Source organism: Lytechinus variegatus, chromosome 3 (genome assembly GCF_018143015.1).
Source record: "Lytechinus variegatus isolate NC3 chromosome 3, Lvar_3.0, whole genome shotgun sequence".
Lineage (NCBI taxonomy): Eukaryota > Metazoa > Echinodermata > Echinoidea > Temnopleuroida > Toxopneustidae > Lytechinus > Lytechinus variegatus.
In genome coordinates, this window is record NC_054742.1 from 16,974,004 (window position 1) to 17,092,942 (window position 118,939).

Here is a 118,939-nt window from a genome sequence, read left to right on the forward strand (position 1 = left end):
TGCATGCCCCTTATTGTAAATACAGCAAAAGGTATTTGGGAATTCGGTTGCAATGAAATGCCCTTGGAAGTGGAGCAGATCTCTCTATCACTTTGAGAAATAATTTTATTGATTAAATACTACTTTCCCTGCTTGGGTTACAGCTTTTTCCTCCTGCACTTTCATTCATCTTACTACCTGTACGCTTCCATTCACCTTTATCTTCAAGCTCACCTTCCAAGTATTCACTCAAAATTCCTTCTACTGCAGGTCAAAGGTTAATCTGATGTTCCTTTAATACTATGAGAAGTAACAATGCCTGAGGTGTTGAAAACACTGCAATTTTTACATTTATGGTTTTTTTTTCGATGCTCACTGATCAATCAATCATTAAATTTCAATTATTCAGTCCAATGAAAAATATCAAAGGATATATGTCATATAATTTGACTCAAACAATACACGGCAGTAAACAAAATGAAACACAGACGACATCACATTATAAAGCATGATTGCATCCTAAAATTGATTGAAAAGTTATATTCTCTCTCAGAGAATTCAATAACCAATATTGGTGATCGTAATGAATGAATAAGACTATCTGCAGCTAATAGCCATCCACATGCATCACTGTAACATACGGCTAGCTGAATGATCATTTATTATCTATATCTCCCATTTATCCCATCTAATTACATTTAATACTATATTTCTGATCATAAACCCCATTATCTCTCTCCTTCCTTATGGTATCTCCTGTGTTCATATCCCTCCAAAACCTACACTACTCTCTCATTCCTTCCCCTTGCTTTTCTTTTGATCATTCTTATTCCTCATTTTCCTCCATCATCACTCCTTTTACCATCACTCACTCTCTGTCCATCACTATATTGTCATATTCTTGCAAATATAAATAAACATTCGTATCCTTCCTTATGAAGCCCCCCTCCTTCAGTCACTACTAAACTTTTTTCTTATTCTTCATCGAATCCAATCAAAACCTTTTCTACCCCTCGAATCCCTCCCTTCTCCTCCCTCTGCCCACCTCTAAAACACATGCTACATACAGGGTTTGCCTGCATAGCGGCCACTACTGAGCAGTGATCAATTTGGACGTGATTGGAAACCTAATACATGGCGCCAGCGATACTGTTTCCTTGGTATTCCCCTGAAAACATCTTCAGGAAAAAATGCATCCAGATGCTGACATCCTTACAACATCAGGTGGACTATGTGACTACACGGAGGGGCGGGATGGGGGGCGGGAGGGAATCATTAGATTTCATAGAGGGTTTTGATCTAATTTTTGCCTCTTAATAATACCTTCTTAGATCCTATTTTCTGCTACTATTGAATTCCTTACCTCTTACCAATCATTTTAGTGGGATGAGATTAATTTGACACATTTCTAAGCACACCTGTATTTATTGTACCCCTTCCATTCTTACTCATGTCTTTATTAATCCTTTCTGTCTCCAGTTCTTCCAATTCCTGACTCTGTCCTTTTTCTTATTTTTTCTGCCTCTCTCCATCCCATTCTCTCTTTCTCCTAATTTCTTTAACGTTTAAGTAACTTGGTATTTGATTTGATTTCTTATGCATTCCACTATGTTTTTTTCTGTCAATGGTTCAGTAAAACCTTTCCTGTTTTGCTTTTGTATAATGCAATGCATGCATACAAACATGTTTGTAAGGCAATTTTCCTATTGAAATTATCATTCCGATCTTGATATCAAAGTAATAGCATTTAAATTTTTAAAATAAATTTAGAAAAGAATTAAGTGATTTCAATCTAGAGGCTGTTATTTAACCTGAACTTAATTGTCATATACATCAATTGAGGCAGTCAGAACTAAGAGGAGTAAGTCTTCCTAAAGCCCCATCACACTTATTCCGAATCAAGCAGAATTGGCCGAAATGAAAAGACTATTGTTCAACCACCAGTTGGTCATTTAAATCTCCTTTGTACACCATTCGAAAATACCCCTCGAATGTTTCGAACATGACCAAAACCTTCAGGACAGCCAAAGGAAATGACAAAAATATTTCAAATGCACTCAGAACGCAGTCAGAATATTTAGAAAGTTCCTAGAATGTCCAAGAATATAGCACGAATTATCAATCTGACTCCATTGCAGTTCATTTTGACTACTGTATGATGATTCACCTGGTCAATTTACTGAATTTTAAACTCCAGTTTGGTGAATTCATAAGTTCCTCCAAAAAAAAATCTAGATTTTAAAAATATTTTTTTGTTCCAGCTTCTGCTTGATTCCTTCTGATTCCGAATAAGTGTGATAGGGGCTTAACATTAAATATGAAATCTCACAATATAGTTTTATTCTAAAATGTATTCCCCATTGACCTAAAAATTACAATGGACAAACAGAATGTATACTAAATAGACATATGAATCAGACGTATGATTTCAAATTCTTTCATACTGTTACTGAGCTTTGGATGGTATGCACTCTTTGTATATTTATACCATTGTTATCATTATTTTGCAGCATATATTCAAGGAAGGTGATGTCTACATGACAATATCCCAAAGAAGCTCATCTTGCATACTGCCTAAACTATCACAATTAAATTATCTCACATCAGAATTTCATTTTGAAATCTACACTTCTATCAAGTACCATAATAAGCCTACCATAAAGATGTGGTGCAAATAAATTGAAGTATGTATTATACAACTCAAGGCAGGTCCAAGTTTCTAAATACAGGTGTGGGTAATGTACAAAAAATGTTTAAAGAGGAGTTGTTGAAAAGGGATAGAAGTTAATATCCATAGACATTGATGATAAGGCAGAATTAAATTTTGGTTGTATACTTAAATAAGGATACCTTTAGATGGAAGAGTCCTGACCAAAGTGTTAACTATAATCCAGAAATGTTTACAATATAAATTTCCAAATGTAAATGTTCATATCAAGGGTTATAAAGATATTTTAAAAGCTTGATGAAAGGTTGGTTGATTAGTATGCCATTGACATTAGCTGCAAATTCTATTTGCCAAATCTGACTTTATTGAAGGTATACAGAGATAAGATTTTATCAGATCTTTAGGAACAAAACTAGGAAAGCACAATATTGTATAGCATAATATAAATCCAGATTGTCTTGTTTTTATTTCTCTCTATTTCATGAGTTGAATTTACCTAACTACAATCTAATATAGTTATTTTTGAAAAAATAAAATTTTCTCTTGTCATACCCCCTCACTTCAACATCTACCATCACATTCTAAGACTGCTTGAAACAAACACTTATCAAGAGAGGTGTATCAATTTGAAAGTCAGCATCCGATACCGCTAGCATTCCCTATTCAGCAACCTACCACCCACCATCAAACTGGCTGAGTGGGCAATGAACTCTCATGTTTAGGGAGGTGAACATAATGAATACAGACAACCCTGAATATTTGCTCCCTTTTCACTGTCTCTCTCAATCTCTATCCCCTCTCTCTCTTTCATACACCGCTATTGGATTCTCTGTTTGCTAATTACATCAAATGTGCTCCAATATCATCCCATATTCCAGTCAATACCTGCATCGGAAATCTCATTACTGACACAATTAAGCTGATCTCTATGCCTACCATTTCACATTCATTTCCTCTTATGTAATATTTTTGGTCTCTCTCATCTCTTAATATTTGATCTATCAAATCAGGTGCAGATAACAAAATAATTGTGAAAGTGAATAGCAATATTCCTCAAGTTATGACAATCACACTGAAAGATTTAGCAATAAGTGAAGAAAGTTCATAACATGAATAGGGTGCTCTTTGAGTTGACATATAGTGAATACCAGATAAATTTAAAAACATATACTGAATATAGTACATTATTTTACAAATACCATTGTTATTTTATCTCACCAATTATTTTCAAGAAACAATTTTTTTATTAATCTCTCTCCCCAATTTTGTTTAAAAACCCTTGCTACTGATAGTGAGTCTTCATAGCTTCTATTTCAATTATTTTTAAAAGGTTGATATGATTTGAATTATACCTTCTTTTAGCCCCTCTTCTTCTAAACCAATTTTCTTGCTCCTGCAAAACAACTTTGTTCTCTATGGGGATTGGGATCCAATACAAATATGCATTCACTCTCTCTAATAAATATTGATGGTTGGATAATTACTCTCCTAGCACCTCTAATCCATTTTGAACACAGTGGAAGATGGGATGGAAATTGGATGGAGGTATTTGATTTATCATTTGGCATTGCTATAGCCTTAGGTTTGCTTGTATTATAGTTTGTGACATCATCTTCAAGAGAGAACAACATACACTACATTTCTAGTTGAATGACCAGTCACAATCTATATCATTTTAGCTCTAATAATCATTTTATCATTAAAAGCCAAAATGATTTTTGAATATGATTTATCTAATTTATCCCTTAAAAAATAAATTCCTTTGTTTATCATTATCTCAAACTCAAAAGCTTCCCAAAATCTCTAATATATGCAGATATCTAATTTTGGTGCATTGTCAAAGAAACTCTCATCCTAGAATCACTGACTGATAGTTATGCGCTCACAATGTTTTTTTTAATTTAGGGGAAAATTTAGGGTTCAAGCAGCACTTAAAAATAGTTTGCACACTGTCGTGGCATTCAATTCATCATTATAAGAGTATAAATCAAACTCCATGAATTGCTGTTTAATATAGCAAAATTGCGCAACTGAGCTTGAACTAGTCACAAACTAGTCGCGAACTAGTCATGAAATGCATGCCACTTGTGCCATGGCACGACTTGGCCTGACGAGGTTACTTACAGTTTACAAATAATTCCCAAACTTTGTCGCACCAGGATTTCAGAAATTTTAAAATTTTGGCAGGACACTTCATGCATTATTCCGCACTGGCCTCACTCTTCAAGAAATGGAACAACATGGCAGGATTCAATGCATGAACTAATCATAAACTATTCGGGCCCCCAAATTGCGCAATTGTAATAGCAGCATTATGCATCTGTTGTGTACCCATTGCATACATGTTTCATATGCTCTATCCATTGAGCATCCACCCACTGTGATTTCATCAATTGATGCAAACAATTTCAGAAGGGATGAACTTTCTATCGTATACCAATGTTAATCCACATCATATAAGAGCAACGAATGTTCTATGTCCGTTATCATCCGTTAAGTATCCTCGTTGCTTCCTCTGGGCATTACATCCTTGCAACTCACATTATTATTTCAGCAGCTGAAAACAAAAAAAGGAAAGGAAAGGTACATGGAACGTTTATACATCATTGATAGCAAGAAGATAGAAAGGATGTAAGTGTATACATCTTGTGTATAAAGTATTAAAACCCCCTGTAACTCCACTTTCCAGATTTCATTATCTATGCTCCTGATGAACATCTATTTCACATCCCTGCTATACACTTCCCACATCTGATTTTTTTCTGTTCTGTTTTCACAAATTTTTGAAAATTTTGCCAATTTCTGGAGCGGATAAAAATGAATGGAGCCACCCCCTAACTTTTGCATGCATACATTTTGTGTCCATCAGCCAGTGGGACCAGGCCTTAAGCCCCTGTGAAAGATCCAGAAGGGGCGGAGGGGAGCACCCCCTATCTTTATTTTGAGAATCACTCATTAAATATATTGTCATCTGTGCCCCTTTCCATATTCTATATTTTTTTACTTGATCTTTTCATCTTTTTTAATAGTTTATTCCAAAACTAGCAGTTTATATCTTCCTAAGATGTGAACTTGTTTTAAAGTGGTCAGTCTTTGTGTTTTTATTCATTTTTTATCAGTTACTCACTTATTACTGAGCAGTGTCATTAGCATAGTGCATACTCAATGAGCTGCAAAAAGATTGTTTATCTTACTTTTGAGTAATACACATCATGTTGCTTTAATAAGTTTCAATATGACATATGATGAAGAGCTACAGGATTTACAGGATCCACTTTAGCAGTTATTTAATATGATTAGTTTATTTCTATTCTGTGCAAATTTTGTTTGAGAACTTTTGAATTTGTAATAATAGAGAAAAAAAAAATCACATATTTCTACATCAGCAGTGCATGTCACTAACACTCATTTGTCATATTCTTTTTCTTCCAAAGATATTGTGGGACTATTAACTTGTTAAATATATATTATGTCAAGAAAATATGTTTATTATGGAAAACATGATATTTAGGTTTTGCAATATACAATGTCATAGTCCCTACAGAAGTATTATGTGCCCAAATCATAGGCAAGTATTTTTAATGGTGTAGCCTGTCCAAAATTGTTTGATTTGCCAATGCATTTGCGTCATATGACACTGTAGTCATATCTGCCATAGAGGGGGTACTGAATCATTCATCATCAGCCCATGTGTAGACTTCATCATACCTATGGAGAAAGGTATTATTCTTCCATCACCATGTATTTAAATTTTCACAGCACTTCAAAATAAAAAAAATTATGGTGACCAAATTAGGCAACAGCTAAAAATAACAAATATCATAGTGGTACCATGACAGATACCATATCAGTTGACTATTATCCCCTCAATCTATTAGTAAGTCAATGAACTACAATCTAGCATCAAACCAATTTTCAGATTTTCTTTAAGAAACAAAATATAACACAAAGCAATCAAATTTGCTTCATACTTAATTTTTCTTGCAAACATTTATGTTTTCCATTACTTACAATACCCCATCATTTTTTTATAAACATAAATATTAAGTTTCATATATGTATCTATTAGTTCCATGCCTTTATTATCCTACTATCATGTTTTGCTTTTATCCATATTATTCTCATTTCCATTAACCTCACTGAATATGAAAACAAATCTATTTCTTTTAATGCATTTATTTTCTGTATAATTTACTTTTGCGTAGAATAACTTTATAAAACATGAACTTCATATCAAAAGAAGAGGATTTTTTCTTCACTATTTTCTCTTACCCTTAAAAGGATATGTCTCCAAAGAAATGGAAATGCCACATCTTCTGTTCAAAGAAGAAAACAAACCTACGGTATTTCATATACTTGGTAATCTATAAAGCACGTCAAATGTGACATATTCTGTTCACATGAATGATACACTGCATCAGTCCTTAATGTTTACTATGGATGATGACCTTTTTGACAGGAAATCCTATACTTTACATCTCTTTAGAGAACAGTTGGGTCAGACCATCATCACTTTGGTTTAGGTAAAAGCATCATCTGTCAAAAATATGACAGAATTAGTTTGACAGATGATCTACTCTCACAATCAACATATTAAGACTCTGTGTTAGAAGGGTTACTTGCAATTAGTGAAATTTGCATTTGTCTTATTCCGTTTGTTGCTATGGTAGTTTACCATCTTTTTCCCTCAAGTTTAAAGTCAACATGGATAATGGATGAAAAAATTAAGAAGTATTCTGTGAGATTTTCTATTTTTCTAGTTTCTTATTCCTAAGAGTAATAAGGCATATAGCGATGATGACCCTGGTTTTTTCTATTTCTTTTTAGATTATTTTCAAAGATAATAAAGTGGTAGCAAAATCCACATATAACACTGATAGATTGTGAAATCTAATATATTAGAATTATTGTAGTTATTCATTGGTTCACCGGGAGTGTAAAATATAAGTTAAGTTTAAGTGCCAACATGCACCATTTTTTTTAAGTATAATGTTACTGACAAATACAGTGTACTGTTTTAGGCAGTGATGTCTTAATGGGATTTGAATGCAAGTGAAGTCATACTTGGCTTTTTGTGAAACATACCCCTGATCCTTTTGGATATTATGGCTATATACAAAAACATGTCACTTCGTATACTTTTTAACTGCACATACTGAGAACAATTTGAGTTTAATACAACCAAAATGAAAAGGTTGCATCAGAAATTTATTCACCATCTAGGAAATTCACTTTGTAAAAACTTCACGAGGTTAATGTTCTTAATGTTAATGATTTTGAAAATTTTCTTGGACTACACTGAACAAAAAAATCCACAAGTGGTAATGAAACACCAGAAATTGACTTTAGGAGAGAGCTTACTGAACTTGAAATAGTACACCCTGATAGAACCTAAAGGCAAGATTTAAGAGTTTTGCAAGAGAGATAAAAGCATGCAAGTTTTAATTATCTGAAGCACGATGAGGGAATGTTTTCCAACATTTTGATGAGTGATATACACAGCTGCGATACCTTTTGGCGTAAACGAGTATTGGGTAACATCAGACAGTATGTAAACACATCGGAACATTTTCTTGAAAGAAGAGATGTCTTGGAGCAGAGGAGAACACCATTGCTATGCCGTAATTGGGGTTCAAATTCCATCACAGCAATTTGTAGAGAAGCCACGTGTGATTTCAGGGCAAATTTGCACATTTCTACCCTTGAATCTGATTATGTGAATGATGGGATGAAATATTAAAAGTTGTCTCCGTATTTATTGATTGGAGATAATTCGAGAGCACTTGAGAATGCATGTGAGATAGGCATGAAAAAAGGGTATTGCTAGAGGCATGAATAGTACTCTAATTGTTGCTTCATCATCAATCCTCGATCCATCACTGCACACGTGTCAGTCTCTCATCTTGTGGACTCTATCTCTAACATACAAGGAGACATTGACTCAAACTCTAAAGAACAAACTAGAAGACGTGCCTTGATCAAGAAGTACAATTCTCACCCCTGTGTTACTCTTCAGTTATTGATTCAATTATCCTCTTACAATTTGTTACATGTCTCCATATCTTCATTCAAAGGCATGTTCAATGAACAATATAACACATTAGTGTTTATTTCAGTGGTGATTTTAGGGAGGATGATGATTACTAAGATAAAATTAACTACATGTTTGTGTTTCGCATCACGTTTATGCTTTGCAGTTAAAGTTAATAACTTAAATAACTTATTTTGCCCTATAATGCTATTAGCTTTTAAAAGGTATATTTTTGGGGCAATCAACAGCTTCATAGCTATTAAAAAAATTCGCCTTCCATCAATAAAACATAAAGGAAAATTTAGTCATAAATGAATTGATATAAGTTAATACTTCAAATATCAATGGTATCACATTCATATTCTTAAATGAAAATAAGCAAGGTACATGTACATTACTATAGATGCTATAATACAGTCCTCAGACAAAACCCATGTCATCTTTGAAAACCTAATAGCATACAATCTATCAAATCCAAATGAGAGAATAATGCTGTTTTCTATTGTTTTTTTTCACTTCAGAGCTGTTTGAAAATGAAATGCCATATGTAATTTTACTTACATAAATGTCAATGGAATATAAAATTTTTTATCACTTATTCATTGAAGTTTTAAGACTCATATGAACTTTGAAGACAAAGTTTTGAAATACTGACAAGGATAATCTTTGAAAAATGGGAACCAAGCCCAATTTCATTAAATGCACAAAGATATAAGAACAATTAGTGAAACCATCAGGAAAATTGTCCGGAAAGGTGCCAGTGGCTGGTATGATCAAGGGGTAGTACAGTACCCCTAAGGGACCATTCCTATTCAGAGAGAACTAATATCAAGAATACTGAAAATGCCTGGAAAGCATCAGAGCTCTATTTCATTTGCTAACAGCATTTCGCTTTTGCCCCTAAGCTGGAGTCTGTATTTATGCTCACTCATTCCTAACTCTCTCTTCATCGCTTTTTCTTCTCTCTCTCTCCCTCTCTAAATAAATAAATCTAATCAGGGTTTCATTTTTAAGCATCTCTTTAATCCACTCAAAATTATTGAAAGAAAACTTCATGACACATTACAGAATTTGAGGGGCTTCCACTGACCTTGAATCAGGTATGAATGCTGTTGTTCAAAGCAAGTAGACTTGTTTCATACAATAATCTCCCTTCTAGTGATGAAATATACCAATAGTTATCTTTGATCTTATTTCCCTTCTTAGTTTTACTTATTTGTTATCTTGTTTTATTAAATTATTATTATTATCAATATCTTATTACTACTTCTATGACAAAATTCCATTCTTCTTACTTCTTAACTGAAGTTCTTGTTGTTACTTCCATCCTTTATTCTTTGAGTACACCTCTCTTTCTCTCTTCCTGTACATGAATCATCACCCCACCCACACCCTCTCTCTCTCTCTCTCTTCTATACAATAATGTATACCATGATGATGATGCTTGGGTGAATCACATTTATGCCTCAAGCAAGCTGTTCATATCTGGTGTGTTTTGAAGCCTTCATGCATGCACAGCTATTTCAAGGAACGGAAATTGATTTCATGCATACTCTGTCTCTCTACCCTATCCCTTTTTAAAGCATTATATGCATTCTAGAAAAAAACATATATATGCTTTCAATCAAGAGATATATTTCAGAGATTCAGTGGAAGTATGGTGAAGTGGTTCTGACTCTCACACTTTGTGGATCATGGGTAAGTTTCCTGGTACCTAAGACAATGTTCATTCTCCAGCAAGAAATTCATTTGAATTATTCTGCTCTCTACCCAGGTGAGATGATTCGGTACCAGTTAGTATTTATTCCTTGAATGCTATAACTTCAATATGGTGGCTCAGCTACAGCCAGGACAGATGCCCTTCAAAATCAGAGATTTTTATTTCTTATTAACAGAGAATATCTGCAATAGATAAATTTAAGAAATTGTATTCACTAAAACAAAATATTTTCAATCTTACTTCAAGTGTCTTTAATAAAAATTGGCAACCATTGGCAATGAAATGAACTCATACCCTTTTTACACAGGATTTTCTTAGCCCCGGACTATCGCTAACCCCGTACTATCCTTAACCCCGTACTATTTTTTTTTTTCACACATGCCAAATTGTTATTGCTAACCCGGATAAGGAATGCTTGCTTTTCACACACGAAACTCGCTAACCCCGGACCAGTGGTAGCTCATGAATATTCAGGAGCATCGATGAGGAAAGTATTAAAACACGAATTCCAACTTGCTGACTTATGGCGCGCGTTTTTCTCATCTCTGTGTTCGCTGTTCATGAATATTTATTATGCTTACCTCTGATTGGACAACAAAGCCGGCTCTGTTGCGGGGCATGAATGGGAGGGCTTAGCCTACTTTCGTTTTACACTTGCGATCTTAACCCCATACTATCGCTCTTAGCACCACAATTGCTGGGATAACCCTGTTTTTTTGCAGGGCCAAATAATCCCGTACTAAAGGTGGGGTCAGCCCACTTTGAAAATATGCCGTGTAAAAGAAAGTGGGCTAAGCTTAACCCCGTACAATAGGTGGGGCTAAATGGCAATTTAGCCCCACCTATAGTACAGGGTTAAGGAAATTTTAGCGTGTGTAAAAAGGGTATCAGATTATCAATATCAAATCAATAACTTGTGCTAAACATAAACACAAAATATGAGACCATAACCTACCCCTTACATAAAAAATTAACTTAGGAACACCTTTATCCCCCCCCCCCCCTTCTCTCCCTCTCTTCTTTCCTAGAACCTTTTCTTTCATTTAATCTATGAAACATAATGCGATAAAAAAATCTGGCAATATCTAATTTTATCTATTATATCTATTTTTATCATTTCCTTTTTATTTATGCATTCAATTCTATTTCTTTATTTCCTATTTTATTTCTCTCATTTCTTTATTTTTCATTCATTAATATATCTACTTTTTTATTCGGGGGGGAGGTCTATGACTTCCTAAGAATGCATATTCCACTTCATCACTAGATTTTAACTTCCTCTGCTGGACTATACATTTTGGCACTTGTAATATCAGTTAGATTCCTAAAAAATCCACTCCACTATCATGATCTGAAACCCTGATCCAACACATTAATTACATCAACGGAGGGCAGGATAGGATCTTGGTTGAATTCGGGAGCAGCGTAATAGCAATTGTGAGGAAGCGGGGTAATATCAGGCATTTATTCAGATCAGTTTGATCACAAAAAATTATGAACATGTTCAAAAATTCATGCCCATCTTACCGATCAGAAAACAACCATTTTAATCGTAGAGGAAGCGGGAAAGCGTAAGCAACAGGGCGCGCAATCAGGTCTTTCCTGGCATAATAACAGCGGCATGTAGACATTATTAATCCCTGTAAAAGGGTTCATTTTTTCCCCGATCAGGTTTGCCAAATCGTAGCAACATGGGCATAGTGGAACAGGGGATTAAACAATAGAGTGAAAAATAAATAAACAAACAAATCAACAAACAAACCAAAATAGATAAGTAAATAAACTATAAATAAGAAAATCAATACATAATATGATATTGTTTATATACTTATAATATAACAAAGTAATTAAAAAAATGCTCACTTTGTAACTACACATTTACCTTGATTTACTTCAATGTTGGGAATATAATATTCAAGACTTATTGCCCCTCTACATCCTCTTTGAAATCAGCTATTGTCAACAATTTATACTATCACTATTATTTCTTTGGCCATAAAAAACATACAGAAATTGTACAATGTAAATACAGAAATACAATTTGAAATTGAATAATTAAATATGGAAAGTAGAAATGGAAAGCAAAGAAGAAAAGAGTAAGAAGATGTTTTTTCCATGGGCCAGGGCTTGCAAAAGTAAAATTCAATACTACACACAATAGAATTCAAATAATTATTTAATGAGTAGGCCCAATATTATTCAACCATATGGGTCATAATCTATAACTGAATACACTAGGTAAATGAAAAAAAAGGCTAACATTAGAATAAATTTGCCCATTGCAGTGAGGAAGCATAATGAGGTCTGACAGTGACATGTTGATAATATTTATGACATATTCAAATAGCTCTCTCCTTCTCACATTAATTAGAACTAGAATAGGCCGAATACAATTAGATCTAGGTTTATTAGAGAGACCAAAAGCTACAGTCTCTGTATTTTGGTTGTTCCACTGAACTACGTTGGCCTCTCTCACCAATACATAGTAAAATGTCATAAATTGTTAAATAAATCCCCAGAAATGATGGTTATTCCTGTCTACTTAGTTAGAGAGTTACAATCAAATGAAGGCTTTTAAAGTTTCAATGTTAGGCTAAATATTGTTAGAAGAACTTAGATATCTACTGGTTAGCCATTTCATATGTTGCAAGACTGATTTGGTGAGAAAACTTGGGAGTCAGGTTAGGATGAAGGACAAAGAAGACAAAGGCAAGACTTCCATATGTCCCCTCCACTAAAATTGAAAAAAAAAATATGGAGGTTTATCAAGAATTATCTAACATATATCTAAGAGATTTAAGAAGGAAAAGTTGGATAGGGGAGACCGGGGTTAGTTGGAACATAGGGTAAGTTGAAACATTGTAATTTTCTTTAATGCCTGTAAAATAAATTTATGCAATACTGCCCTCAATTTATTGCTATTAATGATACAACACTGTTGAATTATTATTGCAATAAATTGAGGGCAGTATTGCATACATTTATTTTACAGGCATTAAAGAAAATTACAATGTTTCAACTTACCCCATGTTCCAACTAACCCCGGTCTCCCCTACATACCGAAATATGGCTTTACTTCGTCAAAAATTTGAATGTGTGTAATTCCCAATGGCATCGGTTTATTTAATCAGAAAATAAATGCCCAATACTCTTGGAGAGTAGACTAGTTGTAATATCGGTTGATAAACCCTTATGAAACCTTTGCCTTTCAACAATTCCTGCTACATACATACATAAGGTTACATAAGGTTCAGTTCTGGACGCAGGATCTTCTGTTCCTCTATGTTCCTCATATATCTAAGAGATTTAAGAAGGAAAAGTTGGATACATACCAAAATATGGCTTTATTTCGTCAAAAATTTGAGTGTGTGTAATTCCCAATGGCATCGGTTTTATTCAATCAGAAAATAAATGCCCAATACTCTTGGGGAGTAGACTAGTCGCAATATCGGTTGGGCAATATCGACTGGGCGTTGTGGTGTGCGCCTGTAATCAAAGCTGTGGGGAAGTTACAAATTGATGCAGAGGTTCGAGCCCTGGTCACGTCTTTCGGATGGTGACGTTTAAGGTCGGTCCCAGACGTAAATAATCATATCTGATTGATACACGTCTGACAAAACTCAAATACACACACACACGATAAACCGTTATGAAACCTTTGCCTTTCAACAATTCCTGCTACATGTACATACATGCATACATAAGGTTACATAACTCACAAGGTTCAGTTCTGGACGCAGGATCTTCTGTTCTTCTATGTCCAGCTCCTGGTGATAAACAGTGACGTCTGAAGAATTAGTGCGGTCTGGCCCTGGGGCTTATAGCCTAATCAAATTCTGGTTTCCGCATTACGCCACCAAAAATCAATCCTTTTTTTCAAATTGTAATACATCCTTATACCGTACTCTACTACAAGCTCAGGAAGCCCACTTGTTCACTGCTACCACCCTGCCTGTGGGGAATCTACAGGTAGGACTATGGTATGCCAATGTTGACAACAGTTGTACAGAGCACACACTTTAAAAAATCATTAAAATATCACTTTTGTGACCAAAATTACTAATTTCCATACAGTTGCAATTTATTTTTCATTAGTAACTTGGGAATAATTTTTGTATTCACCAGAGCGCTCAAAAACTTGAATTTTGGGCATATTTTTGTGTACGCCCTCTATTGGTGGAAAGTAATATGGCAAGAAAACTTTCATTTTTTGATCTCTGTTTTTAATTAGGAGAAAATGATCTAAAGAATCAAATTTAAATATGAGTCGAGTTGTACGAAAAATAGGTGTATTGGAAACTGTCGGTGTAAAAAAATCAGGCATTTGCCCAAAAGAAAAAGAGAAAATAAGCCAAACATTGCCACCCTGATTTTGCCACACATGGAGATATAAATGAGAACAAGGTTATATCATAACCTTGTTCATTGAATGAGGAAGACCATATTCCATAGGTTGCAGATTCTCAATGTAAAAAAGTTCTCTCGGCCTCGCTAGCTCAGTAAGGCAAGAGACTGGAGACTCATCGTTCTGCAATGAGACTGAGAGCTTCGAATCCAAGTTCCAACCGGAAGAAGAAAAAAACGAAAAAGAGAAGGAAAGAAGAGGGTTTTGGAGAAGTATTTTTTTTTTTATTAGTGGAGGAGACATACGGTAAGGAAGTCTTTCCAAGACAAAAAAAAGTTTTGCTTTTATTGCAAGCAAAAACAAAATGTGACTGTGAGCCATGGCAATGGCAGTCGGGACCGAGACTAACCCAGGGAGCTCCCTGTGTTAGACAGAGACACCATCGGGACCACACCCCGAGCGAAGCACGGAATATCTCGTCGACTAATTACCGGTACCGTACCGGTAATTAAACGCCCGGTAATTATTCACTTAACTAAGTTAAAGTTATTGAAAAGCATTTCAATAAATTCTGTCTTAATGTCAGATTACCTTTACATCAAAGGGTCACTGGAACAACAATGTAGTTACAAAGCCATCTTACAAGGAGAATATAACAGGCCAATTCTACATACAATTGTCATAAGAATATGTCAAGACAAGATTTAACTTCAGTTTGGAAAACTTTTGTGCCACCATGCTCGACCACCATAGCATAGCAGACAAACTACAATTTGTACGCCACATGATGGCGTACTTTCAGAATAAGCAGAGTTATCAATATTGATAACTCTGAGAATAAGAAAGATTACTTTACGAATAGAGCATGAGGCCAGTGATGTAATGACTGGCGACATTATTAGTTGGTGTCCGTGACAGAAACTGTGTGTCACACACAGCTGTCACAAATTTCCTTGGTAAATAGCCCTTAACTTGGCAAGGAATCGTAATATAACCCTAAATATCTCACCAGTCCTTAAGTACAATAACATCTTAATTATTGTTGGTGAAATATGAAAAGGAAATATCAAGACCATACTTCATGATTCTGAATATAGGAAATGACAGCCAACTATAAATATTTTGAAAATATCAAGGTCAGATAAAGTTTTTGAAATTAAAAAACATGTAATGTTTTGTCATGTTAACCAAATTTTCACACAATACTTTCTAAAGTTTTTCATTTTTGAAAGAACATGCAAATGAGTGACAAACTTAAATTTATAGGGTTGCTATTGTTATAATTGACATGAATACGAATATACTAGATATATATAGAGAAAATCTACCTCCTAATGCTAATAAACATGCATTAAATGATTCGACTCTCCATATTTGTCCATAGGTGTCATGACAATCTTGTGACAGCATTGTAATATTCATAATGGTTTTGTATGACAAGTTATTTTGAAAGATGTCATGAGTTTTTCTGTGCAATTTTGGACACTTTTTATAGTGTTTTGTAAAGAAATTTGATTGGGAAGCAAAATTAACCTCTGCACATTTTTTGTTCTCTAATAAAAAAAAACCCTTTTAGATTGGAGCTTTAATGCGTCGGAGTTACCCTTCATCCTCTCTTATATACCCCCCCTCCCTCTCTTTCCCCAATCATCCCATCTACCACACTCTCTTCATTTCTCTCTTTCTCTCTCTCCTTTCCCATTTATCTCATCTATCAACAGATCTGAGCAATGGATTCATATTGTTATTATGAAAGTATCATTTTATTTCTTTTAGAAAGAAATTGCAATACTCTAAAAAAAGTCATCTAATTAAATTAACCTTGTAAAATCTGTATTCAGTGTAAAACAAAGGCCCCCCCCATTTTTTTAACATAGTCCCCATATGTAATATGGCAGATAATCTGTTCTTGCATATTGTCTTTCCTTCACAAACTCTTACCTCATACACAGAAAAAATGAACACAAGTCTCAATCTAACTTGGATATTATTTATTCTGGTATTTAGACATCACAACTCTTGCATTATAGCTCATAAATACAGATAAAAACCTTTGTAGAATTTATTCACACAAGAATAAATATACAAGATTCTCCTACATTTGTCAGAGTTAAATTATTCATACAGTATATAACACAATGTCTGAGAAAAGCAATGTTTTCATTTCCTTACAAACTTGCATACTCATCAAGGCTGGAGAAATTTAACATGTTCAACTGAAATGGTATGAAAATAATAAAAGTTTGCATTGAAGCTCACCAGAATATGCTCCTCATGAAACCTTTTAAGATAGACTAGTGTATAAAAAATCAAATATATTTCATCATTGGACAATGTTACCAATTATTATAAAGACATTTAAAATTGCTTACAATTTCAGACTAAATATCTTAAAGGTTTAACGTACCTTTTTTTCAAATTTCTCTCATTAATAGGTTGAGCTAACTCTTTTTTAAAGCCAGACAAATCCTTGTCATCACCATGGAAGAATTCAGAAATCATATCTTTCTTTAATTTCAGCTACTCCTTCAATTACATTTGACTTTGTTTTAAAAATGTAAAATTAACATGCTACTGATTTTTCAGGAAATTATGAACATGAGACAAGCGAAGCATAAAATAATTGATTAGATTTGAAATTCTAAATATATCCATTTGGCACATAAAACAAACCTGAAAAAGAGTGATGATGTACAGCGATGACTTAATCTTCTCTCACAGCAAATGCTCCAAAATGCACATTAATGATGATCAGAAAAAAAAATATTGTAAAAGGGGAAAAATATAAAAAGCTTATAATGTTGTTTTTATAAGAAAATTATTGCAAACCTAACAAACCAAATAAAAATCACCTGAATACTCTTATATTGATATGACAATGACCAGGGTAGGTGATCAGAATAGGAAGGTGGGGTAGGTATCCATTATTTCCTTGAGACCCGAAAAAAGAAGTTCATTAACAAAATGATGAGGGAAATGTATATTATTCAGTTTGGGGGCTATGAAATCTACTCTCATTATAAACACTTGTTTATTTTCTCCTTGTTTTTATTCTTTGATATATGCCCTTTGCTCTCAACTCTAAAACATGGGTACTAGGAATGCAAAAACTTTTTATGCATTCTATTGGACAATGTAGAGTCGTGATAGTATATCAGAAGATGAACTGAAAATCAAGTTGTGCCCTACGCCCTTCTCCACAGACCAATGTACATGATAAAAATAATAATAACAGTAAGTTTTTGTATTGCGCATAACACATTATGAATACCATCTCTATGCGCTTCCAAAGGACTTGGATATTATTACCCCGGCTGTAGCTCAAGCAGTCTTTCCAGAGCTCGGCATTTCAAGGAATAAATTCCTGCCAGGTACCCATTTACCTCACCTGGGTTGAGTGCAGCACTTCTTGCTGAAGGAAACTACACCATGGCTGAGATTTGAACCCACGACCCTCTGTTTCAAAGTCTGGAGACTAATCCACTGGGCCACAACGCTCCACATATGCCTAGGTAAACTTGGAATTTGCCTGTTGTCTAGGAAAATGCTGAAAGTCTTTGTTCATGATATGGTTATATCACAATTTCTATACAACTGTAACTAAACTAGTAAAATACAACTAGATTTAATTAAAAAAAAATACTAGTGTAGGCCTTCCACTTTCAATATCAATTTGACATCGGGCAAAGTTTCACTTACAATAAAATAAACAAAGCAAGTTCATTTTCGAAGAGTTTTGTCACAAGTTCCAACCACTGCAGAGCCATCTTGTACACCATGTTTTTTAGGTTTGAAATACTAAACCCCTTTCCCTTTTATACATGTTGAAAAATAGTACATATCAAACACAGCTCAATCTTTTAAGATGTTCTTTTACTAAACTTGTTTTTCAGGTGTCATTACAAACCCCACACCTATCTCCCCCCCCCCTTCCCTGGTCATGAAAAGAATTCAACATCCCTGCTAAAGACAAAACTATATTTCATGTAACAACAAATTAAAATAGATGAATCACAAGATATTTCTCTGGTGCATTTCATATATTTTCATGCATCTTTACATTTGTATCATTTATATTATAAACCATGATTTTTCTTTTCATAATGATCATAGCATACTGCTTTCTTTGCTGAACAGGTAGCAAAGATCTACTATCGGCATTGTAACACTTATCCATTTGTTCTTAAAGCAAATAATAGAATATTGGTGTTCTGAAATTCCAACAACTATCACTTTGATGCTTTGAAAAAAAGGTGTGTATGTGCAAAGGTTTTAGGTGAAAAACTACATCAGTGACAGTAATTATGGCTGATTTTCTGAGTGAGCATGTGACAACCAGAACTCTTCAAATTTATTTCCCCACAGATTCACAATGCTGGGTGTATTGCATGAAAGTCTAGAAACATAAATTCATGACTCTAACTTGTAAAATTTGTTGAATGCTTGTGTTTGTTTATATTTCCCATTTTTTAACTTAACAAATCTCATTTCAATATATCATGCAAAATGCCAAATTCGAACTGATGGAATGATCTATATAAACGGACATGGAATTGGTCAATTCAAATATAACAGGTAAAACACATAATAATTCAATTCTAGTATTCATCAATTTACACTTCAATGCAGGACAGTCAGTAATACAGTTTCCAGTTTAATAGAGCAACAAATCCTTTGGAGTATTTTCTTTCTTTTTGTAAAAACCAATATCAGGTTCAGCTGCCTTTAATTTGGTATTCACCATCAAAAGGCCAAAAATTGCAAAATATATATGCAACAAATGCAATGGTTTTGTTGTTCATAATGATGAATAGATATACATCATAATAGCATTTAGAAATATCTCATTGTTTGTTAAATACATTCAAATGTTGAGCCATCTTACATGTATATCACGTACACATTTCAAGTATCAGTATTTGAATGAATATGGGATCCCCTTTATTTATAAATAGGAAATGATTAGAATATTCAAAGTAATAAAGAGTATCCTTTCTTGGTTTCTCTGGAAACAAATGTGAAATCCATGGGTATGCCTACATGTTGCTTTTCATAATGCAAAGAAATAAATAATTACTACACATATTTATATTTTCTCTTTCTGGGAGAAAAAAAAATTGTATGAATAAGGAGACCTTTCTACGTACATTTTGATAGACATTTCACGAAACAATCATAATTGCACAAATACTTCCAAGATCATTTGAATCAAACATTGAAGCTACCTTAATGTACGTGAGAATTAAGTTTTACCTGCTTTATGCTATCTCATGCAGCAAGTATCTTGCATATATGTTTCCTTCTCATTACTCACTCATGTTATCTCCTGTACATATCACATTGAAACTTATGTACACCATATCATTCAATAATAAAAAAAATCATAATGGTGAATTTTGATATGCACATATTCTACAAATGACCATTACAAAAAGAAAAAAGGTAATAACTTTTGACTGCCTCCTCTAAATACTATAAATTTATAGCTTATATCTTTATCATGCCACTCCCAGAAAGCATATATCACTAATAGCAGCATTTACCTCAAGCAACTGCAGTGATTTGTGTATTCCACAAATAAATACTACAGGTCACTCATTCACTTTAGCTGACTCAATATCAACACAATCGGCATGTTTCTATAGACAATTGTTAAAAACTGTGAATTTTTCCAGGAATCGAAATACTGTATCGCCCTTAAACCTAAATAGACTGGGCTATTTCGACGCCTAAAAAGACTGGGGGGGGGCTGATTCAGCCCCCCCTTATGATCTCGGCCGTTGATCGCGCGATCGCGACGAAAATTGGCACACGCATTACCCATGGCATTATCTACAAAACTATAACATCAAATTCGGCAAAAAATCTCATGTCTCATTAATTATGCTAATTTATGCGTAAAATCATAAGTTTGCTCTAATTAATAAAATAATGCCCCTGAAATGCTAGATTTTTTTCACATACTCTAGATAGGCATCTGATCAAATTGATTTTGAAAAAATTTCAAAATCAAATTTATTTTCTTATGTATTCTATTGTTTTCTAAATTTCTTATGTATTTCTTTGTTTTTCGACTTTTTGTTTTTTATTATTTTTTCAATGGAAATTGTCGGGGACTTTATTTTGACCATAAACAAGATAAAATTAATTGATTTTAAGCAGTAAAAGGAAAAATAATGAAACATTTATGAATTTTGGCTAAGAACACTATTTGCATTGGATTTGTACACAAATTCACGTTTTTGAGTAATTTTGGGTCTGCATGCACTTACGAAATGTTGCGTAATTTTGGAACCGTGTACCCGGGGGTCACAATTTTGGTCTCAAAAGTTGCGCGAGACTTGAAAGTAAAAAGTCAGTGAGCGACGCGGTCAAAAAATTTTGCACAGCGGATTTATCACGAAAAATGTCGAGGGGGGGCTGAATCAGCCCCCCCCCAGTCTTTTTAGGGTTAAACCAACCTGTGTCTACAGAGCAGATAATCCGATTAACTCACATTGCGCGTCGCAGAACACGGCAATAACAACCTCTCAGAGGTGGTTATGAGAGACCGTGTTTTGTGCGATGCGGTTCATCAATAAAACGCATCGCATCTGTTTCAACAGGAAAGTTTTCCGGAATTCTGGATACTTATTCGGGTAATACCTTTTAACAAGTCTCTGTAGAAACACGCCGAATAGGTCTAAAGTATATCAACTACACAGTGTGTTAAATTAGAACCCACAACCCAGTAATTGACAGGGTGTGAACCACTGCACCATGATCCTTCCACACATTCATTTAATAGGAATATTAGCTATAAAATACATACTCGTTGTATTTAAAGATCATGAACACATATATACAAATATGCAGAGATCAAAATGTCATAGAATTTTGATTCAATAATAATACTGTATTAATAACAATCACCTTTATTTCCAAATCAAAACACTATATTGAATTTAAATGAATAAATAAATTGAGAGAAAAAAAGTAGGTTCTTATACCTCTGATAACTGCTAGAATATAACAGTGACACTCTTGGTGTCTTAGGAGTGCTAGGGTAATAATTATTACCCTAGCTTTAGCATAGATATATATATATTGCTCTTATGCAATCCAAAGCATGAATTCCTTTCAGGTATCCCTTGACATCACCTGGGTTGACTGCAGCAAAAAAAGAGATCAATGTCTTACCAAAGTGTTGTGGTAGCATTTGGGCCCTTAACTCTGTGCTTTACAGTATGATATGTCTGTAACATATTTTGAACAATACTGTATGTCAGAATAGACATCAGATTAAGCCAAAATAATTCGAAGAGTCAAGTTAACAGTCTTATCTCACCAAATATTTGCATAAAATGAAAATATAATTACATACAAAATATCTGCAAGACGAATGCCATCTTTTTTACAATTGAAAATGAGGTAAAATAATAACATTGTCATATAGGGAGCCAGCATCGAATACCAATGCAAAAGAAAGTACCTAATAATATTGCATTTGGGATTCATTGTTTACTCAAGTCAGCTATTATGCTCTTATCTGGGAGGCACTGTAATTACATCTCCACTTAGTCGTCTAGCCTCCTGTTAGCTGTATTTGTGCATAACAATCTTATGGGTGCAAAACCAAGAGATTTACTACAAGGAATGATAACCAAAAGATTGACAGTATTCAGAGGGATGAAAATAAGTATTTTGGGTGGAAAACAATAGTTTCAACTTTTCTGCAATATTCCTAAAACAATATGAGTGTGGAGAACTAATAATTTTGTAATGAAGGTGGCATCATTTTTTCAAAGGTATGGAATACTGCATAAAGGAACAGTTGACATCTCTGTACACATGTACCTGTTAAATTAAAATTGTGTACCTGAACTTAAGCTCTCAGGTGCATACATGTATATGAAGACATAACAGTTATAATGCTTCTCGTAATTCTCATACTGCATTTCCTGTTTTCTATAAAGAAATCATCATTCTAACAGGGGGGGGAGGAGAAATTGCTAAGGAAAAAAGGGAGAGAAAAACAAAATTATGAAAAGCACCATTCTTTTAAGCTATGCCCAATATTTGACAAAGTAGAAAGTATATTGGGTACAATAAGCATATAATTTCACATTGGCAGGTAGAAGGAATTTAATTGTGTTGAATACTAATTGGAAAATACAGATGACAGAATTTAGTTTAGGTACTGCATTTATTTGCAACAAAGTTAATGTTTTAATATCAATGGAGGATAAAAATACTTGTCCTGTGTTTGTTTTATGCCAAATTTTGAGGGGACAATACATCATAGCACTGGAAATTTTATTTAGGCTCTTGCATCAAAAACCGGGAACATAGTTTAAAAAGAAGATTTTCTTTAAATATTTTCAGGTGGTTGTATACGTTCACACATCTGGTAGATGACTTACAAATGTATTCAGCTTTATGGAACATTAGACGTGTATTAATGTGATTGACATTGCATGCCACGTGGCATGTGACCCTCATCGTCTTCCTCATATGCATGCCCACTTCCACGGTGACGTTGTGAATCATGTTCTAAAGTGTATTCTGTAAGGTTGACCATCTCCATGTCATCTGTAACAATACACTCCTCACGGGGAGGCAAGATGGTTTCTAGTTTACGAAGGTTACTCTCCTGGATAACATTGTTCTCTGGAAAGTTAATTTGGAATTGAATTATGAGGCGCCCCTTCTCAAAGGGATTCTTATAGAGCGGCATTCCTTCACCCACAACCATCTTGATGTCACCTGGTTTGATGATTTCACCTGTAAGGAGAATAAAAGTAATCTCATTTAGTTGACAAACATGACAGGGTATTTTCTTTTGGGTAAATAGATTTCATTCAATAAAATACAAAGTACACTAAAAAAAGCCCAATAAAAATAGCACTGCAACAAATCAATTTGATAGTCTTAGAACACTGAGATACAAGAGTATTCACACAAAAAATTAAAATCAAAGATCTTTAACTTTCACAAATATTTCATTTTTTTCATTTAACATCATTATTCAGATCTTGTAAGGATCTAGTAACAGGGAGTATAATTCAATGTCAACAAGAATAAGAAATTTGAAATGATCATTCACTAAATTGGACTGATCAATCTATTTTTCAGTCTGCCTGAATACTAAATGTGTTTGTAAATCATTCTGAAAAATAATTTCCTTTCCATAAATCTGTCACATACAAAGGAACCGCAATACCAGATGCAAGAATGTATATGTTCAAACTTGCAATTGTCCTTTGTGCTATCACAGAATGGCAACCTTCTACCAAAATATGCAATATATGTAAAACTGGAAAGAATTTTCAAAGACACAACTTCATCTAATGTCCTCATTCTATGAAAGAATCTTTAGTCTTCCTCAGCTTAGAGTCTTGAATTCATCTTTATTTTAGGCAATACAATACTTGGATGATAACCAGAAGTAGATATCTCACCTGGATGCGCCATGACAACAATCTCTCTCTTATCTAGTGTATTGATGACCTTCTGGAATCCACAGAGTGCTTCTACCAAGTCAATCTTAAAGGACATGATGAGGAGGTCGTTACCTCGCCGCCTGAAGGTTTCATGTTGTTTCTCATCAAGGATAATAATAATGTCTCCAGGCTCCAGTCCAGGTTCCTGATCTCCTTCTCCACGGAATGTGATCTTCTGACCATCTTTCATACCTGATTGTTCAAATTAAAAGAAAAGTTTAAATATATGTTAATAGGGAGACTTAGTATGAAAACATATTTTATCATGCAAATAGAGCAGCAAATAATCAGGTATCCAGGAAATGAAGAATTCAAATTGTGATGTCATGTCTCTGAATCCTTTAATAGCTGATATCCAATTACCACATTAGTGAAATTACATTGACACTGAATAATACATTTCTTTAAAATACAGCTTTAAAACCATGTTACCCAACTTTTAAACTACTTCACAAAAGAAAATGTCAAATTGATTTCTACTATGTATACATCACTAAAATTTTAGTTCAAAGTTATAGATAATGTCCTAGTGCTGTGACTTTTGGTCCCATGATATATGTCGGTAATGATCCCATGTCATCTGAATAACAAACCTTGCTACAAGTTTCATCAACAACAGTCCATCATTATTTGCTCAAGGTTAATTAAGCATCATTTCCATTTAGATTTACATGTGACCTTGAGATACATCCCAGTTGTTGAACCCCTATATGGCAAAAAAATCAGATTCAGACAATCTTTCCTTTTGTTCTTTAAAATATCATGATCACAAAATTGTATAGCTGGACAATCCACTGATACCATCCTGGGAGAAAGTTCTTTAAACACAATAACCCCACCAGCAAGAATCAATAACCTTTACCATTTGCTTTATGGCAAAATTATTGTCATATTAAAGTTAAACATACTATACCTTTATCTATATGTACTTCTAGGATCTTGCGTTCCCGAATGACCTTTTGACCATGACAAGATTTACACCTATCCTTAGCACTAATGCGCTCTCCCTGTCCTTCACATGCTGAGCACATAGACTGAATCTGTTGAACCATTCCTGGATGTAGTTGTCGCACATGAACCTGCATACCCGTACCATGACATGTTCCACACTTTTCTACTGCTCCCTTCTTTCCTCCCCTTCCTGCAATTTAATGCAATTCAAAGAACAAGGTATCATTTACAGATGCACTTATCACATGTAAGTAATTTCAAAAATTTGAAATGAAAGTACCAGTCTTCTATGAATGCGTTTACACCAAAGCAGGCACAAGCAATCTTTATGTAAATGTATTATGTATACATGTACATGAAGGCCTACAGTCAATCGTGATCGACTTCCACATTGAAATTGCAATTTGTTCTCTGCAGCAACAAATAGTGCATGATATGGCAGCCTCTTTTGTGTGAGACATTGAAGATATCAATGATTTGAGACGGCTTTCAATTTATAGATTAAGGTTTGAAAATCAATTTAGTTCAATATCTACAAGAAAAATGAAAATCAATTATTTCTTATGGTCATGAGTTATAGCGTTCAAATTTCCAAAATCCATGTATTGAAATTATCATGAAACATTCTCAAATTTATTAATTTGTTTCACAACTATTTTTTAATGTCATGAGTATGTTCTTTGAAAACACAAAGTGAAAACCTTTCTTCACCTTATCAGTAAATAATTACATGTATATCTAAAATTTGATTTTTAAAAGAAAAGCTTTTTATCATTCTTGTTCAATTCATAATGCATTCTAATCATTAAAATCCAAGTAAAAATCATTGAAGTAAACTAGTGCCTACCTTCACACTTGTCACACACAACCTGTTTTTGAAGAGCCAGTTTTCTAACGGATCCATTATACAGTTCTTCCAGAGTAACTCCTAGCTGATGAATCACATCTTTGCCTCTCCTATCCCGACCTCTTGACCCACCCCCAAACTTAAAGAACATATCAAACAAGTCCATGGGGTCATGCATGCCCCCTCCTGAACCTCCTTCTTTGACAGCTTGTTCCCCTCCTTCATCATATATTTTCCGCTTCTTTTGATCCGACAAAGTTTCATATGCGAGGGAGATTTCCTTGAACTAGATTGAAACAGGGCAAAAATAACACAAGAAAGCAAAAAAATTACTTGAATTGCAAGTTTGGATCATTGTTAATGAAGAAAAAAAAATTAAAATCTGACATTAATCTATATTATACATGTATAATAATAAATTGCACAAACACTAATGCCTTAAATCTCTCATTGCAGAAACACACCTTTTCCTGTTTTTTTTAAATCACATACCTGTACATTGCAAAGATTTAATTTCCTTTCACACTCGTAAAGAGTCGTAATACAACTTATTTTACACTGATATAAAAAAAAATGAAAGAGCAATAATTGAAGGAAAAAAATCTTGATACCTTTTCTGGTTCATCAGGGTTCTTGTCTGGATGATACTTGAGTGCAAGTTTTCTGTATGCTTTCTTTAATTCTGCCTCAGTAGCATTAGGCCTTACACCAAGAACATCATAGTATTTAGTTTCTTTCACCATCTTGCTTAAATTCTGTTTTTTAATGACAACTGGGAACTAAACACCTCAGGTGTAGAAGTCTGTAAGAGAAAATAAAATCATAGTACATGTAAAAAAACACAATGAAAGAATAAATGGATTACGTACTTGTCCGTTAACATTTTTTTTAAATTAAATTTTACACTTGTATGTCTATGCTTTAACTTCCTATCCACTTGAATGTAACCTGAATTAATCATTCAAACCAATTTACAATGTGTACATTTCAGCATTATCACAACCGTCAATTTAGTTGTTGGTGATAAACAAGCCTGTTACTGGCTTACTGTCGACAAAACATTCCTCAATATCATTTTGTAAATCTATTTTCTTTCATGAGTTATACATGTAGCTTGTTCAATCAATTGACTGGTGTGGATAAGAAATTGAATTCACTGCATTATGGTAGAATAGATTATTTGTTAATACTGTCGACCCCTATTAAAGTTATAATAGTTTAGGCTATATGATTCCATTCCTCTATAGAAAAGAGATGTCACACTACCAATGTTCTGAACCTCAGAGGCATAGACAGAGAGAGCCAATGATGCATTTTGAGGAGGCACAGTTTAGAATCAAGGTTACATCAATTACTTGTAACATGGCAGGCCATTGATGCTCTAAGCTACATGTAGCTCTGTATCTTGCACATGCATGTATGGTTGGTTAGTGCTTATTTTAATGGCGTTTGCATTCTAAAATATCTATGCCTAACATAGAGGATAGTCTTCAACTATCCATTGTTGATGCAAAAACAGAAAAGGGAAATCAGTAGAGGCATTCAATTATATCAGGTTTTTTTGTTCAACGAAAAAAAAAGTGTTGCCATGAAAATCTACATATGGGACTACATGGGACTGCAATATTTACCGAGATTGAATTAAAATCAGAGTCGGGAAAGAGATGAATATTCTTCATTTTTCTGATAGATTTCAACTAAATCAAAGTAATTTCAAGTAGTGCTGCAGCCGAACCGCCGAACCGAACGGAAGTTCACTGAACTTGGCACTTCCGAACCGGACCGAACGCCAAGGCCTGGTTCGGAAGTTCGGTAAAAAAAAAAAAATTTAATATGCAATGCGTAAGTGCGATGACTACATAGATTTAAGTATAAAATTAAACAAAAAAATATTGGTTAGTGATTGTGCACAAAAAGAATTCCACTCAATATATTTTTAAAATCCACTTTGACAGCTCCCATCACGTCTTTGATTGAACTGTTATCAACTTAAGAATATTTTATTAACATTTTATATATTTTTTCTTGATAAAATGAGGGGACATTTGAAGCTAAACTTGGTATAAAAGTGTGGTGTAATTACGTATTGCCATAATCGATCGTGATCGTACCTAATCATTTTGTATTTAATAAAGAAAAAGAACCAGACATAAATTCATTCCTCGTAAATGACAAAGTATGACAGTTTCGGTCTCGTGTTTGATTAAATTTTTATCATTTTCAATTTTTTTATAAACATGAATATATTTTTTTTCCTTATAAAATGTGGGGACATTTTAAGCTTAGCTCAGTTAAAAAGTGTAGTTGAATTACATATTGCTGTAATCGGACGTACATTTAATTGTTTTGTATTTAAAAAAAGAAAGACAAGACAAATTAATTCCTTGTGACTGACAAAGTAATGGTAAAGTATATATATTCCATCTTCTGAAATTTCCATATTAATATAAAAGATAAATAAGAGATGAAGGAATGAGGGTGAAAAAACAGAAAATATAAAAATTCAAACTAAATCAACGCATGTTCCCTGATCGATGTTCCGGAAATGGTTGGTAAGGAAAGTTGAAACAGGAAGTCCAAACAACCTGCTCTCGGTTGCTATTATACAGGTAAAATTCGTATTCCGAACTTGAAACGTTTTTCCATTGTCAATATTTTCTTAAAAGTGGTTTAATCTGGTCAATTACTGAAAATGAAATGATAAATTATCAGTTCCGTCTTAGTTCTGACGATCAACGCCGGGTGATTTCACAACACTAAAATACAGTGTACAGTCCCATGTACTCATTTTCGTGTTGGAATTATGTTTGAAGTCACGTAGCGTCGATCTTTCTGGACCAAGAATGGACTGATGTTTTATCTTTTTAAAGTAATTCATTGACCAGATTTCACCACTTTTCAGAAAATAGGGACTTTCTAAAACACTCATATTCTTTGGAATGTGAATTTTACCGGTATAATAACAGTTGAGTGGAGGTTGTTTGTCTACTGTTTCGACATTCCCGATCAACACTTTCCAATTTGAGAAGCTGCGTTGGCAATGACATCGTTATTAGGCCTGGGACGATTGTCATTTTCACCATTCGATTATTTCCTGAAAAAATAATCGAATGATTCGATTGTTCGTTGGGGAATCACGTCTTTTAAGTCACAATAGGTGACCTAATTTATGGTGACCCCCCCCCATGAAGAAATCTCCATCAAAGTCACATGTTTAGCATAAATGAAAGTAGGCCCTTTTCCCCCTTTTCCATGATTTTTATATCAAAAGAAACTACATGAAATGAGATTAAATCTTTCAGTATATTGTTCCAATGAAAATCTTTCCTAAATCAATGCTGTTACTCTGGCATCATGCATGCATCCCTCCAAGTGCCACACCCCTGCATATGAATGAATCAGCCCAGGGGCCCGTTGCAGAAAGAGTTGCAATCAATCGCAACTCTACAAATCATGCGCAACTCTACAAATCATGCGCAACTTGATTTTCAACCAATCAGCAGCGCGCATTTGAGACTTGCGATTGATTTTCAGAATTGCGATTGATTGCAAATCTTTCTGCAACGGGCCCCAGATCAGCAAAGCCCAAAGACGTAAACAACTCATTCATGAAGTATTCTTTGAGATTGACCCCAAGTGGAGCATTTCACTTGAAAAATTTCATCCCTTGCCCACACCATGTCTCCGCCCCAACTTGTGGCACTGCCCACGATGCTACACATGTATTTCAAAAAAAATATTTTGCAAAATATTTAATTTGAAATACCTTCAAAATTACGATTTTTTTATCATTTGAACCTACATGTATAACTGGGTCTATTTTTGGAGACTAGTCGAGAAAGTACTGGTGAAGACGGGCGCATGTTGGAATGTCGTTTTCATTGTGTGAGGGGGATATAAAAAAAGGTTGCATTGTTTTGAAACATGAAAGGAATTGTCCGGCTCCCACCCTATCTTTCTCTCTCCCTCTCTCTCCCACACACACACACACACAGATGGGGGAGGTGTCAATTCATTTCTGAAGTCATGACCTTTCCTGATAAGGGAACCACTGCCTTCTTCTTTGTTTCCCAAAGTTTCATTGGCTATCCGAAGGTCCAATCAGCTCAAGTGAGCTGGTTGTGTGTTTACTTATTGTTTTGTGCACGCAGACAATGACTCATTTTGTGTATCGACGGCAAGGTCGGGTGGGATTAAAATTTTCGGAGCGCTTTCATGTTGGTGTGTAACTGTGAATGTGACACAATCATTGATAAGTTTTGAAAAATTACCTCGGTAACATAATTTTTAAACCTGTATGAAGTATTCAAAAACCGTTGTCATCGTTTTCTTGTTTTTGTAATTATTACTTGGGTATTCGAGTTATCCCAATGTCATCATCAGGATCTACCGAACATTTGATTAGTGTAAATTTTTTCTAATCGATTGGCGGCATGCCAATCGAACCATTCGATCAATCGATGTTTACTACCAGGCCTAATCGTAATCGATCATGATCATAGCTACATGAAATAATCATGAAAAAAATATTCTGATCTTTGTAATTCTGTTTCTGTCCTGATTCTCTCATTATCAATATTTTTTCTTTTTTTTTAAATTTTCATTTAAAAAAGGAAAGTAGAAAGGACTGTTATTTTTTGTTTAAAGATTAAAACAAAAGAAAGTTCAACACTTTTCATAACTATTCTTTTTAGAAACAAAATTTATTATAAATATATGACAGACCATCCTGGAGATCACTTGTTTGTGGGTCGGCGATCTTTAATTTTTATATGTTAAATTTAATTTGGCATTTATTGCCGAACCCCGAACCGAACCAAAGTTCGGAAAAGAATTGCCGAACCCTGCCGAACCGAACCCGAACATGCCGCCTGACTTGCAGCACTAATTTCAAGAAATTATGGATAAAAGAAGGCTATTTCATGGATTTAAAGATGTGAAATGTGAAATTTTAGCAATTTTTTTTTTTTGAGAAGCGCGATTTTTTGCTCTCATTTTTTTTAAGGAGCACGGTAGGAGCGCCGGCGCGATCGCGCTCCTCAAAAATGAAGGTCTGCAATTGCATTGTTAACCCCCTAATGGCGGCCGCCTGATCGCAAGCCGTCTGTGAAGGTACAATGTGGAGAAATATAAAAACTCCTCGAAACAGATGGCTGCCATATCTGTCTATAGAACCTCCACCATTTAAGCCCTATGGCCGACATCAGTCTGTACGGTGTAAGACTAGAGGACCACCCAAAAAATCAGAAAATGTAAAATAGAGATCTGAGCCAAAATGACACTGAGCAGACACCACACCAATCATTGAGATGGATGAAAATGGCACAGAACTGGAAGCCTGACTGCTGGGATCCACAGCACTCTTCCAGAATCTCGGGTAAAGGTAAAGCCAAAGGTAAAAAAAAAAATCTGCACGCGTCTGTATCGTTGGCGAAGAACGATAGGAAACAAGATGGCGGCGCAAAAATCGGGCAAGTCTCTTCCGTCTTTTCACAATATATTTCTCATTTTTTAAAATGAATTCTTGTTAAAAAAAAACGAGATCGTAGAAATGTCGGAAATGAAGTTTTATCTCATGTATGATGGTGGGCCCCAAGTCTGCGCACCTAACAATTTGAGTTAAGATTTAACATGAATTTCTTCTTATTTCACAAATATTTTTGGTTAATACTATACAGCGCGTCCCAAAAAAAACTATACACTTTTGAAATGGCCGCCAAATAAAAAATCTAGCACTTTGGGGAAAAAGACTCTCATATATGGAAAGCCAATGAAGTCAACTTTCAAATGACACCAAAAAGTTGGAAAAATATTAATGCTTGAGCGAGCACTGCCCACTGAAACAAAGGGTATGAAAATTAGGGTGGGCTGGAATTAGCCTTCCAATTTATTTCAGTTGTTGAGAGGCAAATCATTTCGAACTTGCAAAGTTAAGGGCGTTGTGATAAATTAATGATCAACCTTGATCAATTTTGATAGCTTAAGCAAATTTTTTAAGCTATTAAATTGAACTTTTATGCATGAGTGAACACAAATTACACTTTTGGAGCAGCATTTCAGCTTTATCATTTGGATCTCTTTTGGGGCAGCATTTCAACTTTATCATGGCGATCTCAGCAATGTGTTCATGGGAGTCGGCCAGTCGGGAGAATAGGGGGTGAGATAGGGCTTAAGTGGGAGAAGTAGGTTGATGGAATAAGGGTCAACAGAACATTCAGCCCCGCCCCCTCCCTCTTTCCCACCCTCCTCCTGTTGAGAGACTGATGGCTATTTTTATGTACGCGTGAAGTCACAGAGCAGAATGTTGGTTTAATGATTAATTCTGAATTAGGGCATCAACTTTTTCCTCTCAATCATTCAATCAACAATTTATCAGTAAATTAACTCATTCAATGTGCATTGTGATCAATAAAACATTCATTTTTTTCCCAATCATCATAATCATTAAATTTTTTTGGTAATCATTCAAACTGACCATCAGCCACCGGTCACTTGGCAGTTAAGTTTTGAAAAGGCTACAATCCAGGAGATGAGAGAGAGAGAGGGGGGGGGGGGGGCTGGAAAATGGAGGTGAAGAGGGGAGGGTACCTATGACTTTTAATTTGTAAAAGGACAAAAAGAAGAGGAATGCCCTTTTAATCAAGTCTTAGCATACCTCGCCCTCTTGCTTGTAACAGGTACATGTACCATCACATTACTCTGACTCTCATGAACACACTTCTGATGTCCACAAGATGAATATGCTACACTAAAATTGCAATTCCTGTTCACTCATGCAGTACATTTCAATTGAGTAATTAATGAAATTTGCCTATTAAAACCAAAACTTATCTCACTCATGAATAGCAGAACACCCTTAGCTTTGTAAGTTCCAAAGGACTAACCTCTCAAAAAACTGTATGGCTAATTCCTGCCCAGCCTAGCCAAGCTTAGTCTCCCAGGAGGAGAGAAGTGGGGGGAGGGGGTAGAGATGGAGGGAGGGGTTGCTAAATGTTCTGTTGACCTTGAGCCCATCAACTTACCTCACCTACCTAAGTCATATTACCCCCTCTTCTCCTGACTGTCATGAACACATTGTTAAGATCCACATGATCCACATGATAAAGCTGCACTAAAAATTGCAATTCATGATCACTCATGCATTAAATTCAATTTAATAACGTATGAAATTTTCACAAACAACAAACTGATAACATCTGATCTTTGACTCACCAAATAACCTTCAACTTTGCAAGTACCAAACAAAAAATCTGAAAGAAATTGGAAGGCTAATTCCAGCCCACCCTAATTTGCATACCCTCTGTTTCAGTGGGCAGTGCTCGCTCAAGCATGAATAATTTTCCAACTTTTTGGTGTCATTTGAAAGTTGACTTTATTGGCTTTCCATATCTATAAGTCTTTTCCCCCAAAGTGCTACATTTTTTATTTGGCAGCCATTTCAAAAGTGTATAGTTTTTTTTGGGACGCACTGTAGTGTTCCTTATATTATTAAGTGTAAGTGTACCAAATTTTTCATTAAAAAATGAAAGAAAATATAAGATTTTCTTGAAAAAACCTTCGGGCTGTCATATTCAGACTGAAAAAAAAATGGTTCCCCATGTCTGCGCACTCATTCACTTTGCACACGATTCGGGGATTTCATGACAAAGGCTGCATTTTGAGGCCGTCACATGAAATGCCCTGAATTCATTATTTTTCCACCATTTTGAGTCGGATTTTTTTATGAATACCTGTTTATGTATTGCATGAGTAAAGTTCGTGCTCGTTGCGTATCTTCTTTTACTAGAATCGCGCAGATACGCGGGTGCGCAGACTTGGGAGACCGCGCAGACATGGGGGAACTGACCATACATGAAAAGTAGAAATCTCGGGGGTGAGAGTTTCAGGTTTTGGCTTCCGTCGTGTGGGTCAATGAGAAAGAAGACCTGGCCTCATTGAGAGTAAGCATACGTTAGTAAATAATTTTTACTCACATCAAGAAGCTGCCTGGCTACTCAGGAATTAGACCAAAAGCTTCAGTCTCTGTATTTTGGTTGTTCCGCTGAACTACGTTGGCTCCACTCACCATACATAGACTGAAGATTTAGGGGCCAGTGGGCTACAGACAACGTATAGTGAACTAGCGTTTTATAGATCGTGATTTAAAACTGTTTTTTTGAGCGAAATTTCTAGTTTCATGGTTTTCGTTATCAGGGAAATATAAATAACTTAAGTAATTGCATACCTTGGACCGGAGTTATTGAAAAAAAATCCACTGGATGATTGAGAAATCTGTCATCTAAGACATTTTCTCATGACCTGACGGTTTTTCTTGCAAGTTGCCATCTTGAATGACGTCATTATCAATAATGTCTTGATATATCGCGATTATAATAACTAGTATCGTTTGTTTTCGTGTAGTGTATCGTATCCTATTATTGTATTCGTATATTGCCTTGTAGGTGTGCTGGTGGAATGCAATATCGATATCACATTCGTAAATTGTTGATGCCCTCTCTGTTCGTTTGTAAATATTTCATAGTTTGGCTGCCATTTTGGTCGATTTCACTGTGCTTTTCCCAACTAAACATCGGTAAAGTATAATTTTCATGCATTTTCATCTATATCGTTTAAAGTATTTTTATCTTTAATAGTTCTATATTTTTAATTTGTAGTTTATATATCCTTAGAGTGTAACTTAGATGTGTAATATAGTCCCAAAGTTTGGACTCTGGATTGACAAAAGTGCTGGTGTTAACTGTACTAACAAACAGGACAGGTGCACGGCCAATATTGGAGACTGTCTCCAATGTGGGAAATTATCTCCAATATCAGAGACTTTTGTAAAGAATTTGGGTATCCAATTTCAGAGACAGTCTCCAGTTTTGGAGACTAATTTCCTTTGTTTACATTTGCGGCAAAAGGATTACCTTGGCGGCAAATAAAAATGTGATAAGCAGATTCCTCATGACAAATTACCCCTTTTCACCGTCTACTTTAAAAATTCACCATCTACTTTTGTTTTGATAAGGATTTTTGTTATCACACACAAAACAAATGGGCTTCTGACCTCAGTGAGACAAAATTTTGGGTGGAAAAAATCATGCTTTTGTTGGTGTTGTTTCTTTTGTCCTTTTGCAAAGCAAGTCTCCAATGTGGGAGATTGTCTCCCCTATTGGAGAGTCTCCCATATTGGCCGTGCGCCTCTACTGATAACAAACATGACAAATGCGAGCCCACACAGACACTTTACCGTTGGTGAATGGGGATTACAGTAAAATGTCAGAAATTGTTGAATAAATCCCCAGAAACGATGGTTATTCCTGTGAATGGGGATTACAGTAAAAGGTCAGAAATTGTTGAATAAAATCCCCAGAAACGACGGTTATTCCTGTCTACTCTGATATTGATCAATTCTGTCTGAGTCGACTGAATCACTGATTAATAAATATCTCAAAGTTCTGATTTTTCTCTGCATGAGTTTTATTTACAACCACATTTGAACAAAAGATGACTTAAGTAACAGCTGCTTTTGAGTCTCTTCTTGCACAGCCACTGACACCGTGCACAGCTCACTCACTCACGCTTTAGCGGTGAGCCGGCATGGCCATGGCCGGTGGTGGCTGCCAATGCAAATCACGCAGCCAGTTCCGTACAAACGCCGGTTAATCATTCGTTCAATTCATTCACTCGTCAACAGCATGACACGCAAGAAATAAAATCGGGAAATTCTCTCCATTGAATAGAATTTTGGTGATACTTACCACTTTTCTAACTGTTTTTAGTATTGAATTGATGTCAGTATTTCAACTTATTGTTCAATTGGAAGTTACAATCTGTCGAAAATCAAAATTTCCTCTCAGTATTTCTTCCCTCAGCCCGTATTTCCAGAAATCGCTAAGCAATATCCGGCTAATAAGTGCGCAGGCGCAGTAGTCGGATTTATTTCGTTCTCGAACGATCGTGAATTCGATCGACTTATGCACGAAAGGGACTGTCCCAAATCGCCTTTTGGGTTTTTGTCAGAAGAGGGTAATCCGGTGGGGTAATACACTAAGGAGGGAGGGAGGGAGGGAGGGGGGGGGGGAGGTTATATGAACAATTGAAATCCCGGGCGGAAAGGAAAGTTGGAATATGATGGAAAATAAATCCAGTTGCAACAACGCATTGCCAGTGAGTCAATCTTTGCCTTCTGTAGGGCGTTTGGGTCTCCATGTTATTCATATTTCAGTATAACTCGGCCTAAAAACATAAGGGTCCATAGCATGGCCACGCGCAATCAGATGGGGGGGGGGGGGAGTCTTGAGGGCCATTTACCCCCCACAAAAAAGAAGAATTTCCATGTCAAAGAAAATAAATAAAAAGACAAAAAGGAAGGGGAAAATGCTGATATATTATTTCTTGATATTATTTTAACTGAGTTTGAAATTTTCACTCATCAGTTTGCTTGCTGGAAGGTTTAATAAATTTGGCCTCACCTATCATATTGCACCCCATTAAACCACTTGCCTAAAGAGATAAAGTACAATATATAAACAGACTGCCATGTTCTTTCAATGGAGATATAGAACTGTATTCTCATGCCTCTTTTCATTTCGGCAATCTATATAGCATTTAGACGACTCTTTACTTTCCCAGAAATAGAAAACTCACCAACATTATTTTCTAATTATAGGCTTATAGGGCCGACACACTTCCGACCTTTATTGGTAGAGTGTGAATTTCAAATTCAAAGGTTATAACTCGATTCGGAAATGTTTTTTTCTAAGGTCTAAATTTCTTATTTCTAATGCAGTTTCCAATGAAATTTATTTTTAGGATCGTGAAAAGTTTTGATCTTTTATAATATGAAGGTCTGTTTTGTTTTATAATTTCTCATGCAGTTTTTCATGTTTATTTATTCAAAATGAAGAAAAGTTAGTGGTTTTGATGAAAAGTCCATGGTAGTCGTAATTGGTCATGGATGGATGTCATTGACTCAAATGACTATGGAACTCATACTGTCAATCCAAAAATCTACTTTTTACTGTTAATGGGTACAAAAGACAAATTAAAGAACATTGTCATCATTTTTTTTCTAATAGAGCACTATTAAAAGTAGAGCTCGAACCAAATACTTGACATTTTTGGCTTTTTGCTGTCTTTTTTTGTGCTCCTGTGAATCTGAATAGTGTCTGGGAAAGTACCTGTTGAACCCAGCCCCCACCTCACACCAAAGAGTCAATAAACAGTCTAACTCATGCTATACTTCTGTGCCATTGGAGACGAGATGCTATGTTCAAGCTTGTCTAAAGGTTTGGTAATAGCGCAGAAATGTGACCTTAACTCGAGTATCTTCAAACATTACAACATTTGAAAAGTGTAGTAGTCAATGTATTTTTACCCAATAGAATTTAAGTACATTTTTTTTTTGGGGGGGTAGGTACTTTTTATGACTAGCCTGCTTATAATATTTGTCACCTCAGCTGTATATACTACTTTCTAATAAACTCTATTATAGTGGACCCCACCTGAGTGAATGTTTGATTAATAGAATTTTGATCCCCTTTGCATAGAACATACACCTTTTCAACTAAAATGAATGAAGTGTGAGGGCATATGGTCCACCTTAGGTAATGGTGCCCTCATCCATGAAGAATACAACACATTATTTGTGTTTCATTGTAATCACTGTAAAGTAAAGTGGTAAAAATATGAGTTCTAAAAATTTTTTTTTCTCTTTCCTCCATTATGCATAATTTTTGCAATGTGTTTGAAATCAAGTTCCTTTCTCTGACCTTGTTCCCTTCCCATGCATCAGGAATTTGAAACAAACAGTTGGATAGAGTTAAGTGTTTGAGTTCTGATGTATTTTTATGCAGCATACACAGGTTAGGTTTACAACTTTTAAAAGCAAACAAAAATACAGACGTTGTATTCTATTTCAGTCAACTATTACATTTATTCAACAGTCCGAATCAAAATATAAATACCAATACCAAGTACATCAGAGTTTTACTTAAGAGTATAATGAAGATTTTGTGAATCATTCTGAGTTTCATACACTGTCTTCAATACCTTTCTGTAATGTAGATCCATTTCTTGGGGAGTTTTTTTTATATATTATATGGAACATGTTAACCTACCAGTAACACTGGGATAAAATGTTTGCTTGAATTATTTCAGAACTATGATGAACTGTTTTCCAAAGGATGAAAAGTAAATACCATAATCATATAGATGTCATTAAATTTGAATATTTATAAAATGCACCACATCCATTACAATCAAAATTCATTCAAATACATTGAAGCAGTTATATTTCGATGGTCATAGATAATACAAAAGTATAAGAATATATTCTTTATCCATTTCAACTTTTACCAAATCATTTATATCTTTCATGTACACGATCAGTCCCTTCCCCCAGGAAATAAAGCAAATAGAAAAGAATGCCTATGAAGAGCTATGGAACTACATACTGCTAAAACATAGAATCAATAAAGAAGATGTTATCCTAACAAATTAATTCTATAAATAGAAATGAATATATTTCTATGAAAGTCCAAAATAGAGGAGTTCACACTGTAGGAAGATTGTCAAGGAGAAAAGGTTTGAGCACCAATACATTTAGAAGAATGCAAAATGCAACAATACAATCAAAATTAGATTTTCCAATTTACAGCAGAAAACCCCCAAAATGTACTAAACCATTCAATACTGAAAAAGTAAAGACAAAAAGAGAGTAATTTCATAAATTAACAATCCTTTTGACTATAATCATAACTTCAATATTCATGCCAACACTCAAGCATTTGCTATGGATTTATACATTTTTACATATTTTTTTCCATTTTGGGTAACTGAAAAACAGTGAATGTAGAAAAGTAAACGTTTAATTGCATGTAACAAAAACAAACCACATACAATTTTATATTTTGTTTTCTATGCTACACTATTGTCCCTAAAATATTACTTCAGAAACCTCTCATGGACTGAATTTCTGTTTTTGGTTTGATGTTTCCTCTACTTGGACACATTTTCTTCTTTAATAGTTCTCACGAAATTCAGGACTTCAGAAAACATTAAACACATATTTTCTGATTATTATTGGTAAAAAAAAAATCCGCCTGTAACTACAACAAATGAAGATCTGAGGTAATCACCATTGCCCTTACATGTTTGGTGAATTCAATACTATCGAATTATCCTGATTCATCTAATTATTTTACCAATGGACTAGTAATCAGTTCATGATTTCAGTGTATAATTATGAAATGCATACAAATGTTACATATGTACAACAATACTTGCTCACACTTTTCAGAGTTTCAAAATTATATTTCTGAGCTGTTCAGATCACATTGATAAATTTATCTCATATATCTTTTATTAAACAAGCGGTGAAAATTTTAATATAATTCTTCAGTACCTTAAACTGTTGCAACTTGGAAGCAAGAATGAGTTTTGTACCGTATTTCCATGACCAAGAAACTGTCAGACATATACAAACATCAATTCCTACAAATAAATAAATATAACATTCCTAGGAAGGGGAAGTTATGAATTGTACACATTAAAATGACTTAAAAGCATTGCACATTCTTAATAATTCATATCAAAATTTGATTTATAACTTCATTTTCTCAGAAACCATTTTCTGTTACGTGTTTGTTATCCCCAAAACAAGTGAGTTGTTTAAAAAAAAAATTAGAAATATAGACACTTGCAGATTCTGGTTTAATCTTAAATCATGAAGCTTAGCCTTGGTCCTGGGACTTACTCTAATGATTGATCATACACAATAATCAATGCAATTTATCATAGAAATCACATGGCTTAATTTATGGGCCCAGGCAAAACAAAAAAGAATGAAAAAAATCAGCACAATGTGTGATTTTTAGTTGGAGGGCATCAGGAGTGGTTTCTGGTCAGAATGGTCACATTTCAGATTTTGCTATCTTAATACAGTGAAATGTTTCTCATGTATTATGAAATTGATGTACCAATCAATCCCTAAGTGACATTTATTTTGTCCTTCATGGATTCTGAAAGAAAAATCAATTTCTTTAATTTCCTTTAACTTAATAAGTGGGTAAGCTTTTGCAGTCTTACCTTTTATAATGATTAACACGATGTGTCTTATTTGTGCCAATTTGGGAGCAATATGACGACTCTCCTTTGAAAACTCTATTGTGTTCTAATCCTCTTTTTGTCACCTTGCACGATGACCAGTGTAGGTTAACCCTTAAAGGCCCAGAAAAATTAGTCTTACAGCCTTGTAGATTTTATCGCACACTACCACTGTGCAAATTTTTGCGGCACTCGTGTGATCGAGATCTCAGGGGGGGGGGGATTCTGCCCACCCCCCCTAAACTGTGAGTTGGGTCCAAATAACCCGGCTCTTTTAGGGTTAATTGTCCCCTAAAAAGTGACATTCTATGGTAAATTTACAGATGATGCAGCAAGGAAATTGAATAAACTACCCATTATTCTCAGACTTGATGTAAGAAAAAGTGTAAAGTTCCCATGTATCCAGTATAGATGTAGTCTTTTAGAATTGTTAAATTGAAGGTATCTATAGTTCTACTGCATAAATGCTATGATATAGTTTTCTATGTAGAAGATCTCTATTCTTAATGCACTGTATTATCATGGTTGTGAACGTTCTCTTTGTAAAGACGAGAGCTACGAACATTTAATGGTTGTTAGTATATATCATTTCAAAGCTCAGTCTCCTCTGAGAAGAGATCTTTAACTACACACTAATTTCTGCAGACTTCTATGGATTTATTGGTGCCTGGTTCCATATTATCTGCTTCCTCTTTTATTGCAAATTATTGTATAAATATACATGTATGCAGATATTTGTTTTTAATAAGGATTAATGTCAAACAGTATACAACAAGTTGCCAACAAGTCAAGGTATATTACATGAACATCTAATTTGATTAGAATCTCCACATATACCCTGTAAAATATAGTTATAGTACCTTAAAAAATCTAAACACAAGTATACATTAAATAGCACAATGAACATGGCAGTACTTTTATTACTTTACAATAAAAAATGAATCCCAAACTTTTGACAGCATCAAAGTGATATTTCACACATATTCTATAAATATTATATGTATGAATCCTTTATCACAAGATTGCTCCATATGTTTTAACTTATTTATCTAAAAAAATGTGTCAGAGTTAAACAGATCATTATTCAAAATTCCATCATATTCCAACATACCAGTATGTTTAATTTCTGAATTCTTATTCTATGAATAAGTTGTCAGTTTGAAATTAATAATATTTAAAAAAGGAAACCTGGCAAGATATATATTATATACACATGCTTATTAGAATCTAGCATGCAATGAACAGCAACCAATCTATGAAAAAATACAATTAAAAAGAACAAGAAAAACTAAGAAACTTGTTTCACATCATAAAACAACTAAACTCTATGTTTAAGAAAGTAAAAGACGTTTAACCCTTATCCCCTCAACAAATTTTGTCACTATGCGGTCATGCGAAATTTGTTTGACTGTACTGCTCGCCGACTTTTTACTTTCAAGTCTTGCGCTTCTTTTTAGACCAAATTTAACCAAAAATCATACGTATATGATTTTTACTTTCATTTGTTTGAAAGGATTTATTTTATGCTATTTATGATCGCAAAAGGTTCCCTGACAAAGTTCATCAAAGAAAAAAAGGTTTTAGAAAATAAAGAAATAACATGAGAATTCAAAAAAACAATAAAAACATAAGAAATTATATTTTTTGCATTTTTTTTGTAGAATATTGGTTAGAAATGTAAAAATTGATACTCTCACCAAAAATTAGCAATCTACCAGCTATATAAATTGAGTTCAAGGCAAAAAACATACACAAAAAAATAAATTTAGGGCAAATTTCATACTTTTATTTGCACGATTAATTAACAAATAATATAAACAATAAATTTGTCGAAAATTTTACAATAGCTTTGTAGTTTACATTAGGCCAAGTTTACATCCGGCTCTACCCGAGTCTAAATTTTTGCAGCGATCGCGCAATCAAGCCATGGCGTAATTTCCTTCAGCAAGAAATTTATCCACATTGTGCTGCACACAACCCAGGTGAGGTGAATGGGTACCCGGCAGGATTAATTCCTTGAATGCATGAGCGCTGAGAGGCAGCTCGAGCTAAAGCCGGGGTAATAATAATAACAACGCGCCTCGGAATAGAATATTTCTAAATAGATGGCGCTATATAAATGCCTATTATTATTATTATTATTAACAGCCGAGATCTGAGGGGGGGGGGGTGGTCAAATTGACCCCCCAATATATCCTGGTCTGAAATAGCCCACTTGAAATAGGGTTAAGATGTTTACATGTATGTTTTTTCCAATTTCAGTTCCACTATCCTGAGTCAGATCTGTGAAAAAAATGAGAGATAAAAAAAAATTGAGATTAAATCAAGTAATAACCATAAGAAGGCATTTTTTTATCACAAAATAATCAAGAACCATATAAGTCCATAAAACAAAAGACAGACAAATATGTATAGAAAAATATTTTCATAAGAAAAAGTAGATGCTGATAACCTAAAATGGTTGAAAATATAGAAAAAAATGAAAATAGGTGTTTATGTCTTTTTCTTGCTATAAAAGTTTGGCATATAATAACAATTTTACTACAAAAATATTTGTAGTTATTCAATATTTTTACACATCCTTTGCATAAAAAGTATGTTATAAAAGATCTACAATTTGCAAAGAAAATTTCACCTTAACTAGTTTCGATATATTTTGCCAAAAGAATAAACAAGTGGAACGTCTCTGGCAGTCTCGCCTGCATTACGCCATTCAATATAGCAGCAATGCTGACCTTGAAAATATTGAATAATAAAATATTCATAGCATAAAATAATATGTCCATTGACCCAAGATGACCTTTGACCATGATAATGTGACCTAAGATGCGTGCAAAACAATCATTCAGACTTGATTACCCTTATGTCTATGTTTCATGAACTAGATCCATAATCCATGTGTGAGCAAAATATTAGAAATGGTTAAAAACTGATCAAGTACGGTAGTTTGAACTACAAGATATTTGCCTAATTTTTTACATATATTGTTAGTTTTGTTACCATGGAAACATGATCTCTGAGACATGCAGAAATATGCTCTGAACATCTTTACCTCAAGACCAATGTGTGAGCCAAAGTTCATGAGAATTGGTTGAAAATTGATCAAGTAGTTTGAACCAAAATATTTTTACCCAATTTGTGGCATATATTATGTTGTTACCATGGCAAAACAATTTCTGACACACACAAAATATGTGTCTTGCACATCTTCACCTCAAAACCAATGTGTGGTCCAAATTTCAAGAGAATTGGTTATAACTGAGAAAGTAGTTCGATGCGCAAGATTTGCAACGGACCGATCGCCCGACCGTACACTTATTCCTACAGTATATACCCCCTTCAAAATTTGTTTGGCAAGGGTAAAAAATACCCCCAACACGGCCAGAGTTCATTGATCTTCAATGACCTTTGATCTTGATCATGTTCCTGAAACGTGCACAGGATATTCAGGGATACATGGCTGCTCTTAATGCCAAGTTTCGATATTACAAAGAAAATTCCAAAATTACCCCAACATTACCCTTGTTCGTTCACACCAAATGACCTTTGTCATGTGACCTGAAACTTGCATAGGATGCTCAGGGATACTTGATTGCTCTTATGTCCAACTTTCATGAACTAGATCCGTAAAATTTCATAGTTATGTAATTTCACAAATACCCCCAACATGGCCAAAGTTTGTTGACCCCAAGTGATCTGAAACTTGGGCAGGATACTCAGTGATATACCATTACCCTTATGTCTAAGTTTCATGTTGTAGGTCCATATACTTTATAAGTTATGACAACATTTCCAAAATTTAACCTTGGTTAAGATTTTGATATTGATTCCCCAACATGGTCTAAATTCATTGACCCTAAATTAATTTTTACCTTGGTCATGTGACCTGAAAATCAAGCAGGATGTTTAGAAATACTTGATTTCCCTTAAGTCTAAGTTTCATGAACTTGGTCCATATATTTCTAAGTTATGATGACACTTCAAAAATTTAAACTTGGTAAAGATTTCACTATTGACAACGCCACCGTCGGATAAGCGGTGCCTATAGTCTCGCTCTGCTATGCAGGCGAGACAATAAGAACTAGTTAAAAGTGAAATTTTAGATTTTGAATTTACTTCAATTATTTTGTTCATTATTTCCTTTCCTTTATGAAGAACATTCAAATGATTTTAAGTTTTTACACTCTGTATTATCAATGACAAAACAGAGTTTAAAACTTTAATGTTTTGAGCAGTTCAGGAAGGGAAGTAAGAGTACGAACAAGATATTAATAAAGAATGATTATTTTATGAAATTATGCATATATATTCACATCAATCACAGCAGAATCAGAGTCATTAATACAACAACTCATACATGTATTTGGAAGGGATGATCATGAAAAAATCTGTGTGAAAATATTCTAATTTAAATCTCATTATTTTTTTAAATTGGAAAGATTTGTATGTGCAGACAGTCAAAAAATGTTTAGCTAATATTTCAAAAAATAATTTATCATACTCTAAGTGCATATATATATATATATATGTTCACTCATCTTTTAAACAGGGATTTTTTAAAATGTATTGAAACCAATATTTATAACGTACCGGTAACAACTAAGCTCCATTTCAATTAGAGAAGCCAAATTGAATCCTTTGTATCAATCAGAGAGCAAATGTGTTTTGATGATAAGTAGATTAATAAATTCACATTACTTTTCTAAAAGACTGGACATCAATAGCAAAATCCACTCAAAGATGTTAGTGTGATTAAATGTGCTTTAGAGAAAATTTGTCAGCTCCAAATACAATTAAATATTTCTAGTTAATGTAAATTATGAAAATACTTACCTGATTTTCTTATTTACGAGATAACTCATACATCTACTTGATTTGCTAGTTCAGCCCTCTGGACTGCCATACCCGAATAGAACTCCCAAGGATTTAAAAAGCGCGAGCGCGCCCTCTCCCGTTCAGGCTTACTACCCATGATCACCGCGCAATTAGCGTCCATCTTCCTCACCTTTCGCAAGCCCATACGTTGAAACATGTTGCTACGCAAGGCGGAGGGTCGGTGGGAGGGTATCAAGTAGATGTATGAGTTATCTCGTAAATAAGAAAATCAGGTAAGTATTTTCATAATTTACTTCAATAACTCCATACATCTACTTGATTTGCTAGACCAGCACGGACTCAAACCGTAGGGAGGCATGTTTTCAATTGTAAGCCTAAGAAAATTTAAAAGAAAAAAACAAAAACAACGAAATTTAGGGAGAGGGGGAAAAAACCGCAGCTGCTTTAAGCGCCGAAGCAGCGAATCTCGCCTCGCTGGACGGAATGTCCTTCAAGTAGAAAGAAGTGAAGGAGTTAGTTGAGCGCCAAAAGGCGGCCCTCAAAAATGTCCTCGAGAGGAATGCCCTGTATACTCAGGAATACTAAGTATCATGGGCCCTCGGCCTAGTGTCAGGAGAACAACATCACCTGCTGACTAGAGCGTAAGAATCGAAATTTGTTGAAAATTTCAACAAGAATCGTGATCGGAAAACTGAAGCTTTTAAGGCTCAGTAAGTGATCAATCGACCAATCTGAGAAGGCGAGATATCTCAGAATAAGCCTCCGCGTGGGAGAAAGCGCCCAGAATTCGATATCTGTCTCAAATGCGTGAGGGCAGAAATCTGCAGAATTCTGATAGAGAGCTGTGGTAAAAAGTTACTAGTGGTCCGAAGGGGACCAGGAACGACGGAGAGTAGGGATTTAGGAAGAAAACCACTCGTAAGGCAGACAAGGGTCGAGAAAGCGACTGAGTGCCATCCTGTTAATAAGGAATGCCGCGGACATGTTGCCTATGTAGAATAGAGCAGTCTGGTCAAAACAGCTCAACCGGGCGTGTCAGGGATACAGCGCGGTACACATCACGACAAAAGTGTGTTAGACCGAGTGATCGAGAGAGAACTCAGGATCCCCTTTCTCCCATACTGATTGAAGCACCCATCTGAGGGTGCAGTGCCCGCGGTGGAAGAGGTGGCTTGGCTCAAGCCACCATCGCCGAGAGAGCCCGTGAGGCTAGGCTGCGATGGCTGTCCGCTGGGCGGGGGAATCCCTAGCAGCAGCAAGTGTACGCCAGAGGGAGCTGGCGAAAAAAAATCTGTCACGATATTACGTGTAAACGACCATCAAGAGATGCTCTAAACGAACAGACATCGCCAGACATGATACCTCAACCGTTACATTCGCAACGGAATCGAATGAGGTAGCAACGGCCCTGTCCTATCAAGTTAGGGACGGAAACTGGCTAAGAGTGTCGAAATCCTCGCTTGAAGAAACAAGCGAAGGAGACTTGAGGAAGTAATCACAAAATTTCCATCAGTCTGCGGTGAGAACCAGTTGTTTATGAAAACAGTCACAAGGCCTGTTTCTCAAGTGATCGTAAGAGCAAGCACCGCCGGCGCCGGTTGCGGCAGCGTGGAACAGTCCGATATCGGTAAGATAAGGAGCTCCAAAAAGCTGCGGGGGGCGGCAAAAATGACGCCCTAAGCAGCGGGGGATGAGAATCTAAATTTCTAAAAGAAGAACTCCAGTGAAGTAAATCACTTACATGGAGAGACTCATCCACAGTCGGCCCGAGAGAAGGCGGGTCGTAGTGATCGTGGTTAGGAAGGCATAAGCATACATCCATCCACGGTTACATCATCCTCGGTCGTGCGGTGACCCTGGCCACATGCATTGCATGGAAGGAGGATGAAAGCAGCATGCGGGGCGACTCGAGTGTGCCGTGAAAAAATTTCTAAGAAAGAGGCCGATTCGACAAACGGGCACGGTAAAGACATCCACCGTAGACCACTCCGCACAAGGAGGGAACGGCGGAGACGCCCGCAAGATTGACCCACATAGAGGGCAGTCTATATGATAGACAGTTAGAGCTCGACCGATGGTCTGGCGGTGTACAGTTTGGTGTGAACTCGCCGACCCGGTACGGTGGGTGTGCCCAGAAAGTAGGCATAGAATGCCGACAGAGAATCCTGGGGCTTTAAACAAGTTTGAACGCACGTACATAGCCAACAATCTCATGAGATGTACGGCGGTTACTTTCCTCCGAGATGATGTTTACCCAACCGGGAAAGACTCGGGGAACAGCTGTGAATGTCAACAGGAGGGATATCTAGCATATGAAAAGCTGATACCTTCCACGTATTCGGTGCGGGTGCTGCCGGCGGTGTCCGGGGGGACGACCGGTGATGGCAGCTCGGGCAGGGTTCGTACGAGCCGCCCGAATACGAGACAAATAGGTTAACATAACCATAATGCACCGGGTGGTGAAGGCATAGCGATTATTAAGCACAGGAGAACTTTTAATCGCCGTGACATTCAGATCCGATATACATACTCATAAGCTCGGAGAGCTATGAGATAGTGAGACATACCGCTGGGCGGTGATGGTGCTCATATCAGAGTCGCCCTCTCTTCAGCGGCGATCGCTGGAGAACGGGTATCTGTACTAGCCCTGACTCTGGCGTTGCAAGGGTAGGAGCTAAGTAAGACAGGGCACCCTTACTTTCGAATAGAAAGTGAGGTTCAGGCCAGAAAAGCGACGGTCTCGTCGCCTGGGCGGACGGTCCGCGGACGTGATAGGTTGCCCTCTCAAAGCAGTCAAACATTCTCACGAGAGAAGTGCGGCATGCGGTATGTAAGAGATTCATACCTCCAATCTACGGGCCCGCTTAGGGGAAAGAATGGAGAGAGTTACCACTGAAGGAGTCGTCGCCGCATGTGAGCTTGACGTAGAGGGCGAATTCGGGAGTACCTGCATAATAATCGCCCCCCCCCCTCTGCCTTCTCGCTAGCCTCGAGAGGCTTGAAAATTTCGAGACGGCGGCGCCGGAGCCTGGCGCTTCCGGGCAGCAGCAGAGCGGGGGTGGATTTACACCCTCGGAGCTGGCGGCTTCCTCGTCGTAGGAGCCGCCTCGTCTAGAGCGACCCCGTCACTCTCCGAGACCCCCAATTCGGCCGATTGAGCTCGGGGCGCCTGAAGAGGCGGGGCGAGAAAATATGGACTCCCTTGCTTCATCAATACCCCCGCTCAGAGGGTAGATGTGAGGTAGATACTTGTCAAGCAGCGCCTGAGAGCTTACTGAAAAGTCGACCGCGGGATAGGGGTTGTCCTCGTAAAGGGAGTCTCGCTCTATGGACTGAACCGGGGGTTGTCCAGTAAGCGCCAGGGTGGCCCCGCGTGTCGGCTGGGACACGTGCTCTGAGATCGACGAAAATGCTGGAAAGCACACGCGATCTTGGGGCACCCGGTTAGTCGGTGCACTGGCTGGCGATTTAACAGAATCGCTCGAGGATTTCCCGGGTGTCTGGTGGTTATTGCCCACTTGTCTCGCTTGATGCTCAGGGGCATCAGCGGGGTGAGTAGACGTCGAGGGTTGGGTGAACCCGCACTACTCGAAAGCAGAATGTAGCAGCATGAATAGCTGTGACATCTGACCACCGACACAAGGGTCTGAAGGAGGGACGCCCATGGCAACAGGGCTGGCCGACCTCACCTTCGACCTCTTCTTCTTCGCGGCCTCCGCCGGTGTGGCCGGGGCAGAAGAAGGCACAAGAGGCACGGGTGATTTCTTACGATTTGCCGCCCCTGGCAGGGCGGCCGTCAACAACGAAACTTCACCCGAATCTGACGGGGTCAGATTGTGGTCACAGTCTGATGTGTGACGCCTCTCGCGGTAGCAGAATGTAGCAGCATGAATAGCTGTAACATCTGACCACCGACACAAGGGTCTGAAGGAGGAACGCCCATGGCAGCAGGGCTGGCCAACCTCTCCTTCGACCTCTTCTTCTTCTTCTCTTTCTGCGGGCTCCGCCGGCGTGGCCGGGGCAGAAGAAGGCATGAGAGGCACGGGTGATTTCTTACGATTTGCCGCCCCTGGCAGGGCGGCCGCCGACAATGAAACTTCACCCGAATCTGACGGGGTCAGATTGTGGTCACAGCCCGATGTGTGACGCCTCTCGCGGTAGCAGAATATAGCAGCATAACATGTATGACTGTAACATCTGGCCACCGATAAGAGGGTCTGAAGGAGGAATGCCCATGGCAACAGGGCTGGCCGACCTCTCCTTCGACCTCTTCTTCTTCTTCTTCTTATTTTGCGGGCTCCGCCGGCGTGGCCGGAGCAGAAGAAGGCACAAGAGGCACGGGTGATCTCTTACGATTTGCCGCCCCTGGCAGGGCGGCCGCCAACAACGAAACTTCACCCGAATCTGACGGGGTCAGATTGTGGTCACGATCAGATTGTGGTTACAGACTGTGTGACGCCTCTCGCGGTCAGGGGCTGGGCGATCTCTCCCGATGCTGTCAACGGAGGATGACTTATACGGCAGAGATCCTGACCTGTGCCGGGGGGAGAGAACCGCACTCTCCCTCCGGACTTCTGGTGACCCGGTAGCCGGTGGGTCGCATAGCCCTATGGGTGCTGCGGCGGCAGGACCTAGTTTAGGCTTGGAAGCCTTGGCTACCACTTTTTCCTTTGTCCGAGACCGTGGCACCACAGTCTCGGCCTTCCTTCTCTTAGCATCCGACCGCAAATTCGGAATGCTGATCGACGCACCCTCATACTCACCGCCGCTGGGCGCTCACCGCGGCGTCCCTCCTGCTCGCCTGGAGGCGGCCGACTTCTGTAACTTGCAATCGGGACGGTCCCCGTGGAGGGCACCAGGTCCTCTGGGGCTGTGTTAGTCCCATTCAAAGATACCTCTCTCTACCCTGAAAAAGGAAAAACAAGAATTTTTCTTTTTCTTTTTTTTTTTTTTTACAAAGATCTCGCTTAGATTAAAAGTGGAGACCGGAGTGGTCTTTCCCTCCTCCTAAAAGAAGTTTGTTTGAGCAAACAGAACAAAACAAGAGGGGAGGGGTAGGGAGGAAGAAGAACCTAAGAATAGTTTAGGTATCTGCCTGTAAGAAAATAAAAAGGAGGTCGGAGACTTTGAAAAAAGAAACTCCTACAAGGTTCCCCTACTATATTCTCTTTTTTGTGCCCGAAGGAAAAATTCGAAACAAAAATTCAAAAATGAATGCAAGTTCAGAAGAGAACGAAGTTTCCACCTGCGAAGAAACACAAAAACAAGCATTTCAGAGCAGGAAGAAAAGGGATTGAGAGACAAATAATTCCAGATAAGAGAAATTTTACGATAATTTCCAAGAGGAAAAAAAAAGTAACCTCCTGTGGAAAGGTAAAGAAATTCAGAACAGGAGGAAGGAGGAACGTCTCTAGTAACGATTCCAAGAGGAAGAACGACACAGTAAATCCTCAAAGGGAATCGTAGAGCCCGCCTGTCGAAATAAAAAAATATATAAGACTAGGAGGGAAGAGGGAATTGAACGAAGAAAACAATTCCGGGACAGGTCAAAAAAATTTCTAACAGGAAGGAGACCCCACCTGTAAAGAACAAAAAATTTTTTTTTTTTTTTTTTTTTTTTTAGGGGGGATTGAATAACCAAACAATCATCAGGTATAATTGCGTAAGCCGAATTAAACAATCCCCGAAGCGTCTGTGAATAAAATATTAATCAAGAATTTTATTCAGAACAGAAAGGATAAGGAATTGAGCTTTAGGATCCGCCTGTGAATAAAATATCAATCAAGAAATTTATTCAGAACAGAAGGAAAAGGAATTGAGCTTTAAGATCCGCCTGTGAATAAAATATCAATCAAGAAATTTATTCAGAACAGAAGGAAAAAGGAATTGAGCTTTAAGATCCGCCTGTGAATAAAATATCAATTAAGAAATTTATTCAGAACAGAAAGGAAAGAGAATTGAAGAATTAATCAATCAATAATCAAACGAAAATCTTAATAAATCAATTCCAGAAAGCAAGGAAGGAACAGAGTTGAAGATCCCAACCTGCAAAAAGAAATAACAATAACACCCTCGACAACAAAGTGTAGAGGCTGTCTAGAAATTTAATTCAAAAACGGCACCAAAAGCCACCACGCTTTGAACGTAAAGAACAATAACCATGACAGGTGGTGAAGGCTTGCTGCCACGTAGGCAGGCCAAGCCCGGTGCCTCGCGAACGCGCTAGCGATGCGGCGCGACGAGAACTCAAACGTTAGAAAAACAATTTAAGTGTCACCAAAAACACGTCTAAAAAGTCACGCCAAGTGTAAATTCTGAACACAATCTTACACACAAATGGAAAGATTGAAATTAAAAGGGAGAATGCACCACAGATAAGCGAAAATAATATACCAAAGCTCAAAAAGATTTGAGCTCTTAGGAGACTTATCTGAGCACGTCTTGACAGGTGGCTTGCCGAAAGCAAAAGAGGAAGATGGACGCTAATTGCGCGGTGATCATGGGTAGTAAGCCTGAACGGGAGAGGGCGCGCTCGCGCTTTTTAAATCCTTGGGAGTTCTATTCGGGTATGGCAGTCCAGAGGGCTGAACTAGCAAATCAAGTAGATGTATGGAGTTATTGAAGTAAATATACTAACTCATTTAATCTCCCTCCTCAATATGGGCTGAATAATTAAATGAAAGGCAAATGACATAACACTTAATAACATGAGCAGCAAAATGTTACACCATACATAGCATGCCAGGGTAAACTGAGCTCTATGAACATAATGTGATGTCAAACAGCAACTTAGACAGTCTAAGGGATGCTTGAGATGTTTTATGTGCCGTTTTCATAGGGCTCACAAATATTTCGCAATGGAAATAATGTAACAAATGGCAAAGTCTAACATACATTTTATTTTTTGCCAATCACTCGCAGGAGTTTCTTAAAAACTATTTGAAACTTCTTGCGAACGTTTCCACATCCCATGCGCAAAAACATTGCAAAATGTGTGCTCGCTAATTCTTTGTTAATGCCTGATCAGATCACATAAATTTTGCAAGGTTTACGTTATTGTTTGTGTGTTCATATTCACATTTTTGTGTCTTTCGTGCATGTTGACTAGCTGTAGTTTATCAGCAAAACATTGCGAGAACTTTACAAAAACTATGCAAAAATTGTTTCAAGACTTAAATGTCACAAGACTGGTGTATTTGGTGTATCAATGGTGTTTCTGTTGCTATTTGGTACACAAATGCCAGCTTTCAACACTTTACTAATGCTATCAAATGACATAATATGCAATATTAAGAAATTACTAGTTCTTGGTTCAATTTACCTTTCAAACCTGAGTCTCCTTTCTCTTGGCTGTGATCTTAACCCAAGAGGTGAGGCAGGGGTAGCTGGAAGAGCTCTGGTACCTTGTATCATAGTACTAAAGATATTGACTGCTACCAAGAGAACACATAGTAAGATGGGTCCAATTATAGCACCCTCTAATCCATAGCAGTAGATCCCTCCAGCAACAGCTAAGCCAGTCAAGTAGGGGTGACCACCTCTGCACAATAACAAATAATGACATTTTCAACACAATCTCTCAATGAAAAAACAACATGCCATAAATATACAAAGGAGCCTATGTAATGTATGCATGTAGAACAAAAGCATAAATGCAGATGTCATAATTGAGATTATAATGGAGTATTATCAAAGGACAAACGTATTGTGTTTGGTGTCCATGACCTTGTTGAACACATAAAATCATTGAAAATTACAGCAAACTCAAGTTTTTTAAACAGGAAAATCAAGTTATTACTTTTTACATTTTCCACTGATACTTGCATGTAAGTAATCATGGTATCACAACTGTATTATATATCTGCTATAGGAATACAGATTATTCACAATCAAAGAAGTAAAACACATAACTGACCCTTTGATATCACTGTAGATAGCAGTATCCACAACATACATTGGAAGCATCTGAACAACAAACAGCATAACAGCTAACACCTTTTCACCATGGACTAATAGTTCAATGACCCCTGGTACAGCTGCCCAGTAAGTTCCAACAAATGGGATAGCACCAAAGAGAGCAGCCAAGGCTGAAAATAATAAAGGTTAAATACTAGCCATAAATATTCTTTAACATCAAAATATCACTTTAAATGTGAAATTGTTTCTCAAAAAGAAAAAAAAATCAATAATAAACATGTTAATATTACCAGATGCAAACATAGCATCAGTTCAATATAACGAGAGAATCACAAGACAAAATGAAGGGAATAATTAGAGTAAATAAGACCGAAATAGTTTTCTTTAATGTAGACTCTTAAAATTTCCTAGAATTCATGCCTAACAATAAATTCAGATCTTTGAATACAAGTCAAGTAATTTTTTTTTGCTTACCTGATGGTACATATACAATCTGTAATCCAAAGATGGTATGAGTAAGCCATGTATATAGACCATAGAATGTAGACATCTTGATTGAAGCACCAAATACACCTCTAACAGAGAAAAAAAATAACAAGCAATTACCGTTTGAAATTGCAAAATTGATTAGCATGTTTCATCAATTCATGTATATACTGATGAAAAATGTTTAATATCTTTGACATTTTGACATTTGAAGTAAAGTGAACTCAATACAAGCAATATTCATATATTGCAATACAAATTGGGTTTATATATGTTCCAAGGTGACCCAACATCATAAGCATACTGCCGATATAGGCATCCAAATGTCATTTTCACGAGAACTGTTTTAAACTACGGTATGATATATTAAATTTGTGTGATGGCTTTTTGTGTATTTATCTTAATTTTGTATGTGTTTACTGGACATAACTAAATTCAAATTTGAGAAATATGTTTTTCCCCACTTCATTTCAATCAATTTGTTCTTAACGACGGGGAGGGGGCGGGGGAATCTCCATGGCATTAGATATCTGAAGAATCAATGCTAATGACATTTTTATATATATTTTATTTTCAAAACTACAATGATCTGTTTAATTTTCTTTTTTATACAATACATTTGGTTTGATGGGTTTCATTCTTTTTTCAATGGTTTCATTTTGTTAACTTTGTCAAGGATAATGTTACATCTGTGAGAATGTCACTCATATCTCACACAAGAATACAAACACACTTTCAAACATGAAAAGGAGGTTCACCAGGTAATCAAATTCAGAAATTCCTTAAATAATACATGTGATGTAGAAACTAAATATGATAATCAAATTGCTTACCTGATAGAATTTTCTACAGCCTGGCCATACTTGTTGGATGTAGAATCATTGACAGGTGTAAGACTAGAGATCCATTTCATTGGAAGATATTGTTTATCACTAAAACTCAACAAGTAGAATAATGTTGTCATGAACACAACCTATATAAAACAAATATAAATACAAAAATAACATTCAGTTTCATGTCATATATATCATACTCCAAATGAACAAATAATATTTATCATTTATTTTCTTCTAAGATGGTTTGTAAAATTAATAGAGAATCAATAAGTCTTGCATTCCACTTTTAATATGAGAATATTTCATCACCAATTGCACTACACATTCACATTAAAAGGTTGATGAAAATAAGTAAAAATACATCATGTTTACTTAATTCAACAACTACAATTACTATAATCCTATATCAAATATCTAATATTTTCTTTTTATACAACTAGGTAATTCAAAATGAGAGTTCAAATATTTTAGCTATCAAGTCACAAATCATCCTGTGTGTACTAAATGATAAAGAATGATCTAACTTTCAATTGTATTCTACCATAATTTTCTTTGTACATTTTTTCTTTGTTATATACATTCATGCTATTGTAATTATCAATACCACATTAATTACTATGTGATATTCTCAATACATGTTACATATATCTAACAACAAAACAAACTTACAAATGAGATAACAAAATTGAGAATGGCTGTTCCTCCTTCTAGTATCATGTAGAGAATTGTAGTCAAAAGAGATGCAATCAGATTCATATTTCCTTTCAACACTAGCCATACAGACTCCAGGATCTATGGGTAAAGGACAATGGAATAATTTCATACATCAAATTAGGAGATATTAATTTCCTTCATATTAAACATGAATATTTAAAAGAATAATTGTTCCAAAAATAACTAGTGCACTCAATGATTTTATTGTTTTCAGAAAAATTTTTATTCCTTACAAAAGATTAAAAAATATTATGTTCATGCCTTTTGAAACATATTTTTGGCTACATGTCTATCAATTCACATCAGATATGTGATTCCGTAATTTATGTGCTATTTGCTTTCATAAAACTCAAATATTGGCATTACAAATTATCACATTCATTTAATAACAAGTGGAATGCCTCTGGCCGTCTCACCTGCATCACGCGGTTCAATATAGCAGCAGTGCTGACTTTGAAAACTACTCTAACTCGCACAAGATGTTCAGTGATACATGGTTACTCTTACGTCCACTTTTTATGAACTAGACCAATAAACTTACAGAGATATGATGGTTATTCAACAAAAAACCCCAACATGGCCAAAGTTCATTGACCTTACATGACCTTTGACCTTGATCATGTGACCTGAAACTCGCACAGGATGTTCAGTGATACTTGATTACTCTTATGTACAAGTTTCATGAATCAGATCCATAAAATTTTAAAGTTATGATGGTAATTCAACAGATACACCCAATTCGGCCAAAGTTCATTGACCTTTGACCTTGGTCATGTGACCTGAAATGCGCACAGGATGTTCAGTGATACTTGATTACTCTAATGTCCAAGTTTAACAAACTAGACCAATAAACTTTCAAAGTTATGATGGTAATTCAACAGATACCCCCGATTCGGCCAAAGTTCATTGACCCTAAATGACCTTTGACCTTAATCATGAGACCTGAAACTTGCACAAAATGTTCAGTGATGCTTGATTACTATTATGTCCAAGTTTCATGAATCAGATCCATAAATATTCAAAGTTATGATGGGAATTCAACAGATACCCCCAATTCGGCCAAAGTTCATTGACCCTAAATGACCTTTGACCTTGGTCATGTGACGTGAAACTCATGCAGGATGTTCAGTGACACTTGATTAACCTTATGTCCAAGTTTCATGAACTAGGTCCATACATTTTTTAAGTTATGATGACATTTCAAAAACTTAACCTCAGGTTAAGATTTTGATGTTGATTCCTCCAACATGGTCTAAGTTCATTGACCCTAAATGACCTTTGACCTTGGTCATGTGACATGAAACTCTAATAGGATGTTCAGTAATACTTGATTAACCTTATGGCCAAGTTTCATGAACTAGGTCCATATACTTTCTAAGTTATGATGTCATTTCAAAAACTTAACCTCAGGTTAAGATTTGATGTTGACGCCGCTGCCGCCGTCGGAAAAGCGGCGCCTATAGTCTCACTCTGCTATGCAGGTGAGACAAAAACTAAAGTTTATTCATTCATGAAAAAAACATGAAACAGTTTTAAGTTTTACATCATATAATAAGGCACAAGGATTTTCTTTTACAAGAGAGAACTAGTGCACGATTCCATTGGTCACTATATTACTGTTCTGCTTGTCATGATGCTGTTAAAACCACTATCACAGTCAGCATAGCAGCTCTATATCTTTTTAAAAATCTTGTTATGATAGTGGAACTACTTACTGACTTTACAGTCTCTATGTTCTCTTGAAATGCTGTCATAAAACCAGAGAGGTCGATACCATCCACTTTTCCAAGCATGTCATATACACTGTCCATTGATAGATTAACATTGCTTCTCAGAGATAATGATTCATGAGAATCAATCAAAGGAGAGTCTTCTTCTGTTCCATTCTATAACAACAATAAATACAATATCAAATTTTAATTATACCTTTACAATCATGAAAGTTCATCAGTATTGCTAGATTATATTTAGAATTCAGCTTTTTATCTCAACACATTATAAATTATATAAAAATATTAAGCTATCTACTGCAGCCATATACTATCGATGTGACCTGATTTGACCTTTCTAGGAACACATGTACACATGCTCCTTTAACTTTGTATAAAAGAAATCACAATTTTCTGACTTGAACAAGGGAGGTGAAAGGTTACATGTTAAAGAAACAAAATGCAATTAGAAATTTAAAAGACCACCTTTTAATTTTAAACCACCTTTCATTGAAAGATATCAATGAGTAGAAAGATTAACAATAACAATATCTCAAGAGAAAAAAGTAATTGTAAAATAATCTATTGATATTAAGATATAAAACAAGTTTCCAACATCTTTTAGATAAACCCTGTGGTTTCTCATTAAATATATAAGATACTACTTTCATATTTCTTATTGTACATTTAGATAAAACAAAATGCACTGAAAATGAAAGGTAAAAAAAAACCAAAATCCATTTACTCTTTGATGTTTAAATATAGTTTATTTGTGGGGAAATCCCTTTAAAATTCTGGCTTTCAACGATCTGATCCAATACTACAATGTTGGGAATTGATTCTGCATAATAAATATTCATGCTGATCTCAATAATAATTGCTAACTAATTCTCTACTGCAGTGCAATTCAATATTGACTATGTCACATATACATGCTAAGACTAATAAATGTCTTCATAAAAATGTAAATGTGGTAAAAAAAAAACCCAGAGAATGTTATTACCTTTATGACCCACTGCACATAAAGCTGATCCCAAATCTCCAGAACCTGCTTTTCTATATTCTCATTGTCACCACCAATAGTGTTGCGTATCTGTGAATAAAGCAAAACAAATGATGCTCACATATTTCAAAAATTAAGTTTTCAAAGCTTGGCAGTAAATACCTCAGCAAATACATTATAAACAGGCTAAAAATTCTAGAGTCCCTTCACTTTCTACTATGTCAGACCTTATCAGACCTTATATTGCAACATTTATTCAATTTGCAAATATTGTTGTGTTTGGCTGTAAACTGGAGACACATTTTTGACTGACTTTTCATAATGTCCCCTTTGACTTAAGTTTCTCAAAACATTATTTATGGAATGAAGTATAGCTCAAGATGATAAGAATATTATCAAACACCCTTTAATTCCAAGCCCATCCATAAAACATGCTGTGAATCATTGCTACTCTCAAATTTTAACCCATTCTAGCATTATCTGTGGCTATTCTGGGAATATTGAAAAAAAAAACTTTTGAAGAGAAGTAGCTTTGTAGTGCAGAAGATGTTAATCATTGTGATGATTGGATGAAGATCAGAAGAGAAAGAAAAGTTGTTTCAGGATATTAGCAAATGTGAAACGTTTCAGATGCAAATTGGCTATACTTCATCAGGCAATGTTGACAGAGTACTGCTGCAGGTGCATTTTAAAGCATTTGCTATATTCTGAGGGAAAGTCTGTGCAACAAGCCAATCAAATGCCTTGGTTGTGTCGGTTGGCAGGAGGGATACGAATGTGAGCAGCAGCACTCAAAACTCATGCACTGATGAAGGCTAGCAGCACTGCAGCCAAAATGTCACAACTTTCAGAAGTTTTTGGTTTGTCTACAATGTGAGAAACCGATTCATCTCTACTGATGAAGGTACAAATCCTTACCTGTTCAGCCAACCATTCTCGTCCATACAAATATGCATTGTCTAACATTGAACTCATTGCATCATGCATTTCATCTGTTTCAGGAAGCCATCTGTTTAGAAGAAAAACAAATTACTGTATATAGAAATCAAATGTCATTAACAAAACTACAGGGTATTGTTTGTTGTTCAACCAAAGCAGAACTGTTTATTTCAGTCAACATAAGAATTGTATACATAAAACTACAACATGATTGAAGTAGAATAAATGATGGAAGGCTTGTGTACTAAGTCAATGATGTAAACACAAATTTAAAATCACAATTTGAAATGAGGAATTTGAAATCACATATCAGTAGCAAATGATAAACTTTATTCCCATTTTGAACCATTTATCATCCCCTCTCTTAATCTGAGGGTTGTTGGTTCAAACTCTTTCACAGACAGGCATAAATTTTCTTCAAAAAGAATATTATTGTATTGCACTAAACCCAAGTGCGGTAAATGGTACCTGGCAGGGATTTATTCCTTGAAACGCAGTGCGCATAACAGCTGCTCCGCTAAAGCCAGGGTAATTATGCTGGATAACTGTAGGGCACTTAATGCATACTACTGATAAGCAAGTGCAATAATATAATTATTATTATAATTCACCAATAAAAAATATTGAAATACTTACTCTTGGAGTTCAGGATGCTGTGATACTGTATCATTTACAAGATCTCCCGTTACCTGTATCAAAGTCATACTCTCAGATTGGATCTTAAGGAATTGAAATTAAAAATAAATTGGGGAGAAATGTGTTTAAGTTAAGATTACTAAAATTTTGATTTTATTACCTTTTAAAAATAATGATTCTTATCCACAAAAATGTAAAATATACATGGCATTCAACGCTATTGATATTTATGAGATGTAATAACTTGTATATACACTTGCATTTCAAAATGACAATATTCAGGAAAAAAAGGTATATCATCATTACTACTCTTCACAATCTTCACAGCATTTTTCACATTATTATAGCATAGAAAAGTACAGTAGATAACCCTACCAGCATAATGTTGATGTTATCTGTATTTACCTGATTACACACAAAGTACTACTGAGCATGTATCATAAAATCCATTCCACAATGGAACACATGTGTGTATAATACATTCTAGGTACATAAATATCACAAGAAGTATCTCAGATACAGGTATATATCATGTCAGATTAATAAAATGTGTGTCATTTTGTTACCCTCAGACTATTGTGTCTTTGCTCATGAATACCATCCAAGACTGTTTTTACTCTTCAGTGATTTTATTGGTTATTTTTCTTGAATGAAGATTTAGTGAACAAAACAATAGATTTTTATTCCCATGCACTTTTTAAGATTAAATTGAAATATCAATGGCAATTTACACTTATGTTAAACAAGAGGAATGCCTCTGGCAGTCTCACCTGCTTCATGCAATTTGATATAGCAGCAGTGCTGCCTTTGAAAACAGCTAGTGAATAACTATTAATAGAAGAAAACACTAATACGATAATAAAATATGTCCACTGACCCAAAATGACCTTAGACCATGATCATGTGACCTAAGACATGTGCAAAACAATCATTCATACTTGATTACCCTTATGTCAATGTTTCATGCGCTAGATCCATAAACTTTTTTTATGATGCCAACCAATTCTACACATATTCCAGCACGGCCTTTAAATGACCTTAAACCTCAGTCTTGTGACCTGAAACTTGCACAGGATGTTTAAGGATACATTGTTGCTCTTCTGTCCACGTTTCATGAACTAGATCCATAAACTTTTAAAGATATGATGACAATTCCTCAAACCCCCAACATGGCCAAAGTTTGTTGACCCAAAGTGACCTTTGACCTTGGTCATGTGACCTGAAACTCGCACATGATATTCAGGGATACATGGTTGCTCTTATGTCCAAGTTTCATGAACTAGATCCATAAACTTTTGAAGTTATGATGACAATTCCTCGAATAACCCCAACATGGCCAAAGTTCATTGACCTTTAAATGACCTTTGACCTTAATCATGTGACCTGAAACTCAGGCAGGATCTTTAGTGATACACTATAACCATTATATCTAAGATTTATGAACTAGGTCTATATACTTTCTAAGTTACGACATTTCAAAAACTTAGCCTTGGTTAAGAATTCGATATGGAGTCCCCTAACATGGTCTAAGTTGATTGACCCTAAATGACCTTTGACCTTGGTCATGTGGCCTGAAACTCAGGCAGGATGTTCAGTAATACTCGATTACCCATATGTCCACGTTTAATGAATTAAGTCCATATACTTTGTAAGTTATGATGACATTTCAAAACTTAACCTCGGTTAAGATTTCAATGTTGACGACACCGCCGCCGTTGGAAAAGCGACGCCTATAGTCTCGCTCTGCAGCTATGGAGGCGAGACAAATGACAACGAAAATCTGATAACTTTGTGAATTATTTTAAATGAATTTGATTTTTTTTGGGGGGGTGGGGCAGAGTGGGTTTTATAGGAGCAAGTGATAACTATTTCAAAGCCAGAAATTGTATGCAAAGTTCAAGACTTGGGTTCTTTTGCTAAATTTTGTGTTCATAATGCAAACTTGGGAAAACTAAACACCAGTATAACTATCAGCCCAATAGAAGCACACATTCTGGAATTCTTTCAGGTTGCTGAAGATTTACATTTACATAATTTTTGTGTGTGTGACCGGGTCCCAGTTTGCAGATACCAGAAATGATCTCAATATCAAGAGATAGTTCATCAAGGAAGAATCCCACTGCAGAATTACTTTTAAAAAGGTTCCCTCAAAGATTGCAGCACCAACTTGAAATAAAATCTAAACTAGCCACAAAGAAAGACTAATTATCATATTTCCTAAATATTTTAGCATACATTCAAACTTTAACGAAATACAGTTTTTAAACAAATGACATAATTTGATCAAAAGAAGAAATCACCTGAACAGCCATCATGACAGTGAGTGATATCATTGCTATAAACATTGCCAGAATGATGAAGACACTGATCACCATATCAAGAGAATTCTTTAACCATCCAATAACCTACAACAGGAGAAAGGAGAGAATGCACAGATGATGATTTAAACTGAGTGAAAAGCTTTAGCTTCAGAAGTTATCAGTTATTCATTGAAATAAGGAACAAACAAAAAGAACACTAAACAAATGAGAAATTGATATTAGTAATAAACTTAAATCCTTTCCTAAAATTCTGTAAAAATAATTTTTAAAACATTACAACGGAATACCCTCATCATATGACTGATAAACATGCCTTGCCATTCCCAGCAAAGAAAAAACATGCAACTTTCTAGACTGAGCAAATTATAAATATAATCAAAGTTTGATATGCACAGTATATAATAGATCAACATACTTTGCGATCACCCGCTAAGAAAAGACTGCCCAGTCCTCTGATGTAAGAAGGAATAAGGGCATCCATTCTTCCAGCGATGGCTTCATTGGCACTCTTATATCTGTATTTCACCTGAATTTAAAAGAAAAGGTCAGAAATAAATGTGTCAATCATAATTTAATCAGTTATTGCAAACAAATCTACAAACTAAATACATTATTACAACATAGATTAATTAAATTCATAAAATTTTCTGTCCCATTCAAAATTTTCCTTTTTCATTTTTTCTGATCTACATGTAGGTTTTCCAAATCAGTCAAGTTTTCATTTGGTGTAATGTGTGTTCTTGATAATTTCTTTCTTTTTATCATGATAATGTACAGTTGTGCTCAAAAGGTAGTGAACCCCATCACAAAATACACTCCTTCATACTGAGTGTTGAATGTAGACAACAACACTACAAATTTTGGCAAGTCAAGAGAAACAAACTTTATTGAATGTAATATTTTACACCTTACTTCACAATTAAATATAAAACATGGCAGAACTAAAACACTTTGAATATGTTCATTTTCTGGTAGGGTTAAGTAGATTTGAGCACCACTGTATGTTTCAAAACTGCGACCTTTTTCTAGCTTTACCTGATCCCATGCTCCAATATGCTGCATAACCTTCTTGATCAGCCAAAAACCAAGAAAGATTGGAACAAGCTTGAAGATGAGACCCATATGAATCCACAGCCTCAACACCACACAGGCCCATATGACACCATAGATGTAGCGTACACTCTGTCCACTGACTTCCTCTGACTCTGATCTGACTCTTCTACGTCGAGAGCCTCCACCTCCTCCTGTCTGGGGGGTAGAGGTTGCTGTGGGGATGTTAAGGGGAGGGATATCCAGACGGGCAGGGCGCCCAATGTCAGCACTGTCAGTACCTGCTTCAGGGGGTGATGAAGCGCTTTGTTCAGCAGTCTCTGACTGATCTCTAGTCGAAGATGAATCCAGGTCACTACTGGACATGCTCTCTGTATGAAAGAGCAGAAAATATACAAATTTATCTTTCTTGTAATAAAATCAACCTCACCTTCAACCACTTTAAATCAATGATGCTACTAACTTGATATTATATTTACAATTGATGAGTTAATCCATTTGGCAGTTCATACAGGAAACTAAACTAGAATTAGTGACTCTTATAAACAAAAAGAAATAATCAGGTAGAAGAAATCACTTTAAACATTTAATCAGAGTTATGTAATTCTATCAATGAAAACACTTTCGTGTAAAAAAATCAACCTCACCTTCAACCACTTTAAATCAATGATGCTACCTAACTTGATATCATATTTACAATTTGATGAGTTAATCAAAGAAGAAATCACTTTAAACATTTAATCAAAATTATCTAAGATATTCTATCAATACTCCAAAGTACAGAATAGATTTGTTTAACATAGATGGCTTCTTAAATAAAAGCTGTTATCAAGAACCTAAATACACGTAGGAACTGGGACAAAAGTTGAAAACTTGTACATTTGAGCTTTGTGGATAAAAAACGTAAATTACACAGCCCTACAACAAAAATTTAGGAAAATATATTTTACCCCTTGCAATCTGCTCCTTGCGATGAGTTGAATAACCAAGGGCAACCAGGATAACAAAGAGGAAGAAGATAGGGATACGATACCAGCCAGCAACGGTCGAGAGATGTAGAAGTAGAAGAATCCAGACTGGTACCGACAAGGTTGTTAGTAGAGAACGAGACTGCGGTGTCCACCAGAAGATCAAAGCTATCATGTAGGCAATAATGATTGTCCATACCTGAGAGAAAAAAATACAAATCATATTAAGCATTCAACCGAAATTATATTCAACAAACTGTGTTGAAACACCCAAAGTGTATTCAATTCTTAAGATATACAATCAGAGATGTGCCTTGTGGTTATATATAACAGTTCCAGATGTTTATATTTCTGTCCCCTTCCTAAAAAAAAATGGGTACAATGTGAAACTTTGTACACAAAATCAAATGGACATGCTGCCTGGACATGGAAATGAATTTAAGACTTCAGTGGCCGTTTTCTTAAAAGGTTGTGATCTAATCTACATCCCGGTCTCAAATTGGCATTTTAAACACGTTCATATCTTTTTCCTATCTTTTCTAGCTTTACAACGTATACTGAGCATGTAAATTTCTAATAATTTAACAATCAAGCGCACTAATAGATGCATGAATGATATAAGTGGTATTCTGAAAATATTTTCTTTTTATCTTCCATAGGTCTATTTATTATTTACAAAGGCTACACCCACCACCAAGAAATTTTCATCTGATTAAGTGGAAACTATTATAGGATTTCAGTGATATGCACAACTCAATGACATGTAAATGAGACAGTCGATGATGTCCCTCACTAGTCACTTACTATTGTTTGAATTATATACAATATTTTTACAGATTTGACACAGGGGCGTAACAGGGGTCGACGGACGGGCCGGGGAGGGGGGGCAAGAGCAAAACATTTTCCGGTCATTACATGGTATGAACAGGATTTTTGTCATGATTGTGACCCGAGCATTAGGGTGAAGCTCATTGCCTGATAAGTAAAAAAAAAAAAAGGGGGCACAGCATAGTGCAAGTTCAATGCACTGCTATTAGGTTGACTGTCCGTCTTCACTCCTGAAGACGGACAGTCAACCTGTCCGAAACGTTGAGTCTCTCTACTACTCATCATCTTTACTCGCCAACTCAAGCCAGCATCTCCTCATCAGCTCTACTACTCAAGCTGTACTCACTCATCAATTCCTTCTGGTTTACAGTCCTTTTCAGGACTTTCAAAAAAGGATACTCTTCTCTCTCCTTTTCTTCTCTTCTTCTATCCACTGTTTCTATAACACTCCACATGGTGTACCGTAAACCACATCTGGTGGCATTTCATAAGTTGGGTATGAAAAAAGGGTGGCGTATGAACAATTTTCCACATGGTGCCATGGATAAATTGTTGCTACATCAGGGCGATTCCACACTAGAACTTCAAAAATATCAAATTTTAACATGCTTTCAATAAGTCGTAAGTAGTGTAATATTTTACTATTATACCTAAATTTTATGAAAATTATGAGTTTTAACCAAAAGTGAAGACAGATATAGTTTTAATTGGGGGCAACAATGGAATTTTAAATTTTCAATAATTTTGCTCATTGAATAGGTCATTTTCAAACAAAAGTGGACATGGGGGTGAAAATTAAAACTTGCTAGAAATAATTAGGCATCAATGTTTTTTGAAACTAGACATCTTAAAGTATATTTTTCCATTTCATTTACATAAAAGTATTAATTATGTCTTGAGATACAGTGAATTTTATGCAAGGGAAATTAAATGTTACAAAATGTTGATTTTTGCATTAAAATTCACATATTGCCTATCACAATATAAAATTTGTATTAGAAGCACATTTGTTGGCAAGATACAAGCTGTGTATTGTATCTAACTCCTAAATAGCAAAAAAATTCTGTGAAGTGTTTTTCTGAAAAAAATTGGGTTTTGAAGTTTTCAAAACTGGTTGTCGTGTCACTCACGTTTTAAATGCAAAAAGTTTTTTAGAGCTGTGTATTCTGAAAATTAATTTATCCCAGTACTGGAGCAAATACAGTTTATCTGTACCTTATTGTATATAAAGTAACTTGGTCCAATGTGTTAAAGTAGAAATATATTGAAAATCGTAAAACTGGAGAATCATATATCACAATAAAGGAGAAAATAAGGAGAACACGATGGTGTACATCATTTATCATGGAGACGGATGAAACTCAGTTAATTGATAGTTTAAAGTTCTCTCTCTGAATGCTTCAAACACGCAGAATTACGTCCGCGAAATTGGGGATTTTTTTATGACGTCACTGTCTGTACGAGAGGCGTGATTGGCTCTCCCACGTGAAGCTCCACTTGCATGCAAAACCTGTTGCAAGGGTACATTTTCTCCACATTGTCACTGAATACTTCGATCCCGAAATGATCGAAAGAAAACCCAGAATTTTATCTAGATTTGGATTTTCAAATTGATGATTTTGAGATGAAGAGAATGATGAAGTGAAACAACACAGTGACGTAGTTGGAGGTAAATTGGGGGAATTACGCCAATGATGATGATGATGAAAATTCAACTTGCAACACAATCACAAGTAAAGTCATGTACATACCGATTCGCTACCAATTCATGCTGCTGGAAGTGCTAGCTACACCGCGCGGGCCAAATTGAATTCATGCTGAACATGAATAACCACATCCAGACAGTCTATCATAAGAAGGAAAATGATGTAACTGTACTTACAAACAAGTGAATAATCCGAACCTGAAGGCAAATCAACTCAACGAATAGTACCAGACGATATGGCATATGCACTGACGATAAACTTCATGTGGCTGGATAGATTGTCACTCGTTCTGTTAGATGTAACTTTTATCTCATTAATTTGACAAAATTACGAAACTCGGGGAATTATTATTCTATATAAAAATATAGTAACATCTCTTATCATTTTTTTAATTATGATAAAACCTGTTTTGAAGGAAAACGTTGAGGTAAATTAAAATTAGATGTAAAAGATCATCCCATCATGCGTAGCATTATGTGATCGTAAACAAACCATCACAACAACACATGCCGTATTGTTTGCTCGCCTTGGCTGAGACTGAGAGAATAGATCTATGCACGTGTTGCACAGCTCTCAATCAGCAAGGAAGGAATACGTGCATGTTTGCGATGGTTTGTTTGCAATGACATACAAGCTACGCATGTTGGGGGGGGGGGGATTTAAAAGTAATTTTAGTTTATCTCAACGTTTTCCTTCAAAAGAGGTTTTATCGTAATACAATTAAAAAATAATAAGAGATGTTACTATATTTTTATATATATAAATAATTCCCCGAGTTTCGTAATTTTGTCAAATTAATGAGTTACAAATTACATCTAACAGAACGAGTGACAATCTATCCCAGCCACATGAAGTTTATCGTCGGTGCATATCGTCTGCTGCTATTCGTTGAGTTGATTTGCTTTCAGGTTAATTTGGATTATTCACTTGTTTGTAAGTACAGTTATATCATTATTTTTCTTCTTATGATAGACTCTCTCTTGATGTGGTTATTCATTTTCATGGATTTAATTTGGCCCGCGCGGTGTACGTATAGCTACCACTTGTAGCAGCAGCTGCATGAGTTGGTAGCGAATCGGCATGTACATGACTTATACTTGTGATCGTCAGGCAAGTTGAATTTTCATCATAATCATCGGCATTGTTCGCCCATTATTTACCTCCAACTACCTCACTGTGTTGTTCACTTCATCATCATTCTCTTCATCTTTAAAATCATCAATTTGAAAATCCAAATCTAGATAAAATTCTGGGTTTTCTTTCATTTCGTGATAGAAGTATTCAGTGACAGTGTGGAGAAAACGTACCCACGCAACAGGTTTTGCATGCAAGTGGAGCTTCACGTGGGAGAGCCAATCACGCCTCTCGTACAGACAGTGACGTCATCAAATTCCAGTCAATTCAGAGACCGATGCGAGGCATATTTCGGAGGGGCATTTTAGCGTTTTTTAATCGGCGATTTTCACCTTTTTCTATTATTTTCGGTATTTTTGAATGACCCACTGATGATCCCCACATCATTACCTTTCCATTGATATATAATAAGACCACATTCATAATCAATATATTTCTCCTTTAAGGTAAAGCTAAAATTATCTGTTAAAGTTGTGTCGTGTCACTCACAATGTCGTGTCACTCACAAAATGTCGTGTCACTCACAGTATTATATTGTGTATAAAATTAAAAAAGGACATCCAGTCATTTTTTAAGCGTTTTACCAGGGATACAGTCAAAATGTTGTTCCTGACATCATTTAGGCCTATTTTAGGCTAATAATTTCCTCCATCTTCCTAATTTTACTCCTTTTTATGGAAATATTGAATTTGACATTGAGTTCATCTATTTTCTCTCCTCTCCGTGGTTGCCTTGGTTTAAAAAATCCTGACAATTTTCCATTGGTTTGAAGACTCGGATCCTAATTCATATTTTGGTGAATGTACTGTGATTAAGAATATAACAACATAATCAATCAACACAAAATTATGAATGTATCAAGAGAAAAACCACTATACTTTAGCAATGGACATATTTACAATGCATAAAGGGTTGGTGATGGTGATGTTTCAAGTCATACCTAGGTATTACTCGAACATTCACTGTCTCCATTTACAGAAATGAGCAGAAAGTTCACCTTTCTTTTGAGCAATGTTATTTCTTTGTTATACTCATAGAGCTTTAGAAAAGTCAGGGATCCTTTTTTGAAATTTGCAGAAATTTAGTGGTAAAGTAGTGTACATGAGATATAAGAGATCACCATGAACACCAAACATTTTTTCAAATTCAGAAAAGAAAATATTTTTCTTTTCCTTCTGATTGATTAAATCAACCTTTTCATTTGCCATAAAGCTTGTATTCCAGGACATGAAATAAACAAATTTGCAAGAAAACAAACATTTCAGGTGAGAATGTACTGAGATTTGATAGAACATTTTGGATATTGCTTGAAGCAGCTACATGCCAAGTTCAAAATCATTATTTGTTCGGCCACCATTCATACCGCTAGTGATTAACTACATGTAGGGTCTGAACAGCAAACTACCATAAGTGGGCCGATGTGTGTTCAGAGCAGATTTGCAGTTACACATATTCATTACAACAAAATGATGCATGTTCATGTAGGTCCCAACAAGTCCCAACCGAGACCGCATTTTGATTTGAGCAACTTTGGATGGGTTGCCATGTACCAGTAGATCAATTTTTTTTTGGGGGGGTACCCTGATTAGAACAGAGCTGGACCTCGAGGGGGAAAAGCTATTGAGGTATAAAGGGACCATGCCAGATGATGTTAGCGACTATTGAGAATACCTTTCTTACAAGGAAAAATTATTCCATCCGTTGTGGATGCTGAATTGTAGGAACCTGTAAACTTTCATATACAGATAGGGAGAAAGAGTTAAAGTTTTGAATGATATCAGGCCACAAAAAGAATGTTTGAGTTGATGTCAATGCCAAGACCTTATAACACCTCCTTCAAGTGCCCCCTCCTCCTCTAAAGAGGAGAGTGGTAGAAGCCCTAGTGTGACAATGTGGTATGGTATAGGGAATGTGAGTTGATGGGCAAATATGACCATAAACCAAGAATAAAACATCAGGATGACATATTATGAACTTTAAAGAAAGCAGTTATTATGTAATTAAGCTTGTTTTTTGATTAATGGTATTTTACTTTTCTAGATCATGCAAAAAATACTTTCAATGTTGAGATAAATGTTGTATTTTTGCACTTGTCGTGTCACTCACGTTTTGCATGTCGTGTCACTCACGGTATATAGGAGGGTACCATTTTCCATAGAGAAGGTTTGATTGATTTTGACTATATGTGTTAGATAGGTACACTATTTATGTCCATTTACTGGTACTCACAGTACTCCATGACAATTAGTTGGGCACGAATCCAACCATATGTGTTAGTGGTCAGAAACCCATGTCCAAAATTTGTCGTGTCACTCACGCACCGTTTTTTAATCATATCTACTAAACAAATTGTTGAATTCAAATCAAACTCGCAGTGGCCCATGCCAGTCCTACATTGTATATAATATAGTAGTCATGATTGATTCATAACCTTTAAGTTTGAAGATATGAGCCCTTAAACCTCTCCGATTGTCGTGTCACTCACGTTTGAAAATGACCAATAATCAAGTACAAACACCGCCTGAAACAATTATTTGCAAAGCAAGAGAAGATTGAAAATATTGCAGGTCAATAGAATAATATATCATTGATGGTTCCAAATAATATCTACAACATTTTCATGATCCATAATGGGGGCAGCCCTGATTTTTCCGAACCTATTTTTTGCAATGTCCCGTACGACACATGACAATGCAAATGTTTTTCCTACAATTTTATTTATGATGATGCAATTTCATAAAATCGGTTTCTCTTTGTTTGACCCATGGGTGATCGATTTATCCCATAAGGATCTAATTACTGCCCTTCATTTTTCAATTATTGTCCTATTAAAAGTTGTCCCGTACGACACACAATATAATAATGCATTTAATTGCAGGATTTGGATTCAGAAACCATGAACAGTACGCATATTTAAATTCATTTAATTGAGTTAACATAAAGTGAACTGAAAAAGTACTTTGTTTATCTCCATAGAACATGAAATATGTGATTCTAAACATTTTAATTGATTTCATGTAGGCTTATTCTTTTGTGAATCCCTTCAGCTAAACTGGTGATTTTCACTGATCAGAGCAGGTTAATTTCTTTTCATTGAGCGTGAAAAGAAAACTTTTATAATTATTTCAACCTAGCCTGGAAGATGACTTCCTCTTTCATGCTAATATGGAATTATTATAAGATGTAAAAAATACATATCAATCATCATGATCATCTATTTGGACTCTCCTTGATGATCACTATTTTTTTATATACAGTATTGAAACTCCTTACTTTTTTCCAGTTGTAAAAAAAATCTGGAAAATAAGACAAACCATATGGTTTCATTAAATGCAGATGGGTTTGAAAAAGTAGAACCGCATTTCTTTAGAAAAAAATTGTGGAATTACAAGTGACAGTTGTGACATATATCATGTAGATATACATTTTATATAAAAATTATAACATTTTAGCCCCATAATTTACACAAAGTTTCATTCATTCATTGTTTAAATAGTGTTTGAAAATCATCAATTAATTCCCTAAAATATAACTTCACACAAAACCTCAAGTTTTTCAGCTCGTAAAAATGCTGTGAACACTTGTACATTTCCCATCATGAAAAAAATTATAACATATTGCTCCCAATTGTATATATTGAGGTAACTTAATTATATTGTCCTGAATGACTACTTATTAAAAGATTTTTTCATAAAAAAGGAAAAATTTAGGGGCAATGCTCCTTCTGATTGATAAAAAGTTCATTTTTTTATTCAGGCTGCCCAGTACAACACGCAAGTGCTTGTACAACACACAAGTGTCCCGTACGACACACAAGTGTCCCGTACGTCACAGAAGTGTCCTGTACGACACACAATTGTCCCGTACGACACATTATTTTGTTTATGATATATTGACAGAAATATTCAACTAATAGCGGTTTCTAACCTAATGAATGTCTTAGTTTGATAGGATTATCATTATCATCAGCCAAATAATGTGATTGAAGAAGTCAAAGTGACATAAAGAAAGTTTGGCTTCAATTTAGAGATGTCCCGTACGACACATTTTGAATGTCCCGTACGCCACAATGTTCTCGAAAATTATAATTTGCTTTATTTATTCATGAATGTTTATTTTGCTTTCTTTTATAAATGTGTTTGTTCTTGGGTAACTTAGTGTCAATTTGAGTTCAGTTTCTATGAAATTTATTTGCCCAACTCACAGACTTTTGAGTACAAACTTGAGGTTTCTAAAAAAGCCACTTTTTCTGCGTCCGTACGACACATTACTATTTTAAATCTGTATTATACAGGATGTGAATTCAAGTCACGTTAAGTCTTGGATCACCTATAGTTACTGGAATATTTTTTGTTTTTTCTTGTCAAAAACTGTCAAACGCTATCTAAATGTCCCGTACGACACGTATGGAATCACCCATCACAGCATCTTGACCAAATTTATTGAGTAATATCTCATTTTGTAGCTAGAACTATAGGCTAAATATATTACTATTAGATCAATACAATATCAGGAACAAAAACTATAGCACATTAAGTTTGAAGTAACAGGGGTGGCGGAGCCGGTGGATGCAAAGCCGGTGGATGCGGTAGATGATACAATATTAATTAAACCTAATTAACAACTTACTATAATATGTAATATGACTGATATCCTCATATTTCTGGGCATTTTAAAGCAGGGAACAACTAAATGTCATAAAAATTTGACAATTTTTAAAATATGCAGCAATGGAATATGTGTATGTCAGCTCTGATCTGCAACCTTATCAATTAGTAAACCGGAGAGATTTGGTTAATTATCTAATTTGTAATCTTAATTTTTAGTACAAATGTTGTGTATCATTGCAACAAACATTTGTACCCATGATGTTGTCATTTTTGCCAAGCATACAAATACAGTAGGTATTTTGGGGGCAGAAATGTGAAATTAAATACTGTTAATTAATTAGTATAATTCACATGCATAAAATAATTGATAATTATTTTATTTTTGGTACAGATTTAATCGTTGATGTTTCAAGATTATAACTGCAAAATACTAGGGTGATCCAATGTTGCATTAACTTTTGACACCATTTTATGTGCTGCAGGTCCAATTTGAGAAAAATGCATTTCAAAATTCACATTTACATCTATGTAATAATTAGCTGTTAATTAGTTATTTTAAGGAAAATAACTGTATTCGAGACTTAAAACTTTTTCATTATGTAGAGAATGGTAATAGCTATAACATAACAAATAATAAAATTTTTGACCATTTTCACCCTGTCGCGAAATTGGACCACCTTATGACATGCGACCATCTGCAATTGTACATGCAACCATGCAAACCTTCAAACAACATCCAAACTCAACATTGTGATCTCGAGACCTTTCAAATGGGTGAACTTCAAAACTCGATAGCAAAAAAATCAAGGATTCAAAGAACCCATGTTAATTTTTGCATAATTGGAATAGACCTTTACTTAGAAATTTGGTGAAAATGACGGATTTCATTTTAACTGTGGAACATACTAAATGGGCGATGGCTGCATTATTTCTTGCAATTGGTAATATAAATTATAATAAGGGGATTATGGTAATCCATTTCCTTCCATCCTTCCATTCACCTTTTTTTTTCTTTCTTTAGATCTAGGCCCTACTTAGACCAAAAGCTTCGGTCTCCGTTATGTTGGTTGTTCAGCTGAACTCTGTTGGCTTCACTCATTAAATACAGAGACCAAAGTTCTAGCGCGATATGTATGATGGGGGGACCTAAAGCTACGCACTTTGTTTTCAAACAATAAAAACTGTCCCAATTTTAATATCTCAACAAATTATATTTCACTAATTTGTGGCAAACATTCTAAAGATCATTAGCCAAGTAGAAAATATCACAAAACTCACTAATACGAAAATCCCGTCGTGTTTTTCGAACACCTCTTGATTTCGCCGCCCGATGTAGAAGGGGTCCTAAAGCTACGCACTCGATTTATCATGCAAAAAAATAGTATTTCCTGTGCCTCAATTTCTAAAATATATTCAAATTATTATAGGATAAAATAAAATTAAAGCGAATATAACAGCAAACTTCCTAACAGTTGTTGGTTTTCTCTGCATTTAGAGATTTACTGCAGCCTCTGTAGAAAAAAATTAATAGGAATTGTTCATCACTCTGCAGTCACAGTTCCACACACAGAGTGCGCATTTGCCATTGAAAACTGCATGCGCGATGCGTAGCTTTAGGACCCGCGCAGCTTTAGGACCCCCTACCATACTACAAGTCCAGATAAAACAGGAAGTGAAGTCGCGCAACAGCCGAGGTAAGTCACTGTTTTTGTTCCTTTTAAATTGATTTTTCCCCATTTTTTGGCAATTAATGCCAAGAGGGAATATTAATTTGCATTTCTGTCGCGTTTATTTTCAAAATTTTGATTCATTAAAGACGAAAATTGAAGAGCCCCGACGGGGGGATATTGCATTGTAAGTCCCCTAATGGTGGCTGCACGATAACGAGCCGTCTCTGTACGAGAAATTTTAAAAACGAAAGTTAAAAAACTCCTCGAAACAGACGGCTGCCAGCTGTCTATGGTCTAGGCCTTACTTTATTTTTTTCCCCCTTCCTTCTTTCAAGTTTCATTCATTCCTTTTCTCTCTATCTCCCTTTCTTAATAACTAAATAAGTCTTTCTTTTGCTCATTTTTTTCATAATTTCTTCTTTCTTTACTTTCCTTTTTTATTCTTTATTTTCAGAAAAAAAATGTGCTACAAATGAAAATTGGGCTTTTACAATCTTTTTCTTTGACTTGTTTAAATAAAATGTTGCATCAAAACTTACCCATAAAGAACTGAAAATATTCAGGCCATTGTACAAAGATGTAAAAAACAATTTTACAGCTGGAAATATGTAATCAAGGAACCAATAGACGACGTAAGCTGCAGGTAAGCCAGCTCCGACGGCTATCAGCATCTTAAATCGACGAGAAATTAAGCTCCCTAGCTGCTCCGAAGCAAAGTTCAGGAACGTCAACGGGATTGCGACCGCCCCGACCATCAGCGGAGTGCTGGAGTCCTCCAACCCCTGAAGCCAGCCTGCCGCGGTGCTTTGAAGGGTGTATTTGAACGGGTACAAAACCGTGCCGCATAGCGTAGCCCACATCAAAGGCTTGATGAAGATTTCGAATACATAATAAACTGAAACAACAGCAGCTCCTAAGATAGCTATCAGAATAAACGTAGCAGCATTGTAGAAAGCCTGCTTGAGGTGCTTTTCATGGCCTTGGGGCACAAAGTTTAGCACACTATCCAGAGGAGATCGGAGGTCCCCGGGAGTCGCCATCTTTCCGAGCAGCAAATTCTTTGTTTACATTTCTCGTGTGTAGTCTTGGCATTGTAGACGTCTGTATTTTACAGTGTAAATGATACGAGTCATTTTTCTGCTTCTCATGCATCTAGACTGTTATTGTGTTATTTCATGCTCTGTATTGACAATTAGTTATTGGTGTTAAATTGATATTACACCTGCACAATGCCCAGCAGTAGAAAGGAATTTATGTCTTTTCTGGGGATTTATTAAACAATTTGACATTTACTATCATCTCCAGTACGGCGTACAAGATCATAGTTCATTTATTTCTTCCTTTCACAAAAACATTCATGCATGGTGATTCAATAAAAAATGATAATAAAATAAATAGCAAGATGAAAAAAAATGGACAGCGCTAAACATACAATGAGAATGTTACATAAATCGTATCATTTACAGAGTAGGATTCTGGAGACAAAAGTTACACAAAATTTCCCATTTTATAAGAGAAGACCTTTAAAACAAGGGAGGCTTGTCAAGACAAGGTCCCAAATAAGGATAACTAATATATACTTCTGTGAAAACGACCAATGTACAGAGACTGAAGCTTTTGGTGACCATGGGGTTTCGAAAAGCACCCTAAACAAGTATTTTCCATGTTCTGAAAATGCACCCTTAACAAGTATGACGTGTGAAACCCTACCCTTAGAAGTATTGGAAACAAAACGGTACCCTTGACAAGTATTCCCTAAATTGACCCCCTATACAAGCGTCATGGATGTGATCGCGGACCTCCATGCCACATCAAAGGTATCAGATACAGCTAGGAAATGCAATTGTGATTCCAACATCAATCTTGAACTAATAAAAGTATATGGTTCAACCCAAAATAATTTTAACATGGTGGTCATGAACCACAAGTCGTCTGATTTCATGAATAATGAAATATGATCTTTTAACATCTAAATGATCTTTGACCTAATCATCCTCAAGAACATGTGTGTTATTACCCAAATCTAAACACAATTGCTGCAGATATAAAAAAAATGACAGCAAATTGTACAAAATGTTGAAACAAGGCATAAGCGATGTTGTGTCTCACCCACTTGTGACACTAACCAGAAATATTGTGATTTGCGAGGGCATGCAACAGAATCGTATCAAAAGTTCATTGCAAAATAACTGGGATTGAATAACATAAGAGTCTTGCACATAAACTTTTATGTTGATCTCAAAATGACCTATACCATGTGACCTCTGGACACAATAACATGCAGGTTTCCTTAGTACAGGTACAACCAAAGTTTGGTTCAAAAGTGACCTACGGTTGCGGAGTTATGTCATAACAATAACCTCAATACGACCTTTGACCTTTATGACCTCTGATTGCACCATGATATGCAGGTCTCCTATGTTCATCTACAACCCAAGTTTTGATGAAAAATGAATCCGGTTGCAGAGTTATATGTCATAAGAGTCTTGCACGTAGTCTTTAATAATAATAAAATGACCTTTGATATTACCGTGTGATCTCTGACTGCACCATGATATACAGGTCTCTTAAAGGTCAAGTCCACCTCAGAAAAATGTTGATTTGAATCAATAGAGAAAAATCAGACAAGCACAATGCTGAAAATTTCATCAAAATCGGATGTAAAATAAGAAAGTTATGACATTTCAAAGTTTCGCTTATTTTTAACAAAATGGTTATATGAACGAGCTAGTTACATCCAAATGAGAGTCGATGATGTCACTATTTTTTTTTTTTATTGTTTGAATTATACAATATTTCAATTTTTACGAATTTGACGATTAGGACCTCCTTGCCTGAAGCACAAAATGTTAAAATAATGGAATTCCATGTGTTCAGGGAGGAATGAAACTTCATTTCACATGACAATGACGAGAAAATACAAATATTTCATATTTCATATAATAAAATACAAAAGAAATAGTGAGTGATGTCATCGACTCTCTCATCTGGATGTAACTGGCTCGTTCATATAACTATTTTGTTAAAAATAAGCGAAACTTTAAAATGTCATAACTATCTTATTTCACATCCGATATTGATGAAATTTTCAGTGTTATGCTTGAATTTTTCTCTTTTTATTCAAATCAAGTTTTTGTTGGGGTGGACTTGTCTTTTAAGTACATCTGCAACCCAAGTTTTGGTAGAAAAGTGACTTGTGGTTGCAGAGTTGTGTGTCATAAGAGTCTTGCATGTTATAATGTTGACATTTGGTTGAAAAGTGACTTACGGTTTCGGAGTTATTTGTCATAAGAGTCGTGCACATAAACTTTAACGTTGACCTGAAAATTACCTCTGAACTTACCATATGACCTCTGACTGCAGCATTACATGCAGGTCCCCTAAGTACATCTACCAACCAAGTTTGGTTGATAAAGTAACTAAAACGGTTGCAGAGTTATTTGTCATAATGTTTGTGATGGACGGACGACATTTGGATCCCTTAGTCTCGCCTTCACCTCTAGTGGGGGAGACAAAAAAAGGATGGGACATGACCTATCATTTCACCCCATCATTCTCGTAAGACACATGTGGTATTACCAAAGGATCATTTGTACGAAGAATAAACATAATTGATGCAGATACAGAAATGAGAGCAGTATGAACAAAACTTGACCTTTTGACCCCTAGGTGACCTTTGACCCTACCCTCCTCAACATCACACATGTGGCATTACCCAATGATCATTTGAACCAAGTGTGATTGAAGTTGATGCAGAAATGGGAACAAGTTGCACAAAAACTTCATAAAAGTATGGACATGACCTCATACCATTTGATCCCTAGATGACCTTTGACCCTTTCATTCTCATTGGTTCACATGTGGTATTACCCAAGGATCATATGTACTAAATATGAATATAATTGATAAAAAACTAAAGAAATGAGAGCAAGTAGAGCAAAAACTTTTTTTTAGTTTTGTAACAGACCAACAGGAAAAGTGATTACTAGGTCCCTGCCGAACTTTGTTCAGGAGAGACAAAATAATTACAAACTAGCCCTTGCATATTTATAACAAAAATTTAATTGGCATGAACATAAATAGGAATCATAGTGAAGAACATAATTATGAAATAATTAGTTCCTATAACGACTGATCAATCTCTTATTATCTTTTCACATTTCTTGAGCCATCATTCAGTATTATTATCAAGTGTGAATTACAGTGTACAAATAGGGTCCATCAGGCAAATGTACAACCCGCATTCAAACAAATTTTAATCAATTTTAACCAAACATTCAATCAATATATTTAATCAATCATTCAATAAACCAATCAAAAAAAATTTTTAAAAATCAAAAAAGATTTTAAAAAATATTCAATCAACCAATCATAAATTCATTCAAACATTCAGTTTAATAACAAATTAACATTTAACCAAACATTCAAATACATAGTTAAAGGTAAAAGAAAGTGGTTGCAGCAAACATATATTTCATCAGAAAGACTTTAAAATCAATATTGTCACAATATTTTCATAGGTATAAATCTGCTACCTTGAAATAAGATGATCTTTGTGAGATCATGAAATCTTAGCTGAAAACCTATTGCTTGGAAAAATACCCAACATTTGATGAAATTCTGCGCTTACTTTGCTTATATCTCAGCAATTACACATTTTCATCCAGAGTCATTTGGCACATATATTTTATTTATACATACAAACACTTTGGTGGTCATTTTATTGGATTCTGTTTAAACTAATTTTGAGATCATTACCACAACTGGTATTTATCTTTAACAACATATTTAATAAAATATCACACATTCAACAAAATATCTAATCAAACACCAATACAACATTCAACCAATCAACATTCCATTATCCCATCCATTAACCAATCAATTATTCAACAAAATATTCAAGATATCTATCTGAATCAAAAGTACATCACATGATGGAGGACAGATTTCACAGGGTATATGGTTCACACACTACTATTTAATGAAATCATATGCTGACATACAAATCAATGTCTTCTATGAATTGGAATATAATCATGGTCTGCAATTTTGGCAAGAAAACATCACATCAAAAGAATTACAAATCTTATAAAAGTCAAATCTATAAATCATAGAGTAATTATATACAAATAATTAAAAATATTGTTTGAAATTGATTTATACACTACTAGTCATTAAAAAAAGAAAATTCTAGAAATTTGTGAATACATTTTTTTGTCATGAGGTTGGATGAAGAATACAAACTTTATTCCGACAAAAAAGTAAAACCCTTTGTTAATAAGTACAACACTTGAAATGTCATAAATATAAACTTTTGAATAAAGTTTCTAAATCATGCATTGTTTGTGCTTTTTGTCAACATAGAGTACACTTTCAACAACGGACACCATACAGAAATTAGGGTATTGTTCCTTGCAGTAACATAATTCAATAGTTTATGAATGAATGTAATTTCAGCCCCCCCCCCCCATTATGAAGGAAATAACTACAACAAATTCCTAAAAGATGGTATATGAATAAATGTCCAATATAAATTGAATACCCTAATTATGAAAAAGTGTAATACTAAAGAAAATGTAACCATTTTTACTTCACTTGTTTTGTATTAACAACAATTTGTTATTGCCACAAAGACAATGATTCAGTTTCTTGAAATGCAGAATGATAAAAGAAGCTTGGTCAAACACCAAAATTATTGGAGCACATGAATAGTCAAATAAGTGAATCATGAGCGCTAAATATGCATATAAAACAGAAAAAGTCACTTCTGTAAAAGTTTTTTTTTCTTCAAATATACATGTGCACACTTGTATACCCATTGAAAGAAATTACATAACCATATTTCTTTCACCTGAAATGACCTTTGATTTTGATATTAATTTGTGATATTGATTGCGCTTATATACAATTTCAATTGAATATAAAAATTAATAATATACTGAAATAAAGTATCAATATCAAAGTTTATTGACCATAACAAAGTGACAGTTGACCTTGACTAAGCAACCTGTAATTCTACAATGATCCGATTTAACATTTGACAACCCTCTTTACAAATTTCATTATATTTTATCCAAAACCTGAAATCATGGTGAAATATAACTTTGAAACATGAAATTGTACTTACACTTGATATGATTCTTAATATCTGCTCTGCCTTCATGAAATATGACTTATAGTAGACTGTACTTTTGACATGAAGGTGAGCTGATTATCTTTGTTGGAATAAGAAATAGGGAAATCTCTTGCATACTTCTTTCAAATTTCTCCTTTTTTTCATCTCTTGAAAAAAAGGGGAACGTGTAGAGAGCCCTAACCCAAGTAACGCTACCCTTGATTAACTTCAGTAACTACAGTTGGTATATACTAGTGGATTCCATTAATTTATCAAATAAATTGAGGAATTCAATATTGATTTCACATTAATAAAATAATTGCTGTTTTTCTAAATATCGATACAAGCTACTTTCAACACATCTCAAACTTCAATTATATTTCATGTTTTCAAAAGCAAAGTCAAATTTCAATCCATTGATCATCATCTTACTGCGTAACTATCTACTTTTCATATAAATTTTCTAAAGTTCAGAATTCAGAAGTTACAATATTATTACTCTTGCAGGAAGACTGGAAGGTAATACTGATTAACAATAATTAAAAAACAATAATTGGTGATTTCATTTACAATGTAGAATACTAATTATGTTTGGTTTTAAGGGTAAATGAAATCTTAGTTACAAATCCCAATTTACAATGAGGACATTGTTAACATCAATGTCATTCAGTTTATATCTATCATCCTACAGGTTTTGGAATGCAGATCAGCAGTCTGATTTATACCCGCTACCAACCAACATTAAATCCTTAAATTATAATATTCTCCAGTGAATACAAGAAAACTCAGAAACAGAAGACTAAAAAAATAACACTAAGAGTAATCAAAGCTATAAACAAAGAACAATTATTGAAAGATAAAAAGCATCTTTGCATTTCTTAAAGTGAGAAAAATCTAAAGAAGAATGGGAATCGTTGTACTTATATATATTTCCTCATATATAAAACATAATGATACAGCAATCAATTAATCTCATCAAATCCAATCTGCAAGACAGATCTATTGATATTATTCTTTTCCAAACCAAGATACAACATATTTCAGTTCAAATATAAAGAAAAATCAAAGATTAACCTAATTTTCCAGAACCAGTTTTTATTTTCACTTTCTAAAATGGATACAAGAACACCACTCATTCAATATACCTGTCTAAGAAATCACCAACAGGTTTACTGCTAAAACCTCATATTCGCATTGGGAATAACTAAAATATTCTTCCAAGTAAAGAAAAAAAATAGAGATCAATATAATGTGTTCAACATTATTGAGTGAAAGCACAAGTGGCTTGAGTCAGTCATCAGCTTTACAGGCGAGCTCCAGACTTCTTCGGTTCAAACCTAACACAAATGAAATTTAAGAAAAAAAAACGTCAAAATTAAATTGTACTTTTGTAATTTTTTATTCTAATGGGAGAAGGGATATCCAAATGATAAGGATATAAGAGGAGCAACCCAGCAAAATGGAAGCCCACAAATCTCTCAGCATTCCTGTAAGAAGGCATGCAACAGTATCAATCCATGCTGTGGATTTTTCAGATTTGCATAAAGTGACATGCCAATACCTCGTTATAATTGCAGAAAAGTGCAATACGTTGATTTCTACATATATCATTGCTGGGATCAGGACAACTGTCTGAGAGAAAATGGTGCTATTTTAAGAAGAAAAAAAATCATAGTCCATGTGATTTACCAACATTTTCTTTTCTCAGACATTAAGGTAATATTCCCTATTGTAATGTCATAATTTATCATCATGGCAAGTTTACTTGACTAATAATTTATCGTTAGTATACTATTACTGGACTTTCCCTCCTCAAGGTGTTTTTGACCTCATGACTTCCTGTCTTGGTGAAACACAAACACCCTTAAGATAATTTAAATTATTATCAAGCACATAATCTACATGTAGTACAATACTTGGTAGCTCAGCTCATGATAGGCCATTGATCTACTTTGTATGGGCTACTGCCAAATATTTACAATTTCAATACTTTTCATGATTTCCCTGGCTGTAAATACATATTACTTCCCTTACACCACAAATTCATAAATGAAAACAAAGATTAATACTATCTTTCAAGTGCAAATTATGGTTACATTATATCCAGTGGAAGAAAGAAAAAAATATATAACTTACATGGAATATTGAATGATATTACATTAGGATATATTAACGAATGACAAACAGAAATGGGTAAGGGTGTAAAAGAATGAAAGGTAAACATATGAGGAATGGTTACTATTGGAAATTTGACATGATTTGGAAGTCGCCATGCAATAATAAATAGTGATATTACAAGACATGTTTTCAGCTGAAGAGCAGATTTATAAAATGCAAATGTGAAATTTGATTTCTGCTGAAAGAAAAATTGATAAAAAGATATGCCTTACCTGATAATGTATATTTATCACATGACCACTCCATGCCTTTTACAAGCCTTGATAGAATGATTTATGGTTAATATCTCATTCAAACAAATGATCCAATACATCCTTTGGTAACTAGAAATAGTCAGGGTGGCATATAATCAAAACTACAGTCATGATGACATACCTTTGGGTTATGGTAAGGTTTAAGAGTAGATTTAATGGTCTAAGGGTGGGTTAGTACAGTGTGAGGAATTACTGCAGTGCGATTGTCATATGAAAAATTAGTGATCATTTAAAAATGACTCCACAAATAAAAACAACCATGTCTCCATCATACAATAATGTGTCTTTTAATTCATAAGTCTTCTAATATGAATACACATTTTAAAAAAATCACTTATCCATGAGCAGTACAAAATAAATCAATTCATATTTCAAAACACACTAATTTGTTTAACAAATTCTGTGAAAATTTCAAAATCGTGTCAAGGCATGCTCATGGTATGAATTAAAATCATTATCAACATTTGGAAACAAAGAACTAACTTTCTTCCATAAATTTACTTTTTGAACTTAAGATACTGAACTGTTACTACATATGAGATTCAGAATTTTAGAAATATAAGTAAAAAAAAATACTTAAATTATCTCTAAGTAAGATTTTTTAAAAAGCCTTCCAACTCGCACTATTCAAACAGTTGCATTACTTGTTTCTATCCCCAATAATAATCTGCACACATTCATGTGTTACAAAAACACACTTTATATAGACATTAAAAAATAGAGACAATAGCTGAAGTACATTGATATGGTCTCTAATTCTTGATATTTGCAATGTGATTTGAAGGATCATAGTCCTGTAATTAATATGGCTTTCATTTTTTGTTCAATCTTGATTCCAAATGTATCTCTCATTACCACTGGCAATGCATGATCCCCTTTTAAATTTCAAAGAATAATTTTTCTTGTTAAACAAATTAGAGGATATTATATTTTAATATTTACATAGTTAAATGGGATAAACCTATATATGGCAACCATTGGAAAATCATGCTAAAGGAAAAGATGACAGAGAAAAACTCCAACAACCTATCTTCACATGTGAATTGAACTTCAAATAAAAACAAAACCATTTAAAGTTCATACTTATAAAAGTCGTAAATACATTCAATATGAATCAGTCAGAATCTTTTGGTTTGAGAAGAGTTGCTTTGTAAATTGTATATTTCTGCTTTAATTAAAAATTGATGTTACTATTTTTCAAACTTTATCACAGTCTCTACAGAGATTTACATATAACCTTCAAATTTATTTAATTTGGTCACCTTGTATTGTATTGTTACACACATTTACTATCGTATAAAACAGTACAGTTTCATAATATGAATTTGTGCATAAGACAGTCTTCTGAAAGGTTATAAAGGGCTACCAGTACTGCAAAAGGTAATGCCATACGAAGTCCATCCTGATAACTTTTCATTAAGTTATACATGACCTTACAAACATCTGGAATATGTTCTTTGGCACAAGATCATTCTATCTAATCTAATTTCCATCAGCTAAAGTTGTATTTGGATATATGACGATTAATATTTGTAACTTGTTTTTTAATTACAAAAATAGCGACACAGTGAATACAAAAAAACATGCTGGAAATTGGGAATATCAAATAAATCTTTAGGTTCACAAGGATATTCAAGTACACATAATATTATATCATCAGAATTTGAATTCCAAAAGCATCAGACAAGCAAGGCATATCTCTGTTTGATGTTTTGAAAAAAATAAGATTACATTTGAGGGTGTTAAGGGTATTTCTCATCTTATAAAAATGACACACTGCATATACGCTGGTAGCTGAGGAAGGAGGGGTAGATAATGCTTCATACATTAACAGGAATGATAACTGCACACAATATGGATCCACAATGGCTAGCATAAGAGAATATAAAAAGACAAAACTCAACTTGCACTGATAAAACAGACCCCCCCCCCCCCCCCCCCGATAATGAAATGTGTCTTTATGCCAGGGTATTATAACATTTCATTAAGTAATCTTCCATATTTTCATTACCTTATATAAAGATGTTATCATATTAATTGCAGTAGAGTAAATGAATAGAAGCTGTGCTATATAAATGATCCTATAATCATCATAATTATTAAATTAAGATGTCTAAATATCAAGTAATATCCTTCATTTGTTTAGTACAAATAATACTAAAAAATAAAAAAAAAGTTTAATGTAAATTTAAAGATTTCAGATTGCATGCACACTCTGTAAATGAAAAAAGGTCAGATAGAATCTAGTAACTAGTGATCTTGAGATTTGAATCTTACATAATGTTATGCTGTTTTCACTGCAGTGACTCTACCATCAAACCATTTCTGATTCAAGGTAAAGTCACAAACAAGAAACAAACCAGTTCAAGATTCATAACGACTTGTTAACATTCATTAGTCAGCCATGGGAAAACACCACAAACATTCCAAACACCAGTGCCGGCCGCACAGAAACGGTGTTAGCCTAACAGAGTGCTAACAGTAAGCCCAGTCATATTTTTCAGATTGTTGAGTAGAAACATTTATTTCAATGAGAAAGTAATGCATGGTTGTAACATTAGGCATCACTGCCACTGTTAGCGCACACAATGTTTCTGTGTGGTCACTACAGATTGTCACGTTCTCAAGAACAAATATTACTATGTGTAACATCACCTTAGGATTAAAATTCTTTCCAGGTGTAATTACACCTCTTGTATCCTAACTACAAATGAAAAGAATCAAGTAAATATGAACATTAAACATAAAATATTAGACAATCTCCAAAAAATGGGTGGAAGTTCATTAAATGAGTTGGGTAGAGGGAAGCAAATTCCTTTGGAGGTAAATCACTCTTTAAATGTTCACACACTTGTTAAATTAGTGATTTATTCAAAACATCACTTATCCCTATTTCAGTAATAAAAAAACATGATTTGTTATATTGGTTATGTCATCCTATTCAGAGTAATAATGAATGCAGACTGTAAAGATCATTAAAGGGGGGATCCAATGCAAGGGACAATGTTCTTTAAAAAAACACCTTGATTTATAGCAGGAAGCCATCTGCTGCCTATAATCCCCAAGTTTTATTGTTCTCTAAAAATGATGATGGTACCCACTTTAATGAAAATGAAAGCAGAAAATGGCAAAACTGGACATGTGAAACCTTGTGGAATTAGCTGCATTCAAAGATTTGTTTGAGAGAAGCAATACAATGAAGTTCTTTTTTTTCTACTTGATGCCATGTATGAAATATATCTGAACTTGAAATACAAAAGCAGGTCTGTTTTGAATGGCAAAACTAGTCAGGATATGGGTATGGATTGAAGAATAAAAGCTGGTTTTGGGGATGACATAAGGTGGATAATAATTATGAATAATGATTATCATTACATATGCTCTGGATGATCATGAAGAGATTCTATCAGCTTAGTTGCTGGAAGGCCTTCGTAACAAATATTGTAGATGGCGGTAAACAGAGGGTATCTGCAAGGAGAACAGAAAAAAAAATATTTGATCACAGCTCAATATCAACAGGTGACTCAAACAAGCTGTGAACATCCCACATTCCAATCTCCCACAAATTTCTTTCATAAGAATCATTTCTCATCTTTTGAATGTAAATGTGGAACCCAGATATGGTAAACTTAAATTAAATAAAGACTTTGGTAGATATTCATCAAATAGCTCAGAGGTTTTACCCTTAATTGTTGCCATGATATGTAGCTAACATGGCAATGAATGTGCCTTGCATGTCTTTACACCAGAACCAATGTGTGTACCAAATCTCATGAGTATTGGGTGAACACAGAGGACGTATTAAATATCCCTGCAAAATTATCCCCTAATTCAGTCATAATAATATATTATTGAAATGACAACACATTACCCGATATAATAGAAAAAAATATTTTGCTCATATTCACTTAAAAAACCCCATTTGTTTGCTAAGTCTCAAAGAAATTTGCTATGCATGATTGTCCAGATTGCAGAAAATTGAAGACTTTGTTATGGACTCAAATTATTTAAGCATAAAACTGTAGTACACAAAAGAGATACAAACAATACATTGACCAAAATTTCTGCTGTTCTATATTTGATATCAAGAGTGGATTATAGCCATCGAAACAGCGCTGATATCACAATATATCACTGAGTCTGAAACATAAACCTTCATTACAAGCTGCAATTCTATGAGAGCAGGAAAGGGGTATATGACAGAAAGACTTTCATTGTTACTTGTCCATAAAAAGCAGGCATTTGAGTACTAACTTACAAAGTTCTGAGTTGGTGTAAAGTAATAAAGAGCAGCATTTGTGGTAAATAAATAGTAATTAACTGTTCATAATCAACAATATTTTGGGCACATAATGTTACTGCGATATATCAACATAATAATGAAACCATTATCAAAAATTCAATATATTTTTAAATATTGAATATTGCAATTTTCATAATAATGAAATATTGCCAAGCACTATCAGGAAGGAAGGTCAGTACTGTTTCCAAATGATTTGCAATTAATTAAATAAATCAATAAAATTAACTATATAACATTAAAGCAGAGATATTGGGTTTCCTTGGGAAGGATAAATTATGAAGTGACAGCATCACACTGGTCGTGTATGATATTACAATCTTATTACAGGGCAACAGGTTTCTCAAGTTTTGATTTTCCCACATGTTCTGTCTTCTCATTCCTTTCACTCAAACAGCCAACTAGAATTCCATATACTGCTAGTCTAATAGAATCGTGGCTAAACTTACTGGTCGGTTAGATTCTTTTCTTTCAGCATCTGATGAACTTCAAAAGCTGTTTGAGGTCCTTGAAGCTTCTGACCATTCAACATCTCCTTCTCAAGCTCCTCGATTGTCTGCAGAATGAAAAGGAACAAATCAGAAAGTAACAATATCATAATCCCATATAAAGAGTAAAGTTTTTTAATACTAATATTTTTACTACTATTCAAGAACATTGAAAGTTAATGGGACATTGTCTTTCTATTCCAGTGATAATACTGATGAAAGAGCAAGTTTTAATCTTACACTGCAGTTAAAAAAAATCATACCATTCATACTGACTAAGCTTTACTCAATGATGACATATTTCTATAAAAAAATGTACAAAATTGATATCTCTTACAATCATCATAGAAAATACATGGAGAAAATTTACAAACAAAATAATATCTCCAAATGTTGCAAGTGACATCTTCTGGCTCCTATATATTTTTTCAGTGATATCAACAGAAAGAAATCAATCAGCTTAACATTTTCTTGATAGTTTTCACAAATTTTGTGACTGAAAAAGTAGGAAAATGTTTACTCCATGACATATCATAAAGTTAATGACTCTTGTGGTTTCTCATTGTAAAATAAAATCATGAAATATTGTTTGTCAAATTTTACATACTACAGGATATGTCATAAATAGTATCTTGTTGTGGATTCAGTACCTTTCCTGTCAAGACAAAGGCTTCAGAAACCCTTCTATTCCTGCCTCCATAGCATGTTGTAATGAGATCAGCAACACCACAGCTTTCAAGGAAGGTTGCCTTGTCAACATTTTTATAGAACGTCTCAGCAAAGGATACCATCTCCATTAGACCAAGACGGATAATAGCAGCTTTAGTGTTATCACCTAGCTTCAGACCATCAATTATACCAGCACCTACTGCTACAATATTCTACCAAAATAAGATAAACAAAATCCAAAGTATTATCTTTATTTTCCTCTGGGTTTCAAAAATGATATTATATTTGCAGATATATCAACAAAACTAATTATTCACTCTTTCATTCATAATGGTTCACATTCTCATTAAATACACAACATACAATCTAAACTGGAAAATCAATATACACTGTATACAAATAAAAGTACAAATAAAGAAAGATATATAGTGAGGAGGTATAAGAATGTGGGGGAGCAAGCACACACAGGCCAATGGCCTTTTGAAGGCTGGGCACCCGGACCTTTAAATTTATTCTTAATATTAATGAAACTAACCAACACCATAGTTACTGTATGCAGAATTACATCTAATTAGTTTTCCAGGTCAGTGAAGAAAGGAAGGAAATGTTTATGAAGTTGAAGTATACTCCCAACATCCCATTCAATGCATGATAATTAGTTAAAATGGAATCATCTAGCTCCTTTCAATTTACCTTTAATGCTCCACACAGTTCCACTGTGTTTTCATCTTCCACAACTACCACTCTGAAGTACTCTGCTTCAAAGAGTTTCTTGAGCAGAATACCCTTTGCTTTATCTTTGCAACCTGTGATAATAACAAAGACAAAATATATCTCTAGCTCTACTGACAATTGGAGATTAAGAGCAAAGGTGAGATATGATTTAATTAAACTCTTTATAACATTTTTAACTATTCCCCTGAACAAGTGTCATGGTGAAGGATGAAGTATAAAATATGGTGAATTCATCCAAAATATCATCTTTGATTTGGTAGTAATACCTCATGGCAATGGAACTCCTAGAAATGAGTCACCCTTCACCCATGGTTGGACAAAGGCTTGAAGTTAGTATACCATTCTGCCTTCTAGTAGTTATTCATAAAGCTGTTCATATTGATGCAATCTTATTCACAATTGTTTTGGCTTCTCTGTATTATTGTGATCTTTGTATCTATGAAGATCCTGTTGATAAGGAGTATCATGATGCAAGTTTTATCATATAACCAAATCTGATCAAGATTTAAAACTCCACAGAAACTTTATCTCCTTTAGCAAAGTCAGCCACAAAGTCATGAAAAATTTCAGCTTTATGAAACAGCCCCTATGATAATACACATTGTGAATATAATAATCCTAGTCAATGTAAGCTTGAAGGGGTATGATTTGAACAGATAAAAAAAAATCAGACAAAGCATTGAAAATTTGATCAAAATCGGACAAGGAATAAGAAAGTTATGACATGTTAAAGATTTGCATTATTTGGGTGAAACAAGTCTGTGCATGTCTTCATGAATATTCAATGAACAAACTGATGTCACTTGTTCTTTTGCATTTTATTACATGAAATTATGCTTATTAACCCCCCCCCCCCCGAACTAAAACTGTTGGATTGACAACTAAATAATGCATATTAGATATTCATTGCTGCAACATATTTTATCATAAGGGAGACAAATCATTCACACTTATATGAAAAATCATGGGGATGTGACATCATCAGCCCATCCAAAGAATATTCAAGACAGTGTGCATGTGAAGTACCTGTTTTCACAAAATATTGCTAAAATTTAAAATACAATAACTTTCTTATTTGCTATAAGATTTTGATGAAATTTTCAGCACATTGTTCTGTGAATTTTAGTCTATCCATTTACATACATATAGTTTCAGTATGAAATACCCCTTTAATATGAATTTGATGTGACCCACACAAACCAAAGTCCCAATGTGGAATGTGGATAGAATGTATAATACAATGTGCATCTTACCAATTGTTGTCTCACAGAACTTCTCAGCAGCTACCTCTGGTGCCAGATTAGCTCCCATCAGAACATGACAATGTACTCCTCCAAGGTAGGATGAAATCATCTCTGAGATTAATTCTAATCCATTATCCTTGATATGTACACCCTGATTAAAGGTGGAAAATATATTAATATAGTAATTTCCCAAAACTTTAAAATCTAACAAGAAAATAAGATACCCAGGATAAAAAGTGATTGTAACAGTGTTTTAATTCAACAAATTTTTACTCAGGAATTTGTTCCCCCAATGTTGATTTATGTCCATTGAATTAAAAAAAAATCCATTAACAGAAAGCCACTAGAAATTGGGGCATTGGAATCTCAAGCACCCTAACTTATCACACATACATGTAATGTAATTATGAAACAATTTTTATTCTTCAAGAGATGCACATGCATGTATTGAAAGTCACTGCACATCAAGAGAAATTTCTTCTGAAAAAAAAATGAAATGCATAGTGCTCACTTGAAAACCAAAGTTGCATACATGAAGGTGTAGAATGTATGATTAAAATTGAATCTTAGTTGATCGATTCAGGAAGGAATAAAGATGGTTATTTATGTTTCTTCATCATATAACACCCAGACATAAACTATCAAAGTTATCATTTCAATTACCTGTAAATATTGTGATTATATGTGATTTTGAATACCAATAAAACACATAATTAAAAAAAAAAAAAAAAAAAAAAAAAAAAAACTATCAAAGTTATCATTAGTTACTTAAAATACACTTCCTAAAATTCATGAATGACAATATTCTACTCCCATAATATCAACGTACCTGCATGTATATGTTTTACTTGAACATAATGTCAATTTTCTTGCATTTTACATGAATTATTACATTTTCATGTAAATCAAACTTTCCACTCAGTGCTTTCATGTTAGCAAGTGTACAATCAATTAAAAAAATAATTAGATAGGCCTACTTCTGATTTTGTTTTTCTCTTTTCAAATGTAAAGAATGTCATAGTGCCTTACTTTGATTCTCAAAGGAATCAAACTAGCTAAATAATACATATTTCTAATGGAAATGATGTATGCAAGAAATGTTTAATTTATCAATATATTCACTGACTTGAACTGAGTTTCTAATCCATCTAATTTCATGAAGTCAATGGATTGATTCATACAAAAAATTCAAGTAAACACTTGCAGATGGAGTTTATTATAACCAACGTACATGTATGAATTATTTTCATGTCACAAAAACAACAAAACAAACACCATATGAATGCTATGGAGTACCTGTTGTTCACTTTTTCATTTCAAATTATCATCTGCAGTTTCATATAAAGGAAAACAAACAGACAAAACCTTTATGCACATTTGTTTGTGTGAATATGGTACCAACAGATGTGATCAAAGTCAAATAATGGAAAATCAGAGTATGCTAAAATGATAATTATAACTTTGTATGCAAGTCTGAAGTCCATTTTAGCTCTTAAAGCAATGGTTGAATCATGGACATGAGCATCCATATTTAAGGAAAATATACCTCCAAGACAATATACATATGAGTACAAGTTTGAGAGCTTGTACAGTTATAAAATTTCATAATGATCCCCCATATCATTCATGATATAAGCTTTCCTTCAAAAAATGTGTTCGTCCTATAACATACATAAATGGAATACCCATGAAAACAATGAACAGCTATTAAATTACATAATGATTCACTTTGATACCTACTGTACAATGTTTATTTGTAATGCTTTTTTTCTTCTCAGAGTTGAAAAACACTGCAGAATAAGAAACATGTATATGAATCTCAAAAAATGTACATTCCATGGGGTAATCATTGCTGTATTTACTTCCATGCTGATTTCTGTGTCTAAATTATCAGGGGGCATTAGACCCTGAGAATAACACCATAGAGAAGCCTAACCATCACATACTTTTAGGATAAGGCCACTTTTCCACATTTCTTTATTGAACATGGTAATAGTGATCATGATGGCGAGAATAAAGACAGACCACCTAATTCGTCCGCATGACGAATTAAATTCTAGTTATAGTTCTAATTTATAAAAAAATTCATAGGCCAATGAGAGAGACAATGAGGTCAATCAAAAGAACATTACTGATCATGGCTTTTGATGGCCTTGGATTAATTCAAGACCTGTACATGTACAGCCCTCTGGCAGATCAGTGCTGAAATTACTTTTTTATTTTTTTGGGAGCCATTTTGAAAACAAATTTGAGAGCAATTTTTCATTTTACCAGAGCTATTTTCAGTTTTCAATAGCCATTTTTCCCCCATGATTCAGCACATGGTTTTTCATCGCAGTTTGTCCTGCTTGTCTACAAATTAATTCAATGTTTAACATTGTTTATTCAGTTGCTATTTATTTTTCTTCATTGTTATTGTTAAATGATTGTTGTCCATTTAATGCTTAGTGTTTAAATTGTATCTTAGGTATTAACTTAACTGGACATTAATTTTGTCAATCAAATTTAATAGCTTTATAAGGAAGGATGAAATTTATCATATTTGAAAAAAAATTGCACTTAAAGGAATCCTTTTCATAATTTTTATTTTAAATTTTGATTTGATAAAAACTCAGTTAAAATTTTATTCTATGAAAATTTGAATAAATCGCAGCTGACAGCTAACGTCAAGCACGCTAGCACAGCCACTGAGTGCAATTACCACTGCAACACGCACTAAATACAATATACTCGGGCACTGTCACCAAAAATCCCAGCAGAAACCCTAATTTCACTCTTCATATTGCGGGATATGCGGTGGCTTACTTCAGATTTAAGAAGCAGGGTTGCCAAAAAATGCACTAAAATTAAAAAAAATGATATGATTTTGTCAATAGGCTTCCTGGGATCCATGCTAGTATCATACACACCAAATTATATGAGCTTTATTAAGTCAAACTGTAGTTATTGCTTTTACAAGGGAAAGTTAACGGACAGACACCGAGCAGGATACCATAATACGTCTATAGGACGGCGTTTTAAAAAAAGTTACTCACCTTAATAAGAGAGATTGCAATGGTATCTGGGTCTATCTTCCCCTTCAATGACTCACAAACCTTAGGTACAAATTGATGAGGTAGTACGAAGATTAGTAACCTGGCTCCCTTCGCGGCTTCAGCTACTTCAGGAACTGCAACCTAATAATGAGAAAAGAAATGGAGAAAAACATTTTTAAATGGAATAAAATACATGTATTTCTTTTATCAATATGAGATACACATATTTGATTCAGGAGGTGGAGCAATAGTTTTGTAATCCTGAGTCCAAAAATCTGTGTCTCTTAATAAGGCATTGATCCTCTATATTCGTGTACCTCAAGGAGGACATTAAGCTTCTCGTCATCTTGTTCAAATGAACAACTTTTTGGCTGTTAAGGCTATAGCATTAATGAAAGCTTTCCTATGTCTTACTTGAAATGAATAATTGGGCAATCATGTAACCTGACTACCCGGTATATGAAAAATCCACAAAAAAATTACTGATAGGTCAGGTAAATTTGATGGTGTTCCTTGTTATAAACCTAATTAATTTAAGTAAGTTTATGAAAAAGTAACTTTTATGAACTGTCAATTGTTTACATTGATCATTTATCTGCAAAGTTTCTAGTCCTTTTTTGTGTCACTGTTAAACTGATCCACAAAAATACATGTATTTATCTTTAACAGTGAGACAAGTGAAGATTTGTTTTGCGGGGGGGCTGGTGAAATTTTTATACCGCCATTTATGACTCTTCATACAGTAAAACTTGTTTCTATTATAGGCAGTATTTGAGCTTGTGCTGCAAAATGTACAATTAATATCAATGGAAGTTATTGTAATAAGAAATAAATTATGAGTAAAAACTTAAAAAGTAAATGTGGAGTTGTAATGAACAAATCATTCATAAATAATTTTACAAAAGCCTCTCACAAATAAATCAAAATTTCTGACTTTGACCTTTGGTTTTACCAAAAAATCTGAATATAATCCCTGATCTACTATAACTATGCAGGGACTTCTTCTATCATGCTGAAAAAAATCAAACATTAACTTATCTTGAATAAAGACAAGTTCAGTTCTCTTTTTGAAAACACTAGCTAGAAAATTGGCCACTGATCCAGAAGCCTGAGAGCGTGATCGGTTCACACGGACGGACATTTGATAGATTTTGAAAGTTTTGAAGGCTTGTAACAAATTAGGAATAAGATGAACAACGTTCCTTTGTGTTTTGTAGTGAAGGGTACATGTAGGACAAAGTATGCTGAATGATGAAAAAAGTTTGTTGCCATGGTTACCTACAAACATGTGCCATAACACGGACGGACATGATAGAAATGTGGTTTTTAGAATTTTTGTACATTTTTATTGAATCTATCTAAACAGCTGAACATGGACCAATAATTGTTAATGCAACTAACACTCGGGTATGTTAGCTTCTATGTTCAGCATATTGAATTCTTAACCAATATCAAACTTCTGAGAGAATTGCTAATATTTTCCATCACGGACGGACACAATCAAAATACATTGGAAGTACCCTGTAAGAAGTTCTTAATACTTTCTTGGGGGAACAAATGCTATTGTATTGATGATTTGTACATATCTTAATATTATTAAACATTATTAGTTGCACAATCAAGTTGCTACAACTTTAATCAAGTTGCTGCAACTTGATTTAAGATGTATAGCAACTTGTTTTCTATGCTAGACGCACAGTATAATCTAGACATATGATTGCTTTTAACACAGTTCTTGTCAAATTAAGAATATCGTCTTTTCAAATTGTAGAATACTAGGTTCCAAATCAACAGCTAGATGATCAATGATCATATTGATACAAGTATTTTTATGATCATGATGATTTTTAGGCATTAATTTTCCAAGAGCAAAGAGGGTTTTTTTTAAGGTCAAAAATCTAAATCGAAAAGATCAACAGGTCGCTGATCCTTATGCTTGTTTGTTGGATCAACACTTTTGGGGGACTCTCTTTAAATCCATCTTTTGCACATATCAAAGTGGAGACACCCCATAATATCAACAGCCCTCATGTATTTAGGAACTGACCGAATCCAAAATTGAAATTGATATATCAATCCAAAGCTTATTAAAACTTTTAAACACTGCAGTGCAAGCTTTATGCATTTTCACAGTTTACCAGATATTAAGCTATTTGCTTAAAATTAGCTCCATAATGGACTTCAAAAAAAGGTATTCATGTAATTTTCACAAGCCTCAAGACTGTGATGTCATGTTCTGTTAGAAGCATTGTGAATCCATAGGTTTGTACATGGAAAAATTGATTTTTCTGCTAATATCAGATTATGCATTGCATTCTACTTCTTCTCCATCACTTTCTGCAAGCTTGAATTGATGAAATCTACAGCTTTGTACTTGTTCTTGCCTTATTTTATTTCCTGCTTTTTGGGCGTATACATGTACATGTACATGCAGCTTTCCAACCCTATCTGCATTCCAATAACAGGCCTCGAAATAGGATTTTTGGGGGGCAAGGCCACTTTTTTGAGGGGCACTTTTTCACTGAGGCCAGGCAGCAGAGGGCACCAAGGCCATACAGAGGGGCACCAAGGCCACTTTTTAAGGGGCATGTAATAAATTATTTGTAGGTGTTACAGTTTCGCGGCGTGGGGGGCGGGGGCTTTCCATAGTCGATGCGCTAGTGCACAGCTAGCTACATGCAGCTGAGCCCTTTTTCTTTCAAGTAGTGTCCACGTGACTTTCATGTACGTGTTCACTTGGACAAGCCTAAATTCAACCTTCCAACGATCAACATCAAAACACAACTCAGAGAAATTTTGTAATTGATGTACATCTTTTTTGCTCGCATCTCGTGCCTTTCGATCATATTGCACCAGCTACATGCTACTCACTCAATTCTAAACATGTACTTGTACGGATATATCGGAGGGAGGGGGGTGTTTCATAAAGCTGTTCGTAAGTTATGAACGACTTTACGCACGACTGGTGATACCTTCTTGAGCTACATGTAATTAAATGTGAATCTGATTAGCACCCAAGAAAGTATCACTGGTCGTTCGTAAGTTGTTCGTAACTAGGCCTGGGACGAATACCCTTTTTGCCATTCGATTGTTTGCCAGAGGAAACAATCGATTAGTTCAATTAATCAAGATTCCTGGAATATCAGAAATCACACCCTCAAAAATTGACCTACTTTCATGACCTACCGGTAGCTGCGCTTACTAATATGATGGGAGTGGAACTTGGAATAAATGCATTGTATGTACATACAAGGAACATCAAAGATACTACAAGGGGAAGATCGGACAGTACATAGACCGCGTAATGAAACGCTCGGGAAGAGCGCCCCACAGCGTTGAGTAAGTAACGACCTTTTTTGACCTTTGCGTATCGCGAGATAGTTGTGTACAAAACATATGAGAGAAATGGTGAAGGGTTGAAGGGATAGACTATTTTTACATTTCAAAATTTTTTTTCTTCAAATTTTCCCCCTTATATTTGAGATGAGTATATTTCAGATGTTTCTTGGTAAGAAAATATGGAAACATTTTCACGAGCCACTCTTGAGCCCTCTCCAAACTCCACTCTCTCATTTTCCCCATACGTTTTATACACAGTCGCGTGCCGATATGCGAAGGTTTACTTACTCAACGCTGTTGGGCGCCCTTCCCCATAAGCATTTATCGAGCGTTTCAAAAAATCGCCGAAGTGTCCGATCTTCCCCTTGTAGTATCTTTGGGAACATGTACTGTGTTTGTCATTTATCCCGCCCTCTATACACACAGTGAACGAATAGCAAAGGAGTTGTACTGTGTCATTTCCCGTTGCTGATGGGGTATCCCGCCCTCTCTGCACACTATGAACGAATAGCAAAGAAGTTTGAGAACTGTGCGTGACCGCTATGGTGCATGGATGTTAGGCCTGGGACGATTGTCATTTTTATCATTCAATTATTTCCTGAAAAAATAATCGAATGATTCGATTGTTCGTCGGGAATCAGGTCTTTTAAGTCACAATAGTTGACCTACTTTATGGTGACCTCCCCCCATGAAGAAATCTCCATCAAAGTCACATGTTAAGAATAAATGAAAGTAGGACCTTTTTCCCTTTCTCCATGATATTTATATCAAAAGAAACTACATGAAATGAGATTAAAACTTTCAGTTTATTGTTCCAATGAAAATTCTTCCAAAATCCATGCTGGTACTCTGGTATTATGCTTGCATCCCTCCAAGTGCCACACCCCTGCATATGAATGAATCAGCCCAGATCAGCCGAGTCCGAAAGATGTAAACAATTCATTCATGAACTATTCTTTGAGACTGACCCCAGGTGGAGCATTTCTTGAACAATTTCATCCCTTGCCCACACCATGTCCCCGCCCCCACTTGTGGCACTGCCCACGATTCTACACATGTATTTCAAAAAAATATTTTGCAATATATTTAATTTGAAATACCTTTTAAAATTACGATTTTTTATCATTTGAACCTACATGTATAACTGGGTCTATTTTTGGAGACTAGTCGAGAAAGTACCGGTGAAGACGGGCGCATGTTGGAATGTAGTTTTCATTGTGTGAGGCAAGGTTGTTTTGAAACATGAAAGGAATTCTCCAGCTCCCATCCTTTTGTTTCTCCCCCTCTCTCTCTCCCTCTCACACACAGATGGGGGAGGGGTCAATTTATTTCTGAAGTCATGACCTCTCCTGATAAGGGAACCACGTGCCTTCTATGTTTCCCCAAAAGTTTCATTGGCTATCCGAAGGTCCAATCAGCTCAAGTGAGCTGGGTTGTGTGTTTTCTTATTGTTTTGTGCACGCAGACAATGGCCGGCCGGCCAGCTGTGTATAGCTAGCTCATCGTTCGGCGCGGCTTCGGACTAGACTGCATACATGCACCTGGACGTCGCTGGTAAAGCTAAGGTATTGAATACTTTTTGAGATCGTAGAAAAGTTTTCCTCGCTCAGAAAAAAAGGTGCAGACTTTCAAAAGGGGCACATTATATGTCAGAAAAGGGCACATTTATGAGAAAAAGGGCACCACGGCCATATAAAAAAGGGCACATTTTTAGTGGCCGTAACTTTTAGCAAAAAGAAGAAGGGCATGACGGCCAGTAATGGGGGCATGAGGCCTGCAATAATGTTTAACAATTTTTCCTGACAAAAATATAGCCCCAATAACGGCCAAACAAAGATATCACAAAAAAATGTGACGGGTTGTAGGTAGTTACTCCATTTGAGTTCTGAATAATTCTCAGAGCCACTTCTCACTGCAATTAGAAGCTAAAATTAAATTCATAATCTGCTCAGCAAAGTTTCTCATTTGCATATATGTCTTTCCACAAGTATTTCACTCGTCCGTCTGTGATGAAATGTCCGTCCGTGATCATTTTTTGATTTATTGTATGCGTAAAATGTATGGATTTTAGCTATGTTCAAATAAAATGATATACAGTGTCCAGTGAAATACTTCTACACAATTTTATTTCTGTTTCTATTCTGATAAAGAAATAAAAAGCTGAATCCATAGACATTATCCTAATAAAAATGATCCCGGACGGACATTAATTTCATGGGTCAATCCATGTCAAATCAACCAATGCTTGTCACCCGACCCTCTTCGATTTTCTTTAAACTCGCACCAAAATGTTGCCCCAAGTGTCTGACGGAAAAATCTGAAATATTTTGCCCCAAGGTCAAATGGTTGCTAAGATACGGCCTCCCATAGCAACCAATGCGCACTCAAAGAAATAATTTTAAATAAAATTGCCTATTTTTGATTGACTACTGCAGCAAAGTTTGATTGATTACAGTCTTCATTTTAAGTAAATTGGAAGAACTTTTTGGTCTAAACATGCAGAGTATACTGTAGCGCGGACCTGTCAACCGGATTTTGCACACGAGGTCACCGAAAATGGCGTTAAGCATCTGTGTCAATGATTTCAGAAGCATGTTTGGAGGCTCATAAATCCAAAACTAAATTAGCTTAGAACCAAATATTACGCACATTTATAGACTTTCATATACTCAACAGAATTACAAATAATTGAGATAAGATTGTGTCGTTTTCCTGTAGGGCGCCCTCAAAGTTGGATTTTTTTCAAAAGATGCCAAGTTCAAGGTCACGGATCACCTCCTGTCCCATCAAGGAGGGGGACCAATTTCAGTGTTTTTATAGACATTTACCCATATTTTCAAGTGTTACTTGAGAAATTTTGCTACCGGAATGTTTAGGGGCTGATTTGCGCATTCCAAAATGGTCGTAAACACCCTAAATTTGACGTCAATGACACATACATGCTTTTCAACACTTTTCAAATTGTGATAACTCAAAGATGAAATGCCAAAAGACATTGATATCTTCTGTGATGATAGTCTGTAACAGGTATTAAAAGGATATATCTTCAGAAATAGTTTTTATTGTTGGTAATGACCTTGAAAACACACCTAAAATTCAATAAAAACAGTAAATTGGCTAATTTTCCAGAATCATATGGCATTCAAATGGTGTTTACATTGACTTTCAAATGGGTGTCATTTCAATACAAAGGGTGAGCTTAAGCCAAAACTTGAAAGACATGTTCAACTTTTGTTCTACTTTAAGCAACATAAAATATTTGAACTCAAAACTATATCATTTGACCTTGAAATTATTCCAAATATAGCTGATTATTGCTTCGTAAGTAGCATATTCACATTGCGCGAGTACATTGCACTTTGCAACACATTTCAACATGGATTTTCTCATAGAGAGAATACCTGATCAGGCTGATATTTGCAGTATTGGTAGTCTGTAATGAGTTCTTGGAGGATCTACAGATTAAGTACCTATTCTCTCATGACAATGACCTTGAAAATACAGCTGAAAATCATGAAAATCAATAAATCATACAATTTTCATTAGTAATCTGATTTTACCTACTTTTCATTGTGTGTTATTCCATCTTAGATTGTGAGCTCATGCTGATAATTGCAAATCATGTTCCACTTTTGGTCTACTTTAAGCTACAGTAGGCGGTTTCAAACCGCCTCGATCACAAGAATCCCCGTTAAATTACGAGAACTTTTTAAGGCTAAAAAATACCCGTTAATTATTCCTGCATTCACACCGCCCCTAAACACATCCTTCGGGATAAGTTCCCGAAGTTACGAGCATGCGCAGTGTGGTCTGATAAGCAGGCAAGGCGGGAGATTCAAAATCTCTAGCCCAGCAGCCACCCACGCCGCCGCGTCCAACGACACGCTGGGATAAAAGTTCCCGTAATTTGCTTTCACATCGCCAAAATACCTGCGACCTTGGAAAAATCCCCACGAAACTTCTCGTAATTTCGCCAAGTACCTACTATTTAGCGGGTATTTTCTTTCGGGGAGATTACGCGTAGTTTGCTTTCACATTACCAAAATACCTGGTATTTTCTGATCGGGGTAAATTTCCCGATCAGAGAATACCTGGAACTGGCGAACTTCGAGGCGGTCTGAAACCACCTATAAAATATTTGAACTCAAAACCTTATCATTTGACCTTGAAATTGTTCCAAATATAGCTATTTGTGCTTCATAAGTAGCATATTCAAATCACACATGTACTTTGCAACACATTTTAAAATGGATTTTCTCAAAGAGAGAATACCTGATCAGGCTAATATTTGCAGTATTAGTAGTCTGTAATGAGTTCTTGCAGGATCTACAGATCAAGGAACTATTCTTTCATGACAATGACCTTGAAAATACAGCTGAAAATCATGAAAAATCAATAAATCAGACTGAACTCAAAACCATATCTTTTGACCTTGAAATCATTCCAAATATAGCTATTTGTTGCTTCATAAGTAGCATATATTCAAATCATGCATGTACATTGTACTTAGCAACACATTTCAATACTTGGAAATAATTTCAAGGTCAAATGATATGGTTTTGAGTTCAGTCTGATTTATTGATTTTTCATGATTTTCAGCTGTATTTTCAAGGTCATTGTCATGAAAGAATAGTTCCTTGATCTGTAGATACTCTAAGAACTCATTACAGACTACTAATACTGCAAATATCAGCCTGATCAGGTATTCTCTCTTTGAGAAAATCCAATTTGAAATGTGTTGCAAAGTACATGTGTGATTTGAATATGCTACTTATGAAGCACAAATAGCTATATTTGGAACAATTTCAAGGTCAAATGATAAGGTTTTGAGTTCAAATATTTTATGTAGCTTAAAGTAGACCAAAAGTGGAACATGATTTGCAATTATCAGCATGAGCTCACAATCTAAGATGGAATAACACACAATGAAAAGTGGGTAAAATCAGATTACTAATGAAAATTGTATGATTTATTGATTTTCATGATTTTCAGCTGTATTTTCAAGGTCATTGTCATGAGAGAATAGGTACTTAATCTGTAGATCCTCCAAGAACTCATTACAGACTACCAATACTGCAAATATCAGCCTGATCAGGTATTCTCTCTATGAGAAAATCCATTTTGAAATGTGTTGCAAAGTGCAATGTACTCGCGTGATTTCCATATGCTAATTACGAAGCAATAATTAGCTATATTTGGAATAATTTCAAGGTCAAATGATATAGTTTTGAGTTCAAATATTTCATGTTGCTTAAAGTAGACCAAAAGTTGAACATGTCTTTCAAGTTTTGGCTTAAGCTCACCCTTTGTATTGAAATGACACCCATTTGAAAGTCAATGTAAACACCATTTGAATCCCATATGATTCTGGAAAATTAGCCAACTTACTGTTTTTATTGGATTTTAGGTGTGTTTTCAAGGTCATTACCAACAATAAAAACTATTTCTGAAGATATATCCTTTTAATACCAATTACAGACTATCATCACAGAAGATATCAATGTCTTTTGGCATTTCATCTTTGAGTTATCACAATTTGAAAAGTGTTGAAAAGCATGTATGTGTCATTGACGTCAAATTTAGGGTGTTTACGACCATTTTGGAATGCGCAAATCAGCCCCTAAACATTCCGGTAGCAAAATTTCTCAAGTAACACTTGAAAATATGGGTAAATGTCTATCAAAACACAGAAATTGGTCCCCCTCCTCGATGGGACGGGAGGTGATTCGTGACCTTGAACTTGGCATCTTTTGAAAAAAATCCAACTTTGAGGGCGCCCTACAGGAAAACGACACAATCTTATCTCAATTTTTTGTAATTCTGTTGAGTATATGAAAGTCCATAAATGTGCATAATATTTGGTTCTAAGCTAATTTAGTTTTGGATTTATGAGCCTCCAAACATGCTTCTGAAATCATTGACACAGATCCTTAATGCCATTTTCGGTGACCTCGTGTGCGAAATCCGGTTGACAGGTCCGCGCTACAGTATACTCTGCATGTTTAGACCAAAAAGTTCTTCCAATTTACTTAAAATGAAGACTGTAATCAATCAAACTTTGCTGCAGTAGTCAATCAAAAATAGGCAATTTTATTTAAAATAATTTCTTTGAGTGCGCATTGGTTGCTATGGGAGGCCCTATCTTAGCAACCATTTGACCTTGGGGCAAAATATTTCAGATTTTTCCGTCAGACACTTGGGGCAACATTTGGTGCGAGTTTAAAGAAAATCGAAGAGGGTCGGGTGACAAATTGTCTGAAAATTGGTTGATTTGATGTGGATTGACCCTCATCACGGACGGACAGAAATGTTAACATCTACAAGGAAAGTTTACTTCCCATATTTTTTTCCTATTAATTTATGTTTGATGATAGATTAATGTTCAGAGTGCAAGACCATTAAAAAAATTGGAGTAACTTTGAAAACAATAAAACTAGAGTGAAATGAATTTGAGTGAATTAACTTTGTCCGTCCGTGATCATTTTTGATTGAGTTTATGATATGGATAAAATGTATGGATTTCAGCTATGTTCAAATAAAATGATGTACAGTGTTTAGAGAGATACCTCTACACCTTTTTATTTTTTATTTCTATTCTGATAAAGAATAAAAAAACTTTTAATCTTTTTTTCCATCACGGACGGAAATTTCAAAATGGAAATGTTAACACCTACCAAAAAAAATTTTTCCCAATAATTTTTTTCTACTATATTATGTCTGATAATAGAGTAATGTTTAGATTGCAAGAACATCCAAACCAAATTAGAGTAACTTTAAAAACAATAAAACTAGAGTGAATTTAATTTGAGTAGAAATGTCCGTCCGTGATGAGAGGTAGCAGCACCCCCATGAATAAAATGGACTATTCCGGTACTTTCGGAATCATCAATTTTCATGAAACTAAGTTTTTTTAAACCTGAGATATCAAAGATTATTTTAAAAGCAAATTTGATAGAAGTTCCTAAAAACGATCCTTAACCGATCATGCTCCTGACAGTATCAACATACCAGTACTTTGAAACAAGAGATCATAGTCTCTTATGTTTTGACTACAACATGCCTTCAATACACACAGGCTGTACATCAATCATTCATAACAGATGTACATGTACCGGTAGATCTATCAAGAGATACCTGGTCATACGTATATCTGAAAAAGGGTTAGTATGTACATGCGTGCATATGAAGTTATCAAAAAGATTGAAAAGGTTATCTGGAATCAAACTACACATGTATGGCAATCAACCTTGTGTATCTTCATATTATTTTTTCTACATATAGTTGATGAAATAGCTCCCAAAATATGTTCATGCACATGCCTACATGTACATGTTTGCTTACAATGTAACTTGAAACTACTAACCCATGGATGCCAACACAAATAATTAGAATCAATTACATTTAAAGGTACTCAATGATGGAAATGCTGTTCACCAGTTCACAATCACTGCTTCTATTCCTGAAGTCACTGGGTTAATTCATAAAATAAAATCCACAGTAAATACTCGGAGCTATAGTCTGTATTTATTATGATTCACTAGTTGTCATTAAAGTACAAGTCCACCCCAACAACAACTTGATTTGAATAAAAAGAGAAAAATTCAACAAGCATAACATCGAAAATTTCATCATAATCGGATGTAAAATAAGAAAGTTATGGCATTTTAAAGTTTTGCTTCATTTCACAAAACAGTTATATGCACATCTTGGTCGGTATGCAAATGAGGAACTGATGACATCACTCACTCACTTATTTCTTTTGTATTTTATCATATGAAATATATTTATTTTCTCGTCATTGTCATGTGAAATGAAATTTCATTCCTCCGTGAGCACATGGAATTCCATTATTTTAACATTTTGTGCTTCAGGCAAGGTCGTCCTAATCGCCAAATTCGTAAAAATTGAAATATTGTATAATTCAAACAATAAAAAACAAAAGAAACAGTGAGTGAGTGACATCATCGACTCTCTCATTTTGATGTAACTGGCTCGTTCATGTAACTATTTTGTTGAAAATAAGCAAAACTTAAATGTCATTTTTAACTTTCTTATTTTACATCCGATTTTGATGAAATTTTCACCATTGTGCTTGTCTGATTTTTCTCTATCGATTCAAATCAACATTTTTCTGAGGTGGACTTGACCTTCAAAAAAAGATAGGGTATCATACATGGGAGAAAGACCATTATTTTTTTTTTGGGGGGGGAGGGGGATTGGTACATTGCATGATGTACTTATATTCAAATCTGATATGTTCTTGATGCATTTCCACTTACCACATTATCTGGCAGAGTGTGGCCTGGAAGATATTTCTCATTAACATGTGTGGTATTGATGATCTCTGTCAATTTTTTTCCATTCACCATCTCTTCAAATACCCACATAGAGACAACATCTTCAAACTCGGGATGCTTCTTTGCATTCTTACCAACAATCCTGGCAATGGCTGAGCCCCTATAACAAAATAGACATCATTGAATTATTAAAGATCTGGGAAATGTATTAAACTACCTTGACATCTCAGGTAACTTCATTTCATTGCAAATCAAATCTCCACAATCATTGAAAATAGGTGTAAAATTACCAAAAATATCTAATGAAAAATTAAAGTGATGAGAAAAATAGGATGCAATAAACTCTGAAATACATGTACTTGTAAATGACATCAGCGAATTGCATAAAACCACCCCTTTGAACATGTATACTGTAATCAAGACTTTTCAACCATCCATCCAGCAATTTGAAATTCTAGATCAAGACAAGATAATAAGAATATTGTACATCAAAATATTAAATTATTGTATACAATTACAAATTACCTGACCTATGATGTAGCAGAAATCAAAGTCCAATAACAAAGTTGGAATGACATACATGTAACAGATATGTAACGTTCTATAGTTTTATTGCATATTATCGGAATAGACAGAACAAGAGATAAAAGAGATTTTCACAATGAACAGCAATGTTCATGCAGTTCAATCTACATGTACATCTCATATCTTTTTTTCCAAACATTATAATCACTTGTTCACTTCGAAATGTTTCATCCATAATTACAATACCAGGAATGCTAAAAAAAGTCCAATTCCCTCTACAGTGTGTATCAAAAAAAAGTTTACACTTTGAAAAAGCTCTGGGAATTCAAAAATATACAACATGTGGGTAAATTTTTCACATGTAATCTTGGGTTTGGGTTTCATCTATCCAATGAAAGTAAAAGTTTTGACAGAATGTTACACTTGAGTGAGCACTGTCCATTTTTGTAAAGCTCGCAGAAATCTGTTTGCGCAGAAATGCTCGTTTTCACGCAGTGTCAAGGGGAAAGGGCGAAATCAAACTTACCCTACGATACATTTTTCCTACATTTCCCTTGCACTTATAAAACAGATACATTCAAGCATTAAACAAATTTGCCACCCAAATTGAAATTTCAACACTTAGTAAGGACAACTTTTACCCTTTTTGTGCCAGCTGGATTTGAGGACATAACTGAATCTGAACAAAAGTTTACATCAGACCTCTCCAGCACCTTTTCACTAAGTTTTATTATTTAAAGTGGGCTGACATTTAATTTTTCATATAATACTTGTTTCTCCACATTTTTCCCAAGCTTGACAATGATTAACAAAATGAAAATCAAGCCTAATTCATTTTAAGTAAATCACAGCTCAGTGTAAATCAAATATCGTCTTGATGGTCTTGGTGTGTGGGGGAGTGGGGTGGGGCGCAATGCACTTTTCGAAGTGTATTGGCCAAGGAAACAAGTTAAAAGAGGTCAAAGATATCTTCAAACCAATTTTACTTGCTAAATTCTACGTGTTCTTCATAATAAAGGTTTACTTTTATTCGCATAGCTTTTTTAAAGTTCTGCGCAAATCATTTTTCACTAACTTTTCAAAAGTAAGTGGTGCTCACTCAAGCGGAAATATTTTTCGATAGTTATATCGTCATTTGCTTAAATGGGTCTGTACCTATGATAGAATGTGGAAAAATCTTCAGGATATTACAAATATATAATTTTACAGGATTTCTTCAAAGTGTAAACTTTTTTTTGATACGCACTGTATTGTATCACAAACACACAATTACTAAAAAAAACTATCAAAATATACTTACTATAACACCTACTCAATAACATTAGGCCTATTTATTCCTTTTTTTCACCCTACCTTTTTCAAAGGAAGCAAACTTCTTCAAAACTAAATACAAGACAAACTGAAATTATCTGTAGACATGGTAGAAAGAGAGGGGGGGGGGGTAATCGAGAGGAGATGGCATAAATAGCATTAACCGATGACAGACTTGAAACCAGTGGGGTCCTGGAATTATTTTGCTTTGATCCCTTGGCACAACTGTTTCCAGAGCAACAGAATACAAAATAATAGTAGTTTTCAATTTCAAACAGAGAAATGAAGAAAAGATTTCCAAAAGATATTTTATTCAAAGATGAAAATTTCACATGTAATGTCCATTTGTTGTTTGAGATGGGTAAAAATTTAAGCCTTTAGAAACAATATTAATTTGAAGTGTTGTGATGAGTTTTTTTATCATGTCACTGCTAGCTATCTATGTACAATTCTATAAGTATGTGACTGTCAACCTAATAGCCAACAATAATTTGCCCATTTCCCCCAAAAAAATATATATAGGCCTACACAAGTTAAAACAGCAGGGTGTCATAACACACAGGTTTGTGATCAAATGGCAAAGACATGTAGCAATGGTCAATTAAAGATCATTCTTGCATGGTTTTTACATTGCTTGAAGTATTGAAGTTGACTTCAAATTTTTCAAATGTTGCAAAATTTTGTTTTAAAGGGGAAATTGAATCCTGACTATAAGTTGGTTTCAATAAAAGCAGAAAAAAAAAATATTGAAGGTTTGATGAAAAGAAAGCATTTTTGAAATTGCAAAAATAACATAAGATAATCATAATCAGCAGTAGACATATCCATAAATGTTTATTGATTTTATTCGCTTCAAACATTCTTTCCAACAATTTCCCCAAGGCCCACGATCTAACCTACTCAACACCTCCTTTCCATTGCCAATGACCCCCATCCCTTTGCTCTCTCCCTTCGACCCCCCCCCCCCCCTCTTTCACACATGCTGTAATTTGGTACATCAGTGTAGTATGTATAAAAAATTCTGCTTAACTGCTGAGCTACTTTTAAAACACATTTTAAATTGTAACTGATAAGAACAAGAACATTTCTCACGCTCATGATCATTATTTTATGGGTGAGTAAAGAATTCAAATAAAATTACTTATAATTCATATTAAAAACTGAATCTTAATGGATACGAAGTATAAACATCATCAACAGAGTCCATCAATTATGAAAGTTTATATTGATAGTATATAGTTTCATTGAGTATCTGAAAATTAAAAACATCCAAATTATACAACTAGAAATTTGGGACCCCATCTAATGAATGCAGATGCCCATTATTTGGAAGCCTGGCCTCGTAACAAACAATCTTGGGATTTAGATAAGGCATGGGCCGTGAGAGACTAACGTCCGGTACAGAGACATAGTCTGTCATCGACATAAGAAACAATGGTTGACTAAACACGTATTCACAAAATCAATTGCAATTTCAAAAGATGTAGAGATCCAGACATTGAAAAAGTATGGAGTAAATTATCAATCAATATGTGAATTTAGTAAAAAAATATGTGAATGAACCTGGCGAGAACGTTTAACTGTTTTTTACAAAATATTGATAAACTTTCAAATTCAATAACTTTGTTTATTTTTTATCAGATTTTGACGAAGTTCTAAGCATTTTGCTCTGCAAGGTGCTAAATAACTTTTTAGAAGCACTTTCCCGGCTGGGTAAGTCATTTTTAAATAGTTGGAATATACTTGCCAAAAAATCTATTTCACTTGCCTGAAGAAATCCTAGAAAAAAAGTTTTACCTCTTCAAAAGAAAGTATTGTGGTTTTATAAACAATTGAACTTCTTTTCTCTCTTTTGACATGAACTGATGTACCTTCTTATTGCATGGCTTTTTCCAAAGTGATTTTATCTTGCCCACTATGACCAAAATTAAAGTCGATATGATATAAAAAATATCGACCCTAATCATTCAGCTGTGAGAATTTTGCTTTCCCAATTTGGGCATGTAGTTTTGGTCTTTATGTCAAAACATTTGCCCATCTCTAACTTTTACTTGCCCCGGGCAATCGGGAAAATGCTTATGTACATAGCCCCTGCTCTGTTTTACTCTATTAAGATATAAATGTTTTCAGACCATAGTATCCCTTTAAAATTAAAAAATAAAGAAATATTGAGAAACAAGTTTAATTTCAACGCTATTGAAAAATTTACTGCCATTTGAAAAATAAACATCGTAATCGTAAGTACATGTATGCGTGGCCGGCAGCCACATCAATACTTCAATACACATATTGCGAAGTAATGTTTTTGGATTGGCAGTGCAGTCATTGCGAGTGAGTCATGGTGAATTATTATTTTAATAATTTAACATATTAAACATTTTTTTATATAATTTAATCTTTTTTAAATATTGATTCTTACAATTTACAGTCAGACTCAATCTCAACCTGATGATTGGTTTGTGTAGAGTAGCAAGCACGAACCACCACCTGGGCCTGGCCGAGGTACTTCTGACTTCTGCACCAACAATGACTTATTAACTAATTCAAGAGCCTGTTGCATGAAAGGGTCTCTGATAGAACCACTCTACATGTACGTAAGAATGAGATGTCGCTCAACTGTTTCAAAAAGCCGATAAAAAGATTCCCCCATGCTCTCATACATGTAAAATTAACAATGAACACAGAACAGTCACACCCACGATCACAAGACACCAGCTCTCTTAAGTCTCTTGACTATTTTCCGCGATCGCGGAAAACGGACGGAATTAATGGAAATGGCCTTTTGAAACAGAAAGTGGCATTTCAAACGAAAAATCACAGAAAACATATCTTTCCTCAGAATACACAGAACAGCATCATAAATTACACCAATATCTCAACAAAATACGAATATTAAATGGCCACAAAACATGATCTCACTTCACCACAATCACAACAAAATCCACACATCATGACTGCTCTTTACTCCTTCACACTCGATCGTACCCCTCACCCTCGTCCTTCCCGGCCGCTCTGGCGGGGTACGGTCGATCGGCCGTATCGAAAAAATTCACATGCAGGTCGTGTTTTGCTGCCCTCTACGTTTGAAAATGTACAGCACGATCTTGTGAAATCCAAATGGCAGATAGAACAAAATCGTTGACTGCTCGAAACGATGTCCAAACCCAGTGGCGTAGACAGGTCCTTAGACCTGGGGGGGATGATCCCTAGCTGGGTCATATTTTATATATATATATATATATATATATATATATATATATATATATTTATATATATATATATTTATATATATATATATTATATATATTTATATATAAATATATATATATATATATACACATATATATATATCGAGTACATTATCTCCTTCATATTCTTTATATTTATATATTAATTATATATATATATATATATATATATATAATTAATATATAAATATAAAGAATATGAAGGAGATAATGTACCCGATAAAAACAAAATATCATGGGCCAAAGCAGACGAGTTAAAGATAACAAAATAACACGATCTGCCTCATGGATTATCTCGTGTGTCTTTTAATCACTTTGCTTTCAGCAATAAACAGGGCATCCAGTAATAAACAAACTTCCTTGCACATTTTTCATGGCAGTAATCTTTTGTTTGATTAATGACAATGAGTAAAGATGATCATAAGAGAAATGTCATTTGCCAGGGGTCATTTGTCGGATGTCTAGTTATCATCTTGGTCATGACAGTCCTGCTAAACATGATCTAGAATAACTAGTATTCCTTATTTTACTAGCATAGTAGTATACTCTTTTAAAAGTAGCGATATTGTTAATGATCAAACGAATGAATCAACAACTAAAGGAATAAACAAATAAACAGCCAAATGGCTAAAAAAATATCAATTACAATTATAGTAATAGGGGTAAAATAAAAAAAAGCTCAACATTATATTTCTTATCCACGTGCAGATATGCGGACACTAAAATGATAAGCACACTCTGTTTAAAATTACCATGATTACAAAGGCTTGATTGAATTAAGTATGGAAATGAAATAAACCTCACCGGGTTGTCGGAAGTAAACTATATAGATAATTTTTATCGCGTTAATGCGCGAGATGATTATGTTTTTTGTCAAAGGTCCGACAATGAACACGCTGAGGGTCGAGTTAGGCTTGTTCTGTGATCTTAGACCATAAATTAAAGGAAACCAAAACCCAAGAAGAAGAGCAATCTTATTGGATAGAGTAAAATGAGAGGAACAATCTAAAAAAAGTTCCATCAAAATCGGTTATGAAATAAGAAAGTTATGGATGATTAAAATGTCTTGTTGTACTTACTGTGTCGATCCTCAAATTGGCAAACGTGCTTCAAAATGGCTGATTCTGTGGACAACTCTCCATTTGTTTTGTACACATATTTTCAGATATTCCCCTTTATTTTACATATTTCACATTATCTCTTCCTGACCTTGACATATATGGTGTGGATTATATTTTCCCATGACATATGTTGTGCTCAGAAGGATGCAAGATGCAATTTGAAAGATGATGAGGAAAATCTGAAAATTTGTGTACAAAACAAATGGAGAGTTGTCCACAAAATCAGCCATTTTGAAGCACGTTTGCCAATTTGAGGATGCCCATAGAAAGTACATCAAGAGTTTTCAAACTCCAATAACTTGCTTATTTTATACCCGATTTTGATGAAACTTTTTTTTAAATTGTTCCTCTCATATTACTCTTTCCAATAAGATTACTTCTCTTCTTGGGTTTTGGTTTCCTTTAATCTTATCCATGGATTGATTCAATCTGCCTTCGTGAATTAAGGCATGTCTATATATTGGATGATTCTACCTTCTTTGAAAAGCGCAAAGTACTCTGAAAAAATTAGTGAAATAGTTCACTCTTTAAGGAGTGAATATATGAAAGAGTGAATATTGAGTGAAAAAAACCTCGGATATCACTGAGGCCATCCAAAATTTGCACTTTCATTCCAAAATCATTCATTTACTAATTCGCTCCTTAGAGACTGAAAATTTTCACCTTTCCTTTGCAAAGTAGGGGTTGAGGACATGGCCAGCAGGGAAAAGGGTCAGTGTATGTGTATAGGTAATTTCTTATTAATTCGTTTGAACAGTGTTAATGTGTTATGAAAGCAATTGCTCTGAAAGGGAGTGATTAAGCGACACTTTCTTAAATCTGTAATGAAATATTTTGAACTTATCTCCTTTGCAAATACATAATTATTATAAGGAAATGTACTTGGTGAAACTCTGAATAACGATCCTTAAATGTATATGACGACGCAAGACAGTTGTTATTACTTAAAACTTGCAAGTTGTAAATGCATATAAGATGATTGACTCTGAATAAAAGTCCAATTTTGATCATGTTTGTCATTGCTGTACGTTATGATTATTACTGCTATTATTATTGATTGATTTTAACTAGCATTCATTGCTTTATTACTGTATAGTTTTGCTTCTTCCCCCACCGAAACCTGGGGGGGATGATTGTACACACCATCCCCCCCACCTAAAATTCTGGGGGGATGCATCCCCCCATCCCCCCCGCTATCTACGCCCCTGTCCAAACCCCACTAAATTATCTATGAAATTTCATTCAACCATGAAATAATGCTAAAATGTGAAAGGTGAGGATGTAGTCATGTTGTTTGTCAAAATATTTTTTGTACCCGCATAGATCTGATTAGAGCAGATACTCCTGCGTTGTTGATACAGTGGCAGATACAAATTTTGACCAGTGCGAGTGCTAACTTGTGTTATTGCTACTGAATGGGTAAACAGAATCGTTAATTTCTTTATGTACATTACACAAAGTCTATGGAGAAACAGAATTTCCGTTTTCTGACATGCCGAAACGGAATTAAAGATTTTCTGAAACGGAAAAGACAATTTTTCAAACGGAAAATCACTGTCCCTAATTACTAATTTACAGTCACAACCTGGCGTGACGCTTTCTGAATTTCGTATGTCAAATGGTGCAATTTGAACCATACTTTTGATGACATTTCTAGGTACTTTTTGACAGGGTTGGGCGGTAAATACCGGTAGCGGTAATTACTGGTGGTAAATACCGTCCGGTAAATAAGATGGGCGTCCGGTAAATATGTAAAAAACAGGAAATATGATTTATACAAGGCTCGACATTAGCGGTGGCCCGGGGCCACCAGAAATTCACCTCGGGCAACCATTATTGAAAAAATGTTAAGTTTTGGTGGCCTGAATCGGGCAACCAATAATTTTCAAAGTAGCGCAATTTTTCTCCCTATTTTGCACGCATTTATCAACTTTCTACAGTTGAAATTGCAAGCCAATTCGTCATGTGCCCTTTTTGTTAATCTACACACAAATACACACACAAAGATTGCATAGTCATGACAGTATGGAGGCCTACCACTACAGCATACAGTATATATTCAGCCTGCTGCGCCAGCCGTCTGGCGTGCGTGATCGCACTTGCATGCATGAAACCACTGCAGCTACATGTAGCTAGCTGTGCGCTAGCAGACTATTCAGAGCTCTGCGATACAAAATGTTACTGCTATAAAGAAATCTTCCACAGAACTTTGAAAATCTACGTCAAAGTCACATTTTACACCAATGAAATGCCCTTTCTTCAGTCTATATTACTAAATCCTGATTATTTGCAGGCATTAAAAAGAGGAATTATGACCTCTCTTTTGACTCAAAAAGTCTGATTTCCAAATGCATTAATACACATAAAACTCATAGGTGAGTACATCACAGTCCCACGTGTGCTTTTGTATGTATGTTGATATTTGGTTTCTTTCGAAGCTGTGTTGTTTCTAGCCAAAAATAAACAGACAGCTTCTTTCTTTTTTGTTTATAAATGACTTCTTAAACCACTCTTAAAAGAAGTATATACTTTGGGAAGGCATTTCATTGATATAAAATGTGAATTTTCCATCATTTTGACAAATATAGGGAAGGACTTTTCTCGCTGTTTTTCCAGATATAACTTTTGCCGCTTTCTTATTTTTTTCTTTCATTTTTTATAGTGACTAAACCATTTATACCCCTTCCCATTGAATATGCCTGATTAAAGAATATGTTTCTACTGAATAATAATAATTTTCCCCATCTTTTATTAATTTTGTCTTATTCATTTTTCTTTCATTTTCTTTTTTTTTCTCTAAATTTTTTTTTCCTGTTCTTTTTTTTCCGTCGTATTTCCCTTATTTATTTTATTTTATTTTTTTTTTTCAACATACAATTCTAAAAATTATTTTTGTTTCCCCCTTTATGCATTATTCTAATTTTGCAGCATATTTTTCTATGATTTTCTCCTGCTATAATATATAGTATATAATACCTGGGAACAATACAATTCTTTTGTTCTCTTTCAATCATTTCATATTTACAATGATAGAACAATTTATATATTACCACAAATCAATAAGCAAAGAAAAATAACAGCAAGCATGATTTACATACAAGATGTGCAAAGTGAAAGTAACTTAGTGGTAGTGGCTGCAGAATTAATATTTCAGAATTTGTTTTATATTCATTTTTAATTAATGTTTTTCTTTATATTTTTCGGGCCACCAAACTTTACTAATGGGCCACCAAAAAAAAAATTATTTGAAGGCTTTTGGTGGCCCGAATGGGCCACCACCAAAAAAAGTTAATGTGGAGCCTTGATTTATAATTATTTTTTTTCCAATAATTTTAGTTGTTTTTAACCTCAACAAATGAAAATAGTGTTCTGAAATAATTAGAATCACATAGAAACACACACAGATAAAATCCATACTGCATACATGTACATACCCAAACATACATACATGTAGGATCTAAGTCCACACGTACATATACGTACACAAATTCAAATTATGTTCCTGGAAATTGAATAATTATATTAAAACATGAAGAAATATTTCTCCCAGGGTTTTTAAACTTTTTACATGCCATTGTATCTCATTACAATATGATTTTTGTTTTTAAGTGTGAATACAGCTCAGTATTCTACTGTATGTACATGTAAGGAGTTTTAGTGTGTACATGAATCAGTGTGTACATGTATTAGTGGTTGCTGGTTTTGAATTTGATATTGCTTACAGAAAAAGATATTTTTGTAGCCTAAAAAATGCACAACTTATATTATGCCAATTTTAATGTTGGAATTCTTTAATATAACTTTAATGAAGAACATCATATCTAAACTAGAACTGCAATCGTTTCAGAACGATGTGCATGCATTGACACCTGTGATTTAATAGAGGGCAAGAAACAGAAGGAAATAGAAAACTATTATAATAGATGATATACATTTTCAAAATATAAGAGGGCGCTATTTGTTAAAAGAATTGTCACTGATGCGTAAAACAAAGGTGGATTATGTGGAATGATACAATTGGCAAACCCTGAAAACATAAGACCAAAATAAATTAAAACAAGTTAAGACAATTTTACATTTTGAGACAAGGTAACGATCACTGATGTGTAAAAACCATTTAAAATATGAGGGATGATACTAGAGGCAAACTCTGAAAATATGAGACCAAAATGATTGAAAACAAAGAAGTTATGGCCATTTTTTCAACACTTTTCAATAGAGGGCGCTATTTCTAGGAGTAATGGTCACTGATGCGTAACAAACCTGTGACTCATGAAGGACGTTACCATTAGCAAACCCTGAATATATTAGACCAAAATGAACGAAAACAAGGAAATAAGGGCTATTTTGCACTTTTAAATAGAACGCGCTATTTCCTAAAGGTAATGGTCACTGATGCGTAAAAAAATCTGGATTATGTGGAATGATACAATAAGCATACTCTGAAACAAGTGGAATGCATCTGGCCGTCTCACCTGCATCACGCGGTTCAATATAGCAGCAGTGTTGACTTTGAATACTACTCTAACTCGCACAAGATGTTCAGTGATACATGGTTACTCTTATGTCCACTTTTTATGAACTAGACCAATAAACTTACAGAGATATGATAGTTATTCAACAAAAAAAAACCAACATGGCCAAAGTTCATTGACCTTTGACCTTGGTCAGGTGACCTGAAATGCACACAGGATGTTCAGTGATACTTGATTACTCTAATGTCGAAGTTTAACGAACTAGACCAATAAACTTTCAAAGTTATGATGGTAATTCAACAGATACCCCCAATTCGGCCAAAGTTCATTGACCCTAAATGACCTTTTACCTTAATCATGAGACCTGAAACTTGCACAAAATGTTCAGTGATACTTGATTAACCTTATGTCCAAGTTTCAAAAGTCAGATCAATAAACTTGCGAAGTTATGATGGTAATTCAACAGATACCCCCATTATGGCCAAAGTTCATTGACCTTTGACCTTGGTCATGTGACCTAAAATGCGCACAGGATGTTCACTGATACTTGATTACTTTTATGTCCATGTTTTTTTTTTTTTTTTTATTATAAATTTTATTGCTTCAAAATCAAATCACAATATACATAAATAATAACAGCAATAAATAAATCATATACATAAGTATAAAAAAAAGTGTTACAATTCAGCAAGAATATCTTGATACTTGTTTACAGAATTCCATTTATCAAAGTGAACTGAAAGTTTGCCTTGTTTTACTGCGATTGCTCGCTCTACTTTTTCTAAAAAAATAATTTCATTTTTAAATTGTTTGAAGACTAAGATTTTCTCATTGTATTTTTGCTTATAAATAAAGAATTTTGCGTAAAATATAATGGTATTAATAAGACTATTTTTTATTTTGACTCCAAAACAAATATCCAAAACTGAAAAAGGCAAAGTAAGAATGTTTAAATTAACTAACCATTTGTACACTTCATTCCAAAATAATTTAACAACTGGGCAACAGAAAAACAGGTGCATAAGATCTTGAGTTTCGTATTTACAAAAATTACAACTAGGTGAACGTTTTATCCCAATGCGAAACAAAAAATAATTGGTTGCTATACGTCTGTGAATAAACTTGAACTGAAATGAACGTATCTTGGTATCCAAGGTCGCCCTATATAATATTTTAAAACGGTCTTGCCACTGAATTAGTGTTTTTAAACTTAAATTTAGGTCACTTTCCCATTTATCTAAGTGATTGGTATTTTCCAATTTTAAACATACATTATTTACAAATATAGAATAACAAAATTTTGTTGGTTTCTTTTGTGATAAAAATAAAGAGAGTTTCCTGTCTTCAGAAGAAAATGCGGGGTTACGCTGGGTAAACATTTTTGACCAGGTTGACTTTATAGAATCAAAAATAGCGTAATAACGCATAAATTGGTTTATATGTAAATTAAAACTTAGCTGCATTTCTTCAAAAGATCGAAAACATCCATTTATATTAAGACAATCCCCAATCGACTTAATTCCTTTATCAAACCAGTGTTTGAAAAATATCAATTTACCATCTATTTTTACTAATGAATTATTCCAAATGGGTTGAGATAAAATCTCTTTAAATTTGACCGGGTTGTAATATTTATAGGAAGACCAGGATATCAATACATCGTGCCAAAATTGTCCAAGTTTCATGAATCATATCAAAAAACTTTTGAAGTTTTGATTGTAATTCAACAGATACCCCCAAATCGGCCAAATTCTGACAGTTGTCGCGTGACAATATTGATGAAACACCCCCCTAGTTCAGTGGTTGAAGCGGGACATTTTAGCACTTGATTTTGCCGCCCTCTATAAGCGTCACGTAACTAGGTTGCATTAACAATGGATCCAAGATGGCGAAGACAACAAATGTGAGTAAACTCTCTTCTACTTTTATTTCTTCATCCCATTTCTGCCATTTCTTTCAATTTCAGTAAATTTTATATGAACCAATCGTTGCTAACCGATATTTTTACCCATGTACAGAAGTGTTAACGTCAGATTCAAATTATAAGGCGCTGTTTGGTGCATTTGTATAGTTGCATTTTCCTTGGCTACGTGCGGCCCTATAGGGCCAAGCGCCAGGCGTTAGGGGGTAAAGGTACGAATAGTACTATGATTTTTACCCCAGAACGCCTCCAGGCTACATTGCCCCACAAAGTATTCCACCAAAACAGGTGTGCAATTCTCTATCACCTCGTACCAAAATCGACCAAGAATTTCACTCATCTATATTTTATATGAATTATGAAAGTATTCTCGGGGGATCTATTTTCTTACCGATACCGCACAGGTAAGCAAATTTCTATTACTTCCTGCTTTTCTGTCAAAACCTTATGAATTAGCGTCGATATCGCATCGTGTTCGTTGGAGTTTGTAGAGTCTATCGTAACGTGCACAAACTGCAAAGTCAATTGATTTCCGGGTTTCGGAGCATCACTTGAATTTGCATGAAATTGCCGAGTCTCATTAATTTTCGATCGATACTGGAGCGATCTGATTGCAAACCAAGACCATTTCTCACGTATACAATGTGACCGGATATCGTTATCACTATCGATACTTTCGCAAGCAGTCCCAGGGAATTATTTTGGCGACCAAGTACTAGTCATGACATGATCTGCGCGATTCCGTTGTACACAGTCTATGGTCTGATGGATGATTTACCACTGCACTGTGGCTTCAAGTACCATTTTGATGAACAATTCATACTTTTAATCATAGATTAAAATTATCATTTATTGAATAATAGAATTTAAATATTGATTGTAAATAATTATCAACCCAGACAGAGAGCGCCGGGGGTCCGGCCCGCTTCACGGTCCGGCGCTCTCTGGGTTAGCCACTGCCATTATCTAGTCCATACAATTTTTATACACACATTCGTAATGGAGATATGACAATTCCGTGTCGAATTAATTTGAATTGCATCCGAGCTAAATCCCCATGTAAAGGTACGGTATGCATACATTCCTTGTTGTAATATAGGAGGTTTTTATCTATCACCATGTAGACTGAAATGAGAGGGTACTTACCAGTTGCCAGACCCGATTATGCAAACTTTTCGAGGTGTGGATTCGTTGCTCATCTTTTCACAGGCTATCTTGGATTTGGAGAGAGTTTAGTTTTCCAAAAAGTAGCACACGACCGATTGAACTTGCTCACGTTTGATCAGATCAGCTGCCGCGCGATAAAGGGCATAATGTGAAAGATCAGTACGGTACGTAACAGCTTGTGTACGAAAGAATGCTATACACGCATACACATTCGTAGTGCATTTTTGGTCGATATTGGGGGGGGGGGGCAGGGGGTGATGATTTGGCCTTTGGCCTGGGGACGGTAAATCCTTCGTTTTAGAGGCATAAGTAGTCGCTAACTTTACCCAACTCATCCCAACATAATCATCACACTGTAATGCATAGGCGGATCCGGGGGGGGGGGGGGGCAGGGGCTCGGGCCCCCATATTGGCGGAGTAAAAAAAAAGGGAAAAGAAAGAATAAAAAAAGAAGGGGAACGTGTGGAGGGAAAAAGGAAGAAGAAAAATAAGAGGAGGAAGACGAGAAAAAAAATATGGCCGGAGGCGACTAAGAAACTAAATTAAAAATTCTTTCATGTCACTAGATATTCGCGCTCGCATTGCCTCTTGGTCGATTAGATTATATATTGCTCATTAGGCCGATATGGAGCTTAAAATATCAAGTTTTGAAGCCAATACACGAAACATATTTCAGCTCGGACATCGAACTTTAATTATTTTGTTTGATTAACAAATTCATTCAAAAAGAAATGCTCTGTAAACTGCCAGTTTTATGGTCTGAATCCAATGCACTGCGTGCTTGCATTATTCTTTTTGCCTATTCACAAATTTATCGCACTCATTAGGATCCTTTTTCAGAATGGAATATGGACTTAATCCTGCGCTTAAAATAGGAAAATAGTCATCATTTTCATATGGCGTTGGTGTTGGAATTTGGATTGCTTCCCCTAGCTCCAAAAACTATTCTGAGTTTGTAAATTTGATCCAGATCACACTATTGACATCTCAAAAACTAGTGAGTGACTTTTCAGGAGCATCTTCATTTTATGTTTGGT

General features: G+C 34.9%; 3 protein-coding genes across 6 annotated transcripts; all 3 read right to left on the bottom strand.

Moving 5' to 3' along the window:
* Positions 1-16,719: 16,719 nt before the first annotated feature.
* LOC121410357 (dnaJ homolog subfamily A member 1-like) lies at positions 16,720-35,922 on the bottom strand. Its single transcript, XM_041602388.1, has 7 exons — positions 35,767-35,922; positions 26,635-26,825; positions 26,024-26,309; positions 25,139-25,366; positions 24,184-24,417; positions 21,201-23,506; positions 16,720-20,446 (listed from the first exon to the last, which is right to left on the bottom strand). Exons 2-6 carry the CDS (start codon positions 26,764-26,766, stop codon positions 23,181-23,183), a joined length of 1,206 nt encoding a protein of 401 aa, XP_041458322.1. The 5' UTR covers positions 26,767-26,825; positions 35,767-35,922; the 3' UTR covers positions 16,720-20,446; positions 21,201-23,180.
* Positions 35,923-42,249: 6,327 nt separating this feature from the next.
* Positions 42,250-74,743, bottom strand: LOC121410358 (transmembrane protein 245-like). 2 transcript variants are annotated; one of them, XM_041602390.1, is made up of 16 exons: positions 74,017-74,743; positions 63,512-63,728; positions 62,547-62,932; positions 61,927-62,037; positions 61,491-61,595; positions 59,191-59,273; positions 58,534-58,624; positions 57,616-57,705; positions 56,619-56,789; positions 54,859-54,981; positions 54,187-54,326; positions 53,342-53,442; positions 52,866-53,037; positions 52,272-52,490; positions 51,588-51,614; positions 42,250-42,397 (listed from the first exon to the last, which is right to left on the bottom strand). In XM_041602390.1, the coding sequence occupies exons 1-15, from the start codon at positions 74,515-74,517 to the stop codon at positions 51,605-51,607; spliced, it is 2,520 nt and encodes an 839-aa protein (XP_041458324.1). In that variant the 5' UTR covers positions 74,518-74,743; the 3' UTR covers positions 42,250-42,397; positions 51,588-51,604. The 2 variants fall into 2 exon arrangements, with proteins under 2 accessions (XP_041458324.1, XP_041458323.1); XM_041602389.1 differs by lacking the exon at positions 51,588-51,614 and having other exon boundaries at positions 74,017-74,742.
* A 3,695-nt stretch (positions 74,744-78,438) lies between these two features.
* Positions 78,439-118,061, bottom strand: LOC121410359 (glycerol-3-phosphate dehydrogenase [NAD(+)], cytoplasmic-like). Of its 3 annotated transcripts, none has more exons than XR_005969322.1 (10): positions 117,882-118,061; positions 104,117-104,294; positions 92,499-92,639; positions 89,473-89,614; positions 88,178-88,290; positions 87,466-87,696; positions 86,777-86,883; positions 85,403-85,495; positions 81,986-84,731; positions 78,439-80,932 (listed from the first exon to the last, which is right to left on the bottom strand). XR_005969322.1 is itself a non-coding variant. In XM_041602392.1 (10 exons), the coding sequence occupies exons 1-9, from the start codon at positions 117,932-117,934 to the stop codon at positions 84,728-84,730; spliced, it is 1,062 nt and encodes a 353-aa protein (XP_041458326.1). In that variant the 5' UTR covers positions 117,935-118,061; the 3' UTR covers positions 78,439-80,932; positions 84,683-84,727. The 3 variants fall into 3 exon arrangements, 2 of the variants coding, with proteins under 2 accessions (XP_041458326.1, XP_041458325.1); XM_041602392.1 differs by having other exon boundaries at positions 84,683-84,731; XM_041602391.1 differs by lacking the exon at positions 81,986-84,731.
* Between the last annotated feature and the right edge of the window lie 878 nt (positions 118,062-118,939).

Bases quoted from the DNA above. Each gene is read 5' to 3' on its own strand.
- LOC121410357 (XM_041602388.1), bottom strand. From the start codon at position 26,766: ATGGTGAAAGAAACTAAATACTATGATGTTCTTGGTGTAAGGCCTAAT. The intron at 25,367-26,023 runs GTAGGCACTAGT...ATTAAATTGCAG, and splicing joins TGTGTGTGACAAGTGTGAAG to GAAGGGGAGGAAAGAAGGGA. The intron at 24,418-25,138 runs GTATAGTATGTT...TTGAACAATCAG, and splicing joins AGAAGTACATATAGATAAAG to GTATGAAAGATGGTCAGAAG.
- LOC121410358 (XM_041602389.1), bottom strand. From the start codon at position 74,517: ATGGCGACTCCCGGGGACCTCCGATCTCCTCTGGATAGTGTGCTAAAC. The intron at 62,933-63,511 runs GTAAAATATATT...TCTTTCATACAG, and splicing joins CAAGGAGCAGATTGCAAGGG to AGAGCATGTCCAGTAGTGAC. The intron at 53,038-53,341 runs GTAAGCAAAAAA...TATTATTTTCAG, and splicing joins GATTGTATATGTACCATCAG to CCTTGGCTGCTCTCTTTGGT.
- LOC121410359 (XM_041602391.1), bottom strand. From the start codon at position 117,934: ATGAGCAACGAATCCACACCTCGAAAAGTTTGCATAATCGGGTCTGGC. The intron at 88,291-89,472 runs GTAAGATGCACA...TTATTATCACAG, and splicing joins GTTCTGTGAGACAACAATTG to GTTGCAAAGATAAAGCAAAG. The intron at 86,884-87,465 runs GTACTGAATCCA...TTCATTCTGCAG, and splicing joins CCTTTGTCTTGACAGGAAAG to ACAATCGAGGAGCTTGAGAA.